Here is a 134239-nt window from a genome sequence, read left to right as displayed (position 1 = left end):
GAGAGAGGCAGAGGGAGACGCAGGCTCCTCGCTGAGCCAGGAACCCGATGTGGGGCTCGATCCCGTGACTCTGGGATCATGACCTGAGCCGAAGGCAGACGCTTAACCATCTGAGCCACCCAGGCGCCCCTGTCCTTTATTATTTAAAGCAAATCGCAGACACCATATTTCATTTGCAGTTGTATCTGTATGTTTCCCTAAATGAGAACCCTTTTAAAGTATTATCATCATAACCTTGTAAATATTCATAAATTAATTTAAAATATGTAATGTAAAATACATAGTGTTCAAATTTCCCATTGTTGTTTTTAAGTTGTTTTCTCTGTATCAGGATCCAAATAAAATGCACACGCTCCCATGAGTAGGACCTGTATTCAAGCCTCCTAGCAATGTGTAGATTTCTTCTCAGTTTCTCCCTTTCCTTCCTCCTCCCTCGTTCCCTCCCCCTCCCTCTGGCTCTCACTCTCTGCTTCGCCCTCTCCAGCTCTTGTTCTCTCCTTTTTTGTTAATCATTTTTGAAAATACTGAGGTGTTTGTGGGGGAGCATGGCCACGGAATGCATTATAGCCAGATATACTTTAACACAGTCCATCATACTTCCTCTTACTTCGTGGTGGAATCTCCACTGTTCGTGGAGAACAGTGCTATTACAAAGAAAAGGCAAGCCACACATGGAATTTAACATTTTCTGGCAGGAACGTTGAAAAGTAAAAAGTATAAGCGCACAACAATCCAAAATAATCTTGCATCTTGCCGCTTAATGCTTCACATTAAGGGAAACCGAATTCTGCCAGAGTAATAAAGATGCGATTAATAGAAAAATCGTCTGTATTTCTTCAGGTTTTAAGTTTACATTTAAGGGAGCTGTAAATGAAATATAATTAAAATGCATTTCTAAGGAAAGAGGTCCTGCTAACTGCATTCCAAATATTATCGGAACGACTGCTCTGTCGGACCTGGCAGACGTAGAAACTGATCAGTTTCAGGTTTGAATTGTTGGCAAGACTTCCTCTCAAGTGCTGTGTGCGCTTCCATCAGGAAGCACCTCAGGTCCCCTTATGTTCAAGGCCCATCCATCCATTGATTCTGTGGAGCAAAATGATGATCCTTCATCATCATGGTTTGGATCCTAGAAGCCTTGTATGAACACCTGCAGGAAAAGAAATTTCCCCCCAATACTATATACCTGGCGGTACATTTTGTAAGGAAAACTCTGGTCCCCTAGCATCTCTAACGGGAACCTGTAAGTTCCGTTCTTTTCCTCTTCATTTTCTTTTATTACTGTGTTAATATGAAAGCAAGGCTTCAGTCATATCGAAGTGTTTCAAACCACTGTATTATGGACTTATGAGTGCTCCATTTATCCTCTCTTTTAGCAGTGAAAGTGATTTCAGGTTGGCTTTCATATCCTTTTGATAAGACCCTCATAGTTTTGAGAACTTTCCTAATATCAGTATGATGAGGTGTTTGTGTCTCATATAGAAGATTTGTTGCGTCTGGCCTGGTCTCGGTCATTTCTCTAAGAATCTGTGGTTTTGTTTCCTGGGAAACCATACTCCCAGATCAAAATGTGTCTCCTCGGGCACTCATTGCAATTGGTTTATTTTTAGGCATTTCCAGTGGACAGAGCTGGAAAATGGCTTATTTGTATTCATATATATTCATACATTCACATACACTCACATACACTGCCAATTCCAGACTGTCATGATGTTCCTCTTTGGGTCTTCTTTATTTTTTTTTTCTCTATCCATAAAAAGTATAGGGCAAGAGGCAGAGTATTAAACTAAGTGAATAAAATACTAATTTTTCAAAATGTTTTGTCCTGACTCTCAATATTCTTCTGGCTGTACACCTATGTTATGAGACGTCTTATGCCTTACTGGGACACCATTTGTGGCTTTTCATTAAACTGATATTGACATCCCTATGTCCCAGACTCCTCCACTATGTGTGAACTGTTTTCTTTGTTGTTTTTGTAATGTCACTGAACACCACATTACATGTCACTTATGGATTCATTCACCTCTCACAAGAGATCTTTTGAAATTGTCAAAGGATTAATTTGTGCATTAGTAAGATGCATAATATATATAGTGACCACTAAGTTTGGAAAGATTGTAACCTCGATGCCATATTGTGTTTATTTGGTTCACCCTCATATTTAACAGAAGAGAGATAAAGAGCCATTTTATGACAATCAACCAAAGTAGAAGGGAACGTACTGAATGGGAGAAGATATTTGCAAATGACATATCCAATGAATGGTTAGTATCCAACATATATAAAGAGCTTATACAACTCAACACCAAAAGCCACAAATAATCCAATTTAAAAAGAGGCAGAAGAAATGAACAGACATTACTCCAAAGAAGACATCCAGATGGCCAACAGACACATGAAGAGATGCTCGACAACACTCCTCATCAGGAAAATGCAAATCGAAACAATTGGATAGGGCACCAGGGTGGCTCGGTCCGTTACCCGTCTGCCTTTGGCTCGGGTGGTGACCTTGGGGTCCTGGGATCTAGTCCCACATCGGGCTACCTGCTCAGTGGGGAGCCTGCTTCTCCCTCTCCGCCTCCCCCCACTTGTGCTCTCCTTCATTCTCAAATAAATAGGTAAAATCAGGAAATAGAAAAAAAGAACCAACGAGCTATGACCTCACACCTGTCAGAATGGCTAAAATCAAAAACACAAGAAACAACAAGTGTGGGCAAGGATGTGGAGGAAAAGGAACCCTCTTACAGTATTGGTGGGAATACAAACTGGTGTAGCCATTGTGGAAAGCAGTATGGAGGGTCCTCAAAAAGGAACGATTAAGATCCATTAATCCTACCACTGGATATTTATCCCCAAAATACAGAAACACTAATTTGCAGGAATACATGGGCCCTTTGTACAGCAGCATAGCCAAATTATGGAAAGAGCCCAGACGTCCATCAACAGATGAATGATAAAGACAACGTTGTGTGTGTGTGTGTATATATATATATATATATACACACACACATATCTATATCTATCTGTCTATCTATCTATCTATCTATCTATCTATCTATCTATCTATCTATCTATCTATTTATACCATGGAATATTATTCAGCCAAAAAAAAGAATGAAATCTTGCCATTAGCAAGGACACAGATGGAGCCAGAGTGTATTCTGCTAAGTGAAATAAGTCAGTGAGAGAAAGATAAATACCCCATGATCTCACTCCTATGTGGAATTTAAGAAACAAAACATGTAAGCAAAGGAAATAGAAAAGGGAGAGAGACAAACCAGGAAAGAGACCCTTAACTATAGAGAACTAACTGATGGTTGCCGAGGGTAGGGGGGCTTGGGGGATGGGTGAGGTGATGGGGATTAAGAAGTGTACTTGTGGTAATGAGCACTGGGCAATGTATGGAAATGTTCAATCACCATGTTATATACTGGAAACTCATGGAACTGTATGTTAACTATACTGGAAAAATATTTTTTAAAAATTTGGAACAATTTTAAAAAGGTGGACCATGGCTTGCTAGATTTCTTTGAGTTGACCTCATGCCATTGACCTGTGGTTGTATTCCTGGAAGCAAACATGGGCAGTTCGAGGTCATGGGTCAATGATGGATGATGTCCACAGTAGATGTGTGCAGTGGTGTTCAGTGGCATAGAAGCTGAGGTTGAGGAGAGAGAAACAGGCAGGCAGGGGAAGTGGTGCCCTGAAGCACCTCTTCACTTCTTCAGCACAGGTTCCCCCCTAGATCTTAGGAGCCAGAGACTTAGGAGGTCGCTGTAGCACTGATAAAGGCAATTGTCCACCTTTAATGTTTGTGGGTCCTGCCCCTGGGCTCCCAAGGAAGCGATGCTTTCACATTTACCAAGGTCAAAATGAATCCACAAAACCTCAATGCATGGGCTCTATTTCACCCCAAGCACACATTGGACATCTGCTTTATGAAAGAAAAGAACCCAAAAGGAGCATTCTGGAAAAGATAAGAAAAAGGAAGACACTTCCCTGGTTCCCATAACATTAAAGCCATACAGCCCTACATGTACTAGAAATTTAAGACCGGGAAATGCAGTGACTTTCTACAATGTCTTTTGTATAAAAATTTGTCACTTTTTATGTAAAAAATATATTTTGGTATATAACCCTTTATCAAAATTTCCTTTGTCATGACACTCTCTCCTGGTAAAGATTCCCTGTCCCATGCAGCTGTACTAATCAGTGCTCAGGTAAAACTCACAACCTTTTATTTTTTTTTTTTTTTTTGAGTTTGAGCGCCATGTGGGATGCAGAGATTACTTAAAAAGAAAATAATTGAAAAGAAGTAAAATTAAAAGAAAAATTTTAAAAATGTATATGCGTATCAGGAAATTTTATTACTCTCTGCTCTCTCACATTGATATATTTACATTGTGTTACTTACACCATTAAGAGCACCTTAATTACTGTAGCTTTACGGTGAGGTTTAAAATTTAGTAAATTTCTCCAATTTAATTCTTCAAGGTTGTCTTGGCTGTTTAGGTATGTTGATTTCCAAATACATTTGAGAATTAGCTTGTAAATTTGCCCCCAAATTGCCTTCTCCAGTATGAATCAGAATAATGCTGATTTGATGTTCCAACAAATTTGAGTGGTCTAGTCCATGAATGTGATATATTTTTTCCTAATTATTTAGTATCCTTTAATTTATTTCAGCAAGAGTTTTCAGGCATCTTTGTTACATGTGTTCTCAAACATTTAATGAAGGTGGACATGAATCTCCACTCTGTTTATTGAATTTCATTTCCTTTTTTTAAAAATTTCATTTTCTAAATGCTCACTGCTAGTATAGAGAAATATAGTAGATTATTACATGAATGTTGCTGAGGTATAATTTAGGTACAGTAGACGGCATCCCTTTAAAGTGTACAATTAAGGCTGTACTTTCAGAGATCATTTCTTTCTTTCTTTCTTTTAATTTTATTTTATTATGTTATGTTAATCACCATACATTACATCAATAGTTTTTGATGTAGTGTTCCATGATTCATTGTTTGCCTATAACAGCCAGTGCTCCCTTCAATGCTGCCCTCTTTAATACCCACCACCAGGCTAACCCATCCCCCCACCCCCTCCCCTCTAGAACCCTCTGTCTGTTTCTCAGAGTCCATCGTCTCTCATGGTTCGTCTCCCCCTCTGATTTCCTCCCCTTCATTTTTCCCTTCCTACTAGCTTCTCTCTCTCTTTTTTATTATTTTTTAAAATTTTTTATTCTTATGTTAATCAACATACATTACATCATTAGTTTTTCATGTAGAGTTCCATGATTCATTGTTTGTGCATAACACCCAGTGCTCCATGCAGAATGTGCCCTCTTTAATACCCATCACCAGGTAACCCATCCCCCCACCCCTCCCCTCTAGAACCCTCAGTTTGTTTCTCAGAGTCCATCTTCTCTCATGGCTTATCTCCCCCTCCGATTTCCTCCCCTTCATTTTTCCCTTCCTACTAGCTTCTCTCTCTCTCTCTTTTTTTAAACATATAATATATTATTTGTTTCAGAGGTACAGGTCTGTGATTCATCAGTCTTACACAATTCACAGCGCTCACCATAGCACATACCCTCCCCAATGCCCATCACCCAGGCACCCCATCCCTCCCACCCCCACCACTCCAGCAACCCTCAATTTGTTTCCTAAGATTAAGAATCCCTCCTATCAGTGAGGTCATAGGATACATGTCTTTCTCTGATTGACTTAATTTCACTTAGCATAATACCCTCCAGTTCATTTCTACAGTTTGTTACTAGAGAATTTTCTCTGAACGTGTAGAGGACCTGAAACCTCAAGGAGGAGGCACATTGTTCTCTCCTGAGCATGAACGTGATTTTAGGTGTTGTTTCCACAGCTGCCCATTGCCACTGATGATCGTTCTTCTCCTCCTTTGGAGGGTAAGAGAGAGAGGATGCAGTGTGAGTGCTTTCTCAACAAATAAAAATTAAAAAAGATAAACTGTACAACTAAATGCATTTTCACAGATGTACATACAATTGACACTACTGCTCCATTCAGGACACAGGGCATTTCTTCTACCTCACAGCTTCCCTTGGGTGGATCCATTGAAGTCTCTCACTGCCTTCACCCTCAGCCCCAGGCAACCACTGGCATCAAAGACGGCTTGATTTTTAACCACGTTATGGAAATGGAACTCTTTTATGCCTACATTCCTCCGTGCAGCCTAAGGATTCTTATATCTATCCATATTACTAATGGATCACCAGTTCAGAATTTTTCATTGCTAAGGAGTATTCCTCTGTATGGATATATTTGGTCTGTACATTCACTTATTCATGGCCATCTATGCAGTTTCCTGGGTTTGGCCATGGGGAATAAAGCTATGATGAATATTCATGTGCAGTTTGCTGTGTGGCCATATTGTGTAAATCCTTAGGAGAGGAATGGCCGTTCACGTGATTGGTAAATGTTTATCTGTGGTTCAGCTTTTCTCGGTGGTTGGACCATTTTTCATTCCCACAAGTGTATGAAACGTCTAGTTACTTTACATCCTCACCACATATGTTTTCGGTCTTCGTAATTTTAGCCACGGGGATGGTTGTGTAATGGTAACTCACTGTAGTATTAATTTATCTTCCCAATGGCTGAGTGTACCGTCGAAAACTGACCTCTGTGCTTCAGAGCCAAAATATAAGACGAAGACAGAGTTTGGAATATTGAGGAACAATAGCTTTATTGCTTTTCGGGGCACAGGGGGCTAGAACAGTCCAAGGCCCTCAAAAACTGTAAGTCCCCTCCCCCTGAAGGAAGGGGCGGGGGGGTGTTTTATTTTGACAGAAATTGTGTGCATGCTGCCAGCCTCCTTCATCCTGTCTTTAGGGTGGTACCAGGCTCCTGAAACAAAAGGCTTAGAAGGGAGGAGCAGAGGTTTGCAGAAGAGAAGGAAAAGGTTACTTAGTTTAAGATGGAGCCTTGCAGAGACATTAGTGAATCCCTTTTGATTTATGTTCAACTTCATGCTTTTCAATGGTTTCAAGTGGAGCATCTTTTCAAGTGCTTTTTGGCCATTTGTGTATCTTCTTTTGTGAAGCATTTCTTCTTCAAGTCTTTTGACCAGTTTTCCTATTGCATTGTCTTATCAGACACAATATGTGTCAGAACATTACACTGAAAACTGCAGAGCACTACTTCCAGAAATTAAAGAACTAAATACATGGGGAGATAAAATTTGTGGTGGATTGGAAGACTCATTATGGTTAGAGGACAATTCTTCCCAAATTGATCAAAAGATCTAATACAATGCCAATCAACCTTCTAGCAGACATTTTAGTAAGTATTTCTAAGCTGATCCAAATGTTTATATGGAAATGGAAATGATCTTAAATTATCAAAGCAATGTTAAGAAGAAGGAGAAAGCGACAGACTTACATTGTCTATTCCAGAATTACTGTATAAACCTTTTGTGCAATTTAAAAGTGATTTGTCCGATTATTATTCAGTATAACAGTTTCTGCGCATTCTCACTGCAGCTTGGAAGTTGCTTTACCCCTTTTTCACTGTAGCTACTTGATCTATACTTTAGCCAATAGTTCCAAAGTTTTTAAGTGGAGAGAGAATACTGAAGCTAGAAAGTATTTCACTTAACAGAGAGAAAGACTAATCCCTGATCATTAGGGCAAGGATGACCCTACAAGACTTAATGAACTCGCCTCTATTTTCCAGTTGGCCAAGACAAAGTGGGGAGCTACTGATACCAGCAGTTTCCTCTGCAGACCTTCATAGTGTTGACTGCTTTGGGTTTACATGGAACCTAGGTGTTGGCTGTGTCCTGAGAGGCTGAAATTGAGTTGAGGCCCAGGGTCCCTGGGTCAGGACAGGTCATCCAGCTGTTGGAAAACACGGAGGGAGACCAGGCCATCCCCAGGCAGCACTGGCCACTTCCTCCAAGGAATCCACCACCACTACACTTTTCATGACTTCTGGTTACTAGACTGAGAGCCCCACGACAATTGGGATAATGTTTTACTCATCTCTGTACTCATGACTCCTAGGACCAAACCAAGCACTGAGGAAGCTCTCAGAGACACTCCTTCATGGATCTGATAAAGGGGGTGGCAAATTTCTAATCTCAACTACATTCCTGTCCCAAATACATGCACGAATGCTCTCTGCTTTCTTCCAGGAGGCAACAAATACCCTTCCTTCCAGAGGAGCCTGCCCTACACTCTCAATGCCCCATGACACTCCCCTGTGGTGAGCTCTGGTGAAGAGGGACTGTCCTCTTGGATTCCTCTCAATGGTTCTCTCAGTAGGAAGAGATGTCTTCGGCCTAGCCCCCTCCCCCCTCCATCCTCTGCACTGCCACCATACCCCAGGTTAGGAGAGCTACAACAGTTTTTAAAATGATTTTATATATTTATTTGAGAGACAGCGTGAGGGAGAAAGCAAGAGTGAGAGAGAGACAGAGAGAAAGAGAACAGCTGGGGAAGGGACAGGGGGAAGCAGACTCCACTGCTGAGCAGGGAGCCACCCCCCTCAATGGGGCTTGATCCCTGGAGCCTGGGATCATGACCTGAGCTGAAGGCAGGCTCTCGATGAACTGAGCCACCCAGGGGCGCTGAGCTACAAGATTTTGTTTGCATTCTTCCTCTCACTGCTTTGACCTCCTCTGTGAAATCTTATTGATGTCAGAATTCCAAGTTCATAACAGAGACTAAGGAAAATGAAACACTCAACACACGGTCAAGACAAAGGTGTGTAAAGTCTTTGACAACCATAAATTCAGAAGAATATAATTGGTATCACTGCCTCAGAGGCAAGGGTCTCCTAACCTGGCCCTTCCTGACCTTAGGGTAGAACTCTTTGTGGTAAGAATGGACAAGTCCAACCTTTATCCAAACATCACTGATCCCTCTAAGCCCACACTTACTTGGAGAACATCGACCGTGAGGGAGCTCCAAGGTCAAAGCTAGGGGTCTGGGGCAGAACCTCATGGTCACATCGTCCACCTCTTTTTTTTTTTTTTTTAAGATTTTCTTTATTTATTTGACAGAGAGAGACATAGCGAGAGAGGGAACACAAGCAGGGGGAGCGGGAGAGGGAGAAGCAGGCTTCCCGCCGAGCAGAGAGCCCCATGCGGGGCTCGATCCCAGGACCCTTAGATTATGACCTGAGCTGAAGGCAGACGCTTAAAGATGTAGCCACCCAGGTGCCCCTCCTCCTCCTCCTCCTCTTGGAACTGGTGCTTCCCTGCAGTACAAACCAACCCCGATCCATTCTGTGGGGCTCCTCGGGAGGTGCACAGGTTCACCGTGGACGAAGTTACTCTCCTCGTTCTCCTTGCTCAGCTCAGGCTGCTCCTTGCAGAGTTGGATGCCGCTGTATGCATTCCTCAGTTTCCCCTGATTTTTCTGGACCCAACTTGTCCTTCTTCTTACCTCCTTTGGGCAACCACCTGCTCCACCATTGCCTTGTCCTTCTTTGCGTTATTCTCATCCTCCAAACCTGCTGATTTTCTGTCTCCCAAATGCTCCCTCTGTTCTCTGTTTTCAGTGTGGGCTCAGCTCAGGCTCCTGCAAGAGACACACAGTGAAGGGACCAAGTCAGGTCTCAGCTGCAGTCCCCAGGGCTGCTTCAAAGGCACCGCAGACCCTTGTGCACTCAGAGAAACTGAGCAGGAAGGGACCGTGGAGAATTTGAATAACAACCTTATCTTACACATGAGGAAGCTGAGCGCAGAGAGATGAAGAGATTTTCCCAAACTCCTTCAGCACTTGATGGCAGCACGGCCCCCACACAGGACTTGGCTGCGAGCTTCCCTGTGGAGTCTCCTAACGTACCCTCTGGGAAGGCACATCTGAATTTCAGGGGACACTTAAATTAGAAGTTCAACTTAAAAATAAATACTTTTTAGGAGACTTTGGATCAAATGTAGATATTTCCACTGTTAAAAATACCAGAAATTCCTTCCTGGGGACAAATCTTTTTCCCAGGTATATAATTCTGTTACTTCTTTCCTTTACAAATCATTGGCTAAGATATTAGGATCACAAAAAAGGTATGCAGGGAAGGAGAAGTTCCTCTGTTACCTGTCCTGGTCTCCCAGCTTAAGTAAGAATTAAGTTTCACTGAGACATTGAATACGCATGGAGAACGGATATTGAAATGGAGACCCTTAAAGAAAATATAAAGTATTAAGGCAGACAGTTTTTATGCATTTTAGACAAGGAGAAAATACATTTCTCAGGGATTTGGGGGAGTTTTAATTTAGAGAGTGTCTAGACCGAATTTAGAAACCCTGGTGAGAAGGATGTCTTTTTACTTCTTAGTACAGGGGGTGCCTTTTTCATATGGGAGATTGGTTTCCTGCTTTCAGGGAGACAGAGGAGGGTTTGAGTGTCCTGGTACCAGTTTCTTTTTGGGTAGCTTCAATTCAAAATAATCAATATTGTCGACCTCAGAGAGTCGGGGACCTGGGGTGGCGAAGGAACTGAGAAAAAGAGACTACCGCGGCGCCTGGGTGGCTCAGTTGGTTAAGCGGCTGCCTTCCGCTCAGGTCATGATCCTGGATTCCAGGGATTGAGTCCCGCATCGGGCTCCCTGCTCAGCAGGGAGTCTGCTTCTCCCTCTGACCCTCCCCCCCTCATGCTCTCTCTCTCTCTATCTCATTCTCTCTCTCAAATAAATAAATAAAATCTTTTAAAAAAAGAAAAAGAGACGACAGTATAGCGAGGCACAGGGGACCCCAAGCAAACAGCCCGAGGTCCTGAGGTTTATTTTCCATAATCTAATATACCTTCTACAGTGATATAGTACTATAATGATTTACAGCAGGGGCTTAGCAAGGCGCATCTTCCACGTACACAGGGTTAGTCAAGTGAAGCAATGGCAGTGGAGAAGGAATAAAGAAATCTGCAACTGGCTGTGATCAATTAATTGTAAACAGCATTGTACTCGGTCTTTAACACAGGATAAGAAAACAAAAAAGGGAATGCACAGTGTGCTGTTTACAGCTGGCTTCCTATCTACAAAACATCTTCTGCTGTGTACTTTAGATCAGACCACACACATCCCAAGGGCATTTCACTCTGATCCTTTCAGGTTATTTTTAACCCTGCAATCTCGAGTTATCTCAGAGATCTTGGAGTCTGAATGAACATGCACCAGTGGTCGTTGTGGCATTCTGTTTCCCCCAAATATGCCATTGTGGTACATTTTGGGCAATCTGACCTTGGCGCCTATGGGTACTATGGTTTCTCTCCGCCTTGCTCATTACTCAGTGCCTATTTCAGAGAGAAGGCTAAACATATCATTCTTAGAAATACCAAGGTGGCTCTCTCGGTTCAGCGTCTGACTCTTGATTTCAGCTCAGGTCATGATCTCAGGGTCATGCGATTGAGCCCCAGTTTAGTCTTCATGCTCAGTGCAGTCAGCTTGGGATTCTTTCTTCCTCTCCGTCTGCCCATCACCCCTGCTCTAAATAAATAAATAATATTTAAAAAAGAAATACAAAATAAATCCCATGACCTTATGTGAAACTAATACAATGCCTATGTTAAGTGGACCAGATTAGTTTAAAAATTATTTTAAAACGCACCTGGGTGGCTCAGTTGTTTAAGTGTCAGTCTTTGGCTCAGGTCAGAATCCCGGGGTCCTGGGATAAGCCCGTATGTCCAGCTCCCTGTTCAGTGGTGAGTCAGCTTCTCTCTGTTCCTCTTCCACTACCCCCACCACCGCTCCTGATATCTCAAGTACTCTCTCTCAAATAAGTAAATTAAAAAATTTTAAAAAGAAATGCAATGGTCCTCTCTGGAATCAACCCACACATAAGTATGCTTTCTTTTTGCTGCACCCCAGTCCCCCTTTCTCTTTATTACCTATCTGACCTACATCCTTCCCCCAGCGATGGAGACAGCTCAGATGCACTGCTTCACCTGGTGGTGGGGCCAAAGAGAAGTGCGCACATGGTTAGAATGGGCTGCCTTGAGAGTCAGCCGAAACGTAGCTACAGGCAGTTAGAAACAAGCCTAAAGTACCATTAGGAATAAGCACTACAACATTTAGCGGTACAGATTTTAGGTGTGGTATTGATATCACCTTCCTTGTACAAATGTGTTTAGACTCAAGCATGAGACTATGGGATCAGACAAAATGAAAGAAAACTGTGTCAAGTGTGAAGATACTAAGTTACCAAAGTTATTCTGAGTTGTATAATTAGTTTGTCCCTTAGCCCCTCATTTCCACCTGCAGAACCTAGAAGACGTGCAACAGAGTCTCCACTTGCCATCAAAGTCAATCTGAGGACACAATAATTTAAACTGTTAACCCAAACTTTCCATTTTTTCTTAACCTGTGTTGAATACCAGGCATTTCGATTGCCCATTCCCATTTCCAGGGAGACTGCAGTGAGGACGGAGAATAATGTGGTGCATCCAGGTAACAGTCTGTTTCTTGGTCCGCTTCTGTGCTCAGCATGTCAACTTTTGTCTGCCAGTGGACCTCTAACCACACAGGGGAAACCCAACAAATATTAAAAGTGTAGGTTCTCTAGGTTAATCTACATTTAGGAATCTGTAGTGCTCAGAATGGCTCTTGAACTGCAAGGACCAAGGTAGATGCCCCCTCCTTACCTTAGGGGGAGTAATTCTGATTCCTGAAGCATGCACCTCTTCGTTTTCTATTTATTATTATTTTTTTTAAATTTCAGCTAGGCTCCATCACCTACGTGGGACTCTAATGCATGACCCTGAGATGAAAGTTGCACGCTCTACTGACCGAGGCAGCATGCGTCCCCCCAGCACCTTTGATGCAGGCAAATACCATGATTTTCATGTTGGAAAAATACTGCAAACTGTGGGACATGCCTTCAATCCGCTCCACTCCTTCTGGGCATGTTTCCTGAGTTCCGACTGTGTGCGAGTCCTCTTTCCCACCCACCCATAGAAGGGCATATACATGGAAAATGTGCCCATCCATAGAAGACCCTCTAGGATCCCAACCCAGATCCGCTGGGATCCCTGGGGTCTTTTCTGTGTTATGCTCTCCTGCTCTCAGTGTGTTTCTGCCTCTAAAGGCACCTGTGAGCAGGACTGCCCTGGGGCTCCTGGAGCTCCTTTGTACCCAGTCCCAGAGAACGGGGAGGACGTGCCGTATATGACCACAGCCCCTTGTATCTCCCCTCCCCAAAGGCACTCAGCCTTTCACTAACAGGTGCAGCAGGGTGAAATCTCCATTCCTGGTCCAGGGGAGACTAACTCTGAAACACAAGTGTCCCCTAGGCTCTCCTAAACCTGTCGGGACAAAGCTCCCCCACAGCTGTTGCTGGAAATCACAACTTACACAGCAATGAGCTCAAAATGGTCACAGATCTAAGTATAAGAGCCAAAACTATTGTGCAAGAGGACTACATGGGAGAAAATGGTCAGGAATTCACAGTAAGCAAAGAGTTCTAAGTCACTACGGCAAGAGCACGATACGTAAGAGAAAATTGAAGATGAAGAAGTTTTTTGCATCAAACATTGCCACTGAGAAAAGGAACAGAGAAGCCACTGATTAGGAGAAAATATTTGTGGATTAAATACCCAATGGGGACTCACGTTCACGAGAGACAAGAGGACTTTGAACTCACTCAATGGGCAGAAGCAACACACTCGTTTAAGCCAGTATAAGAGTCGAATACACATGTACCAAAGGAGACACATAAAAAGGTATTCAATGTTATTAGTAATATGTTATTAGTTCTCAAAGAAATGCAAGGAAAACCAGGTACCATTTTACACCAACTAGTGCGCTTACGTCCCAAAGACGATACCAAGTGTTGCTGAGGATGAGCAGAAACTGGACCCTCCTATATTGCTGGTCGCAACGTAAAATATAACAGCTCCTGCAGAAGCCACTTTGAGAGTTCTTAAGAGCTCAGCACAAGCTTGCCATAGGACCCAGCCATTCCACAACTAGGAATCTATCTGAGAGAATAAAAACATATGTCCGCTCAAGTCTCGGTCAGAAATGTTCTGGGCAGCGTTATTCACAATGGGCAAAAACTGACAGCAACACAAAGGGCCATCGGCTGGTGAATGGACAAACCAAATGTTTCCTATGTGTACCATGGCATCTATTCCGCAACAAAAGGCACAGAAATCTGATCCAAGCTACAGCAGGGAGGAACCTCAAAAGGATGCTAAGTGAAAGAAGCCAGTCACCAAGAACTACAGACCGTCTCATTCGGCTTATGTAAAATGTGCAGAAAGGAGCAATGCACAGAGACAGAGAGCAAATCAGTGCTGCTTGGGGCTGGAGGAGGGAGCGGAGACTGTCTGCAGAGGGGCTGGAGGGAGTGTGGGAAGGTGAAGGAAGCCTCTGAAACAAACTAGGGCACTAGCTGAACAACTCTGTCATTGTTGACAATGGGTGAAATTTATTGTATGTCAATTTCACCTAAAAAAAAAAGAAAGAAGGTGACCTTCGCACATCAGTGGGTCCTGGGGTCCCCAGGCAAACACTGCCTGGTGAGGGGCCACATCCTGGCGTCCCAGCAGGTGGTGGCTCAGAGCCTGGTTTCTGACCTCCCAGCTGGAGTCAGGGGTTCAGTGACTGTGCCTTCAGCCTCAGGCCCTGGCAGTTCCCCTGGAATCCACCAGGCGGCAGACTACTTAAGGGAACAGACCTTCAGGTGGCCCAAGGACACCAGGGGGAAGCAAGCAAAGATAGGGCACCAGCTGGCTGGAGATTCCTAGAGGAAGTGAAGGCTGCAGGACCCATGGAAGCTGCTGGCAAGATCTGGATGGATCTTAGGTAGGCTTGGTCCCCTGGGTGGGCTCTAAGCACTAAGCTTTAGGTTAACATCCAAAGGTTCCCTTTGATGCTCCCTCCTGCAGTGGCACTGAGGCTCCCCCCGTGGAAGCTCAGCATAGGGAAAAGAACCTGTGCTGCTATTCACCTTCTTCTGAGTCTAAATGGAACACTTGGGCTGCGTTTAGGGGAATCTGCCCTTTTCTGGCCCTCTATGTAGGGCCAGCTCCTGGGTGCTGAACCATCCCTGCAGGAGGCTAGAAGAGGCACTCTGGTCCTTCACATTGGAGCTGGGCTTGCAAAGAAGGGTTCCTGCTAATCCATATTTCCCTGGCCCTGGCTGAGCATCCTGGTCCAAGATCAGGGGCTGCAGTGGCCTAAAATAGGGACTTCCTACATGTCACTGCTCCTCTCTGGAAAGTCCAAAGGCGGCCCATGGTAGTGGTGGGGGGAGGGGAGGGCATAGAAACCTATACTCTGTCAAAACATCATCCACAGTGAAGATTTAAAAACAATGTTAGAGGACAGATCTCATATTATGTAGTCGGTGGTGCAGTAACAGCTCTGCGAGGTGAAAGAGGGTAGCTACGCTAGTAGTCAGCCTAACATAATTTATAGAGTCGTCCAATCCCTGTGTTGCCATGTGAAACTGATCTCACATGGGGAATCAGTTATGACTCAATTGTTTAAAAACCTGAAGGTGAGGGGAAAACATTTGAACACGAAGCAATAAAACTATAGTTGACTGGGGAACAACATGGCTTTGAATTTTAGTGAACAATGTCGGTCCACTCATGGGTTGATTATTTTTTTTTTTTTTTACAAATACAGTCTAGTACAAATGTAGAAATACATTTTCTCTTCCTTATGATTTTCTCAATGATATTTTCACTCTAACTCACTGTATCAAAAGAATAAAGTACATAATTCAAGTAACCCACAAAATATGTATTAATCAACCGTTTTTGTTATCTGTAAGACTTCAGTAGGCTATTAGTAGCTATGTTTTCTGGGACTCAAATGTTATACAAAGATTTTCAATTGTGGGACTCTGTACCCCTAACCCCCAGGTTCTTCAAGGGACAATTTGTATCTGGATTTGCAAATGACATACTCCTGTATACAGAAAAATACCAAATACACACACACAGAAACCACGACTATTAGAGTCCATAACCTATTTCAGCAGAGTTGCAGCGTACAAGGCAGACAAATCAGGTGTTTCTATAACCTAGGAATGGACACCGGGAAAGTCAATTAAGAAAACGATTCCATGGACAACAGCACCCACCCGAATGGTATCGAAGAATAATTGAGTCAAGGAGGCACAAAACCTGTACACTGAAAACTACACAATATTGCTGCAAGAGATTAAGGAAGACCTCAACAAGTGGAAAGACATCCTGTGTTCATGGATTGGAATGGTTAAGGTGGTTCAGAAGGCAACAGCAGGATCTGCAGATTCTTTTGGATTCCTATTGAACGTTTTTCTTCTGCCTTCCCTAATCACCATCAGCCCCTTGCAGTACATTTCCTTTCAGACATTGTGGTTTTCATCTCTTCATGTGAGATTGGGTCCTTTTTTTTTTTTTTTTTAACATTTTCCATGTATCTGCTGAATGTTTTCACCAATGGGATGCAGTTAGAACAAATGCTTTCTTGTGCTCTGGTGATTCCCATCTTGCTGTCAGCTCTGGGTCATTTTCAGATGAGTGATCCATCTCTTCAGGAGGGCTCATTTCCCCCCTTTGTCTGCATACCTCAAACTGTTGGATGGAACGCCAGACACTGTGAATGTTACCTTGCTGTTTGCTGGATATTTTTGTGTTTTCTATAATATTGAGCTTTGTTCAGGGATGCACTGAAGTTACTTGGAAACATTTCTGCTGTTGCTTCAATGCATAGTTCAGTGGCCCAGAGCAGGGCTCCGTGGAGGACTCACCATGAGTTCCAGGTACTGTAGCAAGCCCTCCCCCTGTCTTCCACCCTATTCCTCACAAATTAAGAGGGTTACTTTTGCTTAGTCTATCTGTTGGACACAGGCACTATTCCCAGCACCGTGTGAGCACCAGGCCCTGTGCAAAGGATTATCCCCTGACTTGCTGTCCATGCCTCCCCAGGGCCCCTCCACAGCTCTGGCTAGGTGACTTCCTGCAGCTCTGTCCTCCCTGAGACTCAGTCCTGGGTTCTCTCAGATCAGTGTCCTCAATTCCAGGAGCTCCATGGGGCTCCTATTCAAGTTCCCCTCCCCCCAGTGCCTTGCTTGGAAACTCTCTAGAGCCAGTACCTCTGAGCAGCTCTAGGGCTCTGCTCACCATTGTGTTGCCATGTGTCCGGGATGGCTGTCCCCTTTGCCTGATGCCCAGGATCTTGGAAATCTCCACTTCGCGCATCTTGTGTGACGCTGTTGCTCTTTTGTTTAATTGTTTCTGGCAGAAGAGTAACCCGTTGCTGAGTCCCAGTTGGTGTGGCTCCCCTAAGTGAAAATCAAAGTTGGAAGACCCTCAGTTGTAGATTCTGAATAGAGGCCTTTAGGGAGTAGAGAAAAAAACACCAGCTCTGGTGAAAGCCTGAAGCCAGAAACCCCTTCAAGCTCAGTTTGACAAAGCAATGCAGGTACATCAGTAGGGACAGTTTTGGCTTGAGCCCAAGAGCTGCAGAAGGCCCACGGCCCTTTGTCCTAGAGCTAACCTGCTGTTTGGGAAAGGTCTGTGGTGCCAAACCCAGCGGGTTCTTTGTGAGTACACAGAGGTGCCTCTTTAAAAGCCTGTCAGGGGGCATCTGGCTGGCTCAGTCAGGAGAGCAGGGGAGTCTCCATCTGGCTTCATGAGCCCTATCCCTACTTTGGGTGTAGGGATTACTTCAACAAATAAACTTACAATAAATAAACAGTACATCAAGCCGGACCCTCTCTAGTCTCGGAAGGGTCCTCTGGAGCAAGGCTATACTAGGTAGGCTACCAAGTGGCCTAATCAAGGGTACTGAGTCTGGGGATTGGGTGAGGCTTTGCAGGGTGCCTGGGGGGATAGGTGGGGAGGGGAGGGAGGAAGGAGAAGGGATGCAAACCCCTGTTCCCTGGGGAATGAAAAGAAAGCACCTTTGCTGGATCAGGGACTGCAAACCACATACTGAAATATAAGCAGAGAAATTGCTCTGCGAAAAACAGAAAAAACCCCGACAGCCAAGGTGGGATGTATGACCAGTGGACAGAAACTGTCCTGCATGCTTTTGATTGAGAAACAGCCAAACCCAGATTCTCAAGAAAGCAGCCCTTAAAAGCAGAGGTGTTTTCTTCAGGGTCCTGGTGTCCCCTGAGTGAGCTTCCTCTTCAGCCCATGTCATCAGCCAAAGTCATGGAAAAGACAAAACAAACAAACAGAAAAATGAATAAGAAAACAAAGGCTATTCTTAAACAACCAACAACAGGTGAAAGAGCAAAAGCAGCCCCCCACTGCCACTGCCACAAATAATGCAGAGGAGTTGTCCATACTCGGGGAAATCGCGGGGGTCAGCATGTCCCTGGTATGATGGAAGGGCCTCCCCTGGGAAAACCACCTGCTTGATCCCGGAGTCTCCCCTGCCGGGTAAGTGTGACTCCCTCTGCCTCCGCCCCACACCAGTCTCACCCCCATTCCACCGGACACACAGGCTCACTCGCCTAGGCGCACCCCAACACCCTCGGCACCCACTCCTGTAGCAAGCATCCTCACCCTCCACACGACGCTTCCGAATAGGATGGACGCAACAGCGCTGCTACCTCCTCAGCCCCACGAATTCTAAGTTGCAGAACCCCACCGCCATGTTGCCTGGTTTGCATCAGACAAGCCCCGTCCGTGAAGTCAAGGGCTTCGCCTCAGTCCCCAACCCCACCCCATCTCCCTGCCCCCCAGCTCCCCTCCCAACTTGGATTTCAGTACTGGTGTTCCTCCTTCTCCTCCTCCAGTCCCCCTTCCCCTTCTCCCTTCCCGTGCCCTGACTTCCTTCCTCACCTGCCCAGTCTCCTCTGTCTCCTGAATTGGTTACCACTCTTTCCTCTCCCTGCAGCTATGGCCCCCCAAACCCTACACAACCCCCCCCACCCAGCCCAGGGAAGGCTGTGCCAGCCAGAGAGAAACATGAGGGAGGACTTTCCAACAGCCCGCGAAGAGCAGATACAACTCTCTCTTGCTCTCTCTAGCTCTCTCTCTCTTTCCCTTCGGACCCTGGTTGGAGGACACCGAGTGCCATGGCTGCACCTGTACAGTTCAAACCAGTCCCCACAGCCTCCCCCAGGCCTGGACACTGCGGGGGGGAGGGGAGGACCAAAAGTCCGCAACCCCTGGGCCCTCGGGCTGACACCAGCCCACAACACTCCACACGCTGAACACATCCCAGGGCCTGCTTCTTCCCCAGGAGGGCTCCTAGGACAGGGACGGCGCGCCCCCTCGTGGCTTCGCGGGGAGACGCCCAAGGATCCCGCTGTTGAGGGCAGGGCCAAAGGGGACCACTGCTTCTGCTCCCTTAAACCAGGCTCAGAGTTCTCAGCAGGGGGTTAGTGGGGTCCCAGGCTCCCCACTCTGCCACCGCCTGCCCTCCCTCCATCGCTGGGCGCTTCCCCCTGGAGGGGATTTCTGCAGTCAGGTCGGCCTTTGGAGGGAAAATAGCCAGGTCTGGAAAACTAAACAGACTACTTTGAAGAGATTTGGGCAATTGTATGGTCATGGATGGAGCGCCCTAGGGTTCTGATTTGCCTTGTCTTGCTTGCGCCTTGAGGTAGTGGTTTACTTTTCCCGGAATGTTTAAATTAGAAAAGATTGGAGGGTGGAGAGGGGGCGTCCAACTTTAGTTGTCACCTGAGATCAATAGTGTGCTGCTGGGTAGAATAATGCCCCCTCCCTAGGAGCTGCCCAGGCTAATGCCAGGAACCTGTGCACATGTTCCATCCTGCAGCAAAAGGGACCCTGCACAGGTGCTTATGTTAAGGACCTTGAGATGGGGAGATGATCCTGGATTATCCAGGCGGCGCCCTGCAATGACAAGGGGGTCTTAAAACACAAAGAGGCAGAGAAGAGGTCAGAAGGAGGCTGTGTGAGGAGGACTCTGCCTGCTGGGGCTGGGGCTGGGGCTGAGCATGGAGGAGGGGCCTCTAGGAGCTGGAACAGGCAAAGAGACACACTGCCTGCTTAACCTAAAAAATAGAAAGCGCCAGGTATTTTACCAGCCAAATTGGGATTCCTGGGGAATAAAAGGGAAAGGTGATGTGGGACAACCAGCTGGTCTGAGGAAAGTCACCTAACCAGAGCTGTGCAGGGTCCCTGGTGTGGCTTGCAGTGAGGTCCTGCTCAGGGCCTCCATGGGAGGAAAGGCCAGCAAGTCAGGGGGCAATCATTTGAAAGCAGTAGAGGGAACAGGACCTGGAGCTCTCCCAGGCAAAATGACCCCTAATCAGGAGCCAGATCCGTCATCGGAAAATAATCCAGAGCTGACACATGTGAGAACCGCCAGAGAAGGATATGAAAGCTTTTAGTATAAGTTTTCCATCAGTTGTAAATGTTAAACCGAGAAATAGAAAATATAAACAACACCCTCTCTATCTTTAAGAGATGAAAACTACAACGTCTGAAAGGAAATATACTACAAGGTATTGACAGAATTTAGAAAATGCAGAAGAAAAATTTTTGATAGAATTGTATTGACTCTGTAGATCTATTTGCATAGTATTGCCATATGAATTATATTAAATCTTCCAATGCATGCATACAGTTGTTTTTTTCCCCCCATTTGGTCTTTCATCTCTCGCAGAACCATTGCTTCTTATGCTTTTCAGTGAACAAGTCTTGCTCTCCTTGAATGAATTTACACCTGACACTTTTACTGTGTTGTGTGCCATTGTAAATAGAATTGCTTTCTAAATTTCCTTCTCAGATTGTTCATTGCTAGTGCATAGAAACACAACTGATTTTGTATATATGGTACCCTGCAACTTTACGGAATGAGTCTATGGACTCTGATATTTTTGTGTGTGGATGATTTGAGGTTTTTCTATCTTTAGGAGCATGTCCTCTGTAAATAGAGATACAGGTTGACCCTTGACCAATGCGGAGTAAGGATGGTGACTCTCAAGATCAAAAACCTGTGTATAGAGGCGCCGTGAGGGGCGGTAGCAGCGGCGGTGGTGGTGATAGTGGCGGTAGCTGTGAGGGGATTCCGGGAAGATGGTGCTGATTAAGGAATTCCGTGTGGTTTTGCCATGTTCTGTTCAGGAGCAAAGTTCCTGCATTCGTCAGGATGATTGCTCCGGAGGGCTCCTTGCTGTTTCACGAGGAAGCCTGGAACGCATACCCCTACTGTAGAACAAACCATTATGCCTCAGTTGTAACGAGTGTATATATGAAAGATGATTTCTTCATTAAAATTGAAACATGGCACAAACCAGACTTGGGAACATTAGAAAATGTACACGGTTTAGATCCGAACGCATGGAAAACTGTTGAAATTGTCCGCATAGATATTGCAGATCGAAGTCAAGTTGAACCAGCAGACTACAAAGCTGATGAAGACCCAGCATTATTCCAGTCAGTCAAGACCAAGAGAGGGCCTTTGGGACCCAACTGGAAGAAGGAGCTGGCAAACAACTCTGACTGTCCTCAGATGTGTGCCTACAAGCTGGTGACCATCAAATTCAAGTGGTGGGGACTGCAAAGCAAAGTAGAAAACTTCATTCAGAAGCAAGAGAAAAGGATATTTACAAACTTCATCGCCAGCTTTTTTGTTGGATTGACAAGTGGAATGATCTGACAATGGAAGACATTAGGAGAATGGAGGATGAAACTCAGAAAGAACTAGAAACAATGCGTAAGAAGGGTTCCGTCCGAGGCACGTCGGCTGCTGATGTCTAGATGAGTCCCCTGTAGGGTCAGAGACAATATCAAACTGTTTACGTAATCAAGGTCAAGTGAGGGGAACAAGTGCAGCCAGTGATGAGTGAAGAAGGATCTGACCAGTATCTGGCAGTGCTGACGTTTCCCAGATGTGTGCTTGTGATGACATACTCACAGGTTCCCAACCACCTGTGTGTGTGTGTGTGTGTGTGTGTGTGTGTGTCTGTGGCTGCATATAAAACACATGTAGAGCTACAGATCAAGATACACACACTTGTGTATATATGTACATACAAACATACTGAAAGGATTAGTACAATTTCTCCAAAGTACTGTACCTATCTTCAAGAATGCAAAAGAAAATATTTTCAATATATATACCTGGAACAGATTTTAATAATTATCAGAGTAATACCATTGATGGACAAATTGACTGCAATTTAATACTAGCTGGTATGTTTCATAAATGTCAAATTGTGGACCAATATATTTAGCCTTTTATTACTTTTCTGTTCTTTTAAATCTTCCTGTTCTTTTAAATCTTACAAATTCTTATTTTAGTCCCATAAGCAACAGACTCCCACAGAAAAATTTATTCAAAATCTTTTGGTATTCCAGTGAATCTGGAATGTGAACTCTGAATGTATTTATAATGATTTATTTCTGGATGGTTATTATCTTAAATTCAAATTGGACACTGTCTATTAGTAAGGAGTATAGGTCCCAGCCAATTTTTACCTGTTTGCCCTGAGGGAAAAAATCCTTTAAAAAAAAATTCTGGTTTTTATTGGATTTTTGTATTTTAAATTTCAATATTTTTCTACATCAAACCTAGCAAAAATGGAGATGATGGTTTGTGATTTATAATAAGCACTATACAATTTTCAGGCTACTCGTAGGCAAACAAAGAAATTGATGAAGAAATGAATAGCATCGTAGGCTGTAGGAAAACTTTCGGAAGTCGAGCACTTCCATGGAGTCTTGTTTCTGAAATGACTGTTTTCTGAAATTAGAGCTTGGAAACTATGCAAATGATCTAGATTCCTCACAGCTGACAGGCTAGAATACAGATAGTGGTGATGGTTTTGTTTTTGTTTTTGTTTTGCACTTTTCATATTGAAATACACCCCAAGGGGGAGAAGCTGCCTTTGAGATAGTGGAATTTCAGAGGCAGCACAGGCTGATCTCCTTGCCTGGGAGGCCCTGCTGAGAGGCCAGTGCTCCACCGCCCATGGGGAGGACACCATTGGAACCTGTCACGAGTGAGCATCAGGAACGTGCTGTTAGCAGCTGCTGCCACCTTATCCTCCTCCTCCTCCTTCTTTAAGAAAGGCACCATAGCTAGGTAAGATTTTTATCAGCTCTCTCTGTCCAAATCCAGGTTTTCTCCTGTCAGTCCTGGAAGCTTGACCAGAATGATATTGTTGGAGCCTTCCGGTCACAAACTATCTCCTTTAATCTCGTCCTTCCTGCAACACGCTGGCTCCTGTAGTCCTATCACGTTTGTAATCTGACTTGCTGACAGTCCTGCCCACCCTGCTCCTCGTTTTCCCACATGCCATGTCCCCACTGAGGTGGTGGCAGTGAGTCGGACGAAGGTGTTGAGGATCACTGCCGCACCGCGATGCCCTCTTAGCCTTGGCTCCGAACCCCACGTCGAATATGTCCTCCGTGTACTCAGGATCAAGACTGATGTTTACTCTCTGGGCGGTGTTATAAGACAGGTGTTGTCAAAGCATAATCATTGTCTGCAAAATGTTTCCTGCAAGGAAGATTATTGCTAATTTTGTGAAATAAAGAGTCTCACTCTCTCCTTTTAATGGACTAAACTCTCACTGGCATCTGTAGCTTCGTTGGGAGTTTGGGCGTACATGGAAATCCATGCCCAGCGCAGGGATTCTAATGTTTTCCTAACAACTGTGGAGATTTGAGGGAATGCGTGGTGAATGTAAAATACCTAGTTTACTTGGCAGTCTCTTGTGTAAATTACAGTAAAACAAAGTAAATGAAATTGAAACAAAAAATAAATTTGATCACAAAATGCCAAAAAAAAAAAAAAACCTGTGTATAAATTTGACTCCCCGAAAACTTAACTACTAATAGCCACTTGTTGACTGGAAGCCTGACTGATAAGATAAAGATGACTAACCCATATTTTGCAAGTTATATGTATTCTACACTGTATACTTCTAATAAAGTAAGCTAGATAAATGAAAATGTTATTAAGAAAATCATTCAGAAGAGAACATATATTTAGAGTAGTATACTGTGTTTATAGAAAAATGCACGTAGAAGTGTACATGTGCTGTTCCAACCTGTGTTGTACAAGGTCAACCCTAGTTTTATTTCTTCCTTCCCCCACTCTTTTTTCTCACTTTCAGTTTTGAATAGTATTTTGGCCGAGGATCGAATTCCATGCCTAGAGAGGGATTCTTGAGTCTCCTCTTGATTAGAACGAACTTTTCAAGTTCATCCCTGACATTAAATCTAAATTAGACCTGCTTTGGGGCTTGGAAATGGAGGGAAAAATCACCCTCCTTTCTTCTCACTGCATTTTAGACTTCCTCCTCAAAATGAATGTCAGGGGGCACCTGGGTGGCTCAGTCGTTAAGCTTCTGCTTTCCGCTCAGGTCGTGATACTGGGGTCCTGGGATGGAGCCCCGCGTCAGCAGAAAGCCTGCTACTCCCTCTCCCACACCCACTGCTTGTGTTCCCTCTCTCATCGTATCTCTCTCTGTCAAATAAAAAAATAAAATCTTAAAAAATAAAAAAAGTTCTTGCAAATAGTGCTGAGGACTCAGACTGGCCATTGCTTTGCTCGTGCCTCCCAATATTACCCTCAAAAATATGAGCAAGACTTCATACTAGGTAAGACTTAGGACCTTGGTGGGCTAAATATTCAGCAAGCTTTATACCAAACATGGTCCTACCATAGCTTTGATAACATGTGGAGAGGACTGAACAAGAAAATATGAAGTGCAACAGAGTCATCTTACCTTGAAAAAACATGGCCATTTTGAATACTCACAGTAGCATATGCAGAAATCTAGCCTGGGCTGCCCTGGAGCCTTGTAAGCTTTACACTGCACATTCAGTGTTTCTAGAACACGCACGTGCACGCGCACACACAGACGCACACACACACACTCACACACACACTCCTCCAGTCCATCTCCGTAGGACTTGTGATCAAATCAGGAGCCAGTCCTCGAGTAGTAGGGCCCAGAGCCCGTGAGCAACAGATGCCTAAACAGGAGCCACTGTCCCTGCTTTTTCTACAGAAGACACGCCTGTTGCGCGGCGCCCTTCCTTGTCACGTGCCCTCTGATCCACGCCCCGCCATGTCTTTCCCCACCCACCCTACCCTCCTGGCCATTGGCCAGCCTGTGACCGGACAGGAAGTGACGTCCACGCCCCCTGGGTTTAGGCCTCCTGTAGGTTCTCAGGCCTGGTTGGGAGAGCAGTGCAGCAAAATAGCTCTTGAAAATGAAAACTATCATCGTAGGACTAAGAACAACAATAAATAGATTCGCAGAATCATGCGAAGGATCTGTACTGGAAATCAGAGCCAAAACTGTAAGAGAACGGGCACCTGGGTGGCTCAGTCGGTTAAGCGACTGCCTTCGGCTCAGGTCATGATCCTGGAGTCCCGGGATCAAGTCCCGCATCGGGCTCCCTGCTCGGCGGGGAGTCTGCTTCTCCCTCTGACCCTCTTCCCTCTTGTGCTCTCTATCTCTCATTCTCTCTCTCTAATAAATAAATAAAATCTTTAAAAAAAAAAACTGTAAGAGAACAAAAGGAGAAGCTAGACCCAAAAGGTGTGTCTGGTAAGGCCAGATGTGCGGAACAGGATTTCGAGCGGAGCAAGAGATGTTAGGCGAGTGTCCCGCTCAGCAGCGGGAAGGCGTGGGGATCAACGCCCCACAGGGTCGTGGGAAGAGCGAGGGAGGGCAGGGCCAGGCACCGCTGTGAAAGGAGACCCGACAGAGCCGGCCAAGTCCTGGATGCATTTGGCGGAGACCGCCGGGCACCAAAACTGGGAGCTCGGCCTTTGCCACAGATTCCAAAGAAATACATTCCCAGCAGCTAACATTTAAGTGTGTGTGTGTTTGGGGGGGGGGGGGTGATGACATGTTCCATGACAAGAAATGTAGCATTTCCTTCTGAATGTGGCATGCGAGAGTCCTGTCATTTTGTCGGCAACACAAGATTTCAATTCTATGACACCACATCGTTGTGGATACCGTGACATGATTTTCGGCCTCAATGTGTTCCGAGCCGATGCAGTTAGACAAGGCCGAAGAATCCAGAGTGTCAGCTTGGGGCTAGAGAGCCCCCAGAGAGGACCCGCGCTTGCCTCTGGCTGGGTAATCAGAGAGCTTGCTCCCCTGTGAACTGAAGGTTGGAGCTTCCAGCCCAGCTGGGAATACTGGGTTATAACTGATCCGAGGCCTTACTAAGCTATACTGTGCGAAACATTCTTTCTTACCTAGCTTCTTCCCTGACTTATCCTCAGTATCTATTTTATTTTTGTTTTTTAAGCTTTAAAAGTTTTATGTATGTATGTATGTATGTATTTATTTATTTATTTATTTATTTATTTAGGAGAGAGAGAGCACGCCCCTGCAAGCCTATAAACGGTGTGGAGGGGCAGAGGGAGAGGCAAAGGGAGAGAATCTGAAGAGGTCTCTGCACTGAGCCTGGGGTTCAATTTCAGGACCCTGAGATCATGACCTGAGCCAAAACCAAGAGTTGAAGGCTTAACCAACTGAGCCACCCAGGTGCCCCATATGTTTTAAATGTTTCAGGGATTTTATTTTTAAGGAATCTCTACATGCTTTGTGAGGCTCGATCTCACAATACCGAGATCAGGAGCAATATCTAGTTTATTTTTGTTTATTTTTTTAAAATATTTTATTTAATTATTTGAGAGAGAGTGAGAGAGCGAGCAGGAGAGCATGGTGGGAGACACAGGGAGAAGGAGACTCCTCGCTGAGCAGGGAGCCCGATGTGGGGCTCGATTCCCAGACCTTGGAATCATGACCTGAGCCAAAGCAGACGCTCAACTGGCTGAGCCTCCCAGGTGCCCCAGCAATCCCTAGTTTAAATCAGAGGTGGGAAGATCCTGCCTGAACACCTAAAGTTCATGTTAATTACTAAGGGGGTTGGTAGAAAGAGTCTTTTCTTTTTCTTTCTTTTTTTAGGATAAAAACAAGTTCTGGAGTTCCAGAGCCTAGGTATCTCATAGACAATATGACCTTTCTTCCTGAGAATGGGTTTTTACACCTGTTTGTTCCTGGAAAGTTGGCATCAATTCCTCTAAGCCAGTTTAAAGGAATTGGCTTTTTTATTCCTCACAGCCAAAAAGAACACACGCCAAGGTCTCAGTGAGAGGATCGCTTATAGGATACGGGCTTTAGTTGTGAGATGTGGGAAAGGATGGGAAGAGGCAGGGTTTGTTCTATATTGAACACTGGCAGCACTGACAATTCTGTGATTGTGGTAAAGAAGTCATAGGCGTTTCCTTAGGGAGGGAGGTTGATGTTTGGATGTCGGTCTGAACAGTATTGTGAGTAGCCTTGTTTTGTCTCATTTCATCAAGGTCTCAAAGCAGTCTTGTCTGAGGTTGATATTCTACATGTAAGATTATTTATTTCAATCATGGAAACAAAACAGTCCGGCTGGGAGTGCCAGAGCAGTTCAGGGCATCGGAGGCTGGGATTGTTCTTTGTCCCTGGAAATCCCTAAAACAGAGAACAAGGAAAGAGAGCCCTCTGGTCTCCCAAGCTGTAGCTGCAAACCTGAGTGGGAAACTGAGACTTGGACTAAGTATCTTGAATTTCCTGTGGCTCCATTTCCCATTTCAAAATGGGTCAAAAGGAATTGTTCCTGCATGGGTTGTCCCAGGTGTTAAATTGGTAGAGTAGGCAGCTAGATCTGAGCTGGAGGCAAGGAGGGTGGTACACAGTGCTTTCGTGGTTTCCCACCTGCTGGACTGTCAGATCCAGACCAGCAGGGACAGAGCATGTGCTCTCCTTTCCAGCGTGTGTCCTACAATAACGTATGGCTTCCTTATAATATATTTACATTGCGGTTTCCATCCCCCAGTAGGGGAAGATGGCCTTGACAGTTCCAGGAAGACCTTTGTTAGGGCCCAAATCTCCCCCTATCAACCAGTAGGCTGAGTCCCTTAGATGATTGGAAACATCTTCAGTTGGAGACCACCCTGGCTGTGACCCATAATCTATGAGACATAAAAAGAAAAGACACCCCTAACCCCGGTGCAGCTCCACCCCGGGGCCTGTCTGCTCTCCCATCTTGAGAGTGGACTGAAGTTCAACCAAGAGTGTAAACCAACTGAGTATACAAGTGGGACTGTACAATTGTGAACAAGAGTATTCCCAGGAAAAGTCCTTCTGGACATTGTTGTTTGAACAGTGGGAATACGGATTGACCACTGTCCCCTGACATTCAGAAGTGGGTTCCCGGAGGATATGTTAGGATCCTCGACAGGGAAGCTCGCAGCCAAGGCCTGTGTGGCGGCCGTACTGCCATCAACTGTTGAAGGAGTTTGGGAAAATCTCTTCTTCTCTCTGGGCCTCACTTTCCTCATGTGTAAGATAAGGTTGTTATTCAAATCCTCCACGGTCCCTTCCTGCTCAGTTTCTGTGAGTGCATGTGGGTCTGCGGTGCCTTTTAAGCAGCCCTAGGGACTGCAGCTGAGACCTGACTTGGTCCCTTCACTGTGTGTCCTTTTCAGGAGCCTGATCTGAGCCCACACTGGAAACAGAGAACAGAGGGAGCATTTGGGAGACAGAAAATCAGCAGATTTGGAGGATGAGCATAACCCGAGGAAGGACAAGGCAATGGTGGAGCAGGTGATTGCCAAAGGAGGTAAGAATAAGGACAAGTTGAGTCCAGAAAACTCAGGGGAACCTGAGGAATGCATACAGCAGCATCCAACTCTGCAAGGAGCAGCCTGAGCTGAGCAAGGAGAACTAGGAGAGTAAGTTTTCCCCTCAACTTCAGGTCTTTTAAAAATTGATTCATAACAGATTCCCGTGTGGCATCAGTTTCACGTGGCAACACAGGGATTGGAATACTCTATAAATTATGTTAGGCTGACTACTAGTGTAGCTACCCTCTGTTACCACGCAGAGCTGTTACTGCACCACCGACTACATAATATGAGATCTGTCCTCTAACATTTTTTTTAAAATCTTCACTGTGGACGATGTTTTGTCAGAGTGTAGGTTTCTATGCCCTCCCCTTCCCCCACCACTACCATGGGCCTTCTTTGGACTTTCCCAGAGAGGAGCAGTGACATATAGGAGGTTCCCTATTTTAGGTCACTGCAGCCCCTGATCTTGGACCAGGATGCTCAGGCAGGGCCAGGGAAATATGGATTAGCAGGAACCCTTCTTTGCAAGCCCAGCTCCAATGTGAAGGACCACAGTGCCTCTTCTAGGCCCCCGCAGGAATGGTTCAGCACCCAGGAGCTGGCCCTACATAGAGGGCCAGAAAAGGGCAGATTCCCCTAAACCCAGCCCAAAGTGTTCCATTTAGACTCAGAAGAAGGTGAATAGCAGCACAGGCTCTTTTCCCTATGCTGAGTGGGGGGACTGGGGGGAGCCTCAGTGCCAGTGCAGGAGGGAGCATCAAAGGGAACCTTTGGATGTTAACCTAAAGGTTCGTGGCTACAGCCCACCCAGGGGACCAAACCTACTTAAGATCCATCCAGATCTTGCCAGCGGCTTCCGTGGGTCCTGCAGCCCTGACTTCCTCTAGGTATCTCCAGCCAGCTACTGCCCCTGTCTTTGCCTGCTTCCCCCTGGTGTCCTTGGGCAACCTGAAGGTCTGTTCCCTTAAGTAGTCTGCCGCCTGGTGGATTCCAGGGGAACTGCCAGGGCCTGAGGCTGAAGGCACAGGCACTGAATCCCTGACTCCAGCTGAGAGGTCAGAAACCAGGCTCTGAGCCACCACCTGCTGAGACTCCAGGATGTGGCCCCTCACCAGGCAGTGTTTACCTGGGGGTCCCAGGACCCACTGATGTGCGAAGGTCACCTTCTTTCTTTTTTTTAGGTGAAAATGACATACAATAAATTTCACCCATTGTCAACAATGACAGAGTTGTTCAGCTAGTGCCCTAGTGTGTTTCAGAGGCTTCCTTCACCTTCCCACACTCCCTCCAGCCCCTCTGCAGACAGTCTCCGCTCCCTCCTCCAGCCCCAAGCAGCACTGATCTGCTTTCTGTCTCTGTGCATTGCTCCTTTCTGCTCATTTTACATAAGCACAATGAGAAGGTTTGTAGTTCTTGGTGACTGGCTTCTTTCACTTAGCATCCTTTTGAGGTTCCTCCATGCTGTAGCTTGGATCAGATTTCTGTGCCTTTTGTTGCCCAATAGATGCCATGGTACAGATAGGCCTCATTGGGTTTGTCCATTCACCAGCCGATGGCCCTTTGTGTTGCTGTCAGGTTTTCCCTATTGTGAATAACGCTGCCCGGAACATTTCTGACCAAGACTTGAGCAGACATATGCTTTTACTTCTCTCAGATAGATTCCTAGTTGTGGAATGGTTGGGTCCTATGGCAAGCTTGTGCTGAACTCTTAAGAACTCTCAAAGTGGCTTCCGCAGTGGCTCTTATATTTTACGTTGCCACCGGCAATATAAGAGGGTCCAGTTTCTCCACATCCTCAGCAACACTTGGTATCGTCTTTGGAACATAAGCACACTAGTTGATGTAAAATGGTACGTGGTTGTCCTTGCATTTCCTTGAGCACTAATAACATATTAATAATAACCTTGATTACCTTTTTATGTGTCTCCTTTGGTACATGTGTATTCAACTCTTATACTGGCTTAAACGAGTGTGTTGCTTCGGCCCATTGAGTGAGTTCAAAGTCCTCTTGTCTCTCGTGAATGTGAGTCCTCACTGGGTATTTAATCCACAAATATTTCCTCCTAATCAGTGGCTTCTCTGTTTCTTTTCTCAGTGGCAAAGTTTGATGCAAAAAACTTCTTCATCTTCAATTTTCTCTTACGTATCGTGCTCTTGCCGCAGTGACTTAGAACTCTTTGCTTACTGTGAATTCCTGACCATTTTCTCCCATGTAGTCCTCTTGCACAATAGTTTTGGCTCTTATACTTAGATCTGTGACCATTTTGAGTTCATTGCTGTGTAAGGTGTGATTTCCTGCAACAGCAGTGGGGGAGCTTTGTCCTGACAGGTACAGGAGAGCCTGGGGGACAACTTTGTTTCAGAGTTAGTCTCCCCTGGGCCAGGAATGGAGATTTGACTCTGCTGCACCTGTTAGTGAAAGGCTGAGTGCCTTTGGGGAGGGGAGATACATGGGGCTGGGGTCATATATGGCATGTACTCCCCGTTCTCTGGGACTGGGTTAAAAGTAGCTCCTGGAGTCCCAGGGCAGTCCTGCTCACAGTTGTCTTTAGAAGCACAAACACACTGAGAGCAGGAGAGGCTAACACAGAAAGGACCCCAGGGATCCCAGGGGATCTGGGTTGGGATCCGAGAGGGTCTTCTGTGGGTGGGTGGGAAAGAGGACTCCCACACAATTGGAACTCAGGAAACATACCCAGAAGGAGTGGAGCAGATTGAAGACATTTCCCAGAGTTTGCACTATTTTTCCAACATGAAAATCATGGTGTGTGCCTGCATCAAAGGTGCTCGGGGGACCCATGCTGCCTCAGTTGGTAGAGCGTGCAACTCTTTATCTCAAGGTCCTGCGTTAGAGCTCCACGTTGGTCATGGAGCCTAGCTGAAATTAAAAAAATAATAATAATAAATAAAAAATACACAGGTGCATGCGTCAGGAATCTGGAATTACTCCCCCTAAGGAAAGGATGGGGCAGCTCCCTTAGTCCTTGCAGGTCAAGAGCCATTCTGCGCCTTAGAGAATCCTAAAAGTTGCTTGATATTTCCTCAGATCAACCCAGAGATTCTACACTTTTAGTATTTGTTGGGTTTCCCGTGTATGGTCAGAGGTCCACTGGCAGACAAAAGTTGACACACGGAGTACAGAGTAGACCAAAACACAGAATAGTACCTGGATGCACCACATTAGTCTCTGTCCTCACTGCGGTCTCACTGAAAATGAGAATGGGCAATCGAAATACCTGGTATTCAACACACATTAGGAAAAAATGGAAAGTTTGGGTTAACAGTTTAAATTATTGTGTCCCCAGATTGAATCTGATGGCAAGTGGAGACTCTGTTGAACGTCTTCTAGGTTCTGCAGGTGGAAATGAGGGGCTGAGGGACAAAGCAATTTACAACTGAGAGTAACTTTGGTAACTTAGTACCTTCACACTTGACACAGTTTTCTTTCATTTTGTCTGATGCCCTGCTGTCATGTTTGATTCTAACCATATTTGTACAAGGAAGTTGATATCAATAGCAAACCTAAAATCCATACCACTAAATATCACAGTGCTTATTCCTAATGGTACTTTAGGCTCGTTTCTAACTGCCTGTAGTTTCGTTATGACTGACTCTGAAGGCAGCCCATTCTAGCCATGTGTGCACTTCTCTTTGGCCCCACCTCCAGGTTAAGCAGTGCACCTGAGAGGGCTCTATCACTGGGGGAAGGACGTAGGTCAGACAGGTAATAAAGAGAAATGGGGGGACTGGGAGTCAGCAAAAAGAAAGCATAATTATCAGTGCATTGATTCCAGAGAGGACCATTATATTGCTTTTTAAAAACTATTTTCTTTACTTCTTTGAGAGAGAGCGATTGGGAGAGCAGAGTGGTGGAGGGAGGGGGAGAGTGAGAGAGAAGCAGACTCACCCCTGAGCAGGGAGCTGGACATGGGGCTTATCCCAGGACCCTGGGATCCTGACCTGAGCCAAAGACTGACACTTAACCAATTGAGCCACCCAGGTGACCCTTAAAATAATTTTTAAAAATTTCTGGAATACTTAACATACAGCGTTACATTAGTTTCAGGTAAGATCATGGTATTTATTTTTTATTTTTTTCTTTAAAGATTTTATTTATTTATTTATTTATTTATTTATTTATTTATTTATTTATTTAGAGCAGGGATTACGGGCAGAGGGAGAGGGAGAAAGAATCCCAAGGAGATTCTGCATTGAGCATAGAGCCCAAACGTGGGGTTCCCACGACCCTGAGATCATGACCTGAGCCAAAATCAAGAGTCAGATGCTTATCCGACGTAGCCACCTGGATGCCCCTTGGTATTTCTAAGAATAATATGTTTAGCTTTCTCTCTGAAAGAGGTACTGAGTAATGAGCAAGGCTAAGAGAAACCATGGTACCCATAGGGGCCAAGGTCAGATTGCCCAATATGTACCACAATGGCATATTGTTTATTTTGAATTGTAGCTATTTGAATAGCAACTGCTGCAAGGACACTCAAACCCTCCTCTGTCTCCCTGAAAGCAGGAAACCCATCTCCCCTATGAAAAAGGCATCCCCTGTACTAAGAAGTAAAAAGACATCCTTCTCACCAAGGCCTTTAAAGCAGAGGGACTGAATTCTGCATAGAACTCACTCCAAATTAGAGCTCCCAAACGTCCCTTGGAAATGTATTGTCTCCTTGTCTAAAATGTATAAGAAATGTCTGCCTTAATAGTTTCTATTTCTTTAAAGGTCTGAATTTCAATATCAGTTCTTCATGCATATTCAATATCTCAGGTAAACTTAATTCTTAGTTAAGCTGGAAGACCTTGAAGGGTAATGGAGGAACTTGTCCTTCCCTGCATATATTTTCCTAGGGAAATTATTGGATTCTTGCTGATTTACAAGCTCCACCTAAACAATGTGTGGAAAAGAAGGGAAACTGTGTTCTTTCATTTGGGCATTTCCCTTCAGTGGATCTGGCCTGGAAATAAGAAAGAAAGAAAGAAGAAAGGAAGGAAAAAAAAGGAAAGAAGGAAAAGAACGGAAGGAAGGAAGAAAGAAAGAAAGAGAAAGAAAGAAGGAAGGAAGGAAGGAAGGAAGGAAGGAAGGAAGGAAAAAGGAAGGAAGGAAGGAAGGAAGAGAGGACGGAAAGAAAGAAAGAAGAAAGAAAGAAAGAAAGAAAAGAAGGAAAGAAAGAAAGAAAGAAAGAAAGAAAGAAAGAAAGAAAGAGAGAAAGAAAGAAAGAAAAAGAGAGAAAGAAAGACAGACAAAAAAGAAAGGGGGAAGGAGGGAGGGAAGAAAGTGTCGTGGTCAATTTTCCTTGTAAACATCTCGTGACGAATCTGTTGGTGAACACCCAAATGGTGGTGAATGTTGGGAAGGCCCGTCCCTGGCATGCTTTCAGGAGGGTGATTTGGTGTGTATAGAACTATTTAGGGAAACAAACTAAGAATCTGTGGATTAATATGGCCTTATTCGCTAGAAAAAGTCACCTCAGCTATGTAAGCATAGCCATGGGAAATCAACCCAAAGAGTTCCACTTTGTGTGGTAACCTCACACAACATTTAGAGACCATGTATGTTTTGCCTGGGTCAGAGCGTGTCCTCATGTGGGAAATCGGTTCTTGCAGTTAGTGTTAGTGGTCTCAGTTGCTTTGCAGGTACCTCACAATTTCCCTTTGAAAATGTGAGTAAAACTTGATCCTGGGTAAGACTTATGATTAGTGGCGCCTGATTTGGCAATGCAACCTTTTACATCATCCCCATATTTGTTGGATGTGCTCTTATGCAATTATCTGGTCTTTCTTGAAATAGTTGCCATTCGCCAAAATTAAACCTGGATAACCTGTGTACAGAGTGACTGGTGGATGATGGATTTTGTGGCCATTATGGCCAAAATTGTTGCTAAGGTATCTCCCAAAACCATGTATTGTTCTTTGGCACATGCCCATTTGCAACTCCAAAAGCCCAAAGCCATTGTTCCCTGCTACCCTGGGGTCCTTGTCATCAATTCCCCAGAAGTTCAGGATTATAACAGCTCTCATTATCTTTTTTAAGATTTTACTTACTTATTTGACAGAGACACAGAGAGAGAACACAAGCAGGGGGAGCAGCAGAGGGTGGGGAAGAAGCAGGCTTCCTACCGAGCAGGGAACCCAATGTGGGGCTGGATTCCAGGACTCTGGGATCATGACCTGAGCTGAAGGAAGATGCTTAACCTACTGAGGCACCCAGGTGCCCCAACAGCTCTTATTAAATCCCAAACCCTGTCTATCTTGTTTTTGTTTTATACACTATTGTTTTGTGTATATTGTGTATATTGTTTTATATCACTATTTTGTTTTATACAATTTCCCATAGTTAGGAAGACAGCAGGGATAAGAAAAGATGAAGTACAGGGGGCAATCTTACCTTGAAAAAGTACGTCATTTTTGGGAAATCCGCCACCACACATGAGTGAAAAATTGAACCCTGAGACCTAGCATAACCTTAGCTGACGGTAATTCCCTTAAGCTAAATCAATAGGAACATACCTCCCATGAAGCAAGTTGGGGTTTTTATTCCTTGCGGCCAGAAAGAACACACCTCATGGTCTCAGGAAGAGGGTGTTAGAAAGAACCTCTTGTAGATAGGAAATGCCCTTCACGGTGTCCTTCATGTGACAAGGGCTAACGAACATTACGTGAAGGTGAGGAACAGATGTTTACTGTGGTTATTGGGTTTTTGTGTTTTTTTTTTTCTACATCCAACATCACCAAATAATTTATTTGGAATCAGAATTCAAAAGAACATTTGACAGTTGAGAACTGTTTATTCTGATCCAGTTGTACAACTAATCTAGGTGAAATTTCCAAATAAATTTTACATGGGTTTTCCAGGACTGCGGCTTCTCGATGACTTCAAATTTAGGATTTTCAAATGTGAATTCCGGGAACGTATTCATGTCTGATTTACCATATGTGTATTTAAGCTTCAGAAGCTCCCTCCCTAGGTCTTGCTGGTGCTCTGGGCCAGTATCAATGGGTCCTCCAGATGCCCGTAGCTTAGTTCTGTATTCTCTAATCTTGTCCACGATGAGTTTCTGTACAGGACCAAGTTCTTTATTAAATGCCCCCGCGGTAACACCAGTGTTGCTCCTCAAATGAACTGAGACTGCAGACCGAATGAGAGGAGAAACTGAAGAGAATCTGAAGCATCAGGGTAATTCTGACTTGCTCTCAGTCCTGAGCTGCCAGAGCTTCCACTGCCTCCACTATTCTACTTCTGGCCGTGGCTCCGCCCCCACCCGCCTACCCGCCCTCCCAGTGCATTCTCAAATTTTTTTCCTTGGTAGAGATTAGCATACATGTTTCTAAACATTAAAAACCCGGGGAAGTAGAGATAAGCATCTGAACTAGTTCTCTATTGATGCATATTAACAATTAGAAAAGCAGTGGTTTAAAGCAACCAACATGTGTTATCTTGCAGTCCTTTGGCTCAGGAGTTTGGAATGACGAGGGTGGGTTCTCTGCTCACGGAATTGGTCAGTAAGTCGTCCCCCACCTGAACAGGTCTGATAGTGACCTTGTAGTGGTTCTCTCTCCGAAGAGGGCCTGCCCTCAGCATCTCACTCCTCTGGGATCCTCTTCTCTGACCTCATTTCGATCTGTCATGATGCTTTCAGCTTAGCCAGGTAGCTTAGGAGGAATGCTAGAACTGTGGAACCCCAGACCTGATCTCCGCTGTCCCTTCTCCAGGAGGAGAATAAATGACAGAGGTCTTCATAAAGAAATGACCCCCATGAGGGCTGACATTCCCCAGCAATTAGAGCAGAGGAGGAAACCTACAGGCAAACGGAGGGCCTAAAAACCCAAATCATGGAAGCAGGACACAGATCAAGTAGGAGCCCTTCCCAGAAATGTCCCCATTCTCCATTGAAAGCCACTTTGGATGAAGGGTGTGAGCACTGGGTCTTTCAGAGTCTCCATCCTCGGCTCTTTGTTTAAAACAGGCTTTATCCATACGTGAGAATCTCCTTGGAGCTTTTGTCAGAAATGCAGATTTGTGGGCCTTATCCCCAGGGCATTCTAAGAGGCACACAGTGACTCTGATGGAGGTGTTCTTTAGCTCTGCAGCTGGTGCCCAGGGATGGGACCCCTGTCTGCTGCATGATACCCCATTTCCCGTCTAACATTCCAGTGGTCCATGCTGCCTTCTCGAAGTTATATTCTACATTCTCTATCATACACGAGATAAATATGCTCAAAGAGATAATTAAGTGATCCACAAAAGCATATGGGACATGTGGTGAAGCTGCTATTGGCATCTTGGACTGCTTTTCTGAAGGCTGTGCTTCTATTGCTTCAGCCCAGAACCGGGATTGGGTTTGAATGGAAAGATGGTTGGGACTGGAGATCAGTAAAAGCTCGTTATTGCTGGTAAATTTTATCTATCTGCTTCACAAGTATTTACTGAATGTTTCACCTGGCAGTCTCTCGGACGCACGGGGGACATGGGGTGAGCAGGCAGACCCAGTGCCAGCTCTCAGGAAAGAGAACTTTAGCACAGGAGTCAGATATTTTATAGATAATCATTGAAGTGCCTTTTATTTGTGACTATGGTAAGTATTATTTAATACTTTTGTGTTCTGTGATCCTAATCCCTGAGCCAGTGATGGAAAAGCTAATATAAGTAACAGAATTATATAATTGGGAGAAAAGATTGGTCCCCAGAAAGGCCTTTTTTTTAAGATTTTATTTCTTTATTTGACCAAGAGAGACACAGCGAGAGAGAAAACACAAGCAGGGGGAGTGGGAGAGGGAGAAGCAGGCTTCCCGCCAAGCAGGAGCCCGATCCAGGACTCGATCCCAGGACCCTGCGGATCCTGACCTGAACCAAAGGCAGAGGCTTTATGACTGAGTCACCCAGGCACCCCAGAAAGGCCTTGTTTTTAACAGTGGAAATACCAACATTTGATCCAAAGTCTCCTGAAAATGAATTTTTTATTTTTAAGCTGAACTTTTAATTTTAGTGTTCCCTGAATTTCAAATGTGGGGTTCTCGAGGGTGTGTTCCGGAGCCTCCACAGGGAAGCTTGCAGCCAATGCCTGTGTGGGGGCACCGTTGCCACTAGGTGTTGAAGGTGTTTGGGCAAATCTCTTCACGTCTCTGGGCCTCAGCTTCCTCTCCTGTATGGTGAGGTTGTTATTCAAATTCTCCAAAGTGCCTTCCTGCTCAGTTTCTGTGAGTGTAGGAGGGTCTGAGGTGCCTGTTAAGCAGCCCTGGGGACTGCAGCTGAAACCTGACTTGGTCCCTTCCCTGTGTGTCTCCTGCAGGAGCCTGAGCTGAGCCCACACTGAAAACAGAGAACGGAGGGAGCAGATGGAAGATAGAAAATCAGCAGGTTTGGAGGATGAGAATAACCCTAGGAAGGACAAGACAATGGTGGAGCAGGTGGTTGCCAAAGGAGGTAAAAATAAGGACAAGTTGATTTCAGAAAAATCCAGGGAAACTGAGGAATGTATACAGCAGCATCCAACTCTGCAAGGAGCAGCCTGAGCTAGGCAAAGAGGTTGGAAGAGTAACTTCGTCCATGGTGAAACTGTGCACCTGCCGAGGAGCCCCAGAGGATGGATTGTGGTGGTTTATGCTGCTGGGAAGCACCGGTTCCAAGAGGAGGAGGATGTTACCACGAGGCTCTGCCCCAGACACCTAGCTCCGACTTGGAGCTACCCACACTGTAGGTGTCCTCCAAGAAAGTGTGTACTGAGAGGGATCAGTGATGTTTGGATAAGGGTTGGAGTTGTCCATTCTTACTGCAGATAGTTGTGCCCTAAGGTCAGGAAGGGCCAGGGTAGGGGACCCTTGCATCTGAAGCCACATGATTTTAATAATAATCTTAATAATGCTGCCTGGGTGGGCCTTGAATAAAAAGAGTAACGATCTACTCAGAAAGTGAAGTTTTAGGGAATATAATACATGAGTGGGGTCAAGTGTAGTGTAGTGGGAGGAAAGTTACTGCATTTAACAGCACCTAATGACTTCTGGGGAGACAAACTTGACCCTAATCATGGCTCTAGATGCCAAATAATGAAGCAAACCACTTACTTCCATTGGTAACAGAAACGGGAGACCCTTAATGCCCATAACAAGCTGGAAAGTTGCTCTGCCTGTTGGGTCATGCAAGAAAACTGATCACTTGAAATGTGGTTCAAGAAGGGGCTGGGTTGAGTTTGTGACAGTATGCCCTAGGTCTTGGAGAAAAAGGTTTGGGGCTTTGGAAGTTGCCAGTGAGCTGGCTCATAGTAACTTTACACAATCTTGGGAAAACATGTCTAGCAAAATTTTGGATTCATTGGACACTAAATATTTGGTCCATGATCTGCAATCATTCTTCACAGATTACCCTCTATTTGCTTGAGCGAAAAATGACTTTTCTATTCTTAGAAACACCAAGGGTGCGTGAGTGGCTCGGGCACTTAAGGGTCTGACTCTTGGTTTTAGCTCGGGTCATGATGTCGTGGTAGTGGGGTCAAGACCCATATTCGGCTCCATGCTCAGCACAGGGTCTACTTAGTTTCTTTCTACCTTTCCCTCCTCTCTGTTCTCCCAGCTCACACTTACTATCTCCAAAATAAATAAAATCTTTCAAAAGGAATGATGCGCCCCCAAATGCAGATTTAAACACCTCCTATGATGACTTTGATGAATAACAAGGTAAAGCAGCCTTTTTTTTTTTTTTAAACAGAGAGCAGAATTGTAATTCAGGATGTCAGTGGAAGAGGCAAGTAACCTCCCATCATCTCAACATCTGAAAGTAAACAGGTAAAAGAAGGAATGTATAGAATTATAAGTCATGTACACAATGACTGGTTCATTATAAACAAATTGGAATAAATCTATGTGTATATTGACTCGTGGGTCCTGTCAAAAAGGCAGAGCATTGGGAAAAACAAAAACAACAAACCGTCCTGAAAGTCATTTGGGTAATTGGACTTTAAAAAACGATTAGACAAACATTTATCAAACACATTTCAAGCTGTTTGTGAGCCACATTTTTGCCCTTCAAGAGTGAACTTTAGGAGAGACACCTAATACTGAGTGGATGCTTTGGTTTCTTTGAGACATGTCACCTGAGCCACTGGGAATGTGACCTTGTGAGTCACACAGCTGCGCGAGCTTTACCTGACAGGATGTTAAGTTCAGTGCCTAAAGAGTTAACATAAATATGCTACACACACCAATCTTTACTTTAACCAAAGATCATTTACTCTCTGTTGGGGGTATGAAGCTGACACAAAGGACTACAGATTCTGTTGCAGAATCAGGACCCGAGGCTTACAGACTGATGGGAGTGGACACCTACTTCCGATTTGGAGTCGGAGCCATTGTCTCCTAAGGCAACTGAGTCAGACAACCAAACATTCTTGAAGATAGGTACAGTACTTTGGAGAAATTGTACTAATCCTTTCAGTATGTTTGTATGTACATATATACACAAGTGTGTGTATCTTGATCTGTAGCTCTACATGTGTTTTATATGCAGCCACAGACACACACACACACACACACACACACACACACACACAGGTGGTTGGGAACCTGTGAGTATGTCATCACAAGCACACATCTGGGAAACGTCAGCACTGCCAGATACTGGTCAGATCCTTCTTCACTCATCACTGGCTGCACTTGTTCCCCTCACTTGACCTTGATTACGTAAACAGTTTGATATTGTCTCTGACCCTACAGGGGACTCATCTAGACATCAGCAGCCGACGTGCCTCGGACGGAACCCTTCTTACGCATTGTTTCTAGTTCTTTCTGAGTTTCATCCTCCATTCTCCTAATGTCTTCCATTGTCAGATCATTCCACTTGTCAATCCAACAAAAAAGCTGGCGATGAAGTTTGTAAATATCCTTTTCTCTTGCTTCTGAATGAAGTTTTCTACTTTGCTTTGCAGTCCCCACCACTTGAATTTGATGGTCACCAGCTTGTAGGCACACATCTGAGGACAGTCAGAGTTGTTTGCCAGCTCCTTCTTCCAGTTGGGTCCCAAAGGCCCTCTCTTGGTCTTGACTGACTGGAATAATGCTGGGTCTTCATCAGCTTTGTAGTCTGCTGGTTCAACTTGACTTCGATCTGCAATATCTATGCGGACAATTTCAACAGTTTTCCATGCGTTCGGATCTAAACCGTGTACATTTTCTAATGTTCCCAAGTCTGGTTTGTGCCATGTTTCAATTTTAATGAAGAAATCATCTTTCATATATACACTCGTTACAACTGAGGCATAATGGTTTGTTCTACAGTAGGGGTATGCGTGCCAGGCTTCCTCGTGAAACAGCAAGGAGCCCTCCGGAGCAATCATCCTGACGAATGCAGGAACTTTGCTCCTGAACAGAACATGGCAAAACCACACGGAATTCCTTAATCAGCACCATCTTCCCGGAATCCCCTCACAGCTACCGCCACTATCACCACCACCGCCGCTGCTACCGCCCCTCACGGCGCCTCTATACACAGGTTTTTGATCTTGAGAGTCACCATCCTTACTCCGCATTGGTCAAGGGTCAACCTGTATCTCTATTTACAGAGGACATGCTCCTAAAGATAGAAAAACCTCAAATCATCCACACACAAAAATATCAGAGTCCATAGACTCATTCCGTAAAGTTGCAGGGTACCATATATACAAAATCAGTTGTGTTTCTATGCACTAGCAATGAACAATCTGAGAAGGAAATTTAGAAAGCAATTCTATTTACAATGGCACACAACACAGTAAAAGTGTCAGGTGTAAATTCATTCAAGGAGAGCAAGACTTGTTCACTGAAAAGCATAAGAAGCAATGGTTCTGCGAGAGATGAAAGACCAAATGGGGGGAAAAAAACAACTGTATGCATGCACTGGAAGATTTAATATAATTCATATGGCAATACTATGCAAATAGATCTACAGAGTCAATACAATTCTATCAAAAATTTTTCTTCTGCATTTTCTAAATTCTGTCAATACCTTGTAGTATATTTCCTTTCAGACGTTGTAGTTTTCATCTCTTAAAGATAGAGAGGGTGTTGTTTATATTTTCTATTTCTCGGTTTAACATTTACAACTGATGGAAAACTTATACTAAAAGCTTTCATATCCTTCTCTGGCGGTTCTCACATGTGTCAGCTCTGGATTATTTTCCGATGACGGATCTGGCTCCTGATTAGGGGTCATTTTGCCTGGGAGAGCTCCAGGTCCTGTTCCCTCTACTGCTTTCAAATGATTGCCCCCTGACTTGCTGGCCTTTCCTCCCATGGAGGCCCTGAGCAGGACCTCACTGCAAGCCACACCAGGGACCCTGCACAGCTCTGGTTAGGTGACTTTCCTCAGACCAGCTGGTTGTCCCACATCACCTTTCCCTTTTATTCCCCAGGAATCCCAATTTGGCTGGTAAAATACCTGGCGCTTTCTATTTTTTAGGTTAAGCAGGCAGTGTGTCTCTTTGCCTGTTCCAGCTCCTAGAGGCCCCTCCTCCATGCTCAGCCCCAGCCCCAGCCCCAGCAGGCAGAGTCCTCCTCACACAGCCTCCTTCTGACCTCTTCTCTGCCTCTTTGTGTTTTAAGACCCCCTTGTCATTGCAGGGCGCCGCCTGGATAATCCAGGATCATCTCCCCATCTCAAGGTCCTTAACATAAGCACCTGTGCAGGGTCCCTTTTGCTGCAGGATGGAACATGTGCACAGGTTCCTGGCATTAGCCTGGGCAGCTCCTAGGGAGGGGGCATTATTCTACCCAGCAGCACACTATTGATCTCAGGTGACAACTAAAGTTGGACGCCCCCTCTCCACCCTCCAATCTTTTCTAATTTAAACATTCCGGGAAAAGTAAACCACTACCTCAAGGCGCAAGCAAGACAAGGCAAATCAGAACCCTAGGGCGCTCCATCCATGACCATACAATTGCCCAAATCTCTTCAAAGTAGTCTGTTTAGTTTTCCAGACCTGGCTATTTTCCCTCCAAAGGCCGACCTGACTGCAGAAATCCCCTCCAGGGGGAAGCGCCCAGCGGTGGAGGGAGGGCAGGCGGTGGCAGAGTGGGGAGCCTGGGACCCCACTAACCCCCTGCTGAGAACTCTGAGCCTGGTTTAAGGGAGCAGAAGCAGTGGTCCCCTTTGGCCCTGCCCTCAACAGCGGGATCCTTGGGCGTCTCCCCGCGAAGCCACGAGGGGGCGCGCCGTCCCTGTCCTAGGAGCCCTCCTGGGGAAGAAGCAGGCCCTGGGATGTGTTCAGCGTGTGGAGTGTTGTGGGCTGGTGTCAGCCCGAGGGCCCAGGGGTTGCGGACTTTTGGTCCTCCCCTCCCCCCCGCAGTGTCCAGGCCTGGGGGAGGCTGTGGGGACTGGTTTGAACTGTACAGGTGCAGCCATGGCACTCGGTGTCCTCCAACCAGGGTCCGAAGGGAAAGAGAGAGAGAGCTAGAGAGAGCAAGAGAGAGTTGTATCTGCTCTTCGCGGGCTGTTGGAAAGTCCTCCCTCATGTTTCTCTCTGGCTGGCACAGCCTTCCCTGGGCTGGGTGGGGGGGGTTGTGTAGGGTTTGGGGGGCCATAGCTGCAGGGAGAGGAAAGAGTGGTAACCAATTCAGGAGACAGAGGAGACTGGGCAGGTGAGGAAGGAAGCCAGGGCACGGGAAGGGAGAAGGGGAAGGGGGACTGGAGGAGGAGAAGGAGGAACACCAGTACTGAAATCCAAGTTGGGAGGGGAGCTGGGGGGCAGGGAGATGGGGTGGGGTTGGGGACTGAGGCGAAGCCCTTGACTTCACGGACGGGGCGTGTCTGATGCAAACCAGGCAACATGGCGGTGGGGTTCTGCAACTTAGAATTCGTGGGGCTGAGGAGGTAGCAGCGCTGTTGCGTCCATCCTATTCGGAAGCGTCGTGTGGAGGGTGAGGATGCTTGCGACAGGAGTGGGTGCCGAGGGTGTTGGGGTGCGCCTAGGCGAGTGAGCCTGTGTGTCCGGTGGAAGGGGGGTGAGACTGGTGTGGGGCGGAGGCGGAGGGAGTCACACTTACCCGGCAGGGGAGACGCCGGGATCAAGCAGGTGGTTTTCCCAGGGGAGGCCCTTCCATCATACCAGGGACATGCTGACCCCCGCGATTTCCCCGAGTATGGACAACTCCTCTGCATTATTTGTGGCAGTGGCAGTGGGGGGCTGCTTTTGCTCTTTCACCTGTTGTTGGTTGTTTAAGAATAGCCTTTGTTTTCTTATTCATTTTTCTGTTTGTTTGTTTTGTCTTTTCCATGACTTTGGCTGATGACATGGGCTGAAGAGGAAGCTCACTCAGGGGACACCAGGACCCTGAAGAAAACACCTCTGCTTTTAAGGGCTGCTTTCTTGAGAATCTGGGTTTGGCTGTTTCTCAATCAAAAGCATGCAGGACAGTTTCTGTCCACTGGTCATACATCCCACCTTGGCTGTCGGGGTTTTTTCTGTTTTTCGCAGAGCAATTTCTCTGCTTATATTTCAGTATGTGGTTTGCAGTCCCTGATCCAGCAAAGGTGCTTTCTTTTCATTCCCCAGGGAACAGGGGTTTGCATCCCTTCTCCTTCCTCCCTCCCCTCCCCACCTATCCCCCCAGGCACCCTGCAAAGCCTCACCCAATCCCCAGACTCCGTATCCTTGATTAGGCCACTTGGTAGCCTACCTAGTATAGCCTTGCTCCAGAGGACCCTTCCGAGACTAGAGAGGGTCCGGCTTGATGTACTGTTTATTTATTGTAAGTTTATTTGTTGAAGTAATCCCTACACCCAAAGTAGGGATAGGGTTCATGAAGCCAGATGGAGACTCCCCTGCTCTCCTGACTGAGCCAGCCAGATGCCCCCTGACAGGCTTTTAAAGAGGCACCTCTGTGTACTCACAAAGAACCCGCTGGGTTTGGCACCACAGACCTTTCCCAAACAGCAGGTTAGCTCTAGGACAAAGGGCCGTGGGCCTTCTGCAGCTCTTGGGCTCAAGCCAAAACTGTCCCTACTGATGTACCTGCATTGCTTTGTCAAACTGAGCTTGAAGGGGTTTCTGGCTTCAGGCTTTCACCAGAGCTGGTGTTTTTTTCTCTACTCCCTAAAGGCCTCTATTCAGAATCTACAACTGAGGGTCTTCCAACTTTGATTTTCACTTAGGGGAGCCACACCAACTGGGACTCAGCAACGGGTTACTCTTCTGCCAGAAACAATTAAACAAAAGAGCAACAGCGTCACACAAGATGCGCGAAGTGGAGATTTCCAAGATCCTGGGCATCAGGCAAAGGGGACAGCCATCCCGGACACATGGCAACACAATGGTGAGCAGAGCCCTAGAGCTGCTCAGAGGTACTGGCTCTAGAGAGTTTCCAAGCAAGGCACTGGGGGGAGGGGAACTTGAATAGGAGCCCCATGGAGCTCCTGGAATTGAGGACACTGATCTGAGAGAACCCAGGACTGAGTCTCAGGGAGGACAGAGCTGCAGGAAGTCACCTAGCCAGAGCTGTGGAGGGGCCCTGGGGAGGCATGGACAGCAAGTCAGGGGATAATCCTTTGCACAGGGCCTGGTGCTCACACGGTGCTGGGAACAGTGCCTGTGTCCAACAGATAGACTAAGCAAAAGTAACCCTCTTAATTTGTGAGGAATAGGGTGGAAGACAGGGGGAGGGCTTGCTACAGTACCTGGAACTCATGGTGAGTCCTCCACGGAGCCCTGCTCTGGGCCACTGAACTATGCATTGAAGCAACAGCAGAAATGTTTCCAAGTAACTTCAGTGCATCCCTGAACAAAGCTCAATATTATAGAAAACACAAAAATATCCAGCAAACAGCAAGGTAACATTCACAGTGTCTGGCGTTCCATCCAACAGTTTGAGGTATGCAGACAAAGGGGGGAAATGAGCCCTCCTGAAGAGATGGATCACTCATCTGAAAATGACCCAGAGCTGACAGCAAGATGGGAATCACCAGAGCACAAGAAAGCATTTGTTCTAACTGCATCCCATTGGTGAAAACATTCAGCAGATACATGGAAAATGTTAAAAAAAAAAAAAAAAAGGACCCAATCTCACATGAAGAGATGAAAACCACAATGTCTGAAAGGAAATGTACTGCAAGGGGCTGATGGTGATTAGGGAAGGCAGAAGAAAAACGTTCAATAGGAATCCAAAAGAATCTGCAGATCCTGCTGTTGCCTTCTGAACCACCTTAACCATTCCAATCCATGAACACAGGATGTCTTTCCACTTGTTGAGGTCTTCCTTAATCTCTTGCAGCAATATTGTGTAGTTTTCAGTGTACAGGTTTTGTGCCTCCTTGACTCAATTATTCTTCGATACCATTCGGGTGGGTGCTGTTGTCCATGGAATCGTTTTCTTAATTGACTTTCCCGGTGTCCATTCCTAGGTTATAGAAACACCTGATTTGTCTGCCTTGTACGCTGCAACTCTGCTGAAATAGGTTATGGACTCTAATAGTCGTGGTTTCTGTGTGTGTGTATTTGGTATTTTTCTGTATACAGGAGTATGTCATTTGCAAATCCAGATACAAATTGTCCCTTGAAGAACCTGGGGGTTAGGGGTACAGAGTCCCACAATTGAAAATCTTTGTATAACATTTGAGTCCCAGAAAACATAGCTACTAATAGCCTACTGAAGTCTTACAGATAACAAAAACGGTTGATTAATACATATTTTGTGGGTTACTTGAATTATGTACTTTATTCTTTTGATACAGTGAGTTAGAGTGAAAATATCATTGAGAAAATCATAAGGAAGAGAAAATGTATTTCTACATTTGTACTAGACAGTATTTGTAAAAAAAAAAAATAATAATCAACCCATGAGTGGACCGACATTGTTCACTAAAATTCAAAGCCATGTTGTTCCCCAGTCAACTATAGTTTTATTGCTTCGTTTTCAAATGTTTTCCCCTCACCTTCAGGTTTTTAAACAATTGAGTCATAACTGATTCCCCATGTGAGATCAGTTTCACATGGCAACACAGGGATTGGACGACTCTATAAATTATGTTAGGCTGATTACTAGTGTAGCTACCCTCTTTCACCTCGCAGAGCTGTTACTGCACCACCGACTACATAATATGAGATCTGTCCTCTAACATTGTTTTTAAATCTTCACTGTGGATGATGTTTTGACAGAGTATAGGTTTCTATGCCCTCCCCTCCCCCCACCACTACCATGGGCCGCCTTTGGACTTTCCAGAGAGGAGCAGTGACATGTAGGAAGTCCCTATTTTAGGCCACTGCAGCCTCTGATCTTGGACCAGGATGCTCAGCCAGGGCCAGGGAAATATGGATTAGCAGGAACCCTTCTTTGCAAGCCCAGCTCCAATGTGAAGGACCAGAGTGCCTCTTCTAGCCTCCTGCAGGGATGGTTCAGCACCCAGGAGCTGGCCCTACATAGAGGGCCAGAAAAGGGCAGATTCCCCTAAACGCAGACCAAGTGTTCCATTTCGACTCAGAAGAAGGTGAATAGCAGCACAGGTTCTTTTCCCTATGCTGAGCTTCCACGGGGGGAGCCTCAGTGCCACTGCAGGAGGGAGCATCAAAGGGAACCTTTGGATGTTAACCTAAAGCTTAGTGCTTAGAGCCCACCCAGGGGACCAAACCTACTTAAGATCCATCCAGATCTTGCCAGCAGCTTCCATGGGTCCTGCAGCCTTCACTTCCTTTAGGAATCTCCAGCCAGCTGGTGCCCTATCTTTGCTTGCTTCCCCCTGGTGTCCTTGGGCCACCTGAAGGTCTGTTCCCTTAAGTAGTCTGCCGCCTGGTGGATTCCAGGGGAACTGCCAGGGCCTGAGGCTGAAGGCACAGTCACTGAACCCCTGACTCCAGCTGGGAGGTCAGAAACCAGGCTCTGAGCCACCACCTGCTGGGACTCCAGGATGTGGCCCCTCACCAGGCAGTGTTTGCCTGGGGACCCCAGGACCCACTGATGTGCGAGGGTCGCCTTCTTTCTTTTTTTTTTAGGTGAAATTGACATACAATAAATTTCACCCATTGTCAACAATGACAGAGTTGTTCAGCTAGTGCCCTAGTTTGTTTCAGAGGCTTCCTTCACCTTCCCACACTCCCTCCAACCCCTCTGCAGACAGTCTCCGCTCCCTCCTCCAGCCCCAAGCAGCACTGATTTGCTTTCTGTCTCTGTGCATTGCTCCTTTCTGCACATTTTACATAAGCCGAATGAGACAGTCTGTAGTTCTTGGTGACTGGCTTCTTTCACTTAGCATCCTTTTGAGGTTCCTCCATGCTGTAGCTTGGATCAGATTTCTGTGCCTTTTGTTGCGGAATAGATGCCATGGTACACATAGGAAACATTTGGTTTGTCCATTCACCAGCCGATGGCCCTTTGTGTTGCTGTCAGTTTTTGCCCATTGTGAATAACGCTGCCCGGAACATTTCTGACTGAGACTTGAGCGGACATATGTTTTTATTCTCTCAGATAGATTCCTAGTTGTGGAATGGCTGGGTCCTATGGCAAGCTTGTGCTGAACTCTTAAGAACTCTCAAAGTGGCTTCTGCAGGAGCTGTTATATTTTACGTTGCGACCAGCAATATAGGAGGGTCCAGTTTCTGCTCATCCTTAGCAACACTTGGTATCGTCTTTGGGACGTAAGCACACTAGTTGGTGTAAAATGGTACCTGGTTTTCCTTGCATTTCTTTGAGAAATAATAACATATTACTAATAACATTGATTACCTTTTTATGTGTCTCCTTTGGTACATGTGTATTCGACTCTTATACTGGCTTAAACGAGTGTGTTGCTTCTGCCCATTGAGTGAGTTCAAAGTCCTCTTGTCTCTCGTGAACGTGAGTCCCCATTGGGTATTTAATCCACAAATATTTTCTCCTAATCAGTGGCTTCTCTGTTCCTTTTCTCAGTGGCAATGTTTGATGCAAAAAACTTCTTCATCTTCAATTTTCTCTTACGTATCGTGCTCTTGCCGTAGTGACTTAGAACTCTTTGCTTACTGTGAATTCCTGACCATTTTCTCCCATGTAGTCCTCTTGCACAATAGTTTTGGCTCTTATACTTAGATCTGTGACCATTTTGAGTTCATTGCTGTGTAAGTTGTGATTTCCAGCAACAGCTGTGGGGGAGCTTTGTCCTGACAGGTTTAGGAGAGCCTAGGGGACACTTGTGTTTCAGAGTTAGTCTCCCCTGGGCCAGGAATGGAGATTTCACCCTGCTGCACCTGTTAGTGAAAGGCTGAGTGCCTTTGGGGAGGGGAGATACATGGGGGCTGTGGTCATATACGGCATGTACTCCCCGTTCTCTGGGACTGGGTACAAAGGAGCTCCAGGAGCCCCAGGGCAGTCCTGCTCACAGGTGCCTTTAGAGGCAGAAACACACTGAGAGCAGGAGAGCATAACACAGAAAAGACCCCAGGGATCCCAGCGGATCTGGGTTGGGATCCTAGAGGGTCTTCTATGGACGGGCACATTTTCCATGTATATGCCCTTCTATGGGTGGGTGGGAAAGAGGACTCGCACACAGTCGGAACTCAGGAAACATGCCCAGAAGGAGTGGAGCGGATTGAAGGCATGTCCCACAGTTTGCAGTATTTTTCCAACATGAAAATCATGGTATTTGCCTGCATCAAAGGTGCTGGGGGGACGCATGCTGCCTCGGTCAGTAGAGCGTGCAACTTTCATCTCAGGGTCATGCATTAGAGTCCCACGTAGGTGATGGAGCCTAGCTGAAATTTAAAAAAAAATAATAATAAATAGAAAACGAAGAGGTGCATGCTTCAGGAATCAGAATTACTCCCCCTAAGGTAAGGAGGGGGCATCTACCTTGGTCCTTGCAGTTCAAGAGCCATTCTGAGCACTACAGAATCCTAAATGTAGATTAACCTAGAGAACCTACACTTTTAATATTTGTTGGGTTTCCCCTGTGTGGTTAGAGGTCCACTGGCAGACAAAAGTTGATATGCTGAGCACAGAAGCGGACCAAGAAACAGACTGTTACCTGGATGCACCACATTATTCTCCGTCCTCACTGCAGTCTCCCTGGAAATGGGAATGGGCAATCGAAATGCCTGGTATTCAACACAGGTTAAGAAAAAATGGAAAGTTTGGGTTAACAGTTTAAATTATTGTGTCCTCAGATTGACTTTGATGGCAAGTGGAGACTCTGTTGCACGTCTTCTAGGTTCTGCAGGTGGAAATGAGGGGCTAAGGGACAAACTAATTATACAACTCAGAATAACTTTGGTAACTTAGTATCTTCACACTTGACACAGTTTTCTTTCATTTTGTCTGATCCCATAGTCTCATGCTTGAGTCTAAACACATTTGTACAAGGAAGGTGATATCAATACCACACCTAAAATCTGTACCGCTAAATGTTGTAGTGCTTATTCCTAATGGTACTTTAGGCTTGTTTCTAACTGCCTGTAGCTACGTTTCGGCTGACTCTCAAGGCAGCCCATTCTAACCATGTGTGCACTTCTCTTTGGCCCCACCACCAGGTGAAGCAGTGCATCTGAGCTGTCTCCATCGCTGGGGGAAGGATGTAGGTCAGATAGGTAATAAAGAGAAAGGGGGACTGGGGTGCAGCAAAAAGAAAGCATGCTTATGTGTGGGTTGATTCCAGAGAGGACCATTGCATTGCTTTTTAAAATTTTTTAATTTACTTATTTGAGAGAGAGTACTTGAGATATCAGGAGCGGTGTTGGGGGTAGTGGAAGAGGAACAGAGAGAAGCTGACTCACCACTGAACAGGGAGCTGGACATACGGGCTTATCCCAGGACCCCGGGATTCTGACCTGAGCCAAAGACTGACACTTAAACAACTGAGCCACCCAGGTGCGTTTTAAAATAATTTTTAAACTAATCTGGTCCACTTAACATAGGCATTGTATTAGTTTCACATAAGGTCATGGGATTTATTTTGTATTTCTTTTTTAAATATTATTTATTTATTTAGAGCAGGGGTGATGGGCAGACGGAGAGGAAGAAAGAATCCCAAGCTGACTGCACTGAGCATGAAGACTAAACTGGAGCTCAATCGCATGACCCTGAGATCATGACCTGAGCTGAAATCAAGAGTCAGACGCTGAACCGAGAGAGCCACCTTGGTATTTCTAAGAATGATATGTTTAGCCTTCTCTCTGAAATAGGCACTGAGTAATGAGCAAGGCGGAGAGAAACCATAGTACCCATAGGCGCCAAGGTCAGATTGCCCAAAATGTACCACAATGGCATATTTGGGGGAAACAGAATGCCACAACGACCACTGGTGCATGTTCATTCAGACTCCAAGATCTCTGAGAAAACTCGAGATTGCAGGGTTAAAAATAACCTGAAAGGATCAGAGTGAAATGCCCTTGGGATGTGTGTGGTCTGATCTAAAGTACACAGCAGAAGATGTTTTGTAGATAGGAAGCCAGCTGTAAACAGCACACTGTGCATTCCCTTTTTTGTTTTCTTATCCTGTGTTAAAGACCGAGTACAATGCTGTTTACAATTAATTGATCACAGCCAGTTGCAGATTTCTTTATTCCTTCTCCACTGCCATTGCTTCACTTGACTAACCCTGTGTACGTGGAAGATGCGCCTTACTAAGCCCCTGCTGTAAATCATTATAGTACTATATCACTGTAGAAGGTATATTAGATTATGGAAAATAAACCTCAGGACCTCGGGCTGTTTGCTTGGGGTCCCCTGTGCCTCGCTATACTGTCGTCTCTTTTTCTTTTTTTAAAAGATTTTATTTATTTATTTGAGAGAGAGAATGAGATAGAGAGAGAGTGAGCATGAGGGGGGGAGGGTCAGAGGGAGAAGCAGACTCCCTGCTGAGCAGGGAGCCCAATGCGGGACTCGATCCCTGGAATCCAGGATCATGACCTGAGCGGAAGGCAGCCGCTTAACCAACTGAGCCACCCAGGCGCCGCGGTAGTCTCTTTTTCTCAGTTCCTTCGCCACCCCAGGTCCCCGACTCTCTGAGGTCGACAATATTGATTATTTTGAATTGAAGCTACCCAAAAAGAAACTGGTACCAGGACACTCAAACCCTCCTCTGTCTCCCTGAAAGCAGGAAACCAATCTCCCATATGAAAAAGGCACCCCCTGTACTAAGAAGTAAAAAGACATCCTTCTCACCAGGGTTTCTAAATTCGGTCTAGACACTCTCTAAATTAAAACTCCCCCAAATCCCTGAGAAATGTATTTTCTCCTTGTCTAAAATGCATAAAAACTGTCTGCCTTAATACTTTATATTTCTTTAAGGGTCTCCATTTCAATATCCGTTCTCCATGCGTATTCAATGTCTCAGTGAAACTTAATTCTTACTTAAGCTGGGAGACCAGGACAGGTAACAGAGGAACTTCTCCTTCCCTGCATACCTTTTTTGTGATCCTAATATCTTAGCCAATGATTTGTAAAGGAAAGAAGTAACAGAATTATATACCTGGGAAAAAGATTTGTCCCCAGGAAGGAATTTCTGGTATTTTTAACAGTGGAAATATCTACATTTGATCCAAAGTCTCCTAAAAAGTATTTATTTTTAAGTTGAACTTCTAATTTAAGTGTCCCCTGAAATTCAGATGTGCCTTCCCAGAGGGTACGTTAGGAGACTCCACAGGGAAGCTCGCAGCCAAGTCCTGTGTGGGGGCCGTGCTGCCATCAAGTGCTGAAGGAGTTTGGGAAAATCTCTTCATCTCTCTGCGCTCAGCTTCCTCATATGTAAGATAAGGTTGTTATTCAAATTCTCCACGGTCCCTTCCTGCTCAGTTTCTGTGAGTGCACAAGGGTCTGCGGTGCCTTTGAAGCAGCCCTGGGGACTGCAGCTGAGACCTGACTTGGTCCCTTCACTGTGTGTCTCTTGCAGGAGCCTGAGCTGAGCCCACACTGAAAACAGAGAACAGAGGGAGCATTTGGGAGACAGAAAATCAGCAGGTTTGGAGGATGAGAATAACGCAAAGAAGGACAAGGCAATGGTGGAGCAGGTGGTTGCCCAAAGGAGGTAAGAAGAAGGACAAGTTGGGTCCAGAAAAATCAGGGGAAACTGAGGAATGCATACAGCGGCATCCAACTCTGCAAGGAGCAGCCTGAGCTGAGCAAGGAGAACGAGGAGAGTAACTTTGTCCACAGTGAACCTGTGCACCTCCCGAGGAGCCCCACGGAATGGATCGGGGTTGGTTTGTACTGCAGGGAAGCACCAGTTCCAAGAGGAGGAGGAGGAGGAGGGGCACCTGGGTGGCTACATCTTTAAGCGTCTGCCTTCAGCTCAGGTCATAATCTAAGGGTCCTGGGATCGAGCCCCGCATGGGGCTCTCTGCTCGGCGGGAAGCCTGCTTCTCCCTCTCCCGCTCCCCCTGCTTGTGTTCCCTCTCTCGCTATGTCTCTCTCTGTCAAATAAATAAAGAAAATCTTAAAAAAAAAAAAGAGGTGGACGATGTGACCATGAGGTTCTGCCCCAGACCCCTAGCTTTGACCTTGGAGCTCCCTCACGGTCGATGTTCTCCAAGTAAGTGTGGGCTTAGAGGGATCAGTTATGTTTGGATAAAGGTTGGACTTGTCCATTCTTACCACAAAGAGTTCTACCCTAAGGTCAGGAAGGGCCAGGTTAGGAGACCCTTGCCTCTGAGGCAGTGATACCAATTATATTCTTCTGAATTTATGGTTGTCAAAGACTTTACACACCTTTGTCTTGACCGTGTGTTGAGTGTTTCATTTTCCTTAGTCTCTGTTATGAACTTGGAATTCTGACATCAATAAGATTTCACAGAGGAGGTCAAAGCAGTGAGAGGAAGAATGCAAACAAAATCTTGTAGCTCAGCGCCCCTGGGTGGCTCAGTTCATCGAGAGCCTGCCTTCAGCTCAGGTCATGATCCCAGGCTCCAGGGATCAAGCCCCATTGAGGGGGGTGGCTCCCTGCTCAGCAGTGGAGTCTGCTTCCCCCTGTCCCTTCCCCAGCTGTTCTCTATCTTTCTCTCTGTCTCTCTCTCACTCTTGCTTTCTCCCTCACGCTGTCTCTCAAATAAATATATAAAATCATTTTAAAAACTGTTGTAGCTCTCCTAACCTGGGGTATGGTGGCAGTGCAGAGGATGGAGGGGGGAGGGGGCTAGGCCGAAGACATCTCTTCCTACTGAGAGAACCATTGAGAGGAATCCAAGAGGACAGTCCCTCTTCACCAGAGCTCACCACAGGGGAGTGTCATGGGGCATTGAGAGTGTAGGGCAGGCTCCTCTGGAAGGAAGGGTATTTGTTGCCTCCTGGAAGAAAGCAGAGAGCATTCGTGCATGTATTTGGGACAGGAATGTAGTTGAGATTAGAAATTTGCCACCCCCTTTATCAGATCCATGAAGGAATGTCTCTGAGAGCTTCCTCAGTGCTTGGTTTGGTCCTAGGAGTCATGAGTACAGAGATGAGTAAAACATTATCCCAATTGTCGTGGGGCTCTCAGTCTAGTTACCAGAAGTCATGAAAAGTGTAGTGGTGGTGGATTCCTTGGAGGAAGTGGCCAGTGCTGCCTGGGGATGGCCTGGTCTCCCTCCGTGTTTTCCAACAGCCGGATGACCTGTCCTGACCCAGGGACCCTGGGCCTCAACTCAATTTCAGCCTCTCAGGACACAGCCAACACCTAGGTTCCATGTAAACCCAAAGCAGTCAACACTATGAAGGTCTGCAGAGGAAACTGCTGGTATCAGTAGCTCCCCACTTTGTCTTGGCCAACTGGAAAATAGAGGCGAGTTCATTAAGTCTTGTAGGGTCATCCTTGCCCTAATGATCAGGGATTAGTCTTTCTCTCTGTTAAGTGAAATACTTTCTAGCTTCAGTATTCTCTCTCCACTTAAAAACTTTGGAACTATTGGCTAAAGTATAGATCAAGTAGCTACAGTGAAAAAGGGGTAAAGCAACTTCCAAGCTGCAGTGAGAATGTGCAGAAACTCTTATACTGAATAATAATCGGACAAATCACTTTTAAATTGCACAAAAGGTTTATACAGTAATTCTGGAATAGACAATGTAAGTCTGTCGCTTTCTCCTTCTTCTTAACATTGCTTTGATAATTTAAGATCATTTCCATTTCCATATAAACATTTGGATCAGCTTAGAAATACTTACTAAAATGTCTGCTAGAAGGTTGATTGGCATTGTATTAGATCTTTTGATCAATTTGGGAAGAGTTGTCCTCTAACCATAATGAGTCTTCCAATCCACCACAAATTTTATCTCCCCATGTATTTAGTTCTTTAATTTCTGGAAGTAGTGCTCTGCAGTTTTCAGTGTAATGTTCTGACACATATTGTGTCTGATAAGACAATGCAATAGGAAAACTGGTCAAAAGACTTGAAGAAGAAATGCTTCACAAAAGAAGATACACAAATGGCCAAAAAGCACTTGAAAAGATGCTCCACTTGAAACCATTGAAAAGCATGAAGTTGAACATAAATCAAAAGGGATTCACTAATGTCTCTGCAAGGCTCCATCTTAAACTAAGTAACCTTTTCCTTGTCTTCTGCAAACCTCTGCTCCTCCCTTCTAAGCCTTTTGTTTCAGGAGCCTGGTACCACCCTAAAGACAGGATGAGGGAGGCTGGCAGCATGCACACAATTTCTGTCAAAATAAAACACCCCCCCGCCCCTTCCTTCAGGGGGAGGGGACTTAGAGTTTTTGAGGGCCTTGGCCTGTTCTAGCCCCCTGTGCCCCGAAAAGCAATAAAGCTATTGTTCCTCAATATTCCAAACTCTGTCTTCGTCTTATATTTTGGCTCTGAAGCACAGAGGTCAGTTTTCGACGGTACACTCAGCCATTGGGAAGATAAATTAATACTACAGTGAGTTACCATTACACAACCATCCCCGTGGCTAAAATTACGAAGACCGAAAACATATGTGGTGAGGATGTAAAGTAACTAGACGTTTCATACACTTGTGGGAATGAAAAATGGTCCAACCACCGAGAAAAGCTGAACCACAGATAAACATTTACCAATCACGTGAACGGCCATTCCTCTCCTAAGGATTTACACAATATGGCCACACAGCAAACTGCACATGAATATTCATCATAGCTTTATTCCCCATGGCCAAACCCAGGAAACTGCATAGATGGCCATAAATAGGTGAATGTACAGACCAAATATATCCATACAGAGGAATACTCCTTAGCAATGAAAAATTCTGAACTGGTGATCCATTAGTAATATGGATAGATATAAGAATCCTTAGGCTGCACGGAGGAATGTAGGCATAAAAGAGTTCCATTTCCATAACGTGGTTAAAAATCAAGCCGTCTTTGATGCCAGTGGTTGCCTGGGGCTGAGGGTGAAGGCAGTGAGAGACTTCAATGGATCCACCCAAGGGAAGCTGTGAGGTAGAAGAAATGCCCTGTGTCCTGAATGGAGCAGTAGTTTCAATTGTATGTACATCTGTGAAAATGCATTTAGTTGTACAGTTTATCTTTTTAAATTTTTATTTGTTGAGAAAGCACTCACACTGCGTCCTCTCTCTCTTACCGTCCAAAGGAGGAGAAGAACGATCATCAGTGGCAATGGGCAGCTGTGGAAACAACACCTAAAATCACGTTCATGCTCAGGAGAGAACAATGTGCCTCCTCCTTGAGGTTTCAGGTCCTCTACACGTTCAGAGAAAATTCTCTAGTAACAAACTGTAGAAATGAACTGGAGGGTATTATGCTAAGTGAAATTAAGTCAATCAGAGAAAGACATGTATCCTATGACCTCACTGATAGGAGGAATTCTTAATCTTAGGAAACAAATTGAGGGTTGCTGGAGTGGTGGGGGTGGGAGGGATGGGGTGCCTGGGTGATGGGCATTGGGGAGGGTATGTGCTATGGTGAGCGCTGTGAATTGTGTAAGACTGATGAATCACAGACCTGTACCTCTGAAACAAATAATATATTATATGTTTAAAAAAAGAGAGAGAGAGAGAAGCTAGTAGGAAGGGAAAAATGAAGGGGAGGAAATCGGAGGGGGAGATAAGCCATGAGAGAAGATGGACTCTGAGAAACAAACTGAGGGTTCTAGAGGGGAGGGGTGGGGGGATGGGTTACCTGGTGATGGGTATTAAAGAGGGCACATTCTGCATGGAGCACTGGGTGTTATGCACAAACAATGAATCATGGAACTCTACATGAAAAACTAATGATGTAATGTATGTTGATTAACATAACAATAAAAAATTTTAAAAAATAATAAAAAAGAGAGAGAGAAGCTAGTAGGAAGGGAAAAATGAAGGGGAGGAAATCAGAGGGGGAGACGAACCATGAGAGACGATGGACTCTGAGAAACAGACAGAGGGTTCTAGAGGGGAGGGGGTGGGGGGATGGGTTAGCCTGGTGGTGGGTATTAAAGAGGGCAGCATTGAAGGGAGCACTGGCTGTTATAGGCAAACAATGAATCATGGAACACTACATCAAAAACTATTGATGTAATGTATGGTGATTAACATAACATAATAAAATAAAATTAAAAGAAAGAAAGAAAGAAATGATCTCTGAAAGTACAGCCTTAATTGTACACTTTAAAGGGATGCCGTCTACTGTACCTAAATTATACCTCAGCAACATTCATGTAATAATCTACTATATTTCTCTATACTAGCAGTGAGCATTTAGAAAATGAAATTTTTAAAAAAAGGAAATGAAATTCAATAAACAGAGTGGAGATTCATGTCCACCTTCATTAAATGTATGAGAACACATGTAACAAAGATGCCTGAAAACTCTTGCTGAAATAAATTAAAGGATACTAAATAATTAGGAAAAAATATATCACATTCATGGACTAGACCACTCAAATTTGTTGGAACATCAAATCAGCATTATTCTGATTCATACTGGAGAAGGCAATTTGGGGGCAAATTTACAAGCTAATTCTCAAATGTATTTGGAAATCAACATACCTAAATAGCCAAGACAACCTTGAAGAATTAAATTGGAGAAATTTACTAAATTTTAAACCTCACCGTAAAGCTACAGTAATTAAGGTGCTCTTAATGGTGTAAGTAACACAATGTAAATATATCAATGTGAGAGAGCAGAGAGTAATAAAATTTCCTGATACGCATATACATTTTTAAAATTTTTCTTTTAATTTTACTTCTTTTCAATTATTTTCTTTTTAAGTAATCTCTGCATCCCACATGGCGCTCAAACTCAAAAAAAAAAAAAAAATAAAAGGTTGTGAGTTTTACCTGAGCACTGATTAGTACAGCTGCATGGGACAGGGAATCTTTACCAGGAGAGAGTGTCATGACAAAGGAAATTTTGATAAAGGGTTATATACCAAAATATATTTTTTACATAAAAAGTGACAAATTTTTATACAAAAGACATTGTAGAAAGTCACTGCATTTCCCGGTCTTAAATTTCTAGTACATGTAGGGCTGTATGGCTTTAATGTTATGGGAACCAGGGAAGTGTCTTCCTTTTTCTTATCTTTTCCAGAATGCTCCTTTTGGGTTCTTTTCTTTCATAAAGCAGATGTCCAATGTGTGCTTGGGGTGAAATAGAGCCCATGCATTGAGGTTTTGTGGATTCATTTTGACCTTGGTAAATGTGAAAGCATCGCTTCCTTGGGAGCCCAGGGGCAGGACCCACAAACATTAAAGGTGGACAATTGCCTTTATCAGTGCTACAGCGACCTCCTAAGTCTCTGGCTCCTAAGATCTAGGGGGGAACCTGTGCTGAAGAAGTGAAGAGGTGCTTCAGGGCACCACTTCCCCTGCCTGCCTGTTTCTCTCTCCTCAACCTCAGCTTCTATGCCACTGAACACCACTGCACACATCTACTGTGGACATCATCCATCATTGACCCATGACCTCGAACTGCCCATGTTTGCTTCCAGGAATACAACCACAGGTCAATGGCATGAGGTCAACTCAAAGAAATCTAGCAAGCCATGGTCCACCTTTTTAAAATTGTTCCAAATTTTTAAAAAATATTTTTCCAGTATAGTTAACATACAGTTCCATGAGTTTCCAGTATATAACATGGTGATTGAACATTTCCATACATTGCCCAGTGCTCATTACCACAAGTACACTTCTTAATCCCCATCACCTCACCCATCCCCCAAGCCCCCCTACCCTCGGCAACCATCAGTTAGTTCTCTATAGTTAAGGGTCTCTTTCCTGGTTTGTCTCTCTCCCTTTTCTATTTCCTTTGCTTACATGTTTTGTTTCTTAAATTCCACATAGGAGTGAGATCATGGGGTATTTATCTTTCTCTCACTGACTTATTTCACTTAGCAGAATACACTCTGGCTCCATCTGTGTCCTTGCTAATGGCAAGATTTCATTCTTTTTTTTGGCTGAATAATATTCCATGGTATAAATAGATAGATAGATAGATAGATAGATAGATGATAGATAGATATAGATATGTGTGTGTATATATATATATATATACACACACACACACTACATTGTCTTTATCATTCATCTGTTGATGGACGTCTGGGCTCTTTCCATAATTTGGCTATGCTGCTGTACAAAGGGCCCATGTATTCCTGCAAATTAGTGTTTCTGTATTTTGGGGATAAATATCCAGTGGTAGGATTAATGGATCTTAATCTTTCCTTTTTGAGGACCCTCCATACTGTTTTCCACAATGGCTACACCAGTTTGTATTCCTACCAATACTGTAAGAGGGTTCCTTTTCCTCCACATCCTTGCCCACACTTGTTGTTTCTTGTGTTTTTGATTTTAGCCATTCTGACAGGTGTGAGGTGATAGCTCGTTGGTTCTTTTTTTCTATTTCCTGATTTTACCTATTTATTTGAGAATGAAGGGGAGAGAGCACAAGTGGGGGGAGGCGGAGAGGGAGAAGCAGGCTCCCCACTGAGCAGGTAGCCCGATGTGGGACTAGATCCCAGGACCCCAAGGTCACCACCCGAGCCAAAGGCAGACGGGTAACGGACCGAGCCACCCTGGTGCCCTATCCAATTGTTTCGATTTGCTTTTTCCTGATGATGAGTGTTGTCAAGCATCTCTTCATGTGTCTGTTGGCCATCTGGATGTCTTCTTTGGAGTAATGTCTGTTCATTTCTTCTGCCTCTTTTTAAATTGGATTATTTGTGGCTTTTGGTGTTGAGTTGTATAAGCTCTTTATATATGTTGGATACTAACCATTCATTGGATATGTCATTTGCAAATATCTTCTCCCATTCAGTACGTTCCCTTCTACTTTGGTTGGTTGTCATAAAATGGCTCTTTATCTCTCTTCTGTTAAATATGAGGGTGAACCAAATAAACACAATATGGCATCGAGGTTACAATCTTTCCAAACTTAGTGGTCACTATATATATTATGCATCTTACTAATGCATAAATTAATCCTTTGACAATTTCAAAAGATCTCTTGTGAGAGGTGAATGAATCCGTAAGTGACATGTAATGTGGTGTTCAGTGACATTACAAAAACAACAAAGAAAACAGTTCACACATAGTGGAGGAGTCTGGGACATAGGGATGTCAATATCAGTTTAATGAAAAGCCACAAATGGTGTCCCAGTAAGGCATAAGACGTCTCATAACATAGGTGTACAGCCAGAAGAATATTGAGAGTCAGGACAAAACATTTTGAAAAATTAGTATTTTATTCACTTAGTTTAATACTCTGCCTCTTGCCCTATACTTTTTATGGATAGAGAAAAAAAAAATAAAGAAGACCCAAAGAGGAACATCATGACAGTCTGGAATTGGCAGTGTATGTGAGTGTATGTGAATGTATGAATATATATGACTACAAATAAGCCATTTTCCAGCTCTGTCCACTGGAAATGCCTAAAAATAAACCAATTGCAATGAGTGCCCGAGGAGACACATTTTGATCTGGGAGTATGGTTTCCCAGGAAACAAAACCACAGATTCTTAGAGAAATGACCGAGACCAGGCCAGACGCAACAAATCTTCTATATGAGACACAAACACCTCATCATACTGATATTAGGAAAGTTCTCAAAACTATGAGGGTCTTATCAAAAGGATATGAAAGCCAACCTGAAATCACTTTCACTGCTAAAAGAGAGGATAAATGGAGCACTCATAAGTCCATAATACAGTGGTTTGAAACACTTCGATATGACTGAAGCCTTGCTTTCATATTAACACAGTAATAAAAGAAAATGAAGAGGAAAAGAACGGAACTTACAGGTTCCCGTTAGAGATGCTAGGGGACCAGAGTTTTCCTTACAAAATGTACCACCAGGTATATAGTATTGGGGGGAAATTTCTTTTCCTGCAGGTGTTCATACAAGGCTTCTAGGATCCAAACCATGATGATGAAGTATCATCATTTTGCTCCACAGAATCAATGGATGGATGGGCCTTGAACATAAGGGGACCTGAGGTGCTTTCTGATGGAAGCGCACACAGCACTTGAGAGGAAGTCTTGCCAACAATTCAAACCTGAAACTGATCAGTTTCTACATCTGCCAGGTCCGACAGAGCAGTCGTTCCGATAATATTTGGAATGCAGTTAGCAGGACCTCTTTCCTTAGAAATGCATTTTAATTATATTTCATTTACAGCTCCCTTAAATGTAAACTTAAAACCTGAAGAAATACAGACGATTTTTCTATTAATCGCATCTTTATTACTCTGGCAGAATTCGGTTTCCCTTAATGTGAAGCATTAAGCGGCAAGATGCAAGATTATTTTGGATTGTTGTGCGCTTATACTTTTTACTTTTCAACGTTCCTGCCAGAAAATGTTAAATTCCATGTGTGGCTTGCCTTTTCTTTGTAATAGCACTGTTCTCCACGAACAGTGGAGATTCCACCACGAACTGAGAGGAAGTATGATGGACTGTGTTAAAGTATATCTGGCTATAATGCATTCCGTGGCCATGCTCCCGCACAAACACCTCAGTATTTTCAAAAATGATTAACAAAAAAGGAGAGAACAAGAGCTGGAGAGGGCGAAGCAGAGAGTGAGAGCCAGAGGGAGGGGGAGGGAACGAGGGAGGAGGAAGGAAAGGGAGAAACTGAGAAGAAATCTACACATTGCTAGGAGGCTTGAAGACAGGTCCTACTCATGGGAGCGTGTGCATTTTATTTGGATCCTGATGCAGAGAAAACAACTTAAAAACAACAATGGGAAATTTGAACACTATGTATTTTATATTACATATTTTAAATTAATTTATGAATATTTACAAGGTTATGATGATAATACTTTAAAAGGGTTCTCATTTAGGGAAACATACAGATACAACTGCAAATGAAATATGGTGTCTGCGATTTGCTTTAAATAATAAAGGACAGGGGCGCCTGGGTGGCTCAGATGGTTAAGCGTCTGCCTTCGGCTCAGGTCATGATCCCAGAGTCACGGGATCGAGCCCCACATCGGGTTCCTGGCTCAGCGAGGAGCCTGCGTCTCCCTCTGCCTCTCTCCCTGCTCATGCTTTCTCTCTCTCTCTATCTCTGTGTCTCAAATGAATAAATAAAATCTTAGAAAAAAAAAAGAAAGAAACCCCAACCTTTAAAAAAATAATAATACAGGACAAAGTAAGTGGATGGGATTGTATTAAAACAAGGTCAGCCCTAAGTTGATAACTGTTGAACCTGGCTGATGAGGACGGGGATGTTCTGTTCTACAATTCTGTCTACGTGTGTGTGCTACTGACAGTCTGCATCTAGAAAAGAGAGATAAAGAGTACCAGTCCACTGAGAATAATGGCAGCTGAATCTCTCAACACATGACTTTAAAGGGTTAGGGATTAACCTAGAGAGTCAGTAACACAGCTCATAACCCTGTCCCCGAACAGCCAGGGGCCAGAGAGAAGTGTGGACTCCAGATGGTTAGTACTTAGCCGGGTCTGGGAGCCAGAGACAGCAGGGCAGTCAGCACAGACCAGGCAGGCACTTAGAGGAGAGGACTTCAGGGAGGGCTTCTCAGCGGGGAACACAGGTGAATGATGGCAGAAAGAGAGTGGGAAGAGCTCAGAGGGTGCCTGAGACCTGCTGACTCCAGCTTCGGCTACTTGGATCCGAAGGAAGGGGCTGCATGGTGTGCAGGACAGAGGTGGCCCTCGGGGGAGGGCCAGACCTGGATGAAAGTAGTGTCCTTTGGAGGCTTGTGGTAAAGACAATGAAGCCACTGGTAGAAATGAAAGGACATACTGGAAGCAAGCAGGATCCCGGAGCAGAAGACAAATGGCCCCATCCCCAGCTATTTACATCTATTAGAACAATTACACCAAAGAGAGGGATCCAGACCTCAGGAATCCACAAAGCTACTCAGAGCACTCATTCCTTCCTACATGGAACTTTTGTTTCTCATTCCAGCAAACCCAGGTGTGTTAAAGGGAAAATGATAGAGCAGACCGGTGTTCCAAGGTGACAGAAGAAAACAAACAAGCAGAAATAGAGAGTCAAACATTTCAGCTCAGTAAAGATCCCCCCTGAAATCAATCACAAAACATAGGAAAACTAAAATGGTTAAAATGACACCCCGACCTGAATGAAATGTGCGAACAAGCATTTGTAGCCGTGAAAAGGTAAAAGTTCCCTTAAACACACGACTCCAAAGAGAAGTGGGCAAGAAACAAGAAATGGGAAACGAGAATTGTCAAAACTGGGAAAAAATTGAAGAAAATTTCTCGGGAAAGAGGCTGATCCACAAGATTCATAAGGGCAACATTGGTGCAAAATTAGAGTGGACTTTGAATACTGAAAAGAAAGCAGCCAAGAGAACAGAAAATGAACAGAAGATAGTGAGACAGGATCAGAGAGAAAGTCCTGGATGCCTGCGGGAGACGGAAACAAAGGAGTCAACAATAAGACCTATCCTCATAGAACTAATAGATATTATTTATTTTATTGTTTTTTAAAGATATTTTTTAAGATTTTATTGATTTATTTGACAGAGAGAGAATGAGAGAGAGAGAGCATGAGAGGGACGAGGGTCAGAGGGAGAAGCAGACTCCCTACTGAGCAGGGAGCCCGATGCGGGACTCGAACCCGGGACTCCAGGATCATGACCTGAGCTGAAGGCAGTTGCTTAACCAACTGAGCCACCCAGGCACCCCAGAACTAATAGATTTTAAAGAAAAAGAAGAAATCTCCTCTGAAGCTACAGACTTGCCCCCCGCCAACCACCAAAAAACCCCAATTTATATCCACTGGAAAGAAAAACAGTTTACATTCTATATCCCAATCAAACATACAAAACAAGGCAATATATATATTTTTCTTTTAAAATTTTGTATTTAAATTCCATTTAATTACCATATACTGTATTATTAGTTTCAGAGGTAGAATTCAGTGATTCAGGGCACCTGGGTGGCTCAGTCAGTCTGCCTTGGGCTCAGGTCATCCTGGGATCAAGGCTCATATCCGGCTCCCTGCTCCACAAAGAGTCTGCTTCTCCCTCTCCCTCTACCCCCTCACCTGCTTGTGTTCTCACTCTCTCATGCTCTCTTTCTCAAATAAAGAAATAATTTACAAAAGAATTCCGTGATTTGTCAGTTGCACATAACACCCAGGGTTCATGACATCGAATGCCCTCCTTAATGCCCATCACCCAGTTTACGCCATCCCCTACCCACCTCCCCTCCTGCAACCCTCAGTTTCTATTCTATAGTTGAGTCTCTTATGCTTTGTCTCCCTCTCTTGTTTTCCTCTTTTATTTTTCCTTGTCTTTCCCTATATTCCTCTGTTTTGTTTCTTAAATTCCATCTATGAGTGAAATCATATGGTATTTTGTCTTTTTCTGGCTGACTTATTTCACTTAGTATAATACCCTCTAGTTCCAACCATGTCGTCGCAAATGGCAAAATTTCATTTTTTGGTGGCTGAGTAATATTCCATTGTACGTATATACGCCACATATTGTTTATCCATTCACCTGTCGATGGACATCGCAACTCTATCCATAGTTTGTTGTGGACATTGTTCCTATGAACATTGGGGTGCAGGTGCCCCTTCAAAACACCATGTTTGGAAGAAAAGGTGAGTATGGCAGAGGGGGAGATGAACCATGAGAGATGATGGACTCTGAAAAAGAAACTGAGGGTTCTAGAGGGGAGGGGGGTAGGGGGATGGGTTAGCCTGGTGATGGGTATTGAGGAGGGCACGTTCTGCATGGAGCACTGGGTGTTGTGAATAAACAATGAATCATGGAACACTGCATCAAAAACTAATGATGTAATATAAGGTGATTAACATAACAATAAAAAAATTAAAAAAAAACACCATGTTTGTATCCTTTGGATAAATACCTTTTTTTTTAAATAAATAAATTGCAGCTTAATAGGTAGCTCTATTTTTAACTTTTTAATTTTTTAAAATATTTTATTTATTTACTTGCCAGACAGAGAGCACGGGTGCACAAGCAGAGGGGATGGCAGGCGCAAGGTACAGCAGGCTTCCTGCTGAGCAGGGAACCTGATGGGGGGCTTCACCTCGGGACCCAAGGATCATGACCTGAGCAAAAAGCAGATGCTTGACCAACTGAGCCACCCAGGCATTCCTATGTTTCACTGCTGGAGGAAACGTCAAAGTGTTTCCCAGAGTGGCTGCCCCAGTTTGCATTCCCACCAACAGTGTGAGAGGGTTCCCCTCTCTCCCTCTTCTTGCCAACATCTGTTGTTTCCTGAGTTGGCCATTTTAGCCATTCTGACTGCTGTGAGGTGGTATCTCACTGTGGTTTTGACTTGAATTTCCCTGAGAAAGCACTCTATTTTTAAAGCTCAGTCAAAACTCATTGTGCCAGTACTTTCTAATCAGCTAGATGTCCATGTACACAGGCAGGAGAAACAGTGTCCGATACGCAACCCCCAAGGAGTCCTGATTCCATCCCTAGGAGACCTTCGAAGGTGAACTTCACCTGACGAGAGATGACTGAGGAAATTTCGACTTTCAAACAGCTGATCACTGTTGAAGCTACTTAACTGTGGATCTAAAACCAAAATCTGGGGGTGGAGCGTGTGGGAAAAATAGGATGTAAATGGCATCTGTTTGGCTGGTTTCCACCCAGTGAAAACAAGAGCATAAGAAGAGGCAGGTGAAGACAGAAGGAAAGAGAAAATAGAATAATGTCAACGGTTTGAGGTTAAGAGATCACTTAAAACTTAGAGACTGAATGTGAAAAGTTTCAGAAGCTAATAAGGAACCAGACATGTCCAAAACCTTTGGGTGCAGGGCTCAGCCCTACCTACACAACCTTCCTAAACCCCAGACTCACATATAGACACACATAGGTGCACACACAGGAAAGAAACCCCGTACCACAGAGAGACAAACACAGCCAAAATTAGTTCCCCGTAGGGTACGTTTAGCCCAAAAGAGACGGAGACTCAGCATTAAATATGACGAAGAGAACCAAGAATATTTCCATTACTGTGTATCCAGATCCACCAAATCACCACGATAGGAACAGATTAGAGCATCCAATGTAAAAAAATCATGAGTCCATGGGATTGTCAAAACAAAAACTTTAATGATAATGAACAGGGAGGGAATGTTCTTTTCCACATCACATTGCCAGCAAATACGCGTTGTATAGGAATGGCACGGTTAGAATTCTTCCAATGTACAAACACACACAGGGTTAGGACACACCGTCAGGATCCTTAAAGGATGGCGACGTTTTAGAGAAAGACTGTAGAGAAGAGGGTCTGCATACATTCTCAGAGTATCACTTACCAAATCACTAATTTTATAAAGAAAATCAGGTGTCTCGCTCTGCACAGATCTGATAGGCCCTTCCCTAGCAAAGTAAGCAGTGCTGCTATCACAAGAATGGTGGTGGGCCCACGGGACACTCGTGCTCTCGGGGTAGGCTGAGCTAGGACACACACAGCGGGAACTATGCAGTGTCCTGGCCAAAGGGTTAGGCTGAATTTAATCAGGAGGACATGATCAGACAACTTCAGGATGTAGGCCATTAAGCTGGACTTTTGGCCTGTCCCCTACAAACAAGGGAATGTCACCATCACCACAGACAGCCACCTAAAGGTGAGGAGATGTTTTGCGTTCAAAAGGACTAAATAAATACAGTCACACGTTCTTTTTACTCCTTTGAAACCCAAAATATCTCTTCTCCTTTTGGTTGTTTCTTATTTGTGGTGACATTGACTGTTTGAAGACACAGGCCGGTCATCTTGTTCAGTGGTCTACATTCTGAACTTGTCTGATAACTACCTCGTGCTCAAATTCAAGCTAAAGCTCTCCAGCAAGAACACTGCATCGTTCACGCTGGCTCCTCATAGCGCAGCCCACCTGGTGGCCCAGAGTGTCCAGTCTGACATGTGGTCTTTTTCCATGGTGCTCCTGACTCTGATTCTCTGTAGGATGAAATTTAGAGCAGCGAGACTTATGGTCTCTCAAAACTGTGTGTGATCTACTCAGGCATTGGTCTCCTTCGCTATCGATCGCAACTGCAGCTGAAGGGCTAGAATTTCTCTCCTCAAAGCGGTCTTTTGTAGCCAACGTCATACAGAATGGCTTGTGATCGTGCTGTTGATTCTCAGCAAAGGATCCCTCCTGTGCTCTGTTTGGCCTTTAACTTGATGTGCTGCTCTAGATTTACTTCATCAAGTGGAAAATATGGGGTTTTATGATGGGGTTTTATAATGGGGTTCCATTCAAGTGAAGAATCTCTTTTCTTCATTTCTGAAGTACTTGGTATCTGAGAGAGGAAGAGAGAGAGAACTCAACTGTGAGTCTTGCTCAGATCCTGCTGATAGCTGAGCCTGGAGGGGTGGCTACATGGTGACAGAGGCCAGGTGCAACTTGAACCCTTGTCCAGAGAAGAAGCTGAAGGGGGAGCCGCAGGTAGGCTGAGCGGGAGAGTGAGAGCCACAGGTCAGAAGCAATACCTCACCAAACTGACAGGCAGCCTGTGTTGCAGGATCCAGGGACCCCTGTGCTCCCCCAGCGGGAGCCTGGTGATATCACAGCTCAAGGCTGCTGTGAGCTTTTGCCAGATCCCAAGTACCTCTCCCTCAGCAGCCACTTCACTCTTGAGCCCCCTTCATCAGAAGCCAAGTGATGGCTTTCTCACGCCTCCCAGGGAGGGATGCACCTAGCACCCACACATACGTTCAAACACAGAGTGCTGTAGGAAGGAGGGGACCCTTGGCAGACAAACACACCCCCTTCTCACCCTTGTCCCGGTCTCCTGAGAAGAAGTCCAGGCTACGGAATGAGTCCCAGACTGTGAGAGCCAATAGGGGCCTCTGAATATCTCCAAGTTCCTTTCTGCCATGTGCAGATGAGGAGCCGTGGTCCAAGGACTAAGGACCCCCTAAAGCCATGTGACCTGTGACTGAAACCCCTGGACTGGAACTCAGGCTCAGGCCCTGTGCAAACATGTGGGTGAAGGGAGAGCAAAGCCTCTGATCTGGAGTCGTGAGCCGGCAGGAGACACTGTTGGTCACTTGGCTGGACAGGAACAAGGCCAGAGGGGCTGAGGGAAGAACCCAAGAATGAGAAACTCAAGGGCGAATCCACAAAAAGAGAGCAGGGGTGTAACCATGGCCCTAGTCATTTTCACTCAGCGACACCCACATCCTCGGAAGGTAATCTCAGCAGGATAGACCTCAGGGCATTTCTAGGAATATGCTCGTTACCTAGACTCGCAAACGCGGAAGTGAAAATGAGAAAGCATTAGTTTGAGCTCTCTAGGGCCTCATCCCTTCTTTTCCAAACTTTTCCGAAGGAAAGAGCCTCTCAGTGTTCACTAGTGTAAAGAAGGGCCTGCAAATGGATTAATAGGGGAGTGAGACCTAAGCTTCTTTACTGAGATGGTGGAAAAGGACAAATTTGGAATAAAATATTGTCTTTCAGTCTGCACTGAACCTGTCAGGGGCTGTGCAATCCACTCAGTGACCAGGGAACTGTCGTTTGCATTGTCGTAGGAGGAAAGAAAGCACTCAATTCCTTCACCTTTGATCAGGGAAGGGATTAGGTTTTGGACAGTGGCTTTTTATGCAATATGTAATTCTCCTGTATCCTATATTAGAGGGGCTGAGGAGAAACCTGACTCCAGCGGGTCCAGTGTGGCACTCCCAGCTGTGACTTGGGTTCTCATTTAGACTTTGTAAGGGGGGCTCTTTCTCCTCAGCTTTAACACTTCTTATTCACATGGAGAAGTTGAGGGTTATTTGTCCTCCTAGGTCAGATTTCCCGATAGACCCCCGAGGAGAATCCTTGTGCAAGGCACTCATTAAGACAATGCTCCTGGGAGAACAGGGCCTTGGAGTTGGGGAAGCAGGGAAGGAAGGCAGAGGCCAAGGAATTATGCGATTTCCCGCAAAGTCCCACTTGCGTGGCGACCTGTGTCAATGATGCCGCTCGGCTGAGGACGGCCAGCTGCAACCAGGTGATGGAGATGGAAGGGCCTTCGGGCCACTGGTTTCTGATGAAGGGGGCTCAAAGGCGAGGAGGCAGCCCCGTGGGAAACAGAGGTGGCACCAGCTGTGAGAGTGTCCAATCGAGGAAGAGAACAGTGTGTGTGTTTGGGGGTGGGTGGAGGTAGAATCAGAAGGAGAGCAATAGGAATCCATGCCCCAGAGCTACAAATGTGTGATTACCTCTGTGCCCTAGCGTGAAGGCCACGGAATATGCATGCGAGCCTCCACTTGCGAAACTGCACTTTTCTCTTGATAATCTTCCGTTTCATGGCACCGAGGGCTTTCATTGGGCTAAAGACTTGACACGCACACTGGCTGTCCTTCGATCCCTCTGTAGTATCACCGTCCGGCATGGGAGGGTTCTTCATGCAGATGGAAGCTTCCAAACCCAGCTCTGAAAAGAAAAGCACATTAACAGGATGCGCTGTTATTCATGATCTTTCTGAGCCTCCACCTGCACTGATGCCAAAGAAGGACGGTGGGCAGAATGAGAAAGGCCATCCGACAGGACACAAGAAAGGAGAAGCCAGTGGACAGACTTTGATTATTTCCTGTTTTCTTCTTCTCTCTCACACTAGTCTGTAAGGATAAGAGTGCCACGAGGCCAACGTGCTCACAATCGACAAAAGTGAAATCGAGCGAAACAGAATTGGTAAAGAGAAGTAGTTCCGGGGAAGAGAAGACAAAGGCAAGGAAATCATGCTGGAACGAGGCTGTACAATTGGAGGGAAGAGATTATAGAGACCATCCAAAGACCAAGTTGAAAGGAAGCCTTTGGGGAGCAACCAGGGAAGAGAAAGCTGGGGAATTTACACAGCACGCCCCAACGTGTGGTACATTTCCTATAGGAACACCAGGTATAATATATGTCATGTATGTGACTAAAGATATAAAGGTGTGTGTCTGTATGTACGTATGTATCTAATGGAGAAAATGATTAAATAGGGGTTGGGGGACATGGAACATGACATTCTAACCCCCTTCCTGGTCAGCTGAAAGTGGAAAAAATACACAAATTCAAGAAGAATGAGAAAAGCAGTGGTGAGAAACAGGTGACCTGTTCAACACCATGGATGGATTTCAGGGGGAGCAGGTGGGAACAAAAGAGAGTAAAACCACCTGCCACAGAGAGATAGTTTGTATTCACCCCCATTTCATGGGTTGAAACCTATGTGATGTGATTGTAATGGGATGGTGTTGTGGGGTGAGACTTTGGGAGACAGATCATCCCATAAACGGGACTCATGCCCTACAAAAAGGCCCCACAGAGCTCTCTGTCCCCTCCACCCTGTGAGGACAGAGCAAGAAGGTGGCCACCTCTGAACCAGGAAGGCAGTGTCAACAGCACCGAATATGCACCTAGGTGGATTGTGGATCTACCGCGCCTGCAGAACTGTGAGCTATTGATTTCTGCTGTTGACAACTCAGCCTGTCTGTGGCATTTCTGTTATAATCGCCGGAAAGGACAAAGAACCTCGCATGGAGCCTGGTTTCCTGCTCAGGCCTCCGTGGAAGGTGAGTCACCGAGAGAGGGACTGAGCCAGCAAGGTGAGTCGGGACCCGGACCGTGGGCGACAAGAAGTGACAGAGAGGCTCAAGGGGGAAGACGGTAAGTAGGTCCCGTTCAAAGGCCCTTGTTGGGGCTGTGCATCCCCGAAAACTCACTGAGCTCTTTCTCGGGGGCCTCTCCCTGGTGCCACCGAGCTGCTGCTTATGTCTCCGCCACGTGGGAACGGCGCCTCCCCATTTCTCAGGTAGTTCGGCGCCTGACAGAGGAGTCCCGGGCCACCCCAGGCTCCAGGAAGGGACACTGAGTGCGGGAGGGTAAGGAAGACACGACCCAGGGGAGGGTGGAAAAGCTCAGACGTCAGGAAATCCGAGCAGAGGCGGATTCTGATGAGCAGGAAGCTGGGAACGAGGCCCCAGAGATGAGGGGAGATGACGAACTAGACGGAGGATCAGAGGAGAGAGTGACGTGTGCACTTTATGTAAGAAAGTGGCCCCTTATTTGTTTAGAAAAGGGAAAAAACAGAAATAAGCCGGAGACCAGTATTTCTATTGTGAATGTGAGCGCCAAATAGGGAAGATGGGCTTGGAGATGCTGACGGAGAGAAAACCGGGCACAGGAGCCTTCCTGAGAAAGCCAGGGGAGATGGGGTCCGTGGAAGTGGGGCCAGTAGGAACCGCTCCAGCCCCATGAATCATGCCCTGACACCATTTTCCAAGTGTGCAAGCACCACAGAGACCCCAAAATTAGACATGACAAATTCACAGATGTTATCAAGCAATTGTTGTTGAATCAGCCCCCCTAGAAACGATGTGGTTTCATGCTCCCAGCATTGATGGAACGGAGATACCATCTGCACAGGTTCTGATGAGGGGACCGAGGGGACAATACGTAAGAAGATGACTAAGTTAAACAGCCAGGAAGTTGCAAGCCCAGGCCCTGGGACACAGCTGCCACTAAACACAGGCTCACCTCGCTGTATTGGAGCATCGTGGGGTTCGACCTCACCCCACTGCGGCCTCCAGCCATGAGCCGGTGATGACCAATGCGGGGACCAGAACGGCCTACTCCTGTCCCCACTCACCTTGGAAGGGCGGCCATTGGTTCCCAGGACCCAACTCGGCGTCCAGGCTCCCGAGGGTGCAGGAGAGGACGAGCCTGGCTCTGTTGTCACCACAATCCAACTGCTGTGGCAGAATATTGGCCACCTGGGTGCTTGGCTGTGTCCGTGCTCCTGAAGTCTGCACCTCTGCCCTTTGGAAAGTCCAGTTTCCGCTTGATGGCCCTTGGTGACAGGGAGCCTGCATCGGAGCTGAAGCAAGAAGAGATCTCAATGGGCTCAATCCCCGGGCTCCTTAGCTGAGCACTCCCAGACCACCCATGTCTGATGTCCCCGTCTGCCTTTAAGACCACACTGTGAGCAAGCACAAAGGCACACATGATATGTATGAAGGAGATGTCACCATTATGTCCCAGCCTGGGGATGCTGGGATGGCAGGTTCCAAGCCGGCAAAGTCCCTGAGGTGAAAATACCCCCTTGACGCCACCGGGCCTTTGGATGGGCACATGAGTTCATGCCTATCATTCAGTTAGTAGTAACCTTGGACCTACAGCCTAGGGAGAAGATCCTAGAGAGGCCTCAGGGCATGTGGAGAAGGAGTTGTCGGTTGTTTCCCCCTCAAGAAAACGAACAGGGAAACAAGTTCGACCTCCAGGCTTCAGGTACCACTAGAAAAGGGAGTTGCGAAGGGTACCTCTAGATGCTTTAGGTACCACTAGAGACGGGACCACGGACCAAGTTATGGGAACATTTCACAGCTCTGGAGCCTTTTGAGGTTTCTTATCTGCAATATCTGATTGCTTTCCCCCCACCCACACATCTGTATGCGATATATTCTATTGCCATTGGAGGAGGGGCTAAGAGCTCTGAGTAACGTAGCAGCGGTCTGAGTCGCTTTGGAAACTTCCAGGCCAGAAGTACTACAGGATCAGACTTGTGGGTCTTCAGGGAGGGCATACAGCACCCAGTCCTCGCATCACACACCCCTCAGTGAGGTGTGGACCGCACTCCGTAATCAAACCCGCTCAGATTGCTACTGTGAAGGGAGTCCGTGTTCTCAGAAAGGGGACTAACCAGAGACATGCCACAGCCTCTCGCCAGAGCAGGTCAGCCTCAGCGGGGCCTGGCGGCTCCCTGCCATGATTCCTGGTCCCTTGTGTGCATCTCATTCTCCCTAGTCTTTTCATCTGTCACTACAAACGATTCCATGAGTCTGTGACTGTTTAGCCTCCCTGGCAATGCCCTGTATCTCCTCTCACCGTGCGTTCTCCCACCTCCTTCTATCTGCTCTTTCCTGCCTGCGCTAGCAACGCCCCCAAGTCCTGTCCTCCCAAACGCCCACCGTGCTGGGGAACGCTCAGTCCCCTCTCTGCTGCACACACTCTCCACTCCTCACCCTGCCTCTGGGGTCGCTTGGTCCTCTGGTCCCTCTCTGTCCTCCAGAATCACTTCTCCCCACCCCACACCAGGTGCCTCCCCAGCTCCCAGGGCTTCTGCCCCAAGCACGTCTCTCAGATGGGTAGGCCTTCCATCATTCCTCGAGGCACACTGTCACCAGTCATTGTTAAGCACAATTTAGGACATGTCATATGACTTTATGATACTTCCTACTGGGGGAAAGGCTAAATCATCTGCAATTAGCAAATCTGGTTGGAGAAGGAGTTGTCAAAACCAGGTTCCCCATTCTCAAATGTTATCTTGAATGAAGGTCTAAGTGTGCTTAAAGTTATGACTCCTAATTTCCTCACGTTCTTTTATGGCTCTTTTCTCAACTACCAGGGTTCATTTAATCTACTCAAACAATGTGCTTTGCACATGCAGAAGAAAAGGGAAAATATTTTATCAAACTCTGAAGGACCGTCCACTATTTTTAGTTTGGCTAGTGGGGAAAAGCCCTGGATGAAAGCTAAGGTTGGCACTTCCATGAGATTGGCCTGTTTCTACAAGGGTTCTCCCTGTGCAGGCAGGATGGGCCTGAGCAGCCCTCCTGTGGCCCTGTTGCTGGAATCACAGCCTATGCACACTGATCACACGCTGCCGTCAGAACCCCTACCCTGGACGGGCCGTGTATAATATAGACGCTGCATTCACTCATCTCAGCCCATCCACGTGGCTGAACGTTGCCCCCATGGTCCAGGGTGAATGGAAGACCGTATCACACACACCTGCCTTCTGAGACATGTGTCTGAACCTTTCTCATCCCACTGCCCATGGGAACCCACACTTGGCCGTCAGCATCTCTGAGGGAATGTGCAGCCTTACAAGGGTGACAGGCAGCCAAGTGAGGAGCCTCCATGGGACCCCTGGTGAAAACAGAAAAGCCTGGGGACCTCTCAGCCCTGATTGCTTTGGGATGGAGAGCCTCTTTGAGACCTTGATCTTGCGGAGGGGCTGGAGGAGCCGCTGGCTCTGCTTACACCACAGAGTGACACACAGGGTAGGGGTTGGCAGATGCATGGCTGAGTCAAAGGGGTCTTTGGGGCAGTCTTGCAACATTTTTGTTTACATTCACAACTGTTTCAAATAATTTGGTACAAAAGCAGAGATGAAAGTGTGAGCTCCATCCCCACCTACTCCCTGACAGGACTGAGTTGAGAGCAATGGACAGTCTGATCTGGTGAGTCTGATGTCCCACTACCCACTGGCCAGAGGTCTTGGGCAAGTGACGTGACCTTGCTGAGGCTCAGCACCCTCAGCTGTCACAGGAGATGCAACATGGACTCGAGAGTGTCCCTGTGAGGACCCGATGCTTCCAGAGAAATAGAGCTGCTGCTGAGTGGGCACGGGAAGGGGCATGGTAGACCACAAGAGTAAATAACTGTATGTTTCATTTCTGCTTCCTGAATTGCTGTAACCCCTAGGAAGCCTTGGCTTCCTTACCCCTCGGGGAGGGATGGGAAACAGGGGAGAAAGTGGTCCTAGTGTGGAAAGGCTGTTACTGACCAAATAAGATGAGGGACAAATCCTTTCATGGCCAATTTCACTATACAACATTGACACAGTAAGGAACATCTTATACTCCTTGCTGCTCCTTCAAAGTGATTTGATGAGCAAAGAAAGACTCCTAACGATGCCAATGCTTCTCCCAGGAGGGAAGGCCGAAAAAATACCCTGAGTGGGAAGAAAGGGAAATTGGGTTTTAGCCTGCACTCCTGTGAGAATGTGGCCCCAAAGGGGTCTTGCTCAGCAGGCAGCATTTTCTGAAGAATCTGGAGAGGGGAACAACTCTGCTTTGCTCCTGAATGAGGCCACACCCATGTCAGGTGCACAGGCCATTGATCATTGAAAGGACATTATGCCACTGAGCAGACACTTGACTGAAAACATATCCACATGGGGGAAAAGTCACTGACGCTGCAGGAAGGGTAAAACCACGCCATCCATGGAGGATGGAAAACCGGGGCTAGAGCTCTGGCTTCACTGAAACCATGGTGTATAGGCAGGATTCGAGGCTGAGGATTTTCTATCCAAATGCTCCAGAGGAACGTAGGCACCCCAGGAGCAAAAACTTTAAAATCAGCAACAAATGCTGATTTCCGATGCTACAAATATGGAGCTGATGGAAACCTGTGTGGAGAGCCAGAGACTTTGCAGGAAGCACACAGGAAATATAACTGGCAACAGAATTTCATGGGTAGCACAGATTCTTCTTGAAAGAAATAAAAAGAGGCCTGTGACCCAGATGTCTCCAGGTGAGATAGTGGTGGCTGAGTTTTTGCCCTTTTCCCTCCATTTCTCCTCTCCAACCTGACTTGGTACCAACAGCCTGCACTTGTGAGGGGGCCTGGTGACAGAGGGTAGTCTGAGACAGAAGGAAAGGAAATTTGTCTGATTCAAAAGACACTTTTTTTTTTTTTTTGAAGTAGGCTCCACAACCAGTGTGGAGCTTAACCTGGGGCTTGAACTCACAACCCTGAGATGAAGATCTGAGTGGACATCAAGAGCTGGATGCATAACCAACTGAACCACCCAGGTGTCCCAGTGTTTTCAAAATTAACTCCAAGGGCAAAGTTCAAACCAGTTTGAGTCTACAGGGCCTGTTGCCACGGGTGCATGTCTCAGCCTATTTAGGTTGTTGGATACAGAGAAGACAGGCTTCCTTGGAGCCCCCGCCCCAGGAACCTTGTGCCCCTCACGTGAGAGTACTTACCATCTACATCCAGACCCAAGAAAGTTTCCAGAGTATCAAATATGGATGAGGCATTTGTATATGGCCTCCAGGTGTCTGGCAGGTCATGGCCAACTGAAGAAGTCAAATAACATTCGTCCAGTGAGTCCTGTGGGACTTCATTCTCTTCTGCTACTGGCAGCTCCCTGGGGAACCTGGTGTTACAAGGAGGACTGGAGATGCAATGAGAAGGTTTAGTCAACACGGAGTCCCAGCTGGTTTTGGTGGCAGGGAAGAGGGACTGGTCACAGGAAACCAATGGGACGTCCCCATCAAGGGAGATGAACCATTCTGCCTCTATCTGGGGCCAGAGTGTGGCTGCACTGGGGATAGATCACGGAGGCGGGGAGGGAGCGAGAGCAGGAGGTGCTCAGAGCATGGACAGAATGGGAGCTTAAGGGAAGGAGTCTGAACCAGCCCTGTGCACAACAGTCACAACACATAGCACACTCAGAAAACAATAAAACCGGCATCAACACTTTTGCATACATTTTGTTGAAATTTACAGAAATCACCAAGACAACCCCAGATTGGCAGCATTGTAGATTCCTAGAAAGCTCGTATGTCCAAGGCCTACTTGTCTAAATACTGAGACATGAATTTTTGTTTTCCTAAACACTTTCCTTGCCATGAATTCCTGCCAACATCATAATGCGAAACCAGCAGCGACAGACGGGCATTTTGGATGGATCCAATACAAAGTGTCCCTGTGACTGCTTAGGATACCTGCATCAATGGACAAGAGGTTCCTGCATTTGGGGGGGATTAAGAAAGGGGCCTCCAGAAGTACCACAGTGAAACAGAGAACATTGCTAATGGAACATTTTGTGGGTGGCTGAATGGGTAAAATAGGTATGTTTAGCAAATTCTAGATTTGCCTAGATCTGAGATCACAAGATGTCACCATTGAATTAAAGCCCATGATTCTTCAGAGTTACCTGGGGCATATCCGGTCTTGGTCTTCCTCCAAAAGATCATTATGATTTTCTACAAACAAATACAGACATGTCCAGTCACATTAAACAGAACATTTGTACATTAAAATTAAGTATCCAATACAACTAGTGCATGGGCATAATTATCCTTAGTGGGGCAGCAGGATATTGTGAGAGAAATCCTCCTGGAGGCCTCACGTAGTACCTTGGGATTGTGCCTTGGTTTGCTTTCCTATACCATTGGGCATGAGCTCCCTAATGTGATAGAGCCACATCTCAAGTGTCTGTGTACAGAGTGAAACATCTGTTTTACCACAGATTCTGGGGAACAGCTTACATGCATTCTAAAACCTTACTGCAACAATCTCTCATTCCCTTATAATATAGTATGAGATGCTCTAGGTGTGAGGGTTTAAGGGAATTTAGACACAAAGACCAGGCTGACGGATGGAATCTGCAAACCCTCACAGCAAAAGGAATCTATTATGTACAGTCCTTTGGGCTATACAGACATATGAGCCATGCATGGGGAGGGGCGATGCCCAGGCTCAGCTTGGCTTCGAGGAAACATACAAGGAGGCTGATGGTAGAAGCGTTGATGTGCAATACTCCAACGATGACTCAGTGTAGACAGACAACACAGAGGATACAGACACTGGGGATCGGTGCAGTGAAAGCAGGGAAATGACAAATCCAAAGATACACGTAAGGGTGACAACAACTTTGGACAGGCACAAAAATTCAAGGGATGTTTTTCAGGTCTACAATGGAGAGCAGTGCAGATAAGGAGAGGCATTTAAAGGAAATCAGGAACAAAGACAGACACCTCTGCATATGCAGCTCAAGTGAGAGTGAGTTCGTCACATCAGCCTTGACTCCAATGTCCTAACTTCTGTCAGGAGCCGTAAGCATGGCCGGAGATGAGGAACAATTGGTAGGTCCCTGACTCACCTGATGTCTATGGTGAAAAGTCTATCCTGGGTCCTGACTCAGATCCCTATGTCTAGCAGGCTTCTACACAGCGATGACACATCTCAACGGAACCAGAGGTTGGATACCAAAAATAGCGGGGCAACTTGGGAGGCCAGTTGGAGCTTTATCACATGGACAGTGGAGGACTCACGAGCTGCTTCCAGAGGAGAACAGATGTCCAGATTTTGGAAAGAGTGAATGTCAGCCCTCCTAGAATTCCCGTGGGGGTCAGACAGGCCAGGAAATGCTGAGGAAATCATATAGCATTCATCCAGTGAGTCCCATGGGTTGTCCTGCTCTTCCACCACTGGCAGCTCCCTGCTGAACCTGGTAGGGTGGGGAGATCTGAACATTAAGACAAGAAAGGTGGACCTCCCACCATCCTAATGGTTTTGATGGGCAGCTGGGAATTACACTCATAACAAAGGGGCACACCAATTTTTGACAGCAACAACTCTGCTCCTGTTTCAGGCGGCAGTGTGGTGCTGTGGGGGCAGTAGATATAGAGAACAGAAGGTGCTCAGGGCAGTGGCCACAGAACTAAGCTTCTGAGCAACAACCTGAACTATTGTGGAAAGGAAGTCATGACTCACAGCCTGCATGGATAATCCTAAAGGTGACTTCAACACATTTACGTAAATGTTGTTGATACTACCTTCACTGACCAAGTGAACACGGGTGTTAAAAGGCATCTTCAAAATGGAGACATCTTGTGTCTTCAGTGTCTCTTTCTCTAACTACTGTGACAGGAGGTGTTCTTTTCCTATAATATATCCTCAATGTGGTAACACCAAAGAGTTAGAGGCACATATGCCTCTCACTCTGGTTTTACCAAAAAGAGAAGAGGGGAATGCGGAGAATCCCTGTGAAGGATTAGTTCACAAAGTTCCACTGACTGCAGGTTATTGAAATGGAGGGGTCAATAAAAGGAACGTAACCGTGTTACACGGTGAAGACATACATCAAAGTTAAAAGAGATACTTTGTAATTGGAGAATGGATGCAATAGATATGTTCGGCCATTTCTATTTTTTCCTTGAAATGCAATCCTTCAGTTTAACCACTGAAATAACAACCCATGATTCATCCGAGTTACCTGGGGCATGCCTGGTCCTGGTCTTCTTCCTCCTCATGGTGGAATTGATTTTCTGTAATTATATAGAGACAGGGCTGGTCATGAATGAGATCCTTCTTGGTACGTTAATAATCCAGGGTCTCATGTTACCCACACACTCAGATATGTTCAATGTGAGAACAGGTTTAGTCAGAGGAATATGTCAGGGTGCCTCCGATATTGTCATGTGATAACTGGCTTGATTTCCCGGCCTGAGCCATTTGGAAAAATTTATTCTATCTAGGAGATTAACATCACAGTCTCCCCTGTCTTCTGTGCAAGCACTTGAACTTCTCTCTTTGACACAGATTCTGGGGAGCCAGCCTCCCTGAATTCTAAAAGGATCGCTGCAGCATTCACCCTTCTCTCGTCAGATAGCCTGGTTGTTGAAGGCTCAGTGAAATTTGTACACTGAGACTGAACAGATGGAATGCAACTACAGACACTCAAATTCAAGTGAGTCTTTGGTGCTATTCAGAACATTGGCCTGATTCATGTGGTGGGAGAATGCCAAGGCACAGCTCTGCTTCTGGAAACACACAATCAAGCTATCAGTAGAGACACTTAGGGTGGGTTTTCAGACAACTGTTTAGGAAGACAAGCCAACCTAAAGGAGACAGAGAATGGGGCTAAGAACAGCAAAACCAGTTAACGCTGGACAAGAATGCCAAGTGACTGCGGCAGGCACAGATTCTTAACGGACCCACCTCCGAGATGAAACATAGAGCTTATTAGAGGTAAAAAGAGACATTTCATCCAAATTAGGTCTGACAGACAGGTTTTATGGTCGTGTTGGTGAGGTGAGTTGAGCTTGTCGTGCCTGCCTTGGCCCAACAACGAAGCGACAGAGAAATCAAGGTAACATGGGCATGCCCTGGGACTAAGAAGAGAGCAAATGTGCCTCGCCCACCTGATGTCTGTGCTTAAAACTCAATCCTAGAGCCCAGTTCAGATCAGTTTGTCTCTACAGGGCCTGCCCACAGGGATGACCTCTCTCGGCACAGCAGAGGTCTGGGGTACAAAGAACAGGAGATCTTTGTTGGTGTCCAGGTGGAGCTTGATCACCTGGACAATGGAGTACTCACTGGTCACTTCCAGAGAGGAACAGACTTCCAGTTCCTTGGGTAGGAAGATGGCGGCGCTCCTGTAAGGCCAATAGGAGTCAGACAGGTCGGGAAGAACTGAGTATGTCAAGTAGTGTTCATCCTGAGAGTCCCTTGAGACGTCCTGCTGTACCACCTCTACCAGCTGTCTGCTGAGCCTGCAGGGTAGGGACAAGTGAAGATTAACGTAAGAGGGATCTGAAGTCATATGTCCTGTCATGCTTTGATGCAAGGCGGAAAGGAGTGGTCAAGAAAGCAAAGAGGGGAAGAACCCATTAAAAAGAGAAACGATTCTTGTTTTTGTGGGACACATCGTGTTTCTCACAGGGGCAGCTGTTCGAAAGGAAAATAAGTGCTCGTGCACGGGCCAAATAGCAAGCTTCTGACGAAAGAGACTGAATTATCTCTGTGCCGTCCACTTATGACTCATAACACAGAGTCCCACAATGGTGGCCTTCCCCCTTCCATGCAAATGGCGTTGAGTTCTGCATGTAGTGGCCAAGCATGGGCAGCTCTGGGGGCAGTGGACTGTCACAGAAATCTCATGCCAGGAAGCCCTCTTTCTCTCAACCTTGTGGCATGATAGAACATGTTTGTCTACTTGCTATGATATCTTAATGTTATGAACACATGTCAACATGAGAAATCTAAAGGCAAGAGAACAGATGTGCATGGCTCTCTAAAGCACACAGGAATGAGCAAGCACCGTGGTCCCTGTGACATATTCGTTCACCCGGGTCAGCGGACTGTGGGTTACTCAACTCGAGAAGTCATTAAGAAATGGGAAGCAATCCCAGTACAACAGTGAAGACAGAGAACATTGTGAAAGTGGTAATTTGTCCTTGACCGCATGGATAATACCGTGCTCGTCAGCACTTTCTGCTTCTCCCCGGGTGCCACTTTTGAATCCCCAGCCCCTGAGTGTCCAGAGTTACCTGGGGGCAGCCGGCTCTTGTCTTCCCAGATCCTCCTGATCAGTTCGGTCTTCTGCAAATAATGAAGAGAAAGAATTACGTTAAGCACATTCCCCTTCACAGATGCCCACTCCTATATCCTGCATAGCACAGGACAGAAATATAAGCACAGCAATACCAGGCAACTGTGAGTGTAACCATCCAGGAGCACTTAGGTAAGGCCTCGTAGGCAAAAATTGGGATGGTACTCTTGAGTCATTACACCAATATCCCTGATAAAACAAGCCATCCTCATAGCATCCTAAATTTTGAGTCTAGGCAAACAAACCGATTCTGTTTCTCAGAGATCCTGGGGGAACTCCCTGGCTGCTTCCTAGACAGTTGCTGCAATATTGAGGCTTTTTCCATCTGAAATTCCAACAGGTGAATGGTTTAGAGGAATCAGCCATGCAGATTAAACCAATGAATGGATTCTACACGCCATCAAATCAGAACAATCTTGAAAGCTACAAAGAAACAGGGGCCATTCATGGGGTAGGGAAGTTTCAGGACCCTGCATTGCTCCAGAGAAACATACACTGTCCCATAGCAGTGGTCCAGTTCGGGTTCTCAGCTGACTTGAGATGAGATAAGACAAATGAAGACATAGACGAAGTGAAGAGCGTGAACCAGGGGAGTGCCATCTCCAGAGATATAGAAAAGGCTGCCAACAGCCTTGGCAGGCATCCAAATTCAGGGGCATGTTTCAAGAATGGAAATTAGAGCCTTGCAAGAGAGGACACGAGCTGAATTCATAATTAGGAGGTCTGGCAGTGACCTCGTGGGCCTGGACTGGAGAGATGTATGAGTCTGGCAGGGTGTGAGGAACAAGGAATATGGACACCACCTGGGGGACCACGTGGAGTTATAGCCCCTTTGGAATGGGAGCATTCATAGGCCATATCCAGAGTAGACCCAAATTCAGGTTCATCAAACAGGAATTTGCCATCACGGTAAGACTGGCCGCTGTCACGTCTTTCTTGCACAGTTGAAGGAGCCAAAACACATTCGTCCACTGTGTCCTGTAGGAATTCCTTCTTTTCAACATCCTGGGGCTCCATGCTATGCCGGGGGAGACAACAATGATAGAAGATCAAACCAGGAGGATCAGACACCATGGCTTCCTAGCTGGTGTTGATGGGTGTGATAGCGAGTGGTCCCAGAAAGCAATGTGGCTCTCCCCTTGGAGGGAAAAAACTATCCCCCTATATAAGGAGCAGAGTGTGGCCTCCGATATGAGGAGCAGTGGGAGACAGAGCAGGAGATATTCTGTGCACTGGCCTCATAACCAGGTGACGGAGGAGGAGACTAAAACATCCCTGTCATACTCATGTCATAATTATGACTCCCAGCACACAGAGGTTATCAAAACAAGTGGCTTCAACCCTTCTGCATACGTTGCATTGACTTGTACATGCAGTGTCCAAGGGACTAAATATCCTGAGGCCTTACTGCCTCTCAGACATTCTGACTCCAAGGAATATTTTCTCAATATTTTGATGGGACATGCATTTATTCTTCAATTTCCTCTCTTGCTATCCAAAATCCTCCAGCATGATGATGTCAAACAGACACAAAGTTAATACGCATCTCACTTTGATTTTAACCACACAGGAGACAACAGCTGATTACCGGAATCCCTGGCTTTGGTCAATTCATGTGTGTCCACTCTCTGTAGGTTATTCAACATGAAAGGGAGTAAGAAAGTGACACCTACACAACTACCACATGAAAATAGATGACATGGTTAAAGGGCATATTCTGCTATTGACTGAATGGATGGAATAGTTCTAGGCAGCACTTTCTCTCTATCCCTGATGTGAGGTCTCCAGAGGTCACCAGGAAAATTCGTAGTCCACAGTCTTCACACTTACCTGGGGCACATTGGCTGTTGTCCATTTCCTTGCCTTCGATCATCTTGACTTTCTGAAAATCAGTTCCAAGACAGCAGGTGACACTAAGGAAATCACACTTCCCATATTACCAACACAGTGACCACCCACACTGCAAGGACATTAAGATTCTCAGGGCAAGACCCTAGTGTTCTGGCAGGGATATTCCAGGATGGCCAAGGTTAAGTCTTATGAGCAGTGCACAGGACTGCTCCCTGACCTGCTGCAGAAATTCACTTTCTTCTCCCCCACAAATTATCCCAATATCCTCCTCTGATGGGAGTCTGTAAAAAGAGTTCCGAATATATTTTCCCCAGAGGTCCTGCGGAGGAGTCCAAGCACTTTCTTGAAGTGTTGCTGCAAAATGGGGTTATTCCATGACATACCATGGCTCTTGATGCTTCCCAGAAATTTATTCTTGAAACTAGACTAATGAATCAACTGTAGAAAACCTCAAATCAAAAAGAATCTTTGAAAAAAGAAAAAGAAGAAGATAGCCGGAGAGGAAGAATGAAGGGGAGTAAGTCAGAGGGGGAGACGAACCAGGAGAGATGATGGACTCTGAAAAACAAACTGAGGTTTCTGGTGGGGAGGAGGGTGGGGGGATGGGTTAGCCTGGTGATGGGTATTAAAGAGGGCACATTCTGCATGGAGCACTGGGTGTTATGAACAAACAATGAATCATGGAACAGTACACCAAAACAAATTATGTAATATATGGTGATTAACATAACAATAAAAAATTTAAAAAAAAAAGAATCTTTGGTGTTCTACCGACACAAAGGCCATTTGGGTCTGAGTGATGCCAGAGCCCAGCTTGGCTTCATAGGAACATCCAGGCAAGGTAATGACACAGTTGTTTTCAGATGACCACTTGGCTAAGTTGAACCCACATAGAGAAGATTGTGCCTGGGCCTGAGAGCAGTGAAACCAGGGAAAGCACCTTTCCTGATATGCAGGTATGTGAGCCAACAACATTGGACAGGTCTAGGCCCTCGAGAGATATTGATCCTAAAAAGAAAGTGTCATTGCATGGAACAAAAGACAGTTGATCCACGTAGGGTATCTGACAAGACTTTGTGGATGTCCTACTGAGGTGGGTAGAGCTTGTCACCCATGACATAGGTTCAATGGCCTGACACGGGGGCCGGGTTGACAGAGGCATGGCCGCTGCCTAGGATGGTTGAAGGCTCCCTGACCCACCTGATGTCTGTGTCTCCACATCCATTATGTCCTGATTTAAAGCAAAGTGTGTCTGTAACGCCCGTGTATAGAGATGACCTTCCTCAGTGTAGACAAGGTGTGCAGAACAAACAACATGGACACTACCTGGGGGACCACGTGACGTTTCATCCCCTTGGGTGTGGGAGCATTCACAGGCTAAATCCAGAGCAGAGCCGAATTCCTGTTCATCTAATGGGAATTCGCCAGCACTGTAGGACTGGTCGTTGTCACACCCTTCTTGCAGAGTTGAAGGAGTCAAAACACACTCATCCACTGTGTCCTGTAGGACTTCCTTCTTTTCAACTTGCTGCTGCTCCATGCTGTGCCGGGTAGGACAGGAATGACAGGAGATCAAACCAGGAGGATCAGACACTGTGGCTTCCTAGCTGGTTGGATGGGAGTTATATGGAGTGGTCACAAGAGGCACAGGGCACCGGCTGGAGAGGGAACAAGCACACCAACCTACAAGAGGCAGAGTGTGGCTGCCCGGGGCTGGGAGAGCAGCAGCTGATCCTCAGAGCACTGGCCACAGAAGCACTGACTAGGAATGAGACTCCACCCTCCCAGCAGGGTGCGGTCACAACGAGAAGCACAGTGGAGACCAGACCAGGGGCAACCACCACGGGCCTGAGTCAGGATGATTTTTACATAGATTGGTCAATTACTTACAGCTCTGGAGTACCTGCAGACTGCAGAAATGTGTGCCTTCTAGGCACTTTGTCATTAATAGTGTCACATGACACCCCAAGTTTTTGGAGTTTGGTTAGGTACTTCTCTTGGTTTTAATTTTGCTAGTTGTCTGTTTACCAATTCCTTGGTGAGTTACCGTCCTACCAAGGACCTTAGAGAACTGTGTAGGAAGTAGATATGCATCTCCTCCCGGTGTCCATTTACAGGAAAGAATGGGTATTTTTGTCCCCACGGGGAATCCTAAGGCTGGTGAATTCATCTCGGTCTTACAACACCACAGAGACAACCGGCAACCAAGCCAAAACAGCCATATTTTGGGGACCATCTGCAGTTTTGCTTAACCTTGCATCTGACATCTGTCACTCTCTTGACCTCACTTACTTTACTTTCTGAGACCCTGTCCATTTTGACCCACACATTATTGGTTCCAGAATTTTCATTGTCACCTGGGAGTGAGGGTTCCTTGTTCTTCTTCATCCTCCTCATCCTCATAATTTTCTGCAAATAAATTCAGAAATGTCCCATCAGCTATTTCCCACATCACCACTATAAACACAGTGGCTTCTATGTCCCTGGAGACCTAAGGGTCTATGAATGACTAGGTATTCTACTGAGTTTAGGGCACTGTCTTTAAGAACTGCTGTGGCATGGATTTCTGATGCGTCAGGCAGTGTGTCTCTGATTCTGAGGATCAGCATCACTGAACCTGGGCAACACGTTCTACCGGCTCTTGTTGTCCATATCAGGGAATGCTTGTCAGCTTCATTTCTGCACCGTGTCTTGCAGAGTGCCACAGGTCCCACCACAGCCACAGACTCTCTGTGGGTTCACAGCTCTCACATAGAGCCGCCTCCTTGCCCTCACGACAGGACAACCACCCTGTCCCACATCCCTCCACCGGGGACTTCATGGGCCCCCACGTGGGCTTCAGTGTTATCAAGGGGACATCCGTCTACGAAAAGCGGTCCCGTCTAAACAGCACTCCCACCTCCAAGTCCTACTGCATCAAGGACCTCATCCAACTCCACACAGTCAGGAGCATTATTTTTTCCTGACATGCATTCATGAATTTTCCCTATCTGATCACTACAGTATCAACAGGTTTTTTGATATACTTTCCAGATGAGGAGACAGATATGGAGAAAGTAAAACTCACTTTCTCACCCACAATTAATACAGACCACGCTGACTCTGGGAACCTCCCACTTAGTGCAGGGATCCTTGCACACTAACAAGCATCCTCCTGTCACATTTTGCTCTCTGGCTCAAAGACTGGTGGAGGCTGCCTCCTGCTCCAAAGGCTGCATTCCCTCAGGGAGGAAGCAGACACGTGGAGCACTATTACCTCCACACTGTGCATTTCTGCTCTCTGTTACCACCTTCCACTCCTGGTTCTCTCATGGCCCCACTTGCGATGGGGAACCCAGGAGGGCTGCTGCACACGGCGTGAGGCCAGACGGGGAGTCTCTTGTGAGCCCAGCGCCTTGGCGCAGCTCCGGGCATCAGGGCCGGTGGCCGCCTTACCTGGGCTGAGCTTTCGGGCAAGGCACTTGGCCACCCTGCGCCCCTCAGCCAGTTGCTCTTGGAAGCCCTGCCCTTGGGAATGCTCAGGGTCATCATGGGTGAGGAGGTCCTCGAGGAGCTTATTGAGCAGTTGGGAAACGTCTTTCCCTTTCCGTAACTTCTGATACAAACGGGTCAGCTCTTTAGCCTGGTCTTTAATGAGGGTATGACATAGCCTAAGGCAGGGCAGAGAGAAAATTTTAAAATGCAAAGAGTTGAACAACAGACAATAAGATCTTTCGTGATGATTTCTGGCAGAATTTCCCCAAAGGAGCCGTGAACCCTGCACATCCCTTACACCTTTTCCTTCTGTAAACAGAGCCAGGGGTTCTCCTAAGCACACGCCAGAGAGATGTCCCTTCAGCTGCTAACTTCGGGGACACCCGTTTCCCTGGAAAACTACACACAGCGCGGCGTGCAGTGAAAGGACACAGCGCCAGACGCAGAAGCGTGTCCAGTAGAGCTGGTGTGAACTGGTGAGCTCAGGAGAATGGCAGGCTCAAGCTGTGGTCAGCCAGGTCATGACTCTGTGAAAGGTAAGTGAGGTGGTGATCTCGCAACACTGTGAATGTGCTAAAAGCCACGAATTGTTCCCTTGAACTTGGGGACTTTGATATTTTTTTCCAGAGAGAGAGCGAGACTTTGAGTCATTGGAGTCCATCATTTACCAATCACTGTTGTCTTAGTTGTTTTAGAAATATTTGGGTCACGTGCCTGCCATGACGTGTCTGCCCTTTCCTGGCCCAGACTTGTTGCTGCCCCAAGTCAAAGATGCCCACAGCGTCCCTGCAGCCTCCCACATGGAGCCTTCCTTACCTGAGCTTCTCAGCCACCGTGTCTGCCTGCTTCCCCTTCTCAAACTGCACCTTCTCTCCCAGCACGGATTCGATGAGGTCGGTGGACTCTTCACACTCTGAGAAACAGAGACGCCTACCTCAGGGGAAAGCTGGACATGCTGCTGTGCTCGCTGCCTTCAAGGGACGAGGCAGGGTCCATCCTAGGACAACTGGAAGCCCGGCCACCTGGCTCTGCGCTGGGAGCTCCACATCGCATTCCTCAGCCTCCCAACTACAGGGCAGTCGATTACTCCCTGTTTCAGAGCCCAGGAAAGAACAGCCCCAAGGCACAGAGAGGAACTGGACACGGTGATGAACTGGTATTTGGTAGAGTCAGAATTCGGGTTCCCCTGATCATGGTCACTCTAGCAAGCCTTGGAGACTCCTAAGTGAAACACTAAGCAGGGACATGAGGTAAGGCCCCCAGGGCTACTGGACTGATGGGTCCCCTGAGCTGGGATTTCTATACTGAACAAGTATCTCAAAGGTAAAAATTCATCCGGTTACACTTGTGGAAACCACAATGCATAAAACCAGAAGCACCGGAGAGGAATATGGCCCAATCCTAATACAGTTTGTGTTATGAGAAGCAGTAGAATGATGAACAGAGTTACACAGTTCCAGGTTCTGCTCTTAGAGCGTTACAAGAAATTACTCAGTATTCATTCTGACTCAGAGAAGTAGGTCCCACAACAACAACAGTTTAACAAGGCGGAAACTGAGGCACAGGACGTTGGGCACCATGGATTTAGCCCAGGCTGACTGACCTACAACCCATGCTTTTCTCCCCTGTGCTGTGTCACCTCCACCCCACGCCTTCGGGTGATATCTGTTTGCATCATCTTCACAACTGGTTTACCATACTTATGTGATGATTTTCAGGAAAGTTGTAAACAACACTGCTTGTCCTTCCCTGAAAGCTCATCATCTCTTCCCTTTCCTAAAAAGCATGCCTCAGTTTTTTTTTTCTCGGCATCATTCGTTTTTAATTACTCCTCCCCTTGTTCTATTGAAAGCAAATTGTGAGAAAATGACAACAATGCGGGCTCAGAGTTGTCAGGATTCCTTCTTATCGCTCTGCTGTGCACGTGCCCCGTTCTCATGATCCTTCTGCCAACATAGGGCCCTCCTAATGAACAGGCAGCTGAGCTCCCCATTTCAGGCTGACTGTGGGGGAAGGCCTACCTCACACCCTGGTTTGGCTGGTTCCCAGGGCTGTGGTCTCCCCCACTCACCCTCCTTCTCACTTGGCCACATGTCTCCTGGTCCAGGCCTGGACCTGCTGGCCACCATGCATGTCTCTAGGTCCCCAGCTCAGGGAGAGACCGTGATGTTCCCTGAAACACCCTCAGCCTTACCACTGGGTATCAAATGGCCTCCGTGGACTCAGGAAGCAGAGCCTGTGCACGGGTTCCCTCTCACAAGGGGAGTCACTGTGTGGATGGCGTCACTCACGGATACCACAGTTTCAGGGGGAAAGGAGACCCCACTTCCATCTCCTTGAAAGCAGGTAGTGTCACCTGCTACCCTCCCTCTTGTCCCCGGGTGTACCATCAGGATGTTACCCCAGTATAACTAGCTTGGTGCTTTACCAATGGGACCTCAGAGAAGCGGGACCTGAGAGAGTTCCTTAGTCCCTGACACTTAGGCCCGCAGTCATGCAGGATCTGATACAGCACAGAGACCATCCTGAGAGGACCAGGCGTTTCTGTGTCTGCACCAGGAAGCAGGAACTAGGATGTTAACTCTAACCCCACCCGACATGTCACTGTTAACCTATTTGTCTTCAGTTTTCCCATCCTCAGCAAACTGAGGATAAAATACCCACTTCTACTTTTCCCGGATTGTGGTCAGAATGAAATTTACGTGACATTGGAAGAGAGAAGACAGCATCTGGAGAGGTTTTTAGTTTCTCAGAAGGAATACAGACAGACATGTCTTTGGTGGCCATGACCTTGTAGGACTTACTGTATTTCTGCAGCTGGTTGGCCAGGGAGTAGGCAGTAGCTTTGGATATAAGGAATTTCTCCTTGAGGTCTCGGAAGTCCTGCTTGCTTTTTTCCAGCTGGGATTGAAGCTCCTGGTTGATTTCCAGGAGGCTGATTTCTGCCCCTGGATCAGACAGAGGGCCAAGAGGTGCTGCCATGGTGATGTGTGGCCGAGGAGGTAGAGCTGGGGACTGAGGAGAAGAAACCCAAACACAGGATAGTTAAAAACCAGTGAAATCAAGTAGGTTTCATCAGGACTGAGGGGTGAGGATACAGGAAGTCTTTACTTACTGTTGGGAACAATTTGAACAACACCCCACAGCACCTGAGATTCAGGAACCACAAAACCAAGGTTCAAGATGCCACAGCTGAGAGCCGAAGGCACTGCCCCTAGCTCACACTCCAACCGGAATGACAGAGGGAGCACTCAGAATGCCAGGTAACGGTCTGCACTTGAAATAACAGAATTGGAACGTCCGAGATGACATGGAACCTGGGGAGCTGCTGCCTTCCAGTTGCCGAGGCCGTGCTGATACACAAGACTGCCTGGTCCCCCCGAAGGTCCCCACTGATGGGAACCACCCCTCACTGGCCACTCTCAATTGTTGTCTACCCTTGTGCTGATACCACAGTTCCCATCTCTTTCTAAAAAATTATCTCAGCATAGTTCTGATTGTTCATTCTTGTGTGTGTATAAATCACCAAGGCAGAAATAGTTTCCCAAGTAGTTTAGTGTTTTGTTCATCTTCATTTATTTGAGAGAGAGAATGGGGGGTGGGTAGAGGGAGAGAGTGGGACAAGGCGCTCAATCTGACCATCCGTGAGATCATGACCCTAGCCTAAACCAAGAGTCAGATGCTCAACCAACTGAACCGCTCAGTCACCCCTCCCAACAGGTTTTCTTAGGGCTGTCATGAACTCATCCCACTTGCCTTTAAGGGCAAACAGATCTTAAGGCTTTTATAATAAGGGATAGATTCCAATGTCTTAGACTGTCATGATGTTCTTCCCTGTGTCTTTCTAGTGTTTTATTTTTTCCTCTGTGCATTAAAAACACAAGAGAAGCATGCTAGCACTTTCGTTATCTTTGCTTTGTATTTGACAAGTTAAATTTATTTGGATCTTCCTCCATTTACAATACATTCATAGGATGTATGTAGTAAAGGAAACTTTCTTTAACGCAAACACACACACACACACACACACACACACACACACACACACACAAACCAAAACACAGGAGAAAAACCAAAGTTAATTTATTCAATTCATTATGAAACTGTTTTCTATTCTAACTCTCTCAGTATTCTTCTTCCTGCATCTCTGTGTTATGTAGGCTTCTTTTCCCCTTATGTTCACATATATTTTCAATTTTCTTAGCTATATACCTAGGAGTGGAATTGCTAGGTCATATGGAACCCTATGTTTAACTTTTTGAGAAACTACCAAACTATTTTTCAAAGCAAAGCAACTACACCATTTGACATTCCCACCAGGAAGGTGTAAGAATTCCATTTCTCTACAATCTTCCCAAAACATGTATTGTCTTTTTTTTTTTAAGTCATACTAATGGGGGGAAGTGGGATCACACTGTGCTTTAGATTTGTATTTTCCTAATGACTAATGATATTGAGCACCTTCTCAAGTATTTGTTGTTAGATTGGTCTTATCCTTTAGAGAGAGTCGACTCAAACTCTTTGTCCCATTTTTAAATTGGCTGTCTTTTTACTGCTCAGTTGTAAGCGTTGTTTTTTAAATTTATTCTAGATAGCAGACCTCCATCAGATATACAATTTGCAAATTTCTCCCATTCCATGCATTGTCTTTTCACTTCCTTGATAGTGTCCTCTGAAACAAAAAGCTTTTAATTTTGATGAAATCCAGCTTATCTATTTATTCTCGGAGTTGCTTGTCCATTTAAGAAACTGGCTTCCAGCCCCAAATCATGAAGATTTCTAACTACATATTCCTTAAAACATGGCTTTTGAATGAGAACTTTCCTGGGTTGTAGTGGGGGTGGACATTATTTAATAATGGCTCTTGTGTGTTGATTGATATTTCTCTCAATTGATATTCATGTGCCTGTTTTCTCTCCTATGGAGCATGCCATAGCCTGTAACAGAGATTTTGGAAATGATATCTATCAATATTCTGGCTTTGATTCAGGGGAGAGTCCTGCTTATAGAGTTGGGCTGGTCTTAACCTCACTCACAGTTTCACAAATTGCTCAGGGCCTTTAGAGGTGAGTAGTTGCTTATCTTCCTGAGGACCACTTGTCCAGGAGTCCAGATCATTCTAGGTCTAGAATGGACTTTCTCAGACCCCTCCAGACCGAGAAGACTGCAGGAGTTGGACCCAGTCAAGACTTTCATCTCTGCTCTTAAAGTTGTGCAATATAAATGGGCTCCTGTCCAATCTTTTTGTTATATACATTATTTCTTTCTAGAAAAGGTGAATGGATATTTTAGAATAACTTGTCTGTTCTTTGCCAATTGTCTGTCTTTGCTTTTAAGTATGTGTAAAGGAGAATTCAAGGTCAGATATATTCTTCGCAAAAAGTACAGTTCATGTACCCTACTGGGTGATCATACTGAATCCTATGAACGATCTTATTACTCAGATGTTATCCTTTTCCTGATGAGGAAAAAAAAAAACCTCAGAAAGATTACAAAGCTTCCCAAGGCCACGTATCTAGTGAAGAAAGGAGGGTGCATTAGATACCATTTCTGGGGGCACCATCCAACTCTTGATCTCAGTTCAGTCTTGATCTCAGGGTGGTGAATTGGAGCCTTGTTTTGGGGTCCTCTTACAAAACAAAAAAAGAGAGAAACCAGTCTAGCAGATATCCCACTGGGTTTTCATATGCTTATTAATCATAACCATCTTCTTTTGGGATGGGCTTTTTAAAATATTTCTGCTCATTAATACAGTAGGTTGTTTCTCATTTTCTTTGTGATTTATAAGAGTTCTTGATATATTTTGGATGAGTGTTTTGTCAGATATATCTATTGAAAATAATCATTCCTGGTCTCTAAATGGCCTTTTCCTTTGTAAAGAATGTCTTATGGTATATAGAAGCTTTTATTTTTCATGAAGTACAATTTAATTGATTTTTTTATGGTGAGTGCTATTGTGTCTTGTTTTAGAAATGTTTGCCTATGCCAAGATTATGAAAATTTCCTATTTTTCATTTATGAGCTTTGTAATTTTTGGTTTCATATCTCCAATTAATTTCAGTATATGGTAGGAAGTGTTTGGTAATGATTACTTCTTTAAAAACAAGTCATCTTTTGCTCTAGTACCTTTTACTGAAAAGTCTTTCACTTCGTCAGTGAAGAATATTTATATATATATACACACATATATAATATCAAATAACTGCACATATGTGTGTATATTTTTGAATCTTTATTCTTTCACTCTGATATATTTATGTTTTCTCACACCATACTATGGTTTTTTTGATTACTGGAGCCTAGGAATGAGTTTTGAAATTAAGTGGAGTTGGTCCTCCATCTTAATGCTTCTTCAAGATTGTCATATCTTATGTAGGTTCATTGATTTTCAGATACATTTTATTTAATTTTTTAAAGGTTTCATTTATTTGACAGAAAGAGCCAGCACAAGCACAGGGAGCACAAGGAGGGGAAGTGGCAGGCTTCTTTATTTAATTTTAGAGAGAGTGACAAAGAGAGAGCAAGTGGGGGGAGGGAGAGAGGGAGAGAAATTGAAGCAGACTCCGCACTGAGTGCACAGCCAACTCTGGGCTTGATCCCACAACCCATGAGATCAGGACCTGAGTCAAAATCATGAGTTAGATGAGCTACCAACTGTGTTACCCAGGGGCTCCTAAAGATTTTTCTACTATGTTCTCTTCTAAAAGTTTTAACATTTTAAGGTTTCTATTTAGGCCCAAACTCTCTTTTAGGCTAATTTCTGGGTGGTGTGAGTTATGGATCCAATTTTATGTATTTATTTATTTTCATATGCACATACATATGTCATATCCATATTCATGTGTTGAAAAGATTATACTTTACCACTTGTTGAAAGATTATACTTTTTTTAAAGATTTATTTATTTATTTTGGGGTAGAGGGGCAGAGGGATAGAGAGAGAGACAGAAACCCAAGCAGACCCCCTGGTGAGCATGGAGCCAGATGTGGGGCTAGATCCAAGGACCCTGAGATCATGACCTGAGACAAAATCAAGAGTCTGACACTTCACAAGCTGAGCCACCCAGGTGCTCCAAAACGTTATACTTTTTACAATGCTTTGCTTCTCACATTTGTCAAAAATCTTTTCTCCATATAGGTATAGTTCATTTTTGGATTCTGTAATCTATTTCATTGATCTACTTATTTATCTGTCATATGTCAATACCAATCTGTTTTAATTACTCTAACTTCAGAATAGTTCTTCAAATCATGTACAGCTAGCCCTCAAACTTGGTTCTTTGTTTCACAAGTGTTTTGGCCATACCTAGGTCATTTACATTTTCTATGAATTTTAAAAAAAACTGGTCACTTTCTATCAAAGATACAGGCTGAGATTTTGGGAGAGATTGATTGAATATATAGATCAAATGGGGAAAATTGATCTTTGAACAGTATTGAATCTTGTGACCCATGAATAAGGAATTTCTCTTCATTTTCTATGGCTTCATTCATTTCTCTGTGAAATATTTTGTGATTTTCAGTCAGATCTATCCCTCAGTATATCATGCTTCGTGCTCTTATAAATGATATCACTTTTCACATTTCAGTTAGGCATTGCAATCACATAAACACACCTGAGTTTTATATATTGATGTTATAACTTGATACAAACAAATGCATTTCAGATTCAAGCTAGATCTGGCAGTGACCATATCTTCGGAGATTTAGGTATTTGCCAGGTGAGAAGGACTTTTCTCAGCAGCCCAAGGAAAAGGAATAACCCAACCCATATCAAGTCCTGTGGCTGGGCAGATTGTACAGAGTCTAATGGACCAATGCATGTGAAATGTTGTGTATGTTCAGTAATAAACTTTCCTTGAGAGTCACCATTCAGTTGGTAAGGCTGCCAATTTATCTTGTGTTTAGCTGCAATACCACAGTTGCAAAATTTAGAGGCCAATGTTCTCTCTTATTATATAATTTAGTCTTCAATCATCTATTCTCAGCATGATGTACTGCCAGAAGCTTTGGATCGCTGTGCAATGAAATATCCATCAAATACCATGACTTTGTGCCCAAGTCTGATTCATCTTATTTCTGTTTGATCTATTATAAAATGACACCGACAGCATTTAAACAATTAATAGTGGCAGGCTGAGGGAGTTTGGTTGTCTGACTCAGTTGCCTTAGGAGACAATAGCTCCGACTCCAAATCGGAAGTAGGTGTCCACTCCCATCAGTCTGTAAGCCTCAGGACCAGATTCTGCAACAGAATCTGTAGTCCTTTGTGTCAGCTTCATTCCACCAAGGAAGAGTAAAAGATCGTTGGTTTAAGTAATGATTAAGTAATGCAGCATATTTACATTACCTCTTTAGGCACTGAACTTAACATCCTATCAGGTAAAGCTTGCTCACCTGTGTGACTCACAAGGTCACATTCCCAGTGGCTCAGGTGACATGTCTCAAAAAACCAATGCATCCATTCAGTATTAGGTGTCTCTCCTAAAGTTCACCATTTACGGGTTAAAACATGGCTCAGAAACAGCATTAAATGTGTTTGATTTATGTTTGTCTAATGGTTTCCTACAGTCCATTTACCCAAATGACTTTCCGGCCAGTTTTTGTTTCCCAATGCTATGCTTATTTGACAGGATCCCACAAGTCAATATAAACATAGATTTATTCCAATTTGTTTATAACCCACCAATCATTGTGTACATGACATATAATTCTATACATTCCTTCTTTTACCTGTTTACTTTTACATGTTGAGATGACGTTACTCACCTTTTCCATTGACATCCTGAATTACAATTCTGCTCTCTGTTTAAAAAAAAAAGCTGCTTTACCTTATTATTCATCAAAGTCATCATATAGGATGTGTTTAAATCTGCATATTTGTGAGCGTCATTATTTTTTAAAGATTTTATTTATTTTAGAAAGAGTAGTGCAAGCTGGGAGAACAGAGGGGGAGGAAGAGGGAGAAAGAATCTGAAGTAGACTCTGCTGAGCATGGAGTGGAACATGGGTCTTGGACCCAGTACCACGAGATCATGACCTGAGCTGAAACCAAGAGTCAGACGCTTAACTGACTGAGCCACTCAGGCACCCCTTGGTGTTTCTAAGAATAGAAAAGTCATTTTTGGCTCAAGCCAATAGTGGATAATCTGTGAAAGAATGATTGCGGATCATGGACTAAATATTTAGTGTCCATTGAATCCAAAATTTTGCTAGACATGTTTTCCCAAGATTGTGTAATATTACTATGAGCCAGCTCGCCTGCAACTTCCAAAGCCCCAAACCTTTTTCTCCATGACCTAGGGGATACTGTCACAAACTCAACCCAGCCCAATGGGCCATAATTCAAGTGATTTGTGCTTGTGCTCAACAGGCAGAGCAACTTCCCAGCTTATTATGTATATTAAGGGCCTCCTATTTCTGTATCACCAATGGAAGTAAGGGTATTCTTTGTTATTTGGCATCTAGAGCCATGATTAGGGTCAAGTTTGTCTCCCCAGAAGTCATTAGGTGCTGTAACTTTTCTCCCACTACACTACGCTTGACCCCAATCATGTATTATATTCCCTAAAACTTCACTTTCTGAGTAGATCTTTACCCTTTTTATTCAAGGCCCACCCAGGCAGCATTATTAAGATTATTATTAAAATCATGTGGCTTCAGATGCAAGGGTCCCCTACCCTGGCCCTTCCTGACCTTAGGGCACAACTATCTGCAGTAAGAATGGACAACTCCAACCCTTATCCAAACATCACTGATCCCTCTCAGTACACACTTTCTTGGAGGACACCTACAGTGTGGGTAGCTCCAAGTCGGAGCTAGGTGTCTGGGGCAGAGCCTCATGGTCACATCCTCCTCCTCGTGGAACCGGTGCTTCCCAGCAGTATAAACAACCACAATCCATCCTGTGGGGCTCCTCAGCAGGTGCAGTTTCACCATGGACGAAGTTACTCTTCCAGTCCTCCCTGTTAAGCTCAGGCTGCTCCTTGCAGAGTTGGATGCTGCTGTATGCATTCCTCAGTTTCCCCTGATTTTTCTGAACTCAACTTGTCCTTTTTCTTACCCCTTTGGCAACCACCTGCTCTACCATTGCCTTGTCCTTCCTTGGGTTATTCTCATCCTCCAAACCTGCTGATTTTCTGTCTTCCATCTGCTCCCTCCATTCTCTGTTTTCAGTGTGGGCTCAGCTCAGGCTCCTGCAGGAGACACACAGAGAAGGGACCAAGTCAGGTCTCAGCTGCAGTCCCCAGGGCTGCTTAACAGGCACCTCAGACCCTCCTGTACTCACAGAAACTGAGCAGGAAGGCACTTTGGAGAATTTGAATAACAACCTTATCTTACACATGAGGAAACTGAGACCCAGAGAGATTAAGAGATTTCCCCAAACTCCTTCAACACTTGATGGCAGCAGAGCCTGCACAGGCCTTGGCTGCAAGCTTCCCTGTGGAGGCTCCTTAACACACCCTCCGGGAACCCACATCTGAATTTCAGGGGACACTGAAACTAAAAGTTCTACTTAAAAATAAATAAATAATTTTCAGGAGATGTCGGATCAAATGTAGGCATCTCCACTGTTAAAAATACCAGAAGGGCCTTTCTGGGGACAAATCTTTTATCACAGTTATATAATTCTGTTACTTATAATCGCTTTAAATCACTGGCTAATAGATTAGGATCACAGAACACAAAGGCATTAAATAATACTTATCATAATCACAAATAAAATGCACTTATGTGATTATCTATAAAATATCTGGTTTCTGTGCCAAGTTTATTTCCTGAGAGCTGGCACTGGGTCTGCCTGCTCACCCCATGTCCCTAGTGCCTCCATGAGAGCCTGCAGGTGAAACATTCAGTAAATACTTGTCAAGTGGATAAATAACAGTTACCAGCAATAGTGAGCTTTTACTGATCTCCAGTCCCAACCATCTTTCCATTCAAACCCTATCCTGGGTCTGGGCTGAAGCAATAGAAGCACAGCCTTCAGAAAAGCAGTCCAAGTTGCCCATACCAGCTTCCCCACATGTCACAGATGCTTTAGTGGATGATTTATCTCTTTGAGCATATTCATCTGGTGTATGATAGAGAATGTAGAATATAACTTAGAGAAGGCAGCATGAACCACTGGAATGTTAGATGGGAAATGGGGTATCATGCAGCAGACAGGGGTCCCGTTCCTAGGCACCAGCTGCAGAGCTAAAAAACACCTACATCAGATTCACTGTGGTGCCTGTTAGAATGCCCCGGGGATAACGCCCATGAATCTGCATTTCTGATAAAACTCCAAAGAGATCCTCACATATGGAAAAAGCCCGTTTTAAACAAAGAGCCGAGGATGAAGACTCTGAAAGACCCAGTGCTCACATCCTTTACCCAAAGTGGCTTTCAGTGGAGAATGGGGACATTTCTGGGAAGTGTTCCTACCTGATGTGGGTCCTGCTTCCGTGATTTGGGTTTTTAGGACCTCTGTTTGCCTGTAGGTTTCCTCCTCTGCTCTAATTTGCTGGGGGATGTCAGCCCTCATGGGGGTCATTTCTTTATGAAGACCTCTGTCATTTATTCTCCTCCTGGACAAGGGACAGCAGAGATCAGGTCTGGGGTTCCACAGTTCTAGCATTCCTCCTAAGCCACCTGGGTAAGCCGAAAGCATCATGACAGACAGAAATGAGGTCAGGGAAGAGGATCCCAGAGGAGTGAGAAGGTGAGGGCAGGCCCTCCTCGGAGAGAGAACCACTACAAGGTCACTATCAGACTTGTTCAGGGGGGGACGACATACCAACCATTAAGGGGAGGATGCTGTCATGAGAAGGAAGAGGAAGAACCAGAGGCCTGTGAGAGAAAGAAAAATAATAATAATAAATTAAATGAAGATGCAAACAAACGGGATCCCAGAGGCAAAACCTCATGTCACAGAGGATTATTCCCGGGTCTTGAAACCTAACCAAGGAACTCCTGCTTCCAGTGTATTTCCAAATTATTTTGGATCAGTGACCTTTTTATACCTTCCATTTTCCCTCTCTTTGGGCTGGAATCTGAATGAATGTTACCCTTACTGTCTCACTATCGCACATGGGGGGCAATCAATTGTTCTGTAGTTTCACAGGTCTACAGAGGGAGGGTAATTGAACCCTGTGCCTAATGGACACTCTCAGGAGTCTCATCCACACCTGATATAAATGATTTAGATGTGATTTTGGAAGTTTGAGCTAATGAAATTTACACAACACTCTTTTTTTTACTTTCAAACGATGCTACCATGGGATGAAACTTTGGAAACTTTAGGGGTAAGATAAATGTATTTTGCATTTGGAAGGGACATGTATCCCTGAAACCAGAGGTTGGGCTATAGTAAAGAGTAGTTAAAATGGTCTCCAAATATGTCTCTCCCAAATCCCTGAAACTTGTTAGAGTGATGAGATATTGCTCCCATGATGATGTTGTTATATAGCATGGCTGACTTTAAGATAAGGAGATTATCTGGGTGGGACAGATCTAATTGCATGACTCCTTAAATACAAGAGATTTCTCTGGCTGGCAGAAGACAAAATCAGAGTGAAGCATTAGAAGGACTCAGTGCACCATTACTTGTCTGACAATGGAAAAGGCCTCATGAAAAAAGAATGGAGGTAGCTTCTAAAAGCAGAGCATGGCTTCTGGTTGATAGCCAGCAAGAAAACAAGGACTTCAGTCCTACAACCACAAGCAAATGAATTATTTTATTTTTTTAATTAAATTAAATTAAATTTTTAATTTAAATTCAATTAATTAACCTACAGTATATTACTAGTTTCAGAGGTAGAGGTCAGTGATTCATCAGTCTTATATAATACCCAGTGCTCATTACATCACATGCCCTCCTTAATGTCCATCACCCAGTTACCCCATCCCCCCACCCCCTTCCCTCCAGCGACCCTCAGTTTGTTTCCTAAGATTAAGAGTCTCTTCTGGTTTGCCTTCCTGTCTGGTTTTGTCTTGTTTTATTTTTCCCCCTCGTCCCTTATGATCCTCTGTTTTGTTTCTTAAATTCCACATATCAGTGAGATCATGTGATAATTGTCTTTCTCTGACTTATTTCGCTTAGCATAATACCCTCTAGTTCCATCCATGTCGTTGCAAATGGCAAGATTCCATTTTTTAATGGCTGCATAATATTCCATTGTGTGTGTGTGTGTGTGTGTGTATATATATATATCACATCTTCTTTATCCATTCATCTGTGAATGGACATCTGGGCTCTTTCCATAGTTTGGCTGTTGTGGACATTGTTATAAATATCAGCGTGCAGGTGCCCCTTTGGATCACGACATTTATATCTGTGGGGTAAATACCCAGTAGTGCAATCTCCGGGTTGTAGGATAGCTCTATTTTCAACTTCTTGAGGAACCTCTGAGCAGCTGCACCAGCTTGCATTCCCACCAACAGTGTAGGAGAGTTCCATTTTCTCCACATCCTCGCCAACATTTGTTGTTTCCTGTCTTGTTAATTTTAGCCCTTCTGACTGGTGTGAGGTGATATCTCATTGTGGTTTTGATTCGTTGTTCCCTGATGCTGAGGGATGTTGAGCAATTTTTCATGTGTCTGTTGGTCATTTGGATGTCTTCTTTGCAGAAATGTCTGTTCATGTCTTCTGTCCATTTCTTGATTGGATTATTTGTTCTTTGGGTGTTGAGTTTGATAAGTTCTTTACAGATTTTGGATACTAGCCCTTTATCTGATATGTCATTTGCAAATATCTTCTCTTATTCTGTCAGTTGTCTTTGGTTTTGTTGACTGTTTCCTTCACTGTGCAAACGCTTTTTATCTTGATGAAGTTCCAATAGTTCATTTTTGCCCTTGTTTCCCTTGCCTTTGGAGACATGAGGCAAATGAATTCTGCCAGTAACTGTAGTTAGGTTGGAAGAGGAGCCTGAGCATCAGATGAAAATATAGCAAGCTGATACCGGGATTTCAGACTTGTGAGACTCTGAGCACAGAACCCACCCACACTATTCCAGATTTCTGAATCTACAGGACTGTGAGATAACACATGTGTGTTGTTTTAAACCACTCTTTTTGTAATCTGCTAATATGCAGCAATAAATCACTAATTAGATGCTTATCTCCATATCTCTATTTTCCTGATTTTTAAAAAAGATTTGTTTATTTATTTTAGAGAGAAAGAGAGCTGAGCAGGGGGACGAGTGGAGGGAGAAGGAGAGAGAGAATCTCAAGCAGACTCCCCACTGAGCACAGAGCCCACCCCAGGGCTCAATCTCACAACCCTGAGATCACGACCTAAGCCAAAATCGAGTCAGTTGCTTAACTGACTGAGCCACCCAGGCACCCTGCTAGTTTCCTGATATTTTAATTTTCAGAAACATTATGTTAATCCCTGTAAGAGAAAAAAAAATCAAAGAAGCACAGTAAAAATCTTGTGCTCACTTTCACATGATTGTTCCCAAGCCATGTAAAATAAAGGACACTGTGAAGAGCATTTCAGGTGCTGGATAAATGCCTCTCTAATGTTACTAACTACAATTCTGAAATAATAAAGATGGTATAATACTTAACTCCATGTGACATTATCTGTGAATGCATCACCTATCACCATTTCGTATAGCAGATAGTTTGTTGTTATTTTGTTTTGTTTTGTTTTGTTTAGCCCTTGATTCTCCTGAGTTACCAGATAAGATTTTATAGCAAGTACCACTTAACAGCACAGGAGAAGCAATTCAAAGAGAGCAATAGAACAGCCAATATGTTAAGTTCCGCCAAACAAAGCCCCTAGAATGCAATCTCTCTTCTAGTTATCACTAAAGAAAGAAAAGGATCTACTATATAAAGTCCCAATCTAATAAAAAGTTAAATGTCTGTTTTCCAAACTGTTCTTTTGCTCAGGTGTAGTCATGGTAAGCAGGGATTAGGGATTGACTGCAAAGAGGCTTGAAGGCATCTGGGGAGGCAAAGAAAATGTTCTAAAACTGGACTCTGGTGACAGACAACCCTATAAATATACTAAAATTATTGATTTGTACATTTGCAATTCGTGAATTTTATAATATTGTGTAAAGTTCCTCCAGAAAAACAGGATCAATGGAGATGTATTATGAGGAACTGGTTCATGCAATTAGGAAGGCTAAGAAGCCCCATGATCTACCATTTGCAAGCTGTAGACCCAGAAACCCAGTGATGTCATTTCAGTCTGAGTCCGAATGCCTGAGAACCAAGGAATCCAATGGTATAAATCCCAGTCCAAGATCAGGAGAAGGCACTGATGTGCCAACTCAAGCAGAAAAGCAAAAAGGAAAAAAAGGATCAATTTTCCACTTTTTGTTTTATTCAGGTCCTCAAATAATTGGATGATACCCACCCATATGATAGGAGGCAACCTACTTAACTAAATCCATTGATTCAAATGCTAATTTCATCCAAAACATCCTCAGACACACCCAGATATAATGTTTAATCTGAGCACCCTTTGACTCAGCAAAGTTGGCAGATAAACTTAATATCGCATATATGTTATTTACTTAAAAAAAAAAAATGGGGGCACCTGGGTGGCTCAATCAGTTAAGCACCTGACTTCAGCTCAGGTTATGATCTCAGGGTCCTGGAATCAGGCTGGGTTGGGCTCCCCGCTCAGCAGGGAGTCTGCCTGTCCCTCTCCCTCTGCTCCTCCCCTTGCTCCTGCTCTCTCTCAAATAAATAAATAAAATCTTTAAAAAAATCAAACTAGGTTTCTACTCCAACATGAAAAGAACTTGGAAGTCATCACTCTCATCCTTACAAGAAAAAAAAAAATGCTGACAAAATCTATGACTCTTCTTAGACCAGACAAGTGAGGTCATAGGGCATGTCACCCCCAAAACTAGAGAGACAGGCTAATGCAGGGAATCACATCTTATTGGGAACAGAAGCTACTGGACCTGCAGCTAGCAGAAACCTTCAGTGGTAATTGACAAACTGCTGGAAGCTGAGTGTGGAAGAGCTTGAGAGTTTAAAATTCCTGGGGGAACACATTTTGTGAAGTTTTACCTCCAGGAACCTGAGCAGGTTCTCCTGGCGAAGATTAGGAAAATCCCCAAAGGACTGACACTACCAACTTCAAGGTGATAAAGCGATAAAGCTATGCTAATCAAAACAGTGTGGAAGTGGTGAACACACAGACAAATAGACCAATGGAACAGAATCAGAAATAGATCTCCATAAATAGAGTCAACTGATCTTTGACAAAGGAGCAAAAGCAATTTAATGGCGAATGTATAATGATAGTCTTTTCAACAAATAGTGCGGGAGCAACTGGACATCTACATGCGAAACAAACAAACAAACAAACAAACTCCAGGCAGAGACCATATTCTTTTCACAAAATTTAGATCATAGATCATATAAAACTATAAAACTTCTAGAAGATAACATAGGAGAAAATCTAAGTGACTTTGAGTTTGGTGATGACTTCTTAGATACAACACCAAAGGCACAGTCCATGAAAGAAAAAATTGATAAGCTGGACCTCAATAGAATTAAACACTTCCACTCTATGAAAGACACCACTAAGCCAATTAAAGACAAGACACAGACTGGGAGAAAATCTTTGCAAAACGTGTATCTGATGAAGGACTGGTATCCAAAATATAAAAAGAACTCAGGGCGCCTGGGTGGCTCAGTCGTTAAGCGTTTGCCTTCGGCTCAGGTCACGATCCCAGGGTCCTAGGATCGAGCCCTGCATCAGGCTCCCTGCTCAGCGGGAAGCCTGTTTCTCCCTCTCCCACTCCCCTTGCTCTCTTGCTGTGTCTCTCTGTCAAATAAGTAAATAAAATCTTTAAAAAATACATATATATACATATACAAAGAATTCTTAAAGTTCATCAATAAGAAAGCAAATGACCCAATTAAAAATGGGCAAAAGATCTAAACAGACACCTCATCAGAAAAGATATACGGATGGCAAATAAGCCTATGAAAGATGCTCAAAATCATTTGTCAGTAGAGAATTGTAAATCAAAACAAAAATGAGATACCACTACACACTTATTAGAATAGCTAAAATCCCAATCACTGATAACAACAAATCCTGGCAAGGATGTAGATGAGTAGGAATGCCCATTTATTAGTGATGGGAATGCAAAATTTTATAGCCACTTTAGAAGATGCTTTGGCAGTTTCTTACAAAACAAAACATACTCTTACCTTTGATCCAGAAATCACAGCCCTAGATATTTACCCAAATGACATGAAAACTTATATTCAAGCAAAAACTTGGAGATGAGTGTTTTTAGCAGATTTATTCATAATTGTCAAAAAGTGGAAGTAACCAAAATGTCCTTCGATAGGTGACTGGATAAACAAAGTGTGGTACATCTATAAAATGGTATTTAGCAATAAAAAGAAATGAGCTATCAAGCCATGAAAAACATGCGGGAACCTTAATAATACATAGCATTAGGTGAAAGAAGCCTACAGGAAAGTCTGCAGACTGTGTGAGTCTAACTATAGGATGTCCTGGAAAAGGCAAAACTATAGAGACAATAAAAAGATGAGTGATTGCCATAGGTCTCTGATGAGAGGAGGGATAAATAAGCAGAACACTGGGACTTTTTAGACAGTGAAGTTATCTTATATGAAACTGTAGTGGTGGATTCATGACATGCAGGTGTCAAAACCCATAGAACTGTATGACAAAGAATGAACTCTAATGTAAACTACCAGCTGCAGTTAATACTGTGTCAATATTATTTCCTCACTTGTAAAAAATGTACCACAGTAATGCAAGAATGTAAGGGGAAATTCTATGAGGGAGAACATGGTGCCTATGAACTCATTTATTAATTTATCTGTAAACTCAAATTGTTCTTTAAAAATAATGTTTATTGATAATAATGATAATAAAAAAGAAAGGATGCGACCCTCTCAAATCAAAGTGTTCCCGGCATGCTGTAATGATGTGGTTAATACTGAGCACTGAGGTTCACTAACCTAGAGTCTGACCAGTTGGTGATTTTGATGCCTGTGTCTTCAGTCTCTGGCCCCGGCAGTTCTCCTGGAATCCAGATGTCGGATCAGATAGGTCAAGGTGGCCTTTGTGCTCTAGATGGCACAAAGGGACCAGCGGCATCTGCTAAGGATGGAGAGAAACCACTGGACAGGGCAGAACTGGGTGAATTCAGAGACTCCCCTGCTGCCCCACCTGTGCCCGCAAATCAAAATGTGGGGTGAGGTGGGGGGACTGACAGTGGCTGGGTGAGATCTCAGCCTGAAAGATAAAAGCTGCTGGAGAAGCTTTGGTAAATTTGAGAATTTGAAAGCCAGAAAATGTGTTTAAGTAAAGACTAGAACTTCGGACGATGGGCTTGAACCACTAACCCTTCCACTGACAGCCATAGGCGTTGATTATACGACTGAGACCAGGTTATTACAAAATCTCAGTGTTGCCGTGGGTGAGAACTTGCTGCCCAACCCCTCCACCCTCTGCTTAAAACACATTCAAAACCTGCTGGCGCTGGAGACATTGAGTCTCGATTCTGGGCAGTTTTGGGGCATCGATACTAGCAAGTGAGCACTCAATGCCCCATGACAGGCCCAGGGGCCTCCCCCCAAAGCCTCCCTGCTCTAGGTGACGACCACAGGCTCATAGGCTGAAGTCATCTATTTGCCATTCTTCCCTGGGCGGCACCCAACCCGCTCACCGCGAATTCCACAGCCAGGATGGGCGCCGTGGGAAGGACACAAACCGCTGTGTCCCCCAACTTACTGCCTGCTCTCGGTGCCTCCAGAGGGGGGCTCCACCCGGCAGGACCTGGGGTCTACTCACCATGCAGCCCCTGTGCACAGCAGGGCCTAGCACCCAGTAGGCACCCAATAGATGTTCGGCGAAGGATGCATTCCGCTGCATGGTGCTGGGAGGGACCAAAAATTTCACTGTGGGCTATTAGATTTTAGTCCTGGAAAAACCCCAGAATAGGAGGATGTGAAACTTTCAAAACTGGTTGTTTTTTAAAATTGGCAGCTGAATCACGTTAATGTCCCAATTGTGGAAACGTCTAGAGGGCACCACCTGGAATTGCATTGAGCTCTCCACCCAGGACCTTGAGGCAGCCTCAGCCTGTGGGGATGCCAGCGGGCGAAAGGGTGGAGAGAAAGGTGAGAGTGGGACAACCAGGTGAGAAGAGAGAAAAAACGAGAGAGAGAGAGAGAGAGAGAGAGAGATGCAGATATAGCCACCGAGGAAAAAGCCCAGGAGAAAATGCTGTCACCTACTTACACCTGACCACACCACCGCCGGTCCTGGGTGGCGAGCCTTGCTCCTGGGGTGGGGTATAGGGGCCGTGACAGCTTCCGTTCGAATCCGATTCATAATAGGGAGAAGACTCTCTGTCCTGGATTGAAGCCGGCAAGGCCGTCTGATTTTACTCTTTGGACCGGGAGCTCTCCCTGGGGCGAGGCGGCGCTGGACGCACCTAAAAAGGATGAAGTGTGGCGAGGCGCTGAGACTCAGCCCGAAGTCCTCGTACAGGGACTCGGCATCGCCCCTAAGGAGGAGGCCCAGAGGGCGCGGCTCCCGGGCTCCCGACAGCACCAGGAGGACAGACGGGGCGATTTCTTGGAAAGCGCCTGGGCTGAGTGGACCTTCGTCTAACTGGGAAGTTGGATTGGTTTTCTTAGGACAAGACGTTGCAGCATCCTAGGTGATGCGGGCCCCAAGACGCCGTTCCTGAGGGGACCACAAGGAGGCGCCGTGGTCCTTCCACTTAAAACGGCTTGCAAAGGACGAGGTAGTCCGCGAGTCTCAATTCCGCTGAACTTTGCGGGTCAGATTTAGCCTGCGGAACGCGACGTAGCCTGTTTTGGGTCGCCCCAGGCACCGAGTCGCCTTGGAGCAGCCCGTCCTGCCCAGACCTTGGGGACTGGCTGTGGAACCTCAGCCATTCCGCTGGGGTCACCTCACTCCGCCTCCTCAGCATGGACCCCCAAAGTGTCCTGACCAGAGAGAAACGTCTTCCTCACCGTCCTCTCGGACTGGGTAGCCCATTCCTCCGCTGGCCTGGAGAGCAGTGGTTTAAAGAACCGGGAGCGAAGAGAAGGAAAAGGAGCAGTAGCCACGAAAGAAGGAAAGGAAGAGATTCAGGGAGCTAGAGAAAATGGGGGTGAGGAAGACAGCAAGAAAGACAGCAAGGAAATAGGATCCGGAATGGAATGGGAGGGGCTGGAATCCCGGCAAGACCCAAGTCCCGTTCTGAGGATCACCGGAGCTCCCAGGGCAGTGGGAAGAGGACAAGTGCAAAGGGAAGGAAAGGAACACTTGTTTGGGTTTTTTTTGTTTGTTTGTTTGTTTTTGTTTGTTTGTTTGTTCTGGCAGGAATTTTACCGCAGGGCAGGAAACTAGTCATCCAGGCAGAGCAGGTACACCTGGGGGAGGCCTAAAAAGCCAGTCCCTGTGGCTAACCCGCAAACGGACTTGATCTCGTTCCCGGACACGCGGGCCCAGCGAGCGGCAGGGAGAACGTGAGGCCCGGCGACTCCTTGCGGGTGGAGGAGCCGAGCTCCAACCCCTGAGGCGAGAAGAGCCCGGCGGAGGAAGGCGGTGTGTGCACACCTCCGAGAGTCGGGGCGCCGTGCCTCCGGTGGTTCCATGGTGTAATGGTGAGCACTCTGGACTCTGAATCCAGCGATCCGAGTTCAAGTCTCGGTGGAACCTTCCTCCTGTGCGCCCAGCCGCAGCCACCTTTTACTCTCCTTTGCAATACCCAGCGAGTGGCACGTGCCTTCCCGCTCCCGCTGGTCCCCGTCCCGGGGAGGGAAACTCCGGGGGCGTAGCGCGCCCCTCCCGCCCCCCGGTGGGCGCCTCGCAGCCGCGTCCCCCGCGCTCCGCCGCCGCCTCCTCCTCCTCAGGAACCGGGGAACGAGAAGCCCGCGTCTCAGAGTGGCGCCCCCCTCCCCCCGACACTGCGGCCCCAGCCGGGGCACCGGGCCAGTGCCGCCCCTCGTCGGGGTCCCCCTCGGGCCTCGGGGTAAGAGGCGGCGGCTGCGGCCACTACATCCTGCACCGCGAGGGGCGTCCCGCCGCGCGTCCTGTAACTGCACCCACCAGCCTGCACGGGTAGAAAACGCTGTCAGTGCGAAACAGTGTTTCGTACCTCCGTCGTGCGGCGGCGAGACTGACGTTTCGGGTCCTGGGTCCAAGCACAAGGTTGGGTGCCTTTCATTTAATTTTCCTCGGATCCTTTCCCACCAGCTGTCAGGAGAATCCCGAGTCTCTGTTCAGGCCAGTAGGGGTCGCAGTTGTCCTAAACTTTGTACTTCAGTGTGGGGCGTCTCCGCAAACCCTAAACCGCGGGAAAGGGAGATTCTGGCTGGGGATTCTCTGGGCCTCAGCTGCGGCCGCCCTCGGGGCTCCCCCTTCTTCCTGCCTGGATCTACTCCAAGAAGATACCATAGGAAAAGAGGACCATGATTTTTCCTTCTATTCACAGAGTCTTTGTAGTTTTCAAGTGTTTGTAGATAAAAGCAGATTCTCATTTTGTTGGTCTGGAATGGCAGAGAGATAGAGACCTAAGAAGAACTAAATATACTTTGTATAAGTACCGTAAAGTTAGAGGAATAAGACTACCCATTTTAAGACTTACTATAAAGCTTCAGATAACAAGATATTGTGGATAAGCAAAGGGATAGACACACAGACCAATGAAACAGAGCAGAGGGGCCAGAAATAGGACTACAGAAATATGTCCAGTTGATTACTGACAAAGGTGTAAAAGCAATTCAGTGAAGAAAGACTTTTTTCTTTTCAACAAATTGTGTTGGCATAATTGGAATTTCTTCACATAATCCATGTGAAGAAAAATTTCACCTAAACCATACAGTTTATACAAAAAAATGAACTCAAAATGGAGCACAGGGTAAATGTTTTATAGAAGAAAATCTTCATGACATGGGGTTAGGCAGTGTTCTTAGGTAAGTCATCAAAAGTTCTATCCAGAAAAAAAGAAAAATAAATAAATAAATTGTACTTCATTGAAATTAAAAATGTTTTCAAAAAAACAGCTAAGAGAATGAAAAGTTACAGATTGAGAAAAAAATTAACAAATCACAAATATGACAAAAGGCTGGTGACAAGAATATATAAAGAAATCTTAAATTAACAATAAGGAAACAAACAATAATGAAAAAGTAGACAAAAGACATGAACAGACTTCCTTAGAGGATATAGGCACATGAACATCATTAGACATTAGGGAAATGCAAATTGAAACCATAATGAAATACCATTACACACCTACTAGAATGACAGTACCAAGTGTCTGGGATAAGGAGTAACCAGGCAGTTTCTCATAAAGTTAAGCATACAAGTACTATATGATCTAGCATACTTGGGTTGCCAGGAATTTGCCTTAAAGAAATGAAAACTAACGTTCATACAAAAATCTCTACAGGAACATTCATAGCTACTATATTTGTAAGAGCAGAAGCTACAATCATCAAATATGGTTCAAAGGGTTAACTGATAGACAAAACAGTGGTATAGCCACTGGATGGAATACTGTGCAATAAAAAGGAATTGTTGATGTACACAACAACTTAAAGGAATCCCAACTTCACCATTCGGAGTAAAAGAAGCCAGTCTGAAAAGGCTGCATACTATATGCTTCTTATGACATTCTCAGAAACATAGAACTATAGTGAACAGATCAGTGATTGCAAGGGCTTATGTTTGCTGCGAGTTCTAAAAGTAACAAGAGAGCACAAAGAAGTTTTTGGTGAGATGAAACTGTATGTATTCTAATTATGGTGGTGACTATACAAATCTACATATACGTTAAAATTTATGGAAAATTTGTACCAAAAGATAAGGTCCATTTCACTATGATAATTAAGACATCTGCAGAAGTCATACACTACAGACTGAACAAGCTAGATGTGAAAGCTGGGATTTTTGTCTTCTACCTAATAGTAGCAAGAATTCGCTTTCCAAGGCAATGCTGGGTGCTTTTCTTCAGTCTTACCCATAAATTAAAGTGAGTGGTTCCGGGTGTACGCTCTTTCTTTCCTCAAAGCGGGTCGGCCTCGCCTCTCGGGGAGGGGGTGAGGGCGGGCACTGCGTGCGCTGCAGACCTAGGCTGAGGGCGAATTTCGGCCTTTCCCCAAGTTAGGCAGGTCTCTGCTCCCTGTCGTGAGCTGAGGCTGGGAGTTCCGCCACGTGGAAGCGCGAGAGCCCGATTCAACTGTTCGCAGTCTCCAGTTTCATAGAGGGAAATCGCACCATACCGCCGGCTTTACTGGGGTCGGGGGTTGTTTAAAGAGAAAAATAGCGAGTTGGATAACGTCATAAGCCGTATTAAAGCCAAGGTTACTAGGGTCGCAACGCGGACTGCTAACCACTGTACCATCAGCGCAGGCCAACGACAACCTGCTGCGCTGTGGTTGAGACCTATTAACTGACCTAAATAGCCTCAACGTTTTTTTAACTGTTTTTTCTTTCAGTGGCTAGTGTTGGTGTCTCTCAGCTTTCTTTTCACTCCTCCTCCCTTTTTGCTCGTTCTCATACTCCAGAATGCCCTCACTCCCACCCACTTCCTTCTCCTCTTCAGCTCTCCTCGTCACCTTTCTCCCTGCGCCCACCCGCGTCCCCTACGCTGAGGCCGCCGCACTGTCCTGGGTGGGGAGCTCAGTGACGTTCTAAGTGGTGTCTGTCCTCTAGAGGTTCCCACGATCCGGACCTTAACCTGGTTCTAAATCAGTTTCCAGTATAAAGATATTAAAGAATGGCGCCTGGGTGGCTCAGATGGTTAAGCGTCTGCCTTTGGCTCGGGTCATGGGATCGAGCCCCGCATCGGGTTCCCTGCTCCTTGGGAGCCTGCTTCTCCCTTTGCCCCTCTCTCTCTCTTTCTCTGTCTCTCATGAATAAGTAAATAAAATCTTAAAAAAAAAAAAAAATGGCCGGCTTTCACGTTTTCCCATTCAGGGGATTCTCCAGGACTAAAATTAATAGTTCAAGGTGAAATTCTTGGCGCTTCTCCTGTCCCCTCCAGGCCCCTGCGGCGGAATGGACTCCTTCACGGAGCATTTATTGGGCGCCTACTAAGTGCCAGGCAATATTGTAAGCGAGGGAGCTGCATTGTGAGGAAACCCAAGGTCCCTGCCCCCATGGAGCTATCACATCTAGAGGCATCCAGGGGGTTAGCGCGGTGGAGGCACTGCTGATTCTGGTTCTTCACCGCGCGCGCGCGCGCCAGCCCGCCCGCCCCCCGCGATCTGGAGGGACTCGCGAGGAGCGGGACAGATGAAGTGGAGCAAAGAACTGGAAATGGATGACTTCAAACAGAGAGGCTGCGGTTGTCACCCGGGCACCTGATGTTTGATCCTGGGAGTTCTCCACTCATTCGGGCTCCAAGTCATCGCCCAAATTTAGGTACCCACACGACTCTTGGCCTCAATGTCTCCCGCGCCCTCAGGCTTCTGGAGCGGGGAGGGAGGTTAGGCAAAACAGAAGAGTTGAGGGTGCCCTAGCTTGGGCACAAAGAACACTTCTCTGTACCTCTGTACAATGAGACCATTATGTATACTTCGCCCCCACCTCGTTTTACTGAGATTGAAATGAGATACAGCACTTTATAAGTTATAAAGTTATATAAGATACATAGCGTAATGACTTGACTTACATACATTGTGAAATGATTACCACAAATTTGGTGAACATCCATCATCTCTATAGATAAAAACATTTTAAAATGTATTTTTTCCTTTTGATGACTCATAACAACTACTTAACAACTTTTAAATATACTAGAGTATATAGTATATATACAGCAGGGTTAACGATAGCCCTCATGTTGTGCATTATGTCCCCAGTATTCATTTCTATTATAACTAGATTTTGAGGGACATGAAACCATTATGTATATAATACAATTGACCAACAGCTTACACAGCACTTCACCGCCTGTCTCTGTGGCGCAATCGGTTAGCGCGTTCGGCTGTTAACCGAAAGGTTGGTGGTTCAAGCCCACCCAGGGACGTTTGTGTTTTCTGGCGAAGCTAGCTTTCAAAGTCTTTCTATTTCTCTTCGGGATACCAAATTTATGCTTTTATTTCCCAGGCACCACCAGCATCGAGTGCCCCTTTGAGGAAAAAGTTTTGGAGATCCAGAGCATACCTAATCTACACCCGCCCTTACATCTTCCCCCACTTTTCAGAGGCTGGTTTACAGTTTAGCCAATTCGGAACATTGTAAATCCCTAAAATGGAGAACAAGAGAACCCCGGTCACACCCACGGTGAAGGCACAGGCTCTGCGTGGGAAACTTAAGCAGTCCGAAAAAGTTATAGACTTTTCTTCCATTTTTATATGTAAGATGAGTAAAATGGAGTATTTGGGTTGTCCAAAGTTTAAATGAGATGTGTAGGGAAAGCATGTAGCCAATGACTCTCACAAAGCAAATGTTCAATACACATTAGCTCTTACCAGTCCATTGCCATCAGCATTTTCATTACCTGCTTTGTTATTTTTAGTCAAGATCCTTCTTGATACAAATGAGTCATTATTCAAAGTCTCTAATTGATGGTCATGCAATTGGTTCCAATATTTATTATCACACATACTACTGCAGGGAACAGACTTACACAGATATCTGTCATCACTTCTCTCCTCTCCAGAGTCCTGAAAATGGAATTGTCAGATCAAATTTTGCTAATTCCTGCCTAATTACCCTGAAAAGAAAAGGTAGCAGGTCATATTCCCCGCATTTTGTGAGAATATTCTTTTCTCCAATGTTTTGCCAAAATTGGATAGTATTTCCCTACCATTTCATTTGAACCTATTTTTGCTAACATTTTTATAGACCTACAGTGGGAAAATGTTCTGTGCAAGACACCAAACCCAGAATTCTTCCATGAAAAGAGCCAATAATGTGACTACATAAAAATTTATATTCAATATACAAACAATAAACTTTAAATTTACAATATGTACATATATGGCAAAGGAATTATTTTGTATTTGGGACAAATTTTTATCAAAGTTATATATACTCATAAGTTTATTTAGGAAAACAGCAACCCCCCCTTTACTACTCCTTGACTTTCAAATTGTAGGTATTATCTCTCACATACTCCTCTATTATCACCCCCACACCCAGACACACCTCCTCTTGCTTTATCCTTCAGTATATTTGTATCATAATTGCATGGGTCAATTGTTATATTATTTTAACGATGTAAGCTCTACATTCACAGTTGGGCCACATAGGTTACAAATAGGAACAAAAGACCAGTGTCTTCAGGGGCTCTTTTTTTCAAGTGGATAAATCTGAGGTTTATTTACTCTTTGGTCATCCCCCCTCCTCTTTTTTCATATTCCAGGGAAGTACTGGATGTGATTGGTTGAGCTTGGGTCAATGCCCTCTCCTTGACCAAATGAGGGCAGAGCACCTTCATGAACAGTACAAAGAAGACATTATCCAAGAAAGGAGCAATAATTCCAAAAACAAAAAAGAAAAATGCTGGGGTGCTGGGAGGCAACAAGAAGGACAAGAAGAAAATGATTATCACTCTGCAATGGATGTATGTAGTAGAGTATGGATCCAGGATGAGGGGAAAGGAGTTTTGAGAGATGTAGGCCTTGGATATGCTTGTATGGGTTGAAGCCATACATGTCAATGGGGCAGCAGAGGGGCTGGGAGTGGAGGAGCATCTGCCCTTCCTAACCTGAGCGGACCAGTGAGGGACTGGCCTGGTCACCAGGCAGTCAGTGGGCTTGAACTAGAGGAGTTCAGGTGAGAAAATAAAAGAAGGGTATCTTTTCCTTGAAGCAAAGTCTGGAGCTCAGGTCTCGGTAGGGAGTGAAGAAGCTATAGTTGGCCAGATCAGGGTACTAAAATCTATGGATAAATGCAGTTCCATTAAAAGAATCGTTCTCGTAAAGAAGGCGGAGGTCAAAAAGGAATGTCTGCGATGCTTTGCAGAAAGCCTATTGATTAACCCTGACTGGTCCCCTTGCTCAGTCTCCTGGCCAGACCCCCAGACTCCACGCTCTGGAAGGGCACAGTCTGCTCAGCCACTACATGTCCAGCAAAGAACTAGTCCCTGGCAATCTTCAAGGTCTTGGGTGCCTCGACCCTCTCCAAGCCTGTCCTGCCGGCAGTCGTCTTGCAAGGGGAGAGAAGGGGGGGAAAGGCTACTTGCCAGTTAACGCCAAGGAATTCAACAAGGTCCTAACTTGGTTCCCAATAACTTGTAGGTCTATTTACCCTCCTACTCCAATTCCACAATTACTGAAAAGAGCAAGGACAAACGCCAGGCACGCACATTCTTCAAACTTCTCGGGGGGGTGGGGGGTGGGGTGGGGTGGGGTGAGACCAACGCGATTCATTCCAAACGCAGGAGCGCTCCAGAGTGAGCCAGAAGCGGCAACTGACCCGGCGCGGCGAACGCCCCGCTCCCGGCTCCCTGCCCTCGGATCCCGCCCCTTCCCCTTCCCATCTCCCTTCTCCTACAGTCTCCGCTTTCCCGTTTCGTCCCTCCCGCCTTCGGGCCCTCACCCGCTTGCTTTTCAGAACCTCAAAGGGAGCCCTTGAAAACCAGTTGTAGTTTATAGTCCTTTGTAAACAGGTGGAAGTTCCAAAACTAAGAGAGATTTGGCGGCGAACATTTTCACTGGCTATGCGGTCCTTCAGAACTTGTGACCAGATTTTTCTCCCGAGCGTGTTTCCATCCTGTCCGGTCCTAAGGCGGCTTCTCCGGGGAGCAGAGCCGCCCCAGGAACGGGGTGGGGGGCGTGGTTCAGGACTCGGAGGTGCCCTGGCTCGTGTCACCTTCGCCCCGGGAGGAGCCCCGAGGGCGGCCGCAGCTGAGGCCCAGAGAATCCCCAGCCAGAATCTCCCCTTCCCGCGGTTTAGGGTTTGCGGAGACGCCCCACACTGAAGTACAAAGTTTAGGACAACTGCGACCCCTACTGGCCTGAACAGAGACTCGGGATTCTCCTGACAGCTGGTGGGAAAGGATCCGAGGAAAATTAAATGAAAGGCACCCAGCCTTGTGCTTGGACCCAGGACCCGAAACGTCAGTCTCGCCGCCGCACGACGGAGGTACGAAACACTGTTTCGCACTGACAGCGTTTTCTACCCGTGCAGGCTGGTGGGTGCAGTTACAGGACGCGCGGCGGGACGCCCCTCGCGGTGCAGGATGTAGTGGCCGCAGCCGCCGCCTCTTACCCCGAGGCCCGAGGGGGACCCCGACGAGGGGCGGCACTGGCCCGGTGCCCCGGCTGGGGCCGCAGTGTCGGGGGGAGGGGGGCGCCACTCTGAGACGCGGGCTTCTCGTTCCCCGGTTCCTGAGGAGGAGGAGGCGGCGGCGGAGCGCGGGGGACGCGGCTGCGAGGCGCCCACCGGGGGGCGGGAGGGGCGCGCTACGCCCCCGGAGTTTCCCTCCCCGGGACGGGGACCAGCGGGAGCGGGAAGGCACGTGCCACTCGCTGGGTATTGCAAAGGAGAGTAAAAGGTGGCTGCGGCTGGGCGCACAGGAGGAAGGTTCCACCGAGACTTGAACTCGGATCGCTGGATTCAGAGTCCAGAGTGCTCACCATTACACCATGGAACCACCGGAGGCACGGCGCCCCGACTCTCGGAGGTGTGCACACACCGCCTTCCTCCGCCGGGCTCTTCTCGCCTCAGGGGTTGGAGCTCGGCTCCTCCACCCGCGAGGAGTCGCCGGGCCTCACGTTCTCCCTGCCGCTCGCTGGGCCCGCGTGTCCGGGAACGAGATCAAGTCCGTTTGCGGGTTAGCCACAGGGACTGGCTTTTTAGGCCTCCCCCAGGTGTACCTGCTCTGCCTGGATGACTAGTTTCCTGCCCTGCGGTAAAATTCCTGCCAGAACAAACAAACAAACAAAAACAAACAAACAAACAAACAAAACCCAAACAAGTGTTCCTTTCCTTCCCTTTGCACTTGTCCTCTTCCCACTGCCCTGGGAGCTCCGGTGATCCTCAGAACGGGACTTGGGCCTTGCCGGGATTCCAGCCCCTCCCATTCCATTCCGGATCCTATTTCCTTGCCGTCTTTCTTGCTGTCTTCCTCACCCCCCATTTTCTCTAGCTGCGCGGGCCTTCAGTCGGCTCAGGACCATCCCGGGGCCGGGGCGACTCCAAAGTAAAGAACCCGGTTTGGCGCAGCTCAAGGCTGGCTGGTCACGTCCCGCCAAATTGAACCTCTAGCGGGGTTCTCTACTACCCGTGTCAGGGAATGCGATGCGCCCGTTATCGCCCCCGCGTGGCCACGCCGCGTACAGCGCGCAGAGCTCCGCGCAGGGCCGGAAGCTGCGGGGGCCAGAGACGCCAGAAAATTCACAGAACGCTGCACCATACTCAGGACCTTGAAATTAAAAGTCCGACAAACTACCAACTAAAACAGATGCATGGAAAAGAAAAAAGGTATGCTCCTGTCTCCTGGCTACAAGCGGGGGTTGGAAAAGCAATTGATACAGTGTTTTGGGATTCAGACTGGATAGTCTCCCAAATGTGAACCTGGGGATCATTGCCAGGCAGAAGACTAAGTCATACATAGAACCCCAGCCTTCTGCAGCCAACTCTTTACTTTTTAAATTTCTCGTGACCCAGAAAAGGCAAAAGCTCTCCTGCCACTATGTTTGCACAACCCAACATCTGAGCACCTGGACATTCCTAACTCTTGAGCGGCGAGGCAGGCGGGGCTGGGAGGTCTTGGACTCTTGGTGTGAGAAGGGAGGGAAAAGGTTTCGCCCCTTAGACTGAAAGAAATATGCTAGTCGGATATTATCAATGACCCAGAGCTGTGGTTTATATCCTGTTAACAATGGTTACTCCTATGGAAATTAGTGTGGAGGAGAGGAATTTTCCCCCATGCATTCTTTTATCATGTAACGTACAAAGAGTTCCTTAGGTTTAAAAAAAAAGGATGAAAATAAGAAAAAATGAAAGAAAGATGCTTCAGATGCCAGTGCGGAGGCAATTTAACTGGGGAGAGGAAAAGAAGAGCTTCTTTGGGGAGAGAACTCTGAGTGGGCGCCAGAGTTCTGAAGAAGATCCTAGGAGATAAAGCTGGAGCTTCACACTAGCCAGTTGGGGCAGAGGAAGGAGGTTGGCTGTTGGATTGAGCAGCATTCTCCTACAGGTGGGTTATTTGGGGATCTATTCCCAGCCTCTTACAGTCTGGGGGCGCCTGGGTGGCTCGGTTGGTTGTCTGACTCTTGGTTTTGGCCATGATCTCAAGGGTCGTGAGATGGGAGTCCCGTGTCAGGCTCTGCTCTCAGTGGGGAGCCTGCTTGAAGATTCTCTCCCTCTGCCCTTCCCTCTACTCACTCTCTCTCTCTCAAATAAATACATGAATCTTAAAAAAAAATACTAGATATAGTCTGTTACTGAGGTTCTTGATGTTTCTTTCAGAAGTCTCAATTTCTAGTTTGTAGAAGGGCACTCTGTAGGGGAAAAGCAGAATCACTGTGTAGGATAAGACTGAATGGCTCTGGATAATTCTCCATCATAACCAACAATCTCAGCATGGTCAAGAAATATACACAAAACGGGGGCACCTTGGTGGCTCAGTCGGTTAAGTGGCTGACTCTTGGTTTCAGTTCAGGTTATAATCTCAGAGTTGAGAGATAGAGCCCCTCTCCGGCTTCTCTGCTCAGCGGGGAGTCAGCTTGAGATTCTCTCTGTTCCCCTCCTGCTCCTTCACTTGTATGCTCTCTCTCTCTCTCAAAATAAAGAAATAAATCTTAAAAAAAAAAGAAAAAGAAAAAAGAAATAGGGGCGCCTGGATGGCTCAGTCAGTTAAGTTGTCTGCCTTTGGATCAGGTCATGATCCTGGGGTCCTGGGATTGAGCCCCTCTTCTGGCTCCCCGCTTAGCTGGAAGTCTGCTTTTCCCTCTCCCTCTGCCCCTCCTCCTCCCCCTGCTGATGCTCTCTCTCTCACTCACTCTCTCTCAAATAAATAAAATTGTTTAAAAAGAAGTAAACACAAAACAAATGATTTTGATTAGTGATTACCCTGACACTTTGTACCAGTTAAACCATTAAGTTATAAGTCGTCCTTGCTAACATAGGGAGTTTGAAAGCATTCATCCTTGGGGTCACACAGATAAAATGGCATTAAATCATTTAGTGTCTCTCTCTCCCCCTCTCCCCACCCTTTCTCTCTCATACCACACACACACACACACACACACACACACACACACACACACACACGCACGCAGGCCTGCACACACACAACTGCCTCATTAGCAGAGATTTAGTATAAATAGCATTAGGCATTTAGTAAATTACAGGCCAATAAACTGCCACTAAGCAGTTGTGAAATCTAATGTGAACTAGCTTTTGAAACTTTAAGAATGAGTGATCCACAATGTTTCCAACATATCTTCAACTGGTTAAAGAGAGTACAGTTGATCCTTGAACAACACAGGTTTGAACTGCGTGGGTCCACTTATGTGTGATTTTTTTCAATACATACAGTACTATAAATGTATTTTCTTTTCCTTAAGAGTTTCTTAAAACTTTTTATTTTCTCTAGCTTATTTTATTGTAAGACTACAGTATATAATACATTTAACATACAAAATATGTGTTACTTGACTATGTTACTGGTAAGGCTTTCCAGCCAATAGTCAGCCATTGGAAGTTAAGTTTTGGGAAGTCAAAGATTATATGCAGATTTTTGACTATGTGTGTGTGTGGGGGGAGTCAACGCCCTAACCCCTGAGTTGTTCAAGAGTCAGCTGTATTTGATTTCCTTCTTATTTCAACCATCACACTGATAAACTCTGTTATTTGATTAGCTGTTTAATGAACATATTTCATGTTATTCTTCTCCACTTTGTTCTTGCTTTGGGATCAGAAGCAATGTGATTTGCATACACTTAAGCCTAAACAAAGCTTTCACATTTCTGTTGAATAGTTTCAATGCCTGTGCAAAATACTTCCCTGAAAGGTCAAGATTTTCTACTCTACCTTGGTTATATTTAACTTCAGTGTCCTGCTGACAACATCCCTAGATCTGACAAGGTAAGTGTTATCTGGACTCAACACCATGAGGTCCTCTAAACAAAAGCTTCTCTGCATAGTTGTGTTCATTGATACACAGTTTTGCAAGTTCATGCCATGCTCCTTGGTTATCAAGAATTTGTTCTAAATACTCATGGTAATCTTGAACAGCTTCTGTATTTCTTCTACGGCTTTTTGAGTATGAATTTTGTGTTTTCTTGCAGTAATTGGATCTTCTTATATGGTTGGATCTTCTTATAAAATTGGGTTACATGGCTGTAGTATAACATCAATATATCTTTCTATGGTTTCAGATTTCGCTTATCTCTGACTGCCAGGAAAATTCAACACCTGAAGGTCAAAACAATGCCAAGCAATACCTTGGGCTGCAATCATCACCTGTTCACATATAATCCAAATATCATCTCCAAGCTTAGAATCATAGTCATGGATTAACTCTTCAAATTCTACCATTGGATCACTGTTTTCAATAATTTTCTTTTGCATTTTAGCTCACATTTCTTCCCAAGTGACATCATAAAGTTGAGACCTTTGCTGTCTTTCCAGAACCCAGAGGCAGCCAGGTGAGTGGATGAGGCAATTCATTTGTTCTTTCAGTGCTAGGGGCCAGATATTGAAAATTTAACCATTATGAAGATGGCTTTTTGTTGGCACACAGCATTGGAGGTGCTCTAACCTCCACTTCATGCTCTCTTGTCTCACTGCCTGACATAAATTGTCTAAACTTCATCAACCACAGGATAATTCTGGGTTAAAAGAAACTTAGAGGTCATCTACTTACTATCCTCTTTTTACAGATGAGAGAATTGAAGTAAAGTGACTTCATCAGATTTGCACAATATTCTATGGCAGAAATAATGCTAGAACCCTGGATGCTCAGAGCACAAAGCTGACATCCCTTTCCCCTGCACCATGTGTTTTCTCTAGAGAATTTTAGAAATTATAATTTTGTGATCATTTTTTTTCATGTCATAATTCCTAATGCCAGTCCTTTTAATCCTGAATCATCACAAAATGGCTTGCCTGGTGTAAGCTCTCAATAAACTTAGGTGTGTGATATTTTGGACAAGTAAAACACAGCTTTGTTCCCACATTCAAACCTACAATTGAACCATATCAAGATATTATTGTGGATTGTTTTTCTTTATTTTCCAGAGTTACTGACCTGAAGTGCCAATTAGTTTAATCTTTCCCATGGCCTTGAGAATCTCTGATAATGCAAAAGATAGAATCTTCCTAGTGTACAGCCCTACCTGTCAAGGAGTTACTACTTAACCTTTCTTTTTATAGCCTGTGTCATGAAAATAGTGAGGTTTTTTTCCCCTAAACTTAAAATTATAATAATGAATATCCTTTCTCAAGCAATACCTGTACTTCTTTCTCTCCTTCCTCCATCCCCATATTATTTCAACAACTGTCCTTTCTTCTGTCTTACTGAGAAACATTGTCCTAGTTATTTCTTCCCCATTCTTATGTTTCAAAGTATTTTTCCTTGATGTCAAAAATGGATTCACTGATCATCCAGGATGTGATTCTTCAGATTTTCAACTACCTATTTGCTTTTTCAGCGATTCTATAAGAGTTACCTAGGAAATTTGTGGGGGGAAGGGGGATTCTTTTGCTTGATCCCTAAGCCCAGAGATTCTTAACAAGTTCCTCATGTGATTTTGGTGTAAGTGATCCCTGGAGTTTGAAGCCAATTGGAGAATGAGGGATTCACATTAATTGAGTGACTTCTCAGACATTGAAGTTACTCTCTCATACACACATAGACACACACACATGCACACGCACACAAAATCATTCAAAAGCTCTATATGTAATGTTATATTCTCCATTTTGTAAAATAAGATAATGAGGCTTGAAGAGATTAAAAAAGTTGTCTACTATTCCACATTAAGTGGTGGATCTGGTATTCAAATCCAATAATGTCCTTTCCCAATCCATGGTTTTATTGCTTTGCTCCAGCCCCAGTAGAGGATTGAGTAGGGAATACACTTAGAATTAAGGAATACTGGTAAAAATTAGTTGTTTATAATGACTTTATTTATTCAACAAATATTGATTGACTATGTGGTGGGGACTTGTGTAGTGGGGGGGACAAGACAGGTCCTACTCACATGAAGATTATCTTCCAACAGCGAAACATTATACAGATCGTTACTAAAAACATTGTAATTGTGATGAATGTTAATTATTACTTATGTGTTCCTTGGTCCAATTTCATTAGCTAAGGATTGAAAGCTGACTGAGCATAAAAAGTGGGCCAATAGAGTCCATGAGAAATACTTTTCTTGGGCAAGAATCTACTGATTTATTTGTCTTAAATGTGAGAAAACCTTGTTTATTTCAGAGGCCTCTGACATTCTAATGTGAAGTTGTGGGGCCATGGTGCAGAGAGCCCTGACCTGGGAGTCTTAAAGCTCCTGGATTTATAAGGGTAGCTCTGCCACCAACAAGCTATGGGAGCTCTAGCAAGTTGGTTAATCTTTGCAAGTGTCAGTTTTTTCATGTATAAAATTAGGTTATTGTCCTTTATTTTTCTAGTTTTCCAAATTTCTTATAGAGGAACAGCCCCACCCTGGAGACCTGTGTGTATTCACATAGCCACACAGGCAAAGGCTTGAATTGCAGTTAATCTGAGTCTTGGTAGAATATCTCTTCATCCACTAGAACATGAGAGGATGGGAGGCTTGTGAGAAGTTACCCTGCAGATTCCACTCACCTCCCTATTTCCCCTGATAGGCTATCAATACCTACCAAGTTTTGGTGAGATATGATGCTTTTTGCCTGCCCCCCTCAAGGTACAGCTGAGACTATAAAACCATTTATAGTCTGCAATCCAGAACTGCTTCCCTAGCCATGGGTATTCTGCCGCTCACACTGTCGTTATCAGCCCCTTTTGTTTTAGTGTTATATGTTTTGGTGTATAGGGCAGTGGCCCAGGAAGCTGGCACATTTGGCTATTCTTCCTTTCACTATCTATGTAAGTAATAAACTGGATCTAAAAATGTCGTTATATTTTTGTCAGCTGTATCAGTCAGGCCTTGACCACATCTTATGCGCTTGACAGTTCCTTCCTGCTCCAGTGTCCTCTGTGTCTATGATGAACTAAGGTGTATGTTAAAAGAGTCATTAGGAACTGCAATCAAGACCAGGCCATAGCCCCTGGTGTATGTATTTGCTGAATAAATGCTGTGCTCAGCCTATGCCCTGAGAACACAGAGCTGAAAGAGTAGTTAGAAGAAAGAGTATCTATAGGTTTAGAGAATGAGAACAGCATGCAGAAGGATGAGCTAATGGTGGTGTCTTGATAGTCAAAGGGGATAGGAATGAGGGCAGTCTTCAGGCTAGGATCAGAAAGCTTGAGGGGAAACCAAGGAATGCCTACAATAACATCCAATACCTTAAGGAGGAGCCTGGGCTGAGCAGTGAGGACTGGAAGAGTAACTCACCCCACATTGAATTTATGTACCTGGCCAAAGAGAACCACAAATGGACTCAGGGTTCATCTAAACTGTTGGGAATAATCAACTCCAAGGGGAGGAGGATGTAACCATGAGACTCTGCTACACACCCTAGGACTTGACCTTCGAGCTGTCCTCACAGTGGATGCCCACCAAATAACTGTTGGATTAGCAGGAATGAAATGCTTGAAGAAGTGTTGGAGAATTTTATCTTAATGGTGCTTGTTGGAATCAGGAGTGGCTAAGGAAAAAGGACCATTGCATGCAAATAAATAGTAATAATTATATTTTTCTGTACTGTCAGCTTACAAAGGGTTTTATACACATTACATCATGGATATTTATTGAGTAATTAATCTTCCTGACACCATGCTGAGCCCTGGAGGCAAAGAGGTCAGTCACATTCTCTTTGAGAACTTCCACTTGGTAGGAAATAAATACTCCAAAACAGATAGTTTTATCATAATGTGGCAACTGTCCTAACCTTTGGATATTATAACAGCATAGAATAGGGGCATGTAGTTCAGGACCAGGACATCTCTTGCTAATGAGAAGGTGAAACAGTGAGAATTTTCAAGGACTACCCCATTCTCATCAGAGCTCACCACAGGAGACTGTCCCAAAGAATGGATGGTATAAGGCAGGGTCTCCTATAAAGAAGGATCTTTGCTGCCTCTTTGGAGAGATTCTTGGAATAAGAATGCAGGTAGCTAAAAGACATCCAAATTAGAAAGGAAGAATTAAAATGATCTCTGCTCACAGATGTCATGATCTTATATGTAGAAAACTCTAAAGATTTCACACAAAAAAGTCTGGTAGGACGAATAAATGAATTCAGCAAAGTAGCAGGATACAAAATCAATACACAAAAATCATTTGTGTTTCTATACCCTAACAATGAACAGTTGAAAAAGGAAATGAGGAAAATGATTCCATTTGCCTTGGACAGAACAAAATACTTGGGAATTAACCAAGGAGGTGAAAGACTTGTACAGTGAAAACCACAAAACACTGCTGAAAGAAATTAAAGAAGACATAAATAAATAGAAAGACAACTTGTGTTCATGGATTGGAAGACTTAATATTGCTAAGATGTCCATACTCTTCAAAATCATCTACAGATCCAATGCAATCCCTATCAAAATCCCAAGAATATTTTTTGCAAAAATAGAAAAACACATCCTTAAATTCATATGGAATCTCAAGGGACCTCAAATAGCCAAAACAATCTTGGAAGACTCCTTATGTTTTCTGCTTTCAAAACTTACTGCAAAGCTACAGTGATCAAACACAGTGAAGTACTGGCATAAAGACATATATAGACTGGTGGAATAGAATAGGGAAGCCAGAAATAAGCCCTCACATATATCGTCAAACGATTTTCAGTAAGGGTGCCAAGACCATTCAGTGGTTGAAAGAGCTGTCTTTCCAACAAATGGTTCTAGGAAAAAATGGCGGTCAGCTGCAAAAGAATGAAGTTGGACCCTTATTTAACACCATATACAAAAGGTAACTCAAAATGGATCAGAGACCTAAATGTAAGATGTGAAACTATAAAACTCCTAGAACAAAACATGGCAGGGGAAAGCTTCATGGGCTATGACACCAAAGGAACAGACAACAAAAGAATAAATAGATAAATTAGACTTCATCAAAATGAAAAACTTGGGGCGGAGCAAGATGGCAGAGGAGTAGGAGACCTAGATTTCATCTGGTCTCAGGAATTCAGCTGAATAGGGATCAAACCATTCTGAACACCTACGAACTCAACAGGAGATTGAAGAGGGGAGTAGCAACAACTCTCTGAACAGAGAAGCGACCACTTACTAGAAGGTAGGACGTGCGGAGAAGTGAATCCGCGGCGATATTCGGGAGGATAGACGGCGGGGGAGGGGGCCGCTGTGGGCCGCTTCTGGCAAGTGATAGAGCCACGGAGCACAAAATCGGACCTTTTAGAACTTGGCTCCGCTGAGGGACGTCGCTGCAGTGGCTAAGCGGGGGGTGGAATCCTCCTGGGACAGTGTGGTCTCAGGACCCTTGGGGTCACAGAAAGACCGGGGGTGCCTGAGTGTGGCAGAGCTCCCAGGTATCGGAGCGGGGAAGCCGGCTGCAGAGACGGAGCCGAGGCGCGGGCTCTCAGCTCGGGGTTGCCATAAACTGTGATCCGCGGCCCAGTCGGGCCACTGCTCCTCCAGCAGGGACCCAACAAGCGGCAGAGCCGGGGAGACTCCTCTTCCTCCCCGGGGAGGAGCGGCGCGGGAGCGCACTGCAGGGATCTGCTGGGTTTAGAGACTCCACACGGGGTCGGGTGCCAGAGATAGAAACGCTTGGTCACAGGCCAGGTGAGCACGGAGCGCGGCCGGAGAACAGGGAGAGGGGAGTGACTGCTTTTCTCTGGGGGCGCACTGAGGAGCAGGGCCCTGAGTTCTCAGCTCCTCCGGGTGGAGATTGGGAGGCCACCATTTTCGCCCTGGTCCTCCAAAGCTGTACCGAGAGCGTGCAGGGAACAAAAGCTCCTGAGAGCAAACCCGAGCAGCTTCCTTAGCCCGGACCGACAAGGGCGGGGCAATTCTGCCTCCGGCAAAGACATCTGGAAACCACAGCAACAGGCCCCTCCCCCAGAAGATCAGCAGGAACAGCCAGCAAGCCAAGACCAAGTTTACCGATCAAGGAGAACGGGAGAACTCCAGCGCTAGGGGAATACTGCACATAGAATTCATGGCTTTTTTTTAACCATGATTCATTAGTTCATCAAAGTTAATTTTTGTTAACTGTTTTTTTTTTATTTTTCTTTTTCCCTCTTTCAACCAACATCTTATCAATCCCTTTTTAAAAAAAAAAACACTTTTTATCTTTCATTTTTAGAGTCATATTTTATCCCTTCATAGTAGTTACCCTTATCTTTGGCATATATATATAAGTTGTTCTCTCTTTAAAATTTTGAGATACACTTTCTTCTAACAGATCAAAATATACCCTAAATCACTAGTGTATGGCTTTGTTCTAGTCTCCTGCCTGATCACATTCTCTCCCTTTTTTCTTTTTTTTTTCTTAAATCTTCTTCTTTCTTTTTTCAAACAACTTATCTTATCAATTCCTTTTATAAAATCTTTTATAATTTTCATCTTTACAGTCATCTTCCATCCCTTCATTGTATCAACCCTTATTTTCTACATATATGTCTTTCTTCCTTTAAAATTTTAGGAGGCACTTTTTTCTAACAGACCAAAATATGCCCAAAATCTACTGTGTGGCACTGATCTATGCACTAGCCTGATCATATTTGATCATATTCTGCTTTTTTTGTATTGTTCTGTTTTTGTTTTTATCTTTTTTCTTTTTTTTCTCTTTCTTTTTTCTTTCTTTCCCTTTCTTTTCCCTGGTTTCAGGTCTTTTCTGATTTGTATACAGTATATTTGCTGGGGACATTGTAAACCTGTTAGCATTTTGTTCTCTCATTCATCTATTCTCCTCTGGACAAAATGACAAGACGAAAAAAATCACCTCAGCAAAAAGAACAAGAGGTAGTACCGTCAGCCAGGGACCTACTCCATATGGACATTAGTACGATGTCAGACCTAGAGTTCAGAATCATGACTTTAAAGATACTAGCTGGGCTTGAAAAAAGCATGGAAGTTCTTAGAGAAACCCTTTCTGGAGAAATAAAAGAACTAAAATCTAACCAAGTCGAAATCAAAAAGGCTATTGATGAGGTGCAATAAAAAATGGGGGCATTAACTGCTAGGATAAATGAGGCAGAAGAGAGAATCAGTGATATAGAAGACCAAATGATGGAAAATAAAGAGGCTGAGAAAAAAAGAGATAAACAACTATAGGATCGCGAGGGCAGAATTCGAGAGATAAGTGATACGATAAGATGAAACAATATTAGAATAATTGGGATCCCAGAAGAAGAAAGAGAGAGAGGGGCAGAAGGTATATTGGAGCAAATCATAGCAGAGAACTTCCCTAATGTCAGGAAGGAAACCGGCATCAAAATCCAGGAGGCACAGAGAACCCCTCTCAAAATCAATAATAATAGGTCAACACCCCGACATCTAATAGTAAAACTTAGGAGTCTCAGAGACAAAGAGAAAATCCAGAAAGCAGCTCGGGAGAAGAGATATGTAACCTACAATGGTAGAAATATTAGATTGGCAACAGACCTATCCACAGAGACCTGGCAGGCCAGAAAGGACTGGCAAGATATCTTCAGAGCACTAAACGAGAAAAATATGCAGCCAAGAATACTATATCCAGCTAGGCTGTCATTGAAAATAGAAGGAGAGATAAAAAGCTTCCAGAACAAACAAAAACTAAAGGAATTTGCAAACACGAAACCAGCCCTCCAAGAAATATTGAAAGGGGTCCTCTAAGCAAAGAGAGAGCCTAAAAGCAGCATAGATCAGAAAGGAACACACACAATATACAGTCACAGTCACCTTACAGGCAATACAATGGCACTAAATTCATACCTTTCAATAGTTACCCTGAATGTAAATGGGCTCAATGCCCCAATCAAAAGACACAGGCTATCAGATTGGATTAAAAAACAAGACCCATCAACATGCTGTCTGCAAGAGACTCATTTTAGACCCAAAGACACCCCCAGATTGAAAGTGAGGGAGTGGAAAACCATTGACCATGCTAATGGACACCAAAAGAAAGCTGGGGTGGCAATCCTTATATCAGACAAATTAGATTTTAAACCAAAGACTGTAATAAGACATGAGGAAGGACACTATATCCTACTTAAAGAGTCTATCCAACAAGAAGATCTAGCAATTGTAAATATCTATGCCCCGAACATGGGAGCAGCCAATTATATAAGGCAATTAATAACAAAAGCAAAGAAACACATTGACAACAATACAATAATAGTGGGGGACTTTAACACCCCCCTGACTGAAATAGATCATCTAAGCAAAAGACCAAGGAAATAAAGACTTTAAATGACACACTGGACAAAATGGACTTCACACACATATTCAGAACATTCCATCCCAAAGCAACGGAATACACATTCTTCGCTAGTGCCCATGGAACATTCTCTAGAATTGATCACATCCTAGGTCACAAAACAGGTCTCAACCAAAAGATTGGGATCATTCCCTGCATATTTTCAGAACACAATGCTTTGAAACTAGAACTCAATCACAAGAGGAACGTCGGAAAGAACTCAAATACATGGAGGCTAAAGAGCATCCTACTAAGGAAGGAATGGGTCAACCAGGAAATTAAAGAAGAATTAAAAAAATTCATGGAAACCAATGAAAATGAAAACACAAGTGTTCAAAATCTTGGGGGTACAGCAAAAGCAGTCCTGAGAGGAAAGTATATAGCAATACAAGCCTTTCTCAAGGAACAAGAAAGGTCTCAAATACACAACCTAACCCTACACCTAAAGGAGCTGGAGAAAGAACAGCAAATAAAGCCTAAACCCAGCAGGAGAAGAAAAATAATAAAGATCAGAGCAGAAATCAATGAACTAGAAACCAAAAGAACAGTAGAACAGATCAACGAAACTAGGAGCTGGTTCTTTGAAAGAATTAACAAGATTGATAAACCCCTGGCCAGACTGATCAAAAAGAAAAGAGAAATGACCCAAATCCACAAAATCATGAATGAAAGAGGAGAGATCACAACCAACACCAAAGAAATACAAACAATTATAAGAACATATTATCAGCAACTCTATGCCAGCAAATTAGATAACCTGGAAGAAATGGGTGCATTCCTAGAGATGTATCAACTACCAAAATTGAACCAGGAAGAAATAGAAAACCTGAACCGACCTATAGCCACTAAGGAAATTGAAGCAGTCATCAAAAATCTCCCAAGAAACAAAAGCCCAGGGCCAGATGGCTTCCCAGGGGAATTCTATCAGACTTTTAAAGAAGAATTAATACCTATTCTCCTGAAACTGTTCCAAAAAATAGAAATGGAAGGAAAACTTCCAAACTCATTTTATGAGGCAGCATTACCTTGACCCCAAAACCAGACAAAGACCCCATCAAAAAGGAGAATTACAGACCAATATCCTTGATGAACATGGATGCAAAAATTCTCACCAAAATACTAGCCAATAGGATCCAACAGTACATTAAAAGTATTATTCACCACGACCAAGTGGGATTTATCCCTGGGCTGCAAGGCTGGTTCAACATCCGCAAATCAATCAACGTGATACAATACATTAACAAAAGAAAGAACAAGAATCATATGATCCTCTCAATAGAAGCAGAAAAAGCATTTGACAAAGTACAGCATCCTTTCTTGATCAAAACTCTTCAGAGTATAGGGATAGAGGGTACCTACCTCAATATCATAAAAGCCATCTATGAAAAACCTACAGCGAATATCATTCTCAATGGGGAAAAGCAGAGAGCTTTTCCCCTAAGGTCAGGAATGCGGCAGGGATGTCCACTCTCACCACTGCTATTCAACATAGTATTAGAAGTCCTAGCCACAGCAATCAGACACCAAAAAGAAATCAAAGGCATCCAAATCGGCAAAGAGGAAGTCAAACTCTCACTCTTTGCAGATGATATGATACTGTATGTGGAAAACCCAAAAGACTCCACCCCAAAACTGCTAGAACTCATACAGGAATTCAGTCAAGTAGCAGGCTATAAAAACAATGCACAGAATTCAGTGGCATTCCTATACACCAACAACAAGACAGAAGAGAGACAAATCAAGGAGTCGATCCCATTTACAATTGCACCCAAAACCATAAGATACCTAGGAATAAATTTAACCAAAGAGGCAAAGGATCTGTACTCAGAAAACTATAAAATACTCAGGAAAGAAATTGAAAAAGACACAAAGAAATGGAAAAGCGTTCCATGCTCATGGATTGGGAGAACCAACATTGTGAAGATGTCAATGCTACCTAGAGCAATATACACATTCAATGCAATCCCCATCAAAATACCATCCACTTTTTCAAAGAAATGGAACAAATAATCCTAAAATGTGTATGGAACCAGAAGAGACCCCGAATAGCCAGAGGAATGTTGAAAAAGAAAAGCAAAGCTGGCGGCATCACAATTCCGGACTTCCAGCTCTATTACAAAGCTGTCATCATCAAGACAGTATGGTACTGGCACAAAAACAGACACATAGATCAATGGAACAGAATCGAGAGCCCAGAAATGGACCCTCAACTCTATGGCCAACTTATCTTTGACAAAGCAGGAAAGAATGTCCAATGGAAAAAAGACAGTCTCTTCAACAAATGGTGTTGGGAAAATTGGACAGCCACATGCAGAAGAATGAAACTGGACCATTTCCTTACACCACACACAAAAATAGACTCCACATGGTTGAAAGACCTAAACGTGAGACAGGAGTCCATCAAAATCCTAAAGGAGAACACAGGTAGCAACCTCTTTGACCTCAGCCACAGCAACTTCTTCCTAGAAACATCGCCAAAGGCAAGGGAAGCCAGGGCAAAAATGAACTATTGAGATTTCATCAAGATAAAAAGCTTTTGCACAGCAAAAGAAACAGTCCACAAAACGAAAAGACAACCGACAGAATGGGAGAAAATATTTGCCAATGACATATCAGATAAAGGGCTAGTATCCAAAATCTATAAAGAACTTATCAAACTCAACACCCAAAGAACAAATAATCCAATCAAGAAATGGGCAGAAGACATGAACAGACATTTTTCCAAGAAGACATCCAAATGGCCAACAGACACATGAAAAAGTGCTCAACATCACTTGGCATCAGGGAAATCCAAATCAAAACCTCCATGAGATACCACCTCACACCCGTCAGAATGGCTAAAATGAACAAGTCAGGAAACGACAGATGTTGGCGGGGATGTGGAGAAAGGGGAACCATCCTACACTGTTGGTGGGAATGCAAGCTGGTGCAACCCCTCTGGAAAACAGTATGGAGGTTCCTCAAACAGTTGAAAATAGAGCTACCCTATGATCCAGCAATTGCACTACTGGGTATTTACCACAAAGATACAAATGTAGGGACCCGAAGGGGTCCGTGCACCCCAGCAGCCATGTCCACAATAGCCAAACTGTGGAAAGAGCCAAGATGTCCATTGACAGATGAATGGATAAAGAAGAAGTGGTATATATACACAATGGAATATTATGCAGTCATCAAAAGGAATGAGATCTTGCCATTTGCAACGACGTGGATGGAACTGGAGGGTGTTATGCTGAGTGAAATAAGTCAATCAGAGAAAGACATGTATCATGTGACCTCACTGATCTGAGGAATTCTTAATCTCAGGAAAAAAACTGAGGGTTGCTGGAGTGGTGGGGGGTGGGAAGGATGGGGTGGCTGGGTGATAGACATTGGGTAGGGTATGTGCTATGGTGAGCGCTGTGAATTGTGCAAGACTGTTGAATCACAGATCTGTACTTCTGAAATAAATAATGCAACATATGTTAAGAAAAAAGAAAAAGAAGAAGATAGCAGGAGAGGAAGAATGAAGGGGAGTAAGTCAGAGGGGGAGACGAACCATGAGAGACAATGGACTCTGAAAAACAAACTGAGGGTTCTAGAGGGGAGGAGAGTAGGGGGATGGGTTAGCCTGGTGATGGGTATTAAAGAGGGCACATTCTGCATGGAGCACTGGGTGTTATGAACAAACAATAAATCATGGAACACTACATCAAAAACTAATGATGTAATATATGGTGATTAACATAACAATAAATAATTTTAAAAAAATGAAAAACTTTGTGAATCAAAGGACTGTGTCATCAGAGTAAAAAGGGAACACAGAGAAAAGGAGGAAGTATTTGTAAATCATTTATCTAATAAGGAATTAATATTCAGAAAATATAGAGAACTAAAACTCGATAACAAAAAAAAAACCCAATTAAAAAATGGACAAAGGAGTTGAATAGACATTTCTCCAAAGAAGATATGGCCAATAAGCACATGAAAAGATGCTCAACATGACTAATCTTTAGGAAAATATAAATCAAAACCACAATGAGACACCACTTCTCACTCATTAGGCTGGCTGTTATAAAAAATGTAAAACCTCCAAAACAAAAAAACAAAACAGAAAATTCCCAGAAAATTACAAGTATTGATGAAGATGTGGAAAAATTGGAACCCTTGTATGCTGTTGGTGGAAATCTAAAACAGTGTAGTCACTATGAAAAATAGTATGGGAGTTCTTCAAAAATTAAAAACAATTACAGTATAGTCCAGCAATTCCACTTCTGGGTATATACCTAAAAGAATTAAAAGCAGGAACACAAAGAGATATTTGTACATCCATGTTTAGAGCAGCAATATTCACAATAGCCAAAAGATGGAAGTAACCTCAGTGTCCATTGATGGATGAGTGGATAAACAAAATATGGTATATACATACAATTGAAAATTATTCACCTTTAAAAAGTACATGCTATGTAAGATTCTATTTATACAAAGTTCAAATGCAGGAAAAAGTAATTTATGACACCAAAAGTTACCATAATGATTACCCTTGAAGAGGGGATACTGTCCGAAAGGGGACACCAGGGGCTCTCCTGAACTGCTATTAATGGTCTGTTTGTTGGTGTGGATAGTGTATTCCCTTTGTGAAAATTCATCAAGCTGCACACTGATAATTTGTGTACTTTCTTATCCAGGTTATTCTTTATTTTAAAAGAAATTTTTAAAGCTAGTCTCCTGGGGTGCCTGGGTGACTCAGTAAGTTAGGTGACTGCCTTCAGCTCAAGTCATGATCCCAGGGTCCTGGAATTGAGCCCTGTGTCAGGCTCCCTGCTCAGCGGGGAGCCTGTTTCTCCCTCTCCTCCTCCCCGCCCCCTCCCCCGCTCATGCTCTCTCTCAAATAAATAAATAAAATCTTAAACAAACAAACAAATAAATAAACTAGTCTCCTAAGCAAATAAATAAAATAAAAAGGAAGGAAATTTTGATACATGCTACAATGTGGGTGAATACTGAAGACATGCTAAGTGAAATAAGCCAGTCACAAAGTACAAATACTGTATGATTCCACTTGTATGATGTATCTAGAGCAGTGAAATTCATAGAGAAGAGAATGGTGGTTAGGGGGTGGGGAAGGGGAGTTGGGGGAGGGGAAAATGAAGAGTTGCTTAATGGGAATGGAGTTTCAGTTTTGCAAGGTGAAAAAAGTTCTGGAGATGGATGGGGGTGATGAATGCACAACAGTGGGAATGTACTTTATGCCACTGAACTGTATGCTTAAAAATCATTAAAATGGTCAATTTTATGTTATGTGTAGTTGTTTAAGTGAGTAATTTTAAAAAGTGGGGGGAAGTGAGTTATACCTTTCAAAATAAAACAAAAACAGGCATTATTCCAGCTCTTGAGGCACCCTTTGTCTTGGAGTCATTATTTACCAAATAGCATGCAAAGTGCTGTTACAGGAATGTGAATTAAAAAAAAAAATGCAAAGTTTGAAAGAAGTGCCCAATGGGGGATGACATTTTTGCCTCTCCTAATCTCTGTACCTGCTTCTTCTGACAGCTGAATGACTTGTCTCAGGCCAGGGACTCTGGGTCTTAGGCAGATTTCAGCCTCTCCAGATTCCCCCAACACCTGAGCTCCTGGCTGGCTCAGTGCAGACAGGACTGCCAAGATCTCCAGAAACTGCTGATATCAGAAGCTAATGTATCTGCCTTAGCCAATCAGCTGGAGGAAAAAAAAGAGGCATATTTAATTGAGTCATGTAATTTGAGCATTCCCACAGTGATGAGTGATAATGTATCTTCTTCCTGAGAAACTAACTGCTTTCCAGATTTCACTCTGATATTCCCATCGTCAAAGTAAATGCAGTCTTCATCATTTTCCTAAGATAGACCTCAGTTTTCAGTTTTAAAAAAGCCAGGGTTTGCAACAGCGTGGATGGAGCTAGAGGGTATAATAATGCTAGGCAAAATAAGTCAATCAGAGAAAGATGAATACCATATGATCTCACTCATATGTGGAATTTAAGAAACAAAACAAATGAGCAAAGGAAAAAAAAGAGAGAGAGACAAACCAAGACACAGACTCATAACTATAGAGAACAAACTAATGGTTACCAGAGGTGGGGGTTGGGGGGGGTAAATAAGGGATGGGGATTAAAGAATACAATTATCAGGGTGCCTGGGTGGCTCAGTTGTTAAGCATCTGCCTTCGGCTCAGGTCATGATCCCAGGATCCTGGGATCGGGTCCCACATCAGGCTCCTCGCTTTGCACCTTCCCCTGCTCGTATTTCCTCCCTAGCTGTGTGTCTCTGTGTCAAATAAATAAATAAAATCTTTTTTTAAAAAATAAAGAATACAATTATCATGATGAAACATAAAAATAAATGAAAAGGAATAACAGTTAAACAAGTTTTTTTAAAAAGCCTGAGGTACGGGGGTGCCTGAGTGGCTCAGTCATTAAGCATCTGCCTTTGGCTCAGGTCATGGTCCCAGGGTCCTGGGATCGAGCCCCACATCGGGCTCCCTGCTCGGCGGGAAGCCTGCTTCTCCCTCTCCCACTCCCCTTGCTTGTGTTCCCTCTCTCACTGTGCCTCTCTCTGTCAAATAAATAAATAAAATCCGAAAAATAAATAAATAAAATAAAAAGCCTAAGGTACAAAGGAATAAAGTACTGTAGGGTAAAACGGGTCAAAATCCAAGGTTACTGATTTCTACCACAGACACTCAACAGCCTTGCCTCTCTGAGGAATTCGATAATCACTCTTCTTTCTGTTCTATTTACTGCATCTGATTCTGCAAACATCGCATCTTTGCTGGTCTAGGTATCTTGGGACTCTAACTAAGAACTCAATTCAGGCATTTACTGAGATCCACTGGGTAAAGTGCTGTTCTAGTTACACTGGGGGTCACAGAGGTGACCTTATAAAATGTGTGACTTAAAGGACCTTTAAAGTGTTTTCAACTGAGTTTACCTGTTTATGAGAAAAGCAGTATCAGGCAGAGACAGGCTTATTCTGCTGGAGGGACAAGAAGGTATCTGGAGAAAATTATGTCTTCTCTCACATAAGCCCAGAGTCTAACACTCTCTGTGTCTGACACTTACCTGTGTCCCAAATGGATCAGGATATGTGCTTCTGAGCTTGAGAATGTTGCTGGGAAAATCAAATACTCCATAATACCCCTTCTGTCTCTTCCTGAGCATGTATGTGAAGTTATTTGCTTATAGAAGAGCCTTCAAATTAAACAAAAATCCTTATATTCTGAAGAACAGGGTTTTTTCTCAAGGACAGGGGTTTTTCTTACCTAGTCTGCCAGTCTTAATATTTTACTTGAAGTATTTTAGTTTGTTGAAATTGAATGTAATTACTGTTATAGCAGGGTTTATAGCTACCACTTTATTACTTAGTTTCTCTATATACCATCTATTTCATGTTCCCCTTTCTCTTCTTTCTTTGCTTTTTTTTGGGGGTTAGACAAATATTTTATGTTATTACATTGTTTTCCTATTAACTTGTTAATAGGAACATTTACCATTCTTTGAGAGCTTACTTTAGAAATATCAACATGTATCCTTGATTTATTACATATATCTTTTTAAAGATTTATTTATTTATTTGAGAGAGAAAGAGCATGAGCAGGAGGGGCAGAGGGGGAGAGAAATAGACTCCACACTGAATGTAGAGCCCAACACAGGGCTTGATCCCACGACCCTGAGATCATGACCTAAGCCGAAATCAAAACTTGAATGCTTAACCAACTGAGCCCCCCAGGTGCCCCGATTTATTATATTTTT

At 44.9% G+C, this 134239-nt stretch overlaps 1 protein-coding gene, 7 non-coding genes and 2 pseudogenes across 8 annotated transcripts; 4 read left to right on the top strand and 6 right to left on the bottom strand.

The window, feature by feature from the left end:
* Positions 1-5740: 5740 nt before the first annotated feature.
* LOC148164480 (small nucleolar RNA U3) lies at positions 5741-5953 on the top strand. The gene has a single exon (XR_015768144.1). It is a non-coding gene; the product is annotated as a small nucleolar RNA U3 (small nucleolar RNA).
* Positions 5954-18206: 12253 nt separating this feature from the next.
* On the bottom strand, positions 18207-18369 carry LOC148164479 (U1 spliceosomal RNA). Its single transcript, XR_015768139.1, has one exon. It is a non-coding gene; the product is annotated as a U1 spliceosomal RNA (small nuclear RNA).
* A 21819-nt stretch (positions 18370-40188) lies between these two features.
* Positions 40189-66767, bottom strand: LOC148164476 (phosphatidylinositol transfer protein beta isoform-like; annotated as a pseudogene).
* LOC148164478 (U1 spliceosomal RNA) lies at positions 43546-43708 on the top strand. Its single transcript, XR_015768138.1, has one exon. It is a non-coding gene; the product is annotated as a U1 spliceosomal RNA (small nuclear RNA).
* LOC148164477 (small nucleolar RNA U3) lies at positions 55963-56175 on the bottom strand. Its single transcript, XR_015768147.1, has one exon. It is a non-coding gene; the product is annotated as a small nucleolar RNA U3 (small nucleolar RNA).
* Positions 66768-68610: 1843 nt separating the features above from the next.
* On the bottom strand, positions 68611-89020 carry LOC148164475 (NBPF family member NBPF6-like). Its single transcript, XM_088022248.1, has 12 exons — positions 88843-89020; positions 86855-86951; positions 86000-86214; positions 84922-84973; positions 83891-84105; positions 82782-82918; positions 79706-79867; positions 77652-77697; positions 76532-76580; positions 75576-75766; positions 71457-71677; positions 68611-69250 (listed from the first exon to the last, which is right to left on the bottom strand). The coding sequence occupies exons 1-12, from the start codon at positions 89018-89020 to the stop codon at positions 69035-69037; spliced, it is 1779 nt and encodes a 592-aa protein (XP_087878374.1). The 3' UTR covers positions 68611-69034.
* Positions 89021-106639: 17619 nt separating this feature from the next.
* TRNAQ-CUG (transfer RNA glutamine (anticodon CUG)) lies at positions 106640-106711 on the top strand. Its single transcript has one exon. It is a non-coding gene; the product is annotated as a tRNA-Gln (tRNA).
* A 4244-nt stretch (positions 106712-110955) lies between these two features.
* On the top strand, positions 110956-111029 carry TRNAN-GUU (transfer RNA asparagine (anticodon GUU)). The gene has a single exon. It is a non-coding gene; the product is annotated as a tRNA-Asn (tRNA).
* A 3504-nt stretch (positions 111030-114533) lies between these two features.
* TRNAQ-CUG (transfer RNA glutamine (anticodon CUG)) lies at positions 114534-114605 on the bottom strand. The gene has a single exon. It is a non-coding gene; the product is annotated as a tRNA-Gln (tRNA).
* Positions 114606-117823: 3218 nt separating this feature from the next.
* On the bottom strand, positions 117824-118630 carry LOC114203342 (ER membrane protein complex subunit 2 pseudogene; annotated as a pseudogene).
* Between the last annotated feature and the right edge of the window lie 15609 nt (positions 118631-134239).

Source organism: Eumetopias jubatus, unplaced genomic scaffold (assembly GCF_037043125.1).
Source record: "Eumetopias jubatus isolate StellerSeaLion01/CBP00866 unplaced genomic scaffold, mEumJub1_p1.0 scaffold_4, whole genome shotgun sequence".
NCBI lineage: Eukaryota > Metazoa > Chordata > Mammalia > Carnivora > Otariidae > Eumetopias > Eumetopias jubatus.
Note: the sequence above shows the minus strand (reverse complement) of the source record. Positions and strands in the feature narration are given on the sequence as shown.

Excerpts from the sequence above, each read along its gene's own strand:
- LOC148164475 (XM_088022248.1), bottom strand. The coding sequence starts at position 89,020 with ATGGCAGCACCTCTTGGCCCTCTGTCTGATCCAGGGGCAGAAATCAGC. Across the intron at positions 86,215-86,854 it reads ACGGTGGCTGAGAAGCTCAG|GCTATGTCATACCCTCATTA; the intron begins GTAAGGAAGGCT and ends GCCCTGCCTTAG. Across the intron at positions 82,919-83,890 it reads AACGTCACGTGGTCCCCCAG|CAACACTTCAAGAAAGTGCT; the intron begins GTAGTGTCCATG and ends CCCATTTTGCAG.